The 122,823-nt window shown below is 33.8% G+C and overlaps 3 protein-coding genes across 3 annotated transcripts; 1 reads left to right on the plus strand and 2 right to left on the minus strand.

The window, feature by feature from the left end:
- The first annotated feature begins 4,296 nt into the window (after positions 1 to 4,296).
- LOC115966377 lies at positions 4,297 to 6,073 on the plus strand. The gene is made up of 3 exons (XM_031085621.1): positions 4,297 to 5,335; positions 5,451 to 5,457; positions 5,752 to 6,073. Exons 1-3 carry the CDS (start codon positions 4,297 to 4,299, stop codon positions 6,071 to 6,073), a joined length of 1,368 nt encoding a protein of 455 aa, XP_030941481.1.
- A 15,439-nt stretch (positions 6,074 to 21,512) lies between these two features.
- Positions 21,513 to 69,846, minus strand: LOC115968476 (uncharacterized protein PHLOEM PROTEIN 2-LIKE A4-like). The gene is made up of 4 exons (XM_031087883.1): positions 69,713 to 69,846; positions 69,262 to 69,518; positions 37,609 to 37,727; positions 21,513 to 22,018 (listed from the first exon to the last, which is right to left on the minus strand). The coding sequence occupies exons 2-4, from the start codon at positions 69,463 to 69,465 to the stop codon at positions 21,643 to 21,645; spliced, it is 699 nt and encodes a 232-aa protein (XP_030943743.1). The 5' UTR covers positions 69,466 to 69,518; positions 69,713 to 69,846; the 3' UTR covers positions 21,513 to 21,642.
- Positions 69,847 to 78,729: 8,883 nt separating this feature from the next.
- On the minus strand, positions 78,730 to 87,298 carry LOC115968131 (CTP synthase-like). The gene is made up of 22 exons (XM_031087395.1): positions 87,058 to 87,298; positions 86,785 to 86,950; positions 86,182 to 86,261; positions 85,603 to 85,689; positions 85,440 to 85,490; positions 85,204 to 85,321; positions 85,070 to 85,126; positions 84,902 to 84,966; positions 84,688 to 84,771; positions 84,518 to 84,568; positions 84,356 to 84,418; positions 84,218 to 84,264; positions 84,033 to 84,102; positions 83,879 to 83,941; positions 82,877 to 82,966; positions 82,754 to 82,792; positions 82,399 to 82,626; positions 82,060 to 82,145; positions 81,571 to 81,619; positions 81,414 to 81,494; positions 81,217 to 81,310; positions 78,730 to 79,264 (listed from the first exon to the last, which is right to left on the minus strand). The coding sequence occupies exons 2-22, from the start codon at positions 86,900 to 86,902 to the stop codon at positions 79,080 to 79,082; spliced, it is 1,806 nt and encodes a 601-aa protein (XP_030943255.1). The 5' UTR covers positions 86,903 to 86,950; positions 87,058 to 87,298; the 3' UTR covers positions 78,730 to 79,079.
- Positions 87,299 to 122,823: the final 35,525 nt, after the last annotated feature.

A 122,823-nucleotide genomic window follows, 5' to 3' on the forward strand; every position in this document is an offset into this window, starting at 1 on the left:
ATATTGTGATGTGATCTTTAACATGCATTATTTTTTATTTTATTTAAGTGCATGATGATGTATTTTATTTGTTATTTTATCTAAATATGGCCTAGCAACACATAATGAAGGCCAGCCCATAAGTCGAGCAGTCTTGGGTGCCTAACACCTTCGCAAGCCATACCCAAACTCTGGACCCATAATTTGGTATGCAGACCTATTGTGAGAGATTAGGAAAATCTTGGGGTGCTCTCAAAAAAGAGATTTGGGTGCTTTTAAGGGCACGTCTCTTTTTAGGTAAGTGGTGTGGAGTCGCCACTTATTTTTTTATACAAAAAAGAAAAAGAAAAAATAAATACAAATTACATTATAAAATGCTTCATGGTCTTGATTGAATAAAGAAAAGTACAATCTTGGTAAATTAAACCTTACAAGGCTTTGAGTCCTAGTTACAATTTATGCAAAAGAATACAAAGCTTTTGGTCCTAGTTTAAAAATTAAAAAAGACAAAACATTAATCTGCCTATTAAAAACTCCTAAGCTCAAGGGCAAAGTTACGGCCCAGAAAAAATCTAGTCTTCTAGACTCTAATGACCAATATACCCTTTTTTGCATGATGTTAAATGATATGTTGAATGTACATGACAAACACTTGACCCAAAATTAACGCAAATAAATTTACCCTATGAATGTATCCCCTTCTTAGAAAAATTCAGATCTGTTTTGTGAAAGAAAAAAAAAATTTGAATTGGTTCGTTAAAAAAAATCATCTGTTTTTATGTAATTAAAAAAGATTAGTTTTGTAAAGAAAAACAGATCTGTTTTTTTATGCAAAGAAAGGAGCAAGATTTTTTGTTAAAAAAATATCAAATATGTTTTGGTGTAAAGTTTAAAAAAGGTGATTTTATCAAGAAAAGTAAGATCTGTTTTGTGAATAAGAAAAATTGAGATTTGTAAAGAAAAATCATATCTGTTTTTTTATGAATAAATGAGAAAAAGACTTTTTGGAAGAGGAACTGCGTTCATGAGAGAAATTCATTATGCATGCATCACATAAAAAATCATCCTAACCTTTAATTTCTTCTTTTAAATTTCAAAATCTACAATTTTGTAACAAAGAAGACTTTTATTAAAAAAATCAGATCTATATTTAATGAAAATACAGATTAGTTTTGTGTTTAAAAAAATCAGATCTGCATTTAATGAAAATACAGATCAGTTTTTTAGAGTTAAAAAAATCAAATTTGCATTTAATGAAAATACAGATCAGTTTTTTAGAGTTAAAAAAAAAATCAGATTTGCATTTAATGAAAATAAAAATAAATTTTTTAGAGTTAAAAAAATATAAAAAAATAAAAAACCAAATCTGCATTTAATGAAAATACATATCAGTTTTTGAGATTAAAAAAAAATCAAATCAGTTTTTAGTTTAGAAATTTAGATCTGAAAAATTTAGATAAGTTTTTAGTTTAAAGAGATCTTTGATAATTAGCAGATTTTGAAATTTAAGAGAGAGATCACAACCAACAATCATCTAAGAACATATTTAAAGAAAAATTTTCAAACAAAACATGGCAACTATATCAAGAACCAGAAATAAAAAAACATCCTAAACCTATTCATGCATCATCAAACAAAATTAATAGAGAAGAACAGAAAAAGAAAAGAAATAGACTACCTCTTGCATGAGCGTACTCTTCTTAGTGAAGGAATATTTTAAGATTCAAAGAAATTTTATTCAACTCTTTGAAGCCTAAAATACTTCGCTTACAAAAAGAAATTCCTAAGGCAAAAGCCTCCAGAATGTCTTTAACGTAAGGGGGAATTGAAAAGAAGAGAAGAGCCAGAAAGAAGGGGGTCAAAAAGTGTGAAAAAGTGTACTGAATTTTGAGAGGTATCCTCTATTTATAGAGGTTGGGATGCTTTGAAAAAATAGCTAAATGATTAGATAAAAACTGGACGCATCCTTATCTCTAAAAAATTGAAAAAGGTAAGGTTTATCTCAATCCAGGAGCCCTCAGGCCGTGCCCACAATTTGTGCCAATTGGCACTCCAAGAGTGCTGAATGGCCCTTTTGGGTGCTAGACCTGCATTTGAGTTTTAGTCCACTTTGGACTCCTTTTTGAGGTTTTCTTTTCTAGTCGAGACTTGCACTTAGACGCATTTTTAATTCGTATTCTAAAAGTTAAACCCTTTTTCTAGATATTTAGGTCTTTACAGTGATGATTATCTTGTAGACAAACACTCCAAAAAGTCTTGATTATCCATAATTTTGTTGTTATTTGATTATCCACTTTTTTCCCACGCAAGCCAGCCTATTTTTAACAGTAACTAACAACCAATCAAAATTAGTTTAAATTAATCTTGCGTGGTTGGTTCCACCCAAACCAAATGCATGCAGACTGTGCAAACTTGATCATGCAACATCTTTCAATCCAACGGTCCTATTTGAAAATCGGGCATCGCAACCATTAGTACCTCAAGATCATTTTTATGATATGCAATGAACGAATTAATGCATGTAATGAAACTCTAAATTGTGGGTATATGAATGGTCACTCTAGTCATCTTCCAAGATTAAATTATGGGTGTAGAATCGAGTGTCTACAACTATGTATGTAAGTGAGTGGCCCAAAAGGCCCAATATGGTTCCTAGACCTAATCTAGGTGGCAACTCCATTTTTCACCCTCCGCCACGATCCACTCCAAGGCCGAGGCATACTCCCTTGCGCCCACACATATCTTTTGACAAAATGCACTTTACTAGTATTTGGGTAGTTTTAAGCATTGTTATTAATACCGTTTTGTTCCGGTCGGAACGGCTGAAATTTTTCGTACTGGTATGCAAACCAGTACTAGAAACCCCCCGTTCCACCTTGGGTCAGATTTCGGGTAGTTTTGGGCCATTCCAGTAAATTTTGGCAAATTTCGGCCGGTATAGGATTTGGCCTATTATTTAAAAAAAAAAAAAAAACTGTAAAGGTCCAAACAACACCGTTTTGGACTTTACTAAAAGACCTAATCTCAGATTCTCAAACCTATTCTTTTCTTTCATTCTTTCACTCTCAAATCCCTCACTCACTGCCGTCGTGCTCAGTATGCTCACTGCTCAGTGATGTGCTCTCTCAATCTCTCGACTCTCTCATACTCATCTGTCTCTGACTTTCTCACAGTCTCACTCTCTTGGATTGAACAGCCAAATCAGGTATTCTTTCTTTACTCTCACTCTCACAGATTCAAGCTTCAGCCAAATCATAAAATTTTTTTTCTTATGATTTGTTTTGTGGTTAAGATTTAAGAACTTACTAAGATATTAGATATGTGATTTGTTTGTTAAGATATGTGATCAAACAAATCGTGTAAACTTCATAAATTTTACTCTCACTCTCTTGGATTCAAGCTTTAGCCAAATCGTGTTTAGTTTTTTTCTTAAGATATGTGATTTGTTTGTTCATTAACTTTATTCACTTCATGCATTTGATTAAATTTCATTTCATTTCATTGAACAATAAACTATGGCTCATCATAGTTCAAGGGATCCCGCATGGGCTCATGCCCATGTAGGTACTTCTTCTGCTTCTGTGGCCTCTGCCCCTACAAGATCAGAGGATCCCGCATGGGCTCATGCCTGTGCAGTGCCTAACGCAAAAAATAACACTATATGTTTGCATTGTAATAAGTTTATTAAAAGGGGTGGTATTACTAGACTTAAGTATCATCTTGCTGGGATTAGAGGTCAAATTGAACCATGTAAAAAGGTTTCATCTGATATTAGGTTTCAAATGAAACAAATGATTGAAGACTTGAAAAAAATCTAAACAAACTAAAAAGAGGATTCAATTAGAAATTGGGAACCCATATGATGTTGATGAGGAGGAGGAGGAGGAGGAGGATGACGAGGTTAGGGTTGTTGAAAAGAGTCCCCCACAAACATTAGGTAAACGAAAATCTAGGGGAAAGGATGTTGACATTGATATGGGTCAAATAAGAGGAAAGAAGAAAATTAAGATTTATTTTGCTCCTAGAACAACCCCTGGTGCTCAACCCTCTATAAGAAGTGCTTTGGCTACAAAAGCAATGATTGATAATGCAAAAATGAATGTGGCAAGATGGTGGTATCATTCTAATGTACCCTTTTATGCATCTTAGTCACCCTATTATCAACCTATGATAGATTCCATTACTGCTATTGGGCCTGGATTTAAGGGGCCTTCTTTTTATGAGTTGAGGGGACCCCTTTTGAAAAATAATGTCCATGAAGTTAATGATTTTTTGTTAGATATAAAAAATGATTGGAAAGTATATGGCTGTTCAGTGATGTCTGATGGGTGGACAAATCAAAAACAACAACCAAAAATGAATTTTTTGGTGTATTGTCCAAGGGGAGCCATGTTCTTGAAATCTATTGACACTTCAAGCCTTACAAAGGATGTTGAAACTTTGTTCAATATATTTGATTCTATTGTTCAAGAAATTGGTGTGGAATATATTGTGCAATTGATTATAGATAATGCTTCTACCTATAAAAAAGCTGGGAAAAAATTACAGCAAAAGTATGGTACTTTATTTTGGTCTCCTTGTGTAGCTCATTGCATAGACTTGATGTTGGAGAATATTGCTAATCCTAGGTGGTTCCCTCTTGTTGATGAAGCAATTAAGAAGGCAAAAAAGATAACAAAGTTCATTTACAACCATGGAGTTGTTTTAGACTTGATGAGGCAAGATTTTACAAATGGAAGAGAGTTATGTCGTCCTACAATTACAAGGTTTGCCACTAACTTCTTAAGTCTACAGAGCATGCTAAGTTTCAAACAAGAGCTTAGACAAATGTTCACTTGTGATAAATGGCTTTCATGCCCCCATGCTAAGACTGCCATTGGGAAGGAGATAAGTAAAATTGTTTTGGAAGATTATTCATTTTGGTCTCAATGCAAGAACATAGTGAAAGTTAGTGAGCCTTTAGTTAGAGTACTTTGTATTGTTGATGGGGATGAGAAACCTGCTATAGGGTACTTGTATGAAGCAATGGACAAAGCAAAAGAGGAAATAAAAAGAAGGTTGAAGAACAAATTTTCTTTGTATGGACATTATATTAGAGTTATTGATGCTAGATGGGACAAACAACTTCATAGTCCTCTGCATGTAGCAGGTTGCTTTCTTAACCTTGCAATTTACTTTAGGCCTTCATTTAAAAGGCAAAATGAAGTTCAAAGAGGGTTGCTAAGCACTCTAATGAGGTTGGATCCCAATCCTGACATTCAAGACAAAATAAGTTCACAACTTGATGAGTACAAAAAATCAATTGGTGACTTTGGCACATCACTAGCAATCCGCCAACGAGAGAGACTAAATCCAGGTAAACATTAATAATTTAATAGTATTTCCTTTCAATATGTCTATTTATCCTTTATAGTTGTTATTGTAAGTTTACATGAGCAATGCTTATTTTACATTTTTATTTGTTATTGTAGTTTCATGGTGGGAGCAATTTGGACTTGGAGCTCCAGACTTACAATTATTTGCCATTCGTGTGCTAAGTCAATGTTGTAGTGCAACTGGTTGTGAGAGAAATTGGAGCACATTTGAATATGTTCACTCAAAGAAGAGAAATAGATTGGAACATAAATGAGTAAATGATTTGGTCTTTGTCCATTATAATTTGAGGCTTCGAGAAAGGTAAATTTATAATCGTTACTCATATGTAAATGGAATGTACTTTCAAATAATTATAATTTATAAAATGTTACTAATGTTTAATATTCTCATTGGTAGGAACATTCAAAGGAATAAGTATGCATTGGATCCTATAAGCTTGGATAACATTGACTTGATGGGAGATTGGGTGGCTGAAGAACTTGCACTTCTTAATCCAGATGACATAAATTGGGATTGTCTTAATGAACCAACACCCCTAGTGAATGTGGAAGAGGATGCTGAACTTGAAACTATTGATGTTGATGACTATGATGATGATGACAACAACAATGAACATGGCTTGACAAATCTTCCAATGGGTGCTAGTAGTTCTTGTGGGAGTTCTTTTGATGATGAATTTGATCCTTTTCTCATGGATGATGATGATGAGGAGGAGTAATATTATGTTAAATTAATGTTAAATGTTCTTATTATGTGATGTTAAATTGATGTTTAAGACTTAAGAGTTAAGACTAAATGATTTGTATTATTTGATATTTAGTTATTTATTTATTAGAATTGACAATTTTATGTTCTACAAGAATATATATATATATATATATATAAATTATTTTTTAGGAACCCTAAAACACCTGAAATGGTATGCCAAAATCGGCCAGTACCGAAATATTCCATTCCACTGGACAAACCGAAACTGGCTCCGAAACGGTATTAATAACATTGGTTTTAAGTGGATTCTAAAATATCATGAAGTATGTTTTACAAAAAAGACAAGTCATATTATTGAAGACATGAACACTACACAAAGAAAGAAGTGTGAAAAGCTGAAAATTATGGACCTTGATACTAGCTCGATACAAGTATCTATCAAGACTTAATGAACCTTGATACCTCTCAATACTACTTGATCTATCGAGCTTTGCAAATCCAAAAATTCCATATCTGATTTTCAGCCCATGATGACTTGGATATCTAGGATTTTGTTCTCTAAACTACTAGATCATATAAAAGGATTTTTTTTATAATCATCATCATACACAGACTCATATAGAGAATATAGACACTTATTATGAAGCTACTGCGTTCTTTTGCACCTTAGGGTTTTGTAACAAAGTGTTTCATTCTCTTCGAGTGTATTGAAGAACTTTGCATCCAACAACTAGTTTCAAGTTGCTAAAAGTTAGTCACGTACTGGGATTCGTGCAAAGGGAAGACCTTTCTACAAAATCGAAACCAAGTGGGGATTGGTATAAGGATTCTACTATAGGTAGGTACTTTGGGATAGACTAGGTTTGGGGTAAGATTCCTTGTACTTGTAATCTCTTGATTTTCATTAGTAATTCTTGGAGTGGTGACTTGAAAATCACCCAGTGGGGTTTTTGCCTTGTGTGAGGGTTTCCCCTTTGGTCAACAACTCTAGATTATTTGATGATTTGTTCGTGCCTCCATGATATTGCACTTAGTCTGACCTAAATAATCAACTTGCATAATTGAATTAATTAACTATGGTCAATCTATAACCCAACAATACATCTGTATTACCTAGAAAAACAAAGAGTCATTCTTATAGTGTTTGATGACTTCTATATTCAGTGAACCGTTTTAGATAGGACTTTGATTATGATTATGCAATAGAGTCACAAAATTTTTAGAAAGTTTAGTCTATTTTGGAAAAGATGATGTGGATAATGAAAATAAAGATTATTTGTAATATAAGTATATTATATGTTTTGTCATTTCTTTGGTGCAATTCATCCCAATATGAAGTACATGTTATGCAAATCTTTGTTCTTTATTTCAACTTCTAAAATCCAAGAGGCAAAGGGGTAAAAAAAAAACCTACAATTGCTAGAACATGTTAATGGACAAGAGGATAATGTATCAAAATTATTGTTGCCTAATATTCTTTTTACTATCTTCAATGCTACAAAAAATCCAATAAAACACACCTTATGAATTTTTCATAGTGGTGAAACCTCATTTATAAATGAAGTTTACTAACATAATACTATTCTTCAACATTCATTCTTCCTATATCCTCTTCTACATGAACATGACCATCTTTGTTTTTTTTTTTTTTTTAATCCTTCTTATAGTCCATTTTATCAAACACATGGAAACATAGAATTGCAAATATTGGGATTACCTTTGGCATCGAAATAGAGAGCAAAAAATTTTGCTTTGCAACAATTCATTGTGAAAGAGACATAAAAATAAAAAATAAAAACACATAATACTACAATATATAAAATACGCTTGACATACCATATGGTTTTAAGAAAACAGAGCAATATCCCCACTCGAGAATATAGGATTGCTGCTTTGAAATGAGCTCTTTTTTGGTAGTACCTAAATTTAAAACCATTCATCTTCTGGTTAAGAGAGACAACGGACGTCTAACAGTTTATATATCATTTCTTGTATTTTATCTCTTTCATTTTATAAGGGTGGTGGTGACAACTGAACATGTATGAACTGATTGGGTTCAATGAGGAGAGGAAGAGGCAAGAAAGTAGGAGAGGGAGAGTCTGGGGTATAAAAGAGCTTACATGAGAAGTTGAAAAAAAAATGGAGAGGGGTGTCCATACCGTATTTTGTCCAGCCCTGATTAACGCGTCAAAATAATGATAAAATTCAAGAAAGGGTGAAAATCGTGATTTTTAAAGCTAAAAAGGGTTAATAAATAAATGTAGGATGATCGGACAGTGAATAAAAAAGTATAACAATTTAATCTCCTCTGATAGGAATTAAGGCCAAAAACCCTAACCGGGGAAGGTCAAAAAGTTGACTTTTTAATCTGACCATCTGAACAGACTAAATTTTGGACCATCTTGAAGGTCATATTTTCCCTTCAAACGAAAATTCATGGGCCAAAATTGGAGTTAAAATGGATGAGATATCAATAAAAATTCAAAACCCTAATTAAATGTCTCACTATTTTCAAGTAAAAAAAGAGCTGTTTTTGGGGCCATTTTTGTTTAAAACATTGTATCAACTGAGCAATAATTGGAGCAATCCAACTAAACCAGATTGAAGTATGCTGTCTCAGATACCTCTCACAAAAAGGACTTGATGATATCTGCCATGGGTTGAAAGAAATGAATTTTTCAAGAAAAGTGTCGCAAAATTTCCTACACTGCGTCACCTCTCTTCCAAATGCATAACTCCAAATCAAACAAGGCCAGAGCCTATAGAAACTAGACATCTAGAGATTGCTTAGGATATCAAGTTTGAAGAAATCGGAGCTCAGAAAGGCCTCCAAGCAGCAGCACAAAAACTGAAACAAAAACAAAAAAAAAAGACAAAATAAGATAACTTGAGGGAAAAGTAGGTAACCATGTGAGCCGCATAATACTAGGTGGCTATGTGGAGGTGTTCCAGAAACACCTCCACTTGTTCCCTACTACCACTATATATACCCCCTCCCTTTTTGGTAAAAAAAAAAAAAAAAATACACTAGAAATAGCCTACAACACAATAGAAAAATTCTAAAAAAATTCTCTCTCTTTCTTTTCTCTAGTTTTTCCCTAGGAAAACCCTCTCAAAATTTTCAGCAAGTCTCTTCCTCAAAAAAAAAATAATAATAAAATAAATAATAAAATAAAATAAAATAAAACCTTTTTGGGTAGGTGGGTAAGTTGAAAGGGAATGGGTTAGCCTCCATATAGCTATACCTTTCCTCTTTTCTCTTTTCCTTGTAACATCATATCATTATATATATAAAAATGCTCTTTTTATTCATTTTCTCTTTATATTCTAGCATTTAAATTCCTTTCTCTATCTTTATATTGCTTTGTTTTTTTTTTTTTTTTCCTTATATATATTGTTCAAGCTGTGTATATTTGTTGTTTTTATGCTCCTTTATTTATCTTGATGTCCATATATGTATATTTTTGTATTGCATGTGGGTTTCCTAGATGGGTATTATATCTTTACCTAGACACTCTATGAGAAGTACCCTTAGGGGGAAGAACTCATCACTTCTAAGCATCTAGAAACAATGTGTTTATTGTTCCATTTATCTTGTTGTTCATCTATTTACATTGTTTATTTAATTCTTGCATTTATATTGTTCATCCCCCTCCCCTTTTATTTATTGCACTCTATATTGCTTCCTTTATTGTTATATATATATATATAGACACACACACACACATATATTGTGATATATTATTATGTTCTTCTCTCTCTATCATCACCCAAAAATATTTTCTACCTATTTTTCTTAAATGGGTTCTAAACCTCACTTTAAGCACAATATGAGTATGTTGCCTAGAGAATGGTGATGGCTTGTACTCCCATTTCTTCTTTTGGTAAAGGACCCATAAGACTCTTGGCAAGATTAGAGCTTATTTAGGAGAAATTCCTAAAAAAATTAACTTTTTCCAATAAACATTTACATTTCAAGCAATTTACTTTTCTTGTCATTTAAATTCCAAGTCATTAACTTTCCTTGTCTTTAAATTCCTAGTTTTTTACTTTCATTGCCTTTATTTTTACGTCTTGTATTTAAATTCCTTAACTTTTAATGCACCTTACTTTCTTTTCTTTTAATTTCTAGCACTTATTTACTTTTAATTTCTAGCACTTATTTACTCTTGTCGCTCTATGTTCTTTCTCATATACATTGTTGCCATAAAATAATAACTTGGGTAAAAAAAAATCTCTAAAGTGTGTTTTTCTAAAAGAAAATGGTTTCAAAGATTACTTCTTTTTCAAAAAAAAAAAAAAAGATGCTTTCAAAAAATCTTCTTTTTCTTCTTAAAAAACCCTAAAAAGAGTTTTCTAAATAAATAAATCCCTTTCTTCTTTCTTTCCAAAAATGATTTTCTTGCACTACGTTAAAAAAAAAAATTAACAAATAAATCTTTTAAATGGGTAAAGTTTCTAAGAGGAAATAATCTTTTTACACCATATTATCTGTTAAAAAAAAAAAAAATCATGTGATTTTTAAGATCCAAACTTCTTTCTCTTTAAAATAAAAACCCATGAAACCTTTTTGAAATGTTTCTTTACTTAACTTCTTTTTGCTCAAAAATGTTTTCCTTACAAAATTGTCTTCAATACAAGCTTCCTTTTACTATAAACTAGTCGCTAACTCGTGCGATGCATGGGATAGTTAAATAGAAATTAAATATATTTATTTTGTTCAAGGTATTAACTTGAAAATATGTGAAAATAAAAACAATTTATTCTAAATAAAAGTTCACATAAAAATAAAAATAAACACAAAACTTGTAGAAACCTAAAACAACATAATTTCAAAAGATCACAAAAGTAACACATGTAAAATTTCATAAACTTAGAAGAGTAGGTGTTATCAATGCTAGTTGAATGTTACTTTTATGAACACCACCACAAGTTGAATAAGCAAATCTATCATTGTACATAGACATTTGTCCATTTACATAGTCCATATTTCTATGGTTTATGAACTGGTTTTGCAATTGTGTATGTGAAACTCATGAGATGTTTGTCTTCTTGTCCTCATTTCCTCCATGAAAGCAGGATCATAATTGAATTGAGTTATCTACTTTTTGTCGATGCTAAATCAAACCTTTCATACCTCTAGGAAATATCGGCACCCCTTCCATTAGAAAAATAGTCCCAGTAATTTAATGCAAAATCATCAACACCCTTTTAAAATGATTGGATGTGTAAACCACTTTTAAATTAGAATCTATATTTGCTAAAAGGATTAGACAATGCTGTTTTTTCTCCAAAAAGTTGTTACATATTTTCAAAAAGTCAATTCTCAATGCCCTATTATATTTATATATATATATATATATATATATATATATATATAAGTCAATTCTCAATGCATATTATGTTGTCAAGAGTCACCACATATGTTAGTAGTTTAGTGTAAAATTTTGAGAGAATGACCATGAGAGATCCCGTGCATGCAATCTAATAATGTTGTAAAAATTTAAATATTTTTGCTTTCTTTTGCCAACAATGTAATTTATTTGAGATTCTAATTTGAACTTGATTTCCTTCAGCATCCAAATAGAATTCTTTTTCTTTCTTTTTTTTGTTTGGGGGAAGGGGGGAGAAAAAAACGAAGCCTAAATAGCTATATGAAGAAGATGCCCAAATCCCAATCAAACTAAATAAAAACCTAAAACTATATGTATTCTATTGCTACACTTTCTTAGTAACCAAACAGAAATCATTATTAAAAAAATTGCAATGGCACAAAAAGAGAGAATGTTTAAAAGAAACCTCATATAATACGCGAAGGTACTCATCAAAATCCACTGGTAGCCCATGTAAAGAATACTTGTAGTCAACAACATTGCAAGGCTGCAAGCAATCTACTGTACAGATTAAGATCATTCCCCAAGAAAATTTTTATCTAAAATGAGAGAGAGAGGAATGGGAAGGGACATAAATCATAAATTTGAACATCTTGTTTGGACTACATGATCAATATTATTAATTTAAAATTTCAAAGTTTCCTGGCTTTCATATGAAAGGTTGTTAGAGCCACACATCAAGAAAGTTAGGATTTTGAACATAATAAAGAATTGTATCAATGTACTAAATAGTTCATCATCATTATGTAGAAAAACCATCAAATTTAAAAGGGACTAATTCTAAAACTATTGCATCAACATACCATCCACCTACCATATTCTGGGTTATCATCTCTAATCACCCTTTAAAATTTTGTGGTTGTCTATGCTTCCAGCCAACAAAAAATTATGTTCCCCACCATTAATCAATATTCTCAATTTTGCAAATATTCTTAAACCTACCAATTTCATTGAAGAAACCACAATACACTCTCAATAGTTCCATCACTATAAACAATACAACAAACTGAGCTATACAAAATCTTGGTAACACAAATCTCATAAATGATGTAATGGCATATTACCAGAGGTAAAAAACAACAAATTTTTAATCCAAATGGATAGTCTATCTATAAGCCTATCCTAGTTCAATTGAAAAGGAATCTAAAATTTGGCAGAGTGCTCCTGAGTTGAACAATTGTATAGGATAAATCAGGAGAAAAAAGAAAATAAAAATAATGAGACAAAGTTTAGAAGGAAAAAAAAAACATTTATCTACAATACATTTTTAATTGATAAGTAGTAATAAGAATCAAACACAGCTTACCTTGATTAAATCAACAATAGAGCATCACATTTCTTACCTATCTTCCTCCTTATGACTCTCCATGTATTATGGCTTCTAAAACTCATAAGAAATTTCATCAAACACCTTGTGTACATGTAAAAGAAACAACACTTAATGAAAGTGAACATTATTAAAAACGTCTATACTCAACTTTAAAATAGTAGCATAATAGTCATAAATCATTACAAAACTACAAACGTAACAGAAAAAATTCCAAAACATGTATCTATTAGTACTTCCAAATTTGCTATCTAAGCCCATATTTGACAGATCAAATAGCTTTAGTGAATTTCTCAAACGATTGGCTCAATCTAAAATACAAATAGATTGTACAATAATAACCTTATCAATTGGGATGGCTCCCACTGTTCAATTCAAATATTCAACTTAAATTTATCAAGGACAACCCAAGAAAAATCACAAAATTAACACTAAATGTATTATGACTTTGAGAAAGAAAAAAAAAAGTAATGAATTGCTAATGGTGACGATTTGGGAAAAAAAATTATAGGAAAAAAATAATATGAAGAAATTACGTGTGTATGCTTTGAAGCTACTAGCATCTCTATCAAAATTTGAAGGAGAAAATATAATAAAATATATTAATAAAAAATAAGATATAAACTTTATAATTGATGTAACTCTTTTGCTAATGTCAAAGTGAAAAAATAATATTCACTACTAAAACAACTCAAAGATAAGAAAGGAAGAAATTTCATTCCTAAATAGCATTTACTTAATACATCATATCATCCATACCATCTAGTCACCACTTCCATTTTGGGTTATCATCTCTAACCACCCTTGAAATTTTGTGGTTGTCTATTCTTCCTGCCCAACACAGAATTCTGTTTCCCACCATTAAACAAACTTCACAACTTTGCAGATAATTCTTGTCATCTTTAAAGATCTTAAACCAACTATTTTCATTGCAAAAACCAAAATACACACTCAGTTGTTCCACCACTATAAACTATACAACAAATTGAGCTACAACAAACCTTGGTAACACAAAATCTCATAAAGGATGTAAAAGCATATTCCAGAAGGTAAATTTTTAATACATGTTTTCTTAAAGAATACAATCATATGAAACTTGAAAGCAAGTTCAAAGAATAGGTGTGGCACATAAAAGCCAATCATTCGTTTTAAGTTGGAGAAACAAAATCCATTCATGCTATCCCTCATCCAAAATCATATATGGACCTTTTATATATCATACCTACATATCGGATCATAAAAATTTTGTAACCAAGGGCCTATTATTAACATTCAATACTTTACCATCAAATCTGAAGCAAAAAGCACAGCAGCCAATTCCAAATCATGAGTTTGGGTAATTTTTGTTCAAAATTCTTTAATTGTCTAGAGGCATAAGCAACCAAGCCAGTCATGTTTTTACATCGCAAAAAATGACATTGAAAAAAGAAGGCTGACAAACACATCTCAACCTGATTAAATCAGCAACATAGCATCACATTCTTTACTTATCTTCTTCCTTACCAATATCCATGTAATATAACTCCTAGAATAACAAAAAAAAAAATCACATAGGAATTTTATCAAACAGCTTATGTTCATGTAAGAGAGATGGGAATACTAAACACATCCAGACACAAACACACCATGAAATAAATCATTAAAAAAATCAAACCTACTTCTCAAATGGAATTATATCCAAATCTCCTCCAAGACTCCACCAAACCCACATATCTGTTATGCTCAAAATTGGGACCATAGGCACTTGAAACACTGACTTGTATTGATCATCCACACATCCAAACTTATATAAACTGAATAATTTCCCACAGCTCCATCAAATTTCTCTACTATTCTTCTAGTCCACAGCAATAACAGCCCAACGGAGGCCCCTAAAGCTCCAAAGTAACACCAGTCCACAAACTAATAATCAATATGGTAAATCATTGTTACAATAGTTTAGCCAAAAAAAAAAAAACATTTGTACAATACTATCAACTATTACCAAAACTATCTAAATGTTGTTTTCTATAGACCTATCCCACCATCAATACCAATCCCAATATCTAACATATGAATCATAAAAGAATTTCAAATACACAATCTCAAAGAATTAGAAATTAAAATTCCTTATGAATTTCGAATTTAAATCCCCAAACTATACACAAAAATCAAGTTTTTAAGGGGTAGCCACATGAACCTAGATAAAAATTCACAAAATTAAATCCAAAAAAAACTGAAGAATTATAAAGAGAGCAAGAAAAATTCAGAATTATAAAGCGAGCAAAAAAATTTCAGAAGAGAGTAATGAAAAATACAAATTTTCAGCCGTGAGTTGCATGGTAACAAACAATCCCTTAAAAAAACATTATTTATAATATAATATAGGGTTATGGATTCCTAATCAAATTTGGTTAGGGTTATGGATTCCTAATCAAAATATTATGAAATACCCAAATCGGAAAATTGAGCATTTACATTTGTTGGGAAAATTATTTACCAGCAGTGGTGGTGTCTGATTTGATTTTCTCTTCAAGCTTTTTTGCAATCCCATCGTCACCTTCGCTTCTAGAAAAACTCTCCGATTGTGAAACCATAGTTGTATGTATCGCGGAAGGACCAAACCATATGGTTGGTGATGCCTTCTTTCTATCTTGGACCTGACATTGTGGGGATGGCTTCTTGGCAAGATTGATTTTCAGTGTTGGGTTTTGGGGATGGAGAAGGTAGAGAAATAGAGAAGAGAGAGGAACAGTAGAGTGTGGCTCTGCTTTTTTTTTTTTTTTTTTGCGTTATGTTTTTAATTTTTTGGTTTTTATCAGGTTTTCAAAAGGTTTTTTTTTTTTTTTTTTTTGCTCTTATTTTTTTTTAAGAATTTTTTTTTTAATACTATGCTGACGTGGAAAATTGTGGGAGTTTCAAAAGTTTCAGTTTTATATATATATATATATTGATGATGGGGTTTTTAATCCAGATCATTTTTCGGAATTAACTTTTTTACCAAAAAAAAAAAAAAAAAAGATTTTCAAAACAAAACTTCTTCTTCTTAAAACTTTATCATCAAAGTAAAAATCATGGGATTTTTAAACTTTAGCCCTCATCTTTAAAAGAAAAACCCATGGAACTTTTCAATCAACTTTTCCCAAAATTCCCCTTTTCTTTGTTTTCTCAAAATTGGTAATTTTGCAAAATGGTTTTCGAAACAAACTTTTACCAAATAAATTCTATGGAATTTTTGGATCCCCCTTTTAAAAAAAAACCATGGGCATTCCTTTTCTCCAAATAAACTCTTTTCTAAAACTCGTTTCAAAAATAAAATTTGTTTTCATAAAAAAAATCCAAATTTCAAGCTTTGCCTATTCAAAAAAAAAAAAAAACTTTTACAAAATTTAAAGTATAACCTTCTTTTTTTAATAAAAATCATAGAAAATTTTTTCTAGAAGAAAATATTTATAAAAAGAAAAAAGAAATTTAATGATGAAAATTTTTCTCACCAAGAAAAATGCTTTTTCTACAACTTCTTTTCTCTAAAGTCTACATATAAAAAAATAAAAATAAAAAATAAAAAAAGAGAGAAAGTCCTTTTTATGAAAACAAAGAAATCCTTTTTACAAAAATTTGCAAACTTGTTTTCTCCAAACAAACCTTTTTTTTTTAATTTAAAAAAAAAAAATCTATTAGGTTCTAAGACTTTAGGAACTAATATATTAGAACTTCAATTTATATATGTTGGCAAACCATGATCAAAACATTTAGTCTAGGTTTTGACTTGCTCAAAATTTGGTTTAAATTAAGTTTGGAATCAAGTAATTGCAAGAAATTACTATTCAATTTCTACAAGGCTCAATCAATCGAAAATTAGATTCAATCGATTGAAAGTCGCATATCAGCAAAAATCAGCAAATGTAAAAAAGCCATAACTTATCCGTTTGAAGCCCAAATCGCGATCCGTTTTTTCCAATATTTAAAGGAAATCATAATTTAACATTAGGTAGGGTTTTCAAGGCTTTTCATAGAGAGATTAGAGTGAAGCTTGTGCCTCTTTTGTCGATTTAGGGTTTTGTACCCAAAATCTCTCTAAAGTCTTTGATGTGCTGTGTGTTGAATCTCTTGTGAGATCTAAAGGTGTTTACCTTTATACACACTTAGAGTTATCAAGATCAAGATTCATGTTAAAAACTTGGTAATCGCTTCGATTGCTGCATAAAGAATTTAAAGAAGATCTGAAACCTTTGAATGGAGTCTCAAGTCACAAGTGGGAGTACTTGTGGTTGCAGTGGATCAAGGAAAGAAAGAGTTCGTGAACTCGGAGCTATCACATAGTCGTGCTAGTAAGTTTTCTACACGAGGTAGCAATAAGATGTTAGTGGTCTAAGTCTTATTTTACAAACTTCAATTCTTTCATAGTGGATCTGTTTTACCTTGAGGATAGCTAGGTTAAATCCTCCCTATGTTTTTTACCGGTTTGGTTTTCCTCGGTTATTATATCATGTGTTCTTAATACTTCCGCATTATTTACGTGATATGATTTGCTTGTGTTAACCTAGATCTGAATAATTTATCTAAGTAATCACTTGACTAAATAACTAGGTTAAACAACTTGTATTTTAAGGGGTCTAAAAATGAACAAAATCTTTTCAAAATAATTTGTTTTCTAGCATTGTTGTTTGAAAACTTCTTCTTAAAAATGCCTCTTAGAGATTTGTGCCTATGGTTCAATGAAATTGAACCAATAGGCACCAATCAAGCTTACATGGTTCCCTCTCTTCTCCTCCATTCTTGGTACTAATGTTTCTTTCTATTGTGTTTTTTGCATGATAAAATGAAAAAAATTTGGTGGATGATAACAACGTGCTATGCTTCCTTCTTCTTTTCTTTTACTTTTACGTTGTAAATAATCATGTTAATTATGTGTGTGTGTGTGTGTGTGTGTGTGTGTGTGTGTTTGTGTGTGAATGTATACACACATATTTAACATGATTATTTACAATGTAAAAATATGCTATTGTATATATTATTTCTTGCAACGTGGTAAAATGTTTCTCACATGCGATGTATATATATACTTCACATGCCTTGTTTGTAAATAAATCCTTGAAATAAATATTCACATGCTATGTTATAAATAAACAAATACTCACATGTGTGTGCGTCTATATATATATATATATATATATATATATATTGTTCGTACAAAACATTTTGAAAAACCAAAATGCCAAGTATCTTATTTCTTCATTAAAAGGATAATGTTAGAATTAAATTAAAATGGGGTTCTATCCTTTAGATAGGTGGTGTGGGGTGCCTAAAACCTTTCCCACATGTAACCAAACTTTCAAGTCCAAGATCTTTGATTCGAGACTTTTGGTTTACCTTAATTAATAAACCCTTAAAATTGGTTTAGCTAATTAGGTAACTTAAAAAGAATTAGACAAATAGGTGACCATTCACGGCAAATACAAAACCAATGGTTGGTGGCAGCTCTTAAAATAAAAATAAGAAAAAGGGACTCACACTCACACACCTCGCCCTAAAATCACATGCACACAAAGAGTCACATCACTAAGGACTCAATGTGCAATAAACCAAAAAGAAAAAAAAGCCCTCTTACAATGGCCACTTCTTTAAAAGGGAAATTTTTTGGGGTGTCCACAAGAGGAAGTCATAGGTGTTATGGAAGCTGGAGTGAAAGTTGTGGAATCCATAAAAGACTAATAGAAAAAGAATGGAAATAAAACAATTTTGTGTATTAATGAAAATAAAATAATGATATAACTACTGATATAGTTCAATAGAAGAGTAGTAATAATAAATATTACACTTGTTGCTACACTTCAGCTTATATATATATATATATATATATATATATATAGATATAGATACTAGTCAAGTGGAGTGGATTACAAAACTAAAAAAGTGGAACACAAAAGTCAAAATACAAAAGCTCGATGATAAAACTGGAGGGTAAAAACAAATTAATGGTGGACAAACGAAAAAAGTAAAAAGAAGGAGAAGGAAAGATGAAAAACAGAAGAAAAGAAGAAGAAGAAGGGACAAGCTGTTGAGGATACCAATGAAGTGGGTGACTTGCGGTGGGTGGCTTCCTTCGGGTAACAGTTATTAAAAAAAATATATATTCCAATGACAGGAGGAAAACTTAAATATGCATAACATTCTGTCATTGCAGGTATTAAGGTATTTTTTGGATGAGTCAAGGGGAGTAACTGCCCCTCTCGCCCCCGACTCCGCCCCAGCCTATAAGCATGTATATCAATATTGCATACTCATAAAACCCAATAACACATGTACTGTAAATGTTAGGAAAGAGGCTCATGAAGCACTTATTTGAGGTGTTAACGTATAGATTAACTGATAATTCTTAGTATTTTTAAAGGACATGATTAGGGTTTAAATCTCTCTTCCTTAACTATCAAATTATCTTAAAAAAAAGGGTGTAGATCATTAGAATATTAATCAGTATTCAAGTCTATAAATATAATAATGAATAATAGCTCGAACTTCTAAATAGCAAATTATATCCCAAAACAGGCATTGACTATCACCCTCAACATTAAACCCATGGCAATCCTTACAAACCAAATCTAGAGCTTATAATACTATTTGATTGTTACGCCCCCTAACCAATGAATAAAATGGACACGCGACAATAATTGCACATTGTTGATACCTATCTTTGCTAATATGGACCCAAAGGCCCAATGGCAGGAAAAGCCCAAACCAACTCAAAAAAGAAACTAAGAAGTGAAAAAGAAAGACAATTGGGATGTGCCCCAAAAGCCCAGAAAGTAAGTAAATATGGCCCAAACAAGGGCCCAAAGAGAAAGAAATACCCATGAGGAACCAGAGATAGAGCCCATTGACCCACTTTAGGGTATGGGCAGTTATGGGAGACAGCCATAGTGGGATGGCCCTCCTTAAGGAATAAGAATGGGCCTTGAAAAAGTCCAAGAAGGAAAGATTAGGGTAAAGGCCCAATAGGCCCGCCCAGCAAGAACCTATGGGAAGCAAGAAAGGAGGACATCAAGAGCCAATGGGCTCCGCCTACATGAAATGCAAAAAAACCCAATAAGCCCACATCATTTCTATACAAAAGGGACACGAGTTAGAAAAAACTCCAGACTAAACGAGAGAGAGTAAGAAGAAATGAGACAAAGCCAAGTAATAGCTGCTAAAAATGCATGTAAAAGAAAAGACAAAGCACAAGGGAGAAACAACAATGTAGTGGCCAGGGCACCACCAACCTGTAACCCAACCAATGCAAGGGAGGTGGGCCCACAATTGAAAAGATTACAGAGAGTGTGGTTTGGTGGAGGAGGAAAAAGAGCTTTGTTTCGGTATCTCGCCAAGACCTCTTTTAGGAGATGCTTTGCTAGGAAGGCATCTTTGCCAAAACGGATAACAAGTTGGCTAGGACTGTATGATGCATGCTAAGAGTGAAAAGACGAAAAGGGACATGAGGTCTTACCATTTGGGTAGAGAGAGAGAGTATTCACGGCCGAAGGTATTTTACCAAAAATTGGATGGAACTTGTCGTGGGATGAGTAATGCAGGAGAGAGAGAGCCCCTGCCCACACTTAGAAGGTAGTGGGACTAACCCAATCACAAATGGCCAAAAGGTAGTGGACGCTCTCTTAACCCAGTAAGTGTCTATTGCAGACAAAGGTGTTTGGTGAGGAACAAGGGTAAAATGGTGAAATAACATTAGCTTGATGTAGCATATAAATAGGAACAGTGCCCATAAGGGCAACAGCAACAGTAATTTAGGCAACCTAGATAGGAAATTGAAAGTGAAAGAAGAGAGAATATGGAAACGTAAAGTGAAACTTTGGATAAAAAAGATGAGTGATTACAACAAAAATAGCATGCATCACTAGGCAACTCTTTTCCCTCCCTCACGCAGCAAACCCACTCTTTGTAATCTCACTAGACAAAGTAGCTACTCTGATTTATCCTCCAAAGTGTACAACTTTATGGTCTAAAAAGGGTAACAAGGTTGCATAAGTTGGAGCTTAGACCAAAAATGTGAACAGGCCCTTACACACATTTATAAAGTTTTCATCTTACGAGCGTGCAGAGCCGATCTTACAAAATAGCAACTATCCTTTAGAAATATCACATTAAGGGAAATCCAAAATTAACCTCAATGCCGAAATTACTAACTTGCTCCTTTCTTGTTCTTTCTTATTATTCTTTCTGTTATTTGGATCCGTGCATCACAGAATATCCACTCCGACTTAGGGGGTGTGTCGAGGAAGACCAAGTCAATATGGAAAGTTTCCTAACCACATCAAGGAGCACATCTCTATGTAATCAGCAAAAGCACTCACTCGTTATATGATATATTCTTCAACTCAAATTGCACTAGTAGGCATTTTGTGTGTAGGAAATGTGTATATAAAGAACCTTCTGTAACGCAATGCAGAATAGAGAGATATAACAAACACAGATGGCCGTAAACTTTTTTGGGTGATCGTTAAAAATCTGTCTCTTATTCTTGTCTACTTTTGTTTTTGACATGGTATAAAATTAAGTGATTTTAAATTCGAATCCTATCTTCATTCTATCTTCCATTTAAAAAAATCTTAAAAATCTCATGTGTTGAGTCTCACTTATTAAGGGCAAGTCTATATCCACACTTGGGGAAAGTATAAAAATAACAGTCAAATGATTAAATTTACTATTTCTTTATGGCTTAAATTTTTGAAACTAATAGTAATTTATCAAAATCATTTGAGGAAGAGCAAACTCTAAGACTAATTTTACATATGTAATATATAATTTAGTTTGGTTGTTAATTACACATATTTGACCACACATTCGTCGCCTTGAATACATTGATAAAGCTTAACATCCAAGTGCCTAGTGGTTCTTCGGTCGAATTGTGGCACATTTCACAACAAACCCCTTCTTCCAATCTGAAGAATATTCTCCCAGTTTGAATGAAATGTCTCCAACATTTTCTGGTAACATTGTAAACTCACCTACCAGGATCTCAATCCAATTTCCTAAAGGTTTTTCTTTTAAATTTGCTGAGCGCGTTAAACTTTTCGAACGTGGGAAAATGATCGTAAGTGTCACCGAGAAATTCCTCATGTTACAGATACCTTCATCTTTCATCTTCACGACAAACACAACTTCATACACAGTTCCTGGTGAGAGATAAATTGTCTGAATCGTCCCTTCAATGTTCAACCAACATACCTTTGATAGCTCAGCCACTTCAATATCTTCACCACTGCAAAACCAAGTAAGATTTAAATGTTCATTATTTGGATAAGAAGCCCTCAATACCGAGTCAACAAAAAAAACTTATGCTAGAGCTACAATTTTTCCCATCAATCTTTTTAAAAATACTCATGATTTGTTAGTTCCTCAAGTAAATAAGAATCTTCAAAATTACCCCCTATTGCCTCTTCATGCGATCTGTAAGGTTGAATTTAATCAACCATTTTGTTGGCTCTATTCTATGCCAATTTGCTTGTAATTCAGCATTTAGAAATCTTGTATTTAGGTAAGAATCATGTAAGGGTAGTGTGTGTGAGAGTGGGAAGAAAGGCTCAAGAGTGTGCACTCAAGTAGGGCCTCGCGACTGGATCTCGCGACTGGTGAGTCACCAAAAGAGGCACACGTGTGAAGCATAAAGGGGAGCTGAAGAGTCGCGCCAGCTGGAGCACTACAGGACAAAACTTCCAGTCTAGCCAAGCAGTTAGCTCGTAACTCAAACTCGCGACTCATTCCAGTCGCAAGCCCGAGTCACCAGATAGCTCTGTTTGTTACAAACCTAACCTTTCGCCTTCCAAACACACACCAGTATAAATACCCTTATACCCACGTATTGTAGAGAGCTTCCAGAGAGAATTTTGAGAGAGAAACCCTAGAGAAAAACAAGATTGACTCATCCACAATTTTTATACTTTGATTCTTCAAATTCCTCTACTCTCACCCTCTCCATTGTCACATCCTTGAGAGGTACATTAGCGAAATCATTATCTCACCATACCTATATCTGTGAGAAGGTTATTTGGTACTTGGAAAGCAGTTAGGCAGGGACCAATTGATATTGGTTGATGCAATGGGCTAATTGCGGGATCCGGTAAGCCAGAGAAGACATAGGTTCGGCGCAACCTTTTGGAGCAAGAAGCTTAAAGGGCTTAAGTACACTTGATAGATTAGGCTTGGAGGGTCTTCTACTATTCATGTATCTCAACTTTATTTTTTAGTGGATTATTGTCCGCTTGGAGGGCGGCGGAAAGGTTTTACGTCGAGGACTTCGGTTTCCTCTTCGATAACACATCGTTGTATTGTCTTTGTGTTTGCATCTCTCTTCCCTTAATCTTTGCCATTTAATTACTACTGTGGTTGTGATTATTTTCGATTTAGATTATTTCATAAATTCTATTTTAGCTTATTTTCATATTCTGCACATACATTGTTTGATAATAAGCTTGAATTGGTAATTTGTAATTTTGGGGTTTAAAAGTTCATAAGTGTTTTACATATTAGTTGAACATTCAATTGCTATCAGAGCGGGTGCACTAGCTGTGGTTTAATTACCTTAGTGTGATCCTTAACCCCGTTTGAGATGGATCAATCTCAATCTTTAAATGCTCCACCATATTTTGATGGAAGCAACTATGCCTTTTGGAAAGTCCAAATGAGGGCATTTTTGTGTTCAATTGATGAAACCGTTTGGGATGTAGTGGATGTTGGATGGACTAGGCTAGAGGCTACTAAATCCACATGAGATAAGGCAGCCTTGCAGCAGCTAACGCTAACAGTAAAGCTTTGAATGCAATTTTTTGTGGTGTTTCTCCAGATGAGTTTCACAGGATTTCTCACATAACTGTTGCCAAGGAGGCATGGCAAATATTGGAGACCACCTATGAAGGCACGAAGAAGGTGAAGGACACTAAATTGCAAATGCTAACCACTCGATTTGAAGAGCTAAAAATGAGTGAAGATGAGTCATTCGACTTATTCTATGGCAAGTTGAATGAGGTGGTTATTGGCAAGTTCAATTTGGGTGAGAAAACGGAGGACTTAAAGGTAGTAAGGAAAATCCTTCAATCATTGCCGGAGAGCTTCTGTGCAAAGGTTACAGCAATTAAAGAGAGTAAGAATCTTGATGATATCAAAGTTCAAGAACTAATTGGCTCACTTCAAACATATGAGCTGTCATTGCCATCACAAAGGAAGAGCAAATCCCTTGCTCTTAAGACAATTAATGAGAGAGTGGAAGTTCATGACTCATCGGATGAGGATGAAGTCGATAAAGAAGTGGCATATCTTGTGAAGAATTTCTGAAAGTTCTTGAAGCTCAAGAATAATGGAAAGTTTGTTGAGAAGGGAAAAATCCAAAATTTCGGAAATGAGGAAAAGGATTTCAAGAGGAAAGATGGGAAGGACTCTCAATCCTCTCAAGGAATCACGTGCTTCGAATGCAACAGACATGGACATCTCAAGAAAGAGTGTCCCAATTATTTGAAAGCGAAGGGCAAAGTGTATGCCACTACTCTGAGTGATTCAGACTCCTCTAATTCAAATTCAGATGAAAGCTATGATGGAGAGGGAAACTTCTCTGCATTCAAGACCATTGCTCCTATGGAATCTTCTGATGATTTGGATGCGCAAGTGGAAGAGATTAGTGAGCACACTAAATTGGAGTCAATAGGGATAGTAAAGGAATCTGATAATGAGGAAGATGACGGAATAGTAGGACTACAAGAAACCTACAATTCGCTCCTTGAGAAGACCGGTGAATATGCAAAAGTGGCTAACGTAGCCATTAAAAAGATGAAGAGGGCAAAGGAAGATTATAGAAGTCTTCTAGTGCGATACAAGGAGACCAAATGTGAAATGGAGACGCTGAATGGAGAGCTACCGAAGCCTACTCAAAGATAAAATTTCTTGAGCTTGAGGTGGTTCAAGCTAATGCTAAAGTAGAACGAGTCTCCTCCAAGAAGCTTGATGAAATGCTTGCTCATCAAAAACCATTCTCTGAAAAAGGCGGATTGGGATACCCTGGAGAGAGCAGTTCGGCTGCTAATATATCCAAGGAAATGAAGTTTGTGAAAGACAAAGAACCGATGGTAGCTACCACAAATGCTGAGAAAGTGAAGCTGGAGAAGAAGAGAAATGTGACTGACCAATGGTTTATGAGTAAGCCTCCTAACCAATCAGTGGTCAAACCTAAGGGTAAAGGGAAATCACTCCCAAAGTCACAAAGAGGTTCGAGAACCCAACACTTCTGCCATCACTATGGAATTCAAGGACACACCAGACCAAATTGTTATAAGCTTAAAGCATTGAAGAATTCACGTGCTCAAAGGTTGAGAGGACCAAAACATGGCAAAGGGAATTGGACTACTGAGCAATCAAAAGGTCAAGAAGGTGATCTCGGAGTGAGAGATGTGATGAAGATGATTGATGCATTCACCACCTGTTTGGCAAGCTTCACCAGAAGGTTTGAAAGTCACAATGATCATACCCAATCCTCTAGGGATATCACCCCAAACACAAGTGTTGTGTGGGTGAAGAAGGGTACACATGCATAAGCATTACAATATGTCCATGCATTAATACTTCCTATGTTTTATGACATTGATTGTTTGTGTGACTTGTGTTATTTCTCTAGCATGTGTTGAAAATTGTTTATTTGTTTGCTATTTGCTTTGAATGTTTTTACATTTTTTTTTATCAATCTTTTCTTGCTTTTATGTCAAAAATCCAAAAACATAAAAAGTAGAAAATCCAAAATGTTTAATCGATATTATTGTGTATTGTCACAAGCATGTTTTGCTTTATACCTTTTTACTAATGACTTTGTGCATTTACGAGCGTAACTTGTTCTTCATGCACTCATATCATTGTGGGAAAAATCTTGACATCTATGTGACTGTTGTAAATAGATCTTTAAACTTGTCATAAATGATTAGTCAATGGTTTTATTGATCTTAAAACTTGCATAGACTTGTATCTATATATCTTCCCACTATTTTATTTATTTATTTTTTATTATTATTATTATTATTTTATTTATTTTTGCTTAAAGAGCTCAACAAATGTAAATCTCCAAATGAAAATAGATAATGAGCTGCAAAAGTTGTCGCACATATTAGTATTTGACTAAGAAAAAGGGAAAGCGACCTTTATATAAATGTATGATTCCCAAAAAGCCAAAGGCTTACTCATCAAATTGAAATGTCAAAAATTTGAAGCATCGATCTCAAAATGAGATGTAATGATTCAAAAAGATCAAATGTTATGATATAAATGGAGCCAAATGAAAAGCTTCAAAATTATGTAATCAAGTTTATGTGGGAGGTCATATATGCATACTTCTATAATTGAGATTGGTCACTTTTCGTCATGCTAATTGTGTATGACTTGGTTGAATTGATCATTGAAGCTTCACATTAGACTAAGGGCTATATCATTTTTTATACCCACACACATCACACATGTCTATGTTTAATGAATGTCTTATTCATTTGTGTGATTATACTTGATGAAATGTGTTGCACATGCTCAATTATATGTTGATTAAACAAAAAACGATTTTTGAGTGTTTTAATTGTTTTTGGAAAGTATTTTGTTTTTGCAAAAAGTCAAAAATTTCTTAAACTATGTAGCCCTATTCTGGAAACTTGCTTCGCAGGTCGATCCAATTGCATGCCCTAGTCGCGAGCTTACACAGAAGGTTTTCGCGACTCACTAGTGGGTCATAGTCCCAGTCACGAAAAAAACTTAGAAAATTTTTCAAAAATCTAGGTTTTTAGATTTCTCGCGACTCGGTTTGGCGACCTGTTCACGAGTGGAAGCTCCAGTCGTGAGGTTTATTCAGAAACTTTCACGGCTCCCTTCACGACTTCCTCACGAGTAGAACTTCCAGTCGCGAAAAACACTTAGACAAATTTTTCAAAATTTTTGTCACAGGGTGTTTGGCAACTTGTCCTAGCGACTTGTTCGCGACTTGTGTCAGTCGTAAAAAATGCGTGTTTTGCGCTTTAAAGATAGTTTTTAAAACTTTTCATTTTTTTCCCTCAAACATTTTTATTATTCATTGTCTTGTTCATTCATCTCTCTCTTAAACTCACCGTGTTTCTCTCAAAAATCACCGTTTTTCTTCATCATCTCTACTTCAAACTTCAAGAAAAGGTATGGGTTTTCTTATTTTCTCATAATATTTCATGTTTGTTGCCTTTGTTCTCTTGATTTTTGAGTTGTTGTGGAGATTTGAGATATGTGACGATTTGGATATGGGTTGGGTTTATTTTTTGTGAGTTTGATTGAATGGGTTTTGTTGTTGTTAGGTTCTAAGTACTTAGGAACTTATGTATTAGAACTCTAATTTGTATTGTTGGCAAACCATGATCAAAACAAGTTTTTAGTCTTGTTTAGACTTGCTCCAAGTATAGGTCTTTTGTGTAAAGTTGGAATCGAACTATTGTAGAATTCATTGTGCAATTCGGTTTGGCTCGATCGATCGAGAATTAGACTCGATCGATCGAAACTTAGGCAGAATGTTTTTCTGTAGAATTTTTCAACTCAGCCCTAAACCCATATAACGTGTAGGGTTTTATGTTTTACCCTAGGTATAAAAGGGAAACCCTAGCCACGTTTTTGTGGTTGCTCTATTTGCTGGGTGTGTGAATCTCTTGTGAGATCTAGAGGTGGTTGCCTTCACATATGCTTAGGATTATCAAGAAGGAGATTTCATTGAGAGCTTGATGATTATTCAGTTGCTGCACTAAAGAGTTTAAAGAAACACAAGCAGGTGTGCTTGTATTTGCTGGAGAATCCAAGAAAGAAGGAGTCTGTGGTCTCGAAGCTTGCACGTGGTTGTGTCAGTAAGTTTCTACTGGTGGGTAGCAATAGGATGTTAGTGGTCTAAGTCACTATTGTAAAACTTCAATTCTTTCATAGTGAATTCAAGTTTACCTTGAGGATAGCTAGGTTAAATCCTCCTCAGGTTTTTACTGGTGTGGTTTCCTAGGGTATCATATCTTTGTGTTATTTATATTCTACACTTTACATTGATATGATTATATGATTGTGTTAAACTAGATCTAAAATTTGGATTAAGTAACCACTTGGCTAATTTACTAGGTTAATTCAGTTGTGTTTTAAGGGGTCTAAAAAACGTACAAGTGGTATCAGAACGGGTAGCTCTCTTACAGTAGATCTTTTGATCTCTGAGCTGATCCTTAACCCCTGTTGTCATGGAACACGGACACTCTTTTGTTATTCCACCTCACTTTGACAAGAATAAATATGCTTATTAAAAAGTAAGGATGAAAGAATTCCTGAAATCAATTGATGAGAGAGTCTGGAACTCTATTGAATACGGATGGGAGAAGCCCACTACCCCTGTTAGTGAGTAGCAAACTTCTCAAAAAGAAGTAGTCGCGTTCAATAGCAAAACTATGAATGCTATCTTTAATGCTATTTCTATGAAGGAATTTAAAAGAATCTCTAATATTGAGGTTGCTCATACTACTTGGAATATCCTCCAGACTGTGCATGAAAGCACAAAGGCTGTTAAAATTAATAAGTTACAGCAATTAACTTCTAAATTTGAAAGCAATAAGATGTCTGATGATGAATCTTTTGATGAATTTTATGCTAAGCTTAATGATATTGTTAATTCTGCATATAATTTGGGTGAAATCTATGATCAACCTAAAATTGTTAGAAAGATTCTTAGATCTTTAACTAAAGATTTTAGACCCAAAGTGACTGCCATCACTGAGAGCAAGGATGTGGACTCCATCCCTGTTGATGAACTTATAGGATCTCTTCAATCTTATGAGTTGGACCTACCTAAGACTAGCAAATCAAAATCAATGGCTCTTAAATCTGTTGATGATGTTGAGGCGAATGGATTTGATGATGATCTCTCTGCTACTGAGATTGCTTGCCTTGCCAAAAACTTTAGAAATTTTCTTAGGAACAATAACAGAAGGGCAAGAGGTAATAATACTGCTGAACCTAGAAATTTTAAGAGGAATGATCCCATTAAGGTTAATAACACTGAAAAACCTAAAGAAAAAGTAGGTCAACCTTCTAATAATTCTATGGGTCCTCAATGTTTTGGATGTCAAGGGTATGGTCATATGAAATCTGAATGTCCTACATACTTAAGGTCTAAGGGTAAGGCTATGGTTGTAACCCTTAGTGATGATGAAGTTTCTGATGATGAGTCTGGTTGTAACGAGGATGGAAACTTCATTACTTTCACTGCTACTGCTGTAGTCAAAGAAAGCTTGTCTGTTGAAGAGAACCCTTCTGATAGGGAACTCTTTGAGGATGCAGATCAAGAAGCCTATAATAAACTTTGCAAAGTTGCTGCAAAAGATGCTATGAGTATTGAATTAGGCTTAAAGAAAATTGCATCTCTTGAACTTGATAAGAAAAATTTGCTTATGAATTTATTTGATGCTACTGAACTTTTGAATAATGTGAAGATTGAGAATATGCTTTTACTTGAAAAAGTCAAGAAATTGGAACGTGAACTATCTGTTGCTAGAGAACAAATTGATAGGTCTGCAAGCTCCAAACTAGATCACATGCTAAGTGTTCAAAAGTCTCCTTCTGACAAAACTGGCTTAGGTTTTGTAGAAAGCATCTCTGTGTCTGCACCCCATTCCACAAACTTTGTTCCTTCTTCTTCTTCCGAACCCCCTGTGAGTGAGATTGTCAAACCCTCTATGAGTGAGGCTAAATATGTAGAAGTTACACCACCTAGGAAGATTAGGGTTGATCTAAAAGAGTCTAAACCTAAGCAGTCTACCCTTACTAAGGACAAGTTGCATGGTAAGCCTGCTTGAGTTTGTCATTTTTGTGGAAAGTCTGGGCACATTTGTCCAAATTGTTACAAGCTGCAAGCTGCTAAGAGAGCAAACAAACAAAAAGTGCATGTACCTCAAGCACAAGATCCTATGATACTTATTGATGAATTGGTAAAGGCTTTAAACCCTTATTCCAATCTTGAAGTTGGTAATCATTCTCATGTGAATAAGAACTCCAATACTCAAGGTGTATCTAACAAGTTTTGGATGCAAATGGCTCAATCTAAGTGAGTCTTTCTGACATGGTCCTTATGCATCATTGCTCTACTCTTTGTAACCATTGTTATTTTTTTTGTTTTATTTTGTTTCTAGGACTTGCATTGCATAACATTCATGCATTTCATTCTAGGACTGTTTTTGTTTCTTCTTTTCAAATTAAAAAAATAAAAAATAAAAAATAAAAGGAAAAAGGAAGCAAATTGTGTTTTTCATTTTTTTCTTGAATTTGAAATCAAGGTTAGCCAATTTAATATTTACATAGCATGTCTATGTACTTTGTTTAGCTGGGATGAGCTTATTTATTGCACTTTACTAATTGAAACTTTGTAGTGCATGTTGTGTGGGAAGATATTTATAATTTTTGATCACTTTGTTTTGATCTTGAATTCGCATGTCTTTGACTGTCGGACTTGAACTTTCGAAGAAAGGCATAAATAACCATCTCACCACTGTTCACTAGCCAATCATGAACATCTTAGTGCATATCTTAAGATTTTGTGCTCGAGAAAGTGTAGCACATGTACAAAAAGAATATAAGGTGTTGCCTCGGTTTAAATGCTTAAAATTGGTGTGTACATTATTAGACTAAAAATTAAATCAATCAAATAAAATTGGTATGTACCTTATCCCGGCTATTTTACTAAAGTTTCTACTAAATTAAAATTTGTGTGTACAATATGAGGCAAATTAAGAAACTTACATGATTGCAAGCTTATGATCTAAGAGATGTGGGAGTTATATGATGTAATTCTTTAGGTGATAGTCTCTTTTAAATTCCATGTGATGAATTTTGAAGACTTTGTGTTTGATTTCTATTTACATATCATCTCACATGTATCTCAAGTTTTTACTAGTTGCACATACTACACAAGTTACTCTTTGCTAAACTTTGTACATGTTATTGTGTGTGAGTTTGATTTGGCCAACCAAGTTTGAAAATTCCTTGAATTTTATGCAAAATGTGTTTGAAGCTTGAAAATTTAAGGAGAATTGTTTGAACATCTTAATTTTGGGAAAACTGGGTTCAAAACTTGTGTTTTTGAAAAACATTTCATCTCATACTCATGCATTTTATTCTTAAAATTCAATGCTTTGAGGGGTTTCTGCACAAAACTAGTTTTTTTTTTTTTTAAAAAAAACTTTTTTTCAAGAATTTTGATCGATTGAACCTGTTTTTCGATCAATCGAAATTGTGATTAAAAACTTTGGTCAACCTCTATCCGTTTCGATCGATGCTCAATTGATACTGGTTCAATCGAAGCATTTTCGATTGATCGAAAATTATTTTCAATTGATCGAACCTAATTTTCAATCAATCGAAAATCATATAAATAGTTTTTCAAATCTGATTTTCACGTGTTCAAACTTACTTTTCAAAAAGTTTTCAAAACTTTCTCTCTTTATACGACTCGGTCAAGGCTTCAATCAAATTTTTTTTGTCGTTTTCCTCCATTCTTTTTGCAAGGTTTTTCTCTCCCGAGGCCGGTAAGACCTTTATACCCTTTCTTTTGCATTTATTTACATGTTTCATGCATTAAATCATGTGATTTGAGGAAAAATTCGAACCTAAAAATTCTTGGGGTTTTTGATGATTCAACTTGTTTCTCTTGAAATTGATCAATGGGTTTTTGTTCTAAGACTCTATATAACTGTTCTTGATGGTTTAATTTGATCAATTTGCTGTTTTGTGAGAAATTAAAATTTCTAGGGCTTGAATATACCCGAATTGGGGATTTTGTTCAAATTGGGTTTAATTGATGAAATTGGCTTGTTGGATTGATTAATTTGATCATTATGAACTATTTTCTACCTTGTGTCTTGTCCTTACCCTAGCACCATGCCTAGGAAGACTAGAGCCCATAGGATAGCCTCCTCTTCTTCTGAGCCTCCCTTTCAGAGTGAGTTGTTTCCGAGTGAGAAAAACAAGGAGCTATATGAGACTTTGAACATTAAGAGAAAGATTTGGGCTGAGCGTAAGGTTTTGCTAGATGAGTTAGATCCTGCCATTAGGGCAAACTTTGAGTGTAGGGGCTGATTACCACTGTTGAATATTGGTCATCCTCCTCCATCTGCCTTGATTAGAGAGTTCTACTCGAACCTCTCTATCCACATCTATGATTCCAACACTTTAGTAAAGAGTTGGATACGAGGTGTAGAGGCTGATGCTCTTGGGGTACCTTTGGTCCAGTACCCTGTTTATCCCTATGATAAGTCTCCTCCATTGGACGACATCATGTCTTACATCACTGGGACTTCTATCCGGTAGGGTTCTAATCCTCAGATCACTTCTACTGAGCTCACTGAGACTACCTATCTTTTCTTTAGGATAGCGTGTCATTCCTTGTGACCTATCTCTCATCTGCACACCATTCCTTTAGAGCGATATGCATTTTTGTACGCTCTTGTTACTAATGCTCCTATCAGTTTTCCTCATTTGTTTCTTCATTCTATGAATGAGGTTTATAGGAGTTCCTATCAGTTTTCCTCATTTGTTTCTTCGTTATGTGAATGAGGTTTATAGGAGTTCTTTTGTTGCTCATGCTCTTTTTCATCCTGTTTTCATTAATCGGATTTTGCTATTTTTAGGGTTAAATGACTTCCTCGCTTCTGAGCCCGTACACATAGTTGCTCCCATAGGTGCCACCTTTCTTAGGCAAATGGCTGCTTATATGAGAGAGAGCTCTAAACGTCCTAGAGTTAAGCCTTCTGCTACTGCACCCCCTCTTCCCTCTTCTACAAGTACTACTTCTGGTGAGGCGTCTGCTGATCCAGTTGGTGCTGCTGCTGCTGCTATTCCTCCTCCATCTACTTCAGATGACTTGGACGTTCGTTGTACATTGGAGACTGTCATGACCGTTCAGGCGGCTAATGGTCAGCTTTTGGTGGACATGCTTGATGAGCTCCGTGCTTTGCGAGCAGATTTGGCGCATCTTAGACGTTCACCTTCGCCACCTCCTTTTGATGATGGTTTCTGATTGCCCTTTGGCATTCCACCACAAAAAGGGGGAGTACACTTGTAGAGGATTTTTGTAGTTAGGGGGAGATTTTTGTATGTTGGAGCTTGTGGAGCTATTAGATTGTATCTAAGTGCTTCATTGTGTACTTACTTTTTGGCTCTTAATGTATTGTTTTTGGGCTATACATGATAGGGGGAGATACTTTGAGATACATTGTTGTCTATGTTTCTTGTTTCACTGCTTATTGATTTATATTTATGAGTTATTCATGATATATGTCTTTATTTTGTGTTTTGTGAAATAAAGAATTTATTTTTGTTTTGCTTGTATTTTCCACACATGCGTTTATGTGTTTGTTGAGTATTTCAGGAAAATTACAAGTTGATTCAGTCGTGCTACTGTCTACACTTGCAATTGATGGATAGTAGTTAGGTTGAATTTTTTCTAATGGGCTTTATCGTTTGTAAAAGGTTGTTTTCCTTGTAACTTTGAGCATTGTGTTTGTGTTTTGTCACAGATTGCCAAAGGGGGAGTTTGTTAGGTTCTAAGTACTTAGGAACTTATGTATTAGAACTCTAATTTCTATTGTTGGCAAACCATGATCAAAACAGGTTTTTAGTCTTGTTTAGACTTGCTCAAAGTATAGGTCTTTTGTGTAAAGTTGGAATCGAGCTGTTGCAGAATTCATTATGCAATTCGGTCTAGCTCGATCGATCGAGAATTAGACTCGATCGATCAAAACTCAGGCAAAATGTTTTTCTGCAGAATTTTCCAACTCAGCCCTAAGCCCATATGATGTGTAAGGTTTTATGTTTTACCCTAGGTATAAAAGGGAAACCCTAGCCACGTTTTTGTGGTTGCTCTATTTGCTGGGTGTGTGAATCTCTTGTGAGATCTAGAGGTGGTTGCCTTCACACATGCTTAGGATTATTAAGAAGGAGATTTCATTGAGAGCTTGATGATCATTCAGTTGCTGCACTAAAGAGCTTAAAGAAACATAAGCAGGTGTGCTTGTATTTGCTGGAGAATCCAAGAAAGAATGAGTCCATGGTCTCGGAGCTTGCACGTGGTTGTGTCAGTAAGTTTCTACTGGTGGGTAGCAATAGGATGTTAGTGGTCTAAGTCGCTATTGTAAAACTTCAATTCTTTCATAGTGAATTCAAGTTTACCTTGAGGATAGCTAGGTTAAATCTTCCCCAGGTTTTTACCGATGTGGTTTCCTAGGTCATCATATCTTTGTGTTATTTATATTTCGCACTTTATTTTGATATGATTATATGATTGTGTTAACCTAGATCTAAAATTTGGACTAAGTAATCACTTGGCTAATTTACTAGGTTAACTCAGTTGTGTTTTAAGGGGTCTAAAAAACATATAGTTGGTTATGACAATATGATGCTTGTTACACATGCTTTCATGGTTGATTCCCATTGTTGAGTTGTGTATCATGTCTAACTTGTGTTGTGCATATCATACCCATTGTAAAATGTCTTGTAGACATTTGCTTGAATTTTAGGGATTTTGTGATATACACTGTTTGTGAGATGTCTCTGGTATACACTGGTTGGTATTTGCATCTCTAGTTAAATGTTTTTGCATTTTGCCCAAGGTTGTTCATGGAATGTTTTGAACACACACTCACATTGTGATATATTTAAAAGTTTGTGATAAAACTCTACTGTGTTCTGTTACTGTGTGTTATCTCATGACATGTTGTTTCTAAGCTAGATTGCAGACTAAATATTTGGTTTAACTCTTTGTCCTTGTCAGTGCTTCTAATTTGTTACTAATTGTTGGGTTTCCATATGTTGTGCTCTGTTTTATGGTCTTTGTTGCTATGTTTTTGTAGATGACTCCAAGGAAGAAGACTACCGCATAGAAGGCTGACAAAAGGAAGAAAATGGATAATACCCGATTCAGGTCTACTAAACACTTTGAGAGATACAATTAGTTTTATGAGAAGGCTCCCATCATCCAAGAAAGATTTATGGATTTGGTTGATTTAAAGGACTCTTTCATTCCCAGTTGTTTTCAGGATAGAGGTTGGGAAAAGCTACTAAGTGATTTTCCTAGGGAATGTGAACCTTTGATCAAAGAATTCTATGCCAATGCTGTCTTAAGAGAGGATGAGATCAACTGTTGGATAAGAGGCCATGAATTCAACATTGATCTGGAGGACATTGATGAGGTGCTTGGTTTTAAGGAATTGGACCATGATTTCACACACTACAAGGACAGAAGGCTTTCCGTAGAAACTATCCAATCTCATATTGGTGGAGTTAGAGAAGGGAGATGTCTCAACACTACTCCTTTTCTAGCTGATATGAGATGATTACAGTGATCATGATGTTCAACTTGTTCCCGATGAAGAAGATGACCACCATTATAATGCTAGAGCCATTTTCCTCATGGAGCTTCGTGAAAACACTTACATTGATATTAGTGCTCATATCTTCTACACTATTGCTAATGAGACAAGAACCACTTCAAGGCAAAGGTTATTTTCCCTAGTCTACTCATGAGGCTCTTTAGAGCAAAGGGTGTGGAAATTCCTAAAGACATCAGTCTCGAGCCTACTCCTTCAATTATTAATGCTCTAATCATTACACGGATCAAAGTTCGTCTGCCAGGTAATGAAGAGGAGGGTGATTAAGAACAAGGAGATCCAATGGAAACTGAGACAGAAGCTAAAGAACAACCCTCAAGCTCAAGAGGCCTTGCCAAAAGGAGCCAAGCTTCATCATCCTCTGCAGTACCTCCAAATGCATTCTAGATCATCCTTGAAAGGATTGATGGACTCCGAGACGTCCAGAATGAGCAATCTGACAGGCTGGCTGCTATCCAAGAGCAGATGAATCTACTTTCAGCAAAGTTTGACAGCTTTACTATTCAACAGTAACGCTTTGGCCATTCCGGTCAAAAAGGGGGAGAATTTTAAAGGAGAAGTAGGGGTAGCTCTTGAGGGGGAGCAAAGCCAAAAACTTTTAAGAATTTTGATTTATGTTATCTATAGTTTTTGTTATTATGTTTTGGATAATCTTAATTATGGGTTTGCTCAGTACTATGCTAAATACTTGGTTTAAACTCATGGATGGTTTTACTGTGCTTTTGTTTAAAGCTTTTGAGGTATTTTGGTTTATATATATAAGTTTATTTTCAATATATTGATTTGTACCCATGCTTTATAGCTTAGTACTTGTTGTTAATGTTATGCATTTCTTTAACTACATCACTCTTGTGCCCTTGTTGGATTTTATATCCTTGATGCAATTACTTTGAGTTTTTGTATCGGTTGAGTGTTGGACAAGCAAATGATACTTTGCATTGAGCTTATTAGCTTGCATGTTCGGATGTTCATTCCTTGTGTGAATGATCTTTGTGATCACTATTTATAGTGATTGTTTGTTTTTGGTCAAGCCATACTTTATTGCTTCATTCCATTTTGCTTGATCGCATTGTGCTTGCTCCATATGCATTTCAAGTTTTCTGCATACAATGATCATATTGCGTTGTTGTTTTCAAGAAATACTTGTACGTATGGTTCAAGAGCTTCATAGATTCTAAAGTTTGGTGTGAGTGAGTTTTGTTCAACTGTTCCCAACTCACATGTTAAGTCTAGAGTTTGTTTTGGGGTTTTGTCACGGAATAGCCAAAAGAGGAGATTGTAAGGTTGAATTTAATCAACCATTTTGTTGGCTTTATTCCGTGCCAATTTGCTTGTAATTCAGCATTTAAAAACCCTATATTTAGGTGAGAATCATGTAAGGGTAATGTGGGATAGAGTGTGAAGAAAAGCTCAAGAGTGTGCACTCAAGCAGAGCCTCGCAACTGGAGAGTCGCCAAAAGAGGCACATGTGTGAAGCATGTAGGGGAGCTGAAGAGTCACGCTAGCTGGAGCACTACAAGACAAAACTTCCAGTTTGGCCAGGTAATTAGTTTGCAACTCAAACTCGCGACTCATTCCAGTCGCGAGCCCGAGTCGCCAGACAGCTCTGTTTGTTACAAACCTGACCTTTCGCATTCCAAAAACACCAGTATAAATACCCTTATACCCACATATTGTAGAGAGCTTCCAGAGAGAATTTTGAGAAAGAAACCCTAGAAAAAAACAAGATTGACTCACCCACAATCTTTATCCTTTGATTCTCCAAATTCTTCTACTCTCACCTTCTCCATTATTACATCCTTGAGAGGTACATTAGTCAAATCCTTATCTCACCATACCTATATCTATGAGAAGGTTATTTAGTGCTTGGGAAATAATTAGGAAGGGACCAATTGGTATTGGTTAATGCAATGGGTTAATTGCGGGATCCGGTAAGCTAAAGAAGACATAGGTTTAGCGTAACCTTGTTGGAGCAAGAAGCTTGGAGGGCTTAAGTACACTGGGTAGATTAGGCTTGGAGGGTCTTCTACTGTTCATGTATCCCAACTTTATTCTCTAGTGGATTATTAACCGCTTGGAGGGCGGCAGAGAGGTTTTATGCCGAGGACTTCGGTTTCCTCTTCGATAACACATCGTTGTGTTGTCTTTGTGTTTGCATCTTTCTTCCCTTAATCTTTTCCATTTAATTACTGTTGTGGTTGTGATTATTTTCGGTTTAGATTGTTTCATCAATTCTATTTTAGCTTATTTTCATATTCCATACATACATTGTTTGATAATAAGTTTGAATTGGTAATTTGTAATTGGGGGGTCTAAACATTTATAGGTGTTTTACACACTATTTGAACATTTACCATCTGTTTCAAAACGTTGAGTAGCTTTAAAAATAATATGAAGGTCTTAAGCTATTTACCTCACGTCTTTCTCTTTGGTCCATTTCCAATAATCAGGATTTTCAGCCCAACTGATTAAAAGTTTTCGGGCAAACACTATGAAGCAATTCTTGTTGAACTTCTCGTCAACAAAATACTTCTACAATAGGATGAATTATGAATAAGAACATGAAATTAAAGCAATAATAACAATAGAAGAACAAAAACAGCTATAACAACACTAGGAGCCAAAAACCTTTTAAAGTTTAGTGGCGAAATCTAAACTTTTAATAAAGTTTAGGGTGTTCAAATGAACGCCTTGACTCACAAAAAAAAAATATATATATATATATATATATATATAAACATAATCCTTAACCCCTAAAACAATAATAAATAAATAAATAAATAAGAAATTCTATGGACACAAAAGAAAATTCACAACATTTTTACAACATCCTTATTTTTAATTTTGGTAAGTCCTAATTTAATATTTTATTTTGACCTATGAGAGACTGGCACCTTAGCTATTGACTATTGTGACAATTTGTTCTTTCCTGAGCACAACTCTAAAAATTAGTCTAAACACCAGCAGAAAAACCCAAACAACAAGAATATTAGGCCAAATAACAACAAATGAACAAAATATTAAACAAAAAAAGTCATTCAAAAATAAAAATAAAAATAAAAAATCATAATTATTCAGATTCATAATTCATTCAACTCATTCCATAAAAATAATCTCTAATTTCATTTTTCCTAAGAACGATATCAAGAGAGATATTGTGGCCTGGAGATATCCTTGAAGGCACCAATAGCTTGGCTCTCCTCGACTTTTTAGTCACAGTAGTTCTGCTCTCCTCAATAGCTCGACTTGTAGTTGCAACAAGTATCATCACTCTCTCTCTCTCTCTCTCTCTCTCTCTCTCTCTCTCTCTCACACACACACACACACAAACTTTCTTCATTTTTCTCTTCTCTATCATCATTTCAGTCTCTCTTAATTTATTAATCTCATTTCAATATTCTCATTTCTCACTTTATCTCTCATCAATCATTTTTTTTTTTTTTTTTAGTCAATATATTCAAGTCTTTTTCTTATTAGATTTTATCTAATTTAAGTTTCTTAATGACTCCTAATATGGTAGTGAAACAAATAATAAGGAAAGCTTGGAACCTTATTTATGAGGTTGATGTATCAGTTTTAAATAGAAATATATTTATGTTCACCTTTAGGCCCCATTTGGTTGGGGTGATTTTAGGGGAATGGAAAATAGGAGAAAAGTTGAGAAAATTATTATTTTTGGGTGTGGTTGGGGTAATTTTAGGAGGAAAAACGGTTGGAACCTGCGTGTGTTCTCCCCAGACCAACTAAGACTTTTTCTCCACAAAACATAAATAAAACTGGAGAGAAAATCGAAACACAAAAAGTTCTTGCGTGCTTGACCAAAATGCCCACACTGTGCAACGTTCAAATGGGTTTGTCATTTTCTTTTTTCTTTTTGTTTTTCTTCTTTGGTTTTTGTCCTTTTTAGTTACTCACCTGTTTCGGTTTTTGCCCTTTTTTTGTTACCAGGTGCCCTTTGGTTTTTGTCTTTTTTTGGTACCTCTCATTCAATTTTTATTTTATTTTTATATGTTCATCCGTTTTTGTTTTTTCATCTTCTTCTTTTTTCATTTTTTTTCCTAATTTGTTACTTTTTTCTTATCCAATAGGGGTATGAAAGTAAATATATACAAGCTATATGTTCCATCCTCTCATTTTTCTCAATCAAACAAAAGTGTATTTCATTCCTTCACTTTTGCACCCCCAACTAAACACCATGGGAAAAAAAAAATGGAAAAAAATGGAATGGAAAGAAATGAAAATAAGAATTAGAATATTCTTTCATTCTATTATTTGGGAGTTTTAATTGAGAGAATGAAAAATTCATTCCCTTAATTTAAGAGTTTAAGTGAGAGATAATAGAATAGGTAGGAGAGAATACTTTATTCTCTCAAAATCTCAAATTTTCATCCCCCTCTTTACGAAAACTCTCAAAAGACCCCTATATATTCAACTCTTTATTTTAAAATAAAGGTCTAATAGTCTATTTGGATACCGCTTATTTGCTAAAAACTAAAAACTTAATACTGAAAACACTGTAGCAAAATAATTTTTAAATATATGAATAGTGCTGTGGGACCCAAAAATGCATGGGTATGCGCATTTTGCTAAGTTTGGTGGTCCCACGAACAGTGCCGTGGGACCCCAAAAAAAGGCCAAATGTCAAACACCCAACGCATCAGTGCTATCCAAACTCACACTAAGGGTCAGTTTGGATACCGCTTATTGTTGAAAACTAAAAACACTGTAGCAAAATAAATTTTAAATATGTGAATAGTGCCATGGGACCCAATTTTAACTTAACATTTGCGTTTTCCGTACTTGCGAGTCCCGTGAACAATGCACGGGGCCCACAGAAAAAACGTCAAACGCTCCAACTTTCATATTTCAGTGCAATCCAAACTCAACCTAAGTCTAATAATAATATTACCATAAAATGATTTCATTAATTTCCCTCTATGTTACTCTCAAACAAGATTACTTACCTTCCATTCCTTTCTATTCATTTATTTTAAAATATCCAAACAAAATTACCTAATTCCATTTCATTTCCATTATTTTCCTTTACTTAAATACATTTCATTTCATTCTATTTCTTTATGACTATTCCATTTCATTCATTAATGAATTCCCAAACAAAGGCTTAGAAATAAGGCTAATGTGAATAAAGCCTGGGATCGTAGGCCATTTTCTGTCAAAGGAGAACATTTAATCCAAACCCAAGTCTAAATGAGGGAGACCTTACCACTACTGAATTTTCAGTTCAAGTCCATGGTTTACCACTAATTAAGCAATCTAAAAACAATCTTTTTTATGATTGGGAGCTTCATAGGAAGGACTTTGGATGTAGATTTGGTAGGAAGTGGAGTAGGAAATTGGAAGAAATTTGTAAGGGTGCGGGTAGAGATTGATGTCAACTGCCCTCTTATAATGGAATTTCCGCTTGAATGTGAACACCTTCTAGATTTGTGGATTTCATTTAAGTATGAAAAGCTTAGGGCACATATGGTACACTAAATGAAAATTATGATAGAAATTGTAATTTTTATTGCTCGGAAAAAAAGGTGTTGTAATGGAATAATTAAATCTAATCATTTGTTTGGTTGTAAGTTGTAGCATTAGAATATTATTTCCCAAAATATATATATATATATTAAACAATTGTGAGAAAGGCTATTTTTTATGATTTTTTATTTTTATAATTTTTAAATAAATATGGAAAGTTTGTATATTTATAAGAAAAAAATGTAGGAGAACTATGAAAGTTTGATTGTTTGATGAATAAATACTTTGCATTAATTAGAAAACTGAATGTACATAGAGATAATTATACAAGAAAAATGTAACTAACTCCCTAAACTAATTTCCCAAATTATACGGGTTTCCCTCCAAAACTCAATTATGAAAATACCCAATTAGCTACTGACATGTGTATATAAATATAACTAACCTACTAATCGCTAAGCCTAAAACTACAAGTAGCTTTACAGACCAAATGCCAAACTACTGTCGTTTATGTAGATGCAAAAGCAACTTGTTCCAAGACTTTGTTCTTTGATGGTTCCAGTTCAGGTGCTTGGCTCATCTATGGTCTGAACCTTCTGATACTCCCCCTCAAGAAGAAGAAGGGAATGTATATTCACCATACTCATCTTGGTCAGTAAATGAGAGAACTGTCATGAGCCAAGTGCCTTTGATAAGAGATCTCCAACTTGAGACTTGGGTCTAACATGCAACAATCGTATTACCTTAGCCAGAACTTTATCCTTAACAATGTGACTGTCTATTTCAATGTATTTTGTCCTCTCATGGAACAGAGGGTTAGCTCCAACATGCAATGCAGCTTGGCTATCACTAAAAAAGCAAAGTTGTTTTAGAATGAGGGACTTGAATGTCTTTGAGAAAGCTTATCAACCAAAAAAGCTCACACACTGCCACTGCCATTGCCCTACATTCTAACTCTGCTAATGATCTTGAAACTGTTTGTTGCTTTTTAGACTTCCAAGAAACTAAAGATTCCCTAATAAAAACACAATATCATGTGGTTTATCTTCAGGTATAAGAGCATGCAGCCCAGTCTGCATCTGCAAAGGTTTTGATATGCAATTCAGACTTGCTAGAAAATAACAAACCTTGACCTGGGGTGCCCTCGATATACTGTAAAACCCTATTAGCAGCTTGAAGGTGTGGCATTCCAGGCTTAGCCATGAATTGACTTAGCCTATGGACTGCAAAGGTGATGTCTGGTCTTGTAATGGTTAGGTAAAGAAGTCTGCCAATCAACCTCCTATAAATGCCAGGGTCTTTCAACTCTTTTCCTTCATACTTGCTTAGTTTTAGATTCTGTTCCATAGGTGTTTTTGCTGGTTTATAACCCAACAAACCTACATCACTTAAGAGCTCTAAAGCGTACTTTCGTTGACACAAATTAATGCCTTCTTTAGACCTTGCAACTTCTAGGCCCAAGAAGAACTTTAAGTCTCCTAGGTCCTTAAGCTTGAATTGCTTATCTAGTAATACTTTGAGGTCTGCCACTACTTGTACATTGTCACTAGCTATGAGAACATCATCCACATAAACAAGCAATGCAATAAAAGCTTCGGAACTGTTCTTTGTAAAGAGAGAGTAATCCACCTTGGATTGATTGAAACCCAATTGAATCAAAGCATGAGAAAACTTTGAAAACCACTGTCTAAAAGCTTGCTTTAGACCATATAAGAATTTTTTAAGTTTACAAACAACCTCCCCCTTGCTATGAAAGCCTGGAGGTAAGACCATGTAGACTTCTTCTTCAAGATCCCCATGTAGAAAGGCATTGTAAGCATCAAGTTGAGACAAATGCCATCCTTTCACAGTAGCCATAGCAAGCAAAGCTTTAACAGGGACCATTTTAGCAACTGGAGAAAAGGTTTTTGTGTAATCTAAACCCTCTCTTTAAGTGAAACCCTTGGCAACTAGCCTTGCCTTATGTCTCTATGTAGAACCATCTGTCTTATGTTTGATTTTGTATACCCATTTGCAGCCTATAGGCTTCTTGTGGGAAAGTAAAGAAGTGAGAGACCAAGTATTATTAGCCTCCAAAGCAGCAACCTCTGCTGCGATTTCCTCTTTCCACTTAGGATCCTTAACAGCTTGGGCAGAAGAATTAGGTTCCATAACAGAAGAAATGGAATTGCAAAAATGTCTATGTTTTGTAGAGAGGTGAGAATAAGAAAGGAAATTGTGAAAAGGATGGGCAGTACCTTTCTTAGGGATTGTTGGAGTAGAAAGTGAAGATGAAGCACTAACTTGATTGCAATGATAAGATTGTAAGTAAGATGAGGTATGTGACACTCTAGTGGACCTTCTAAGACCCTGAGATGGAACATCAGGTTGTACAACAAGTGGTAAAACAAGTGGGGTAGCAAGTGATACAGTAGGGGGTTCAACTAAGGGAACAACAACTGACTCATTTGATTGGTGAACTAAAGGTAAGGTATTAAATTCAGCAAGTTGAACATCCTGAGTTAAAACAGATTAAGGAGAACATTCAACATCATCATCAGAATCTGAATCAACATCAGGTGAAAAATGCTAATCATGAAAGAAACTATCATGATAAAAGGTGAATCAATGGGGAATATGGTAAGAGTGGAAGAAGAATCAGGGGAAGGATATGGAAAATCAGTTGAATGAGATGAAGACACAGAATCATGAGAAATAAATGGGAATATGTTCTTATGAAAAACTACATCTCTAGAAATGAAAACTTTTCTAGAAGTAAGACTAAGAAGATTATACCCTTTTGTAGCAGGAGGATAGCCTAGTAAAAAACATAGGCTTGGGCTCTAGGCTGAAATTTGTCCCTATGAACAGAAATAGTGGAAGCATAGCACAAACAACCAAACACCCTCAGATGCGCATTGGAAGACTTAGAATGAAAAAGAAGCTCTCAGATGCGCATTGGAAGACTTAGAATGAAAAAGAAGCTCAAAAGGAGTTTTATTTTGTCAAACATAAGATGGTAACCTGTTGATAATATGGGCTACAGTAAGAATACAGTCCCCAGTAACACAAAGGTATGTTTGATTGAAGTATTAATGCTCTAGCAATAGACAAAAGCTGCTAACGTTTTCTCTCCTCCACAGAATTCTGTTGAGGAGTGTATATGCAGCTCTTTTGATGTATTATACCATGAGCAAAATAGAAATCAACCATGGAAAATTCTTGTCCATTATCAGATCTAATATACTTGATATTAGTCTTAAATTGAGTTTAAATCATTTTGTAAAAGGAAACAAGTAGACCTCTAACATCTTATTTAGTTTTCAAAAGATAAACCTAAGTACTTCTAGTAGCATTATCAACAATGGACAAGAAATATCTAAAACCTTCATAAGTTGGAACAAAATAAAGCCCCCATATATCAACATGTACAAGATCAAATGGAGATGCACAGAAATTGTTATTGAAAGGAAAAGGTAACCTTTTCTCTTTTGCCAAAGGACATATGTGGCAGATATCAGTACAAGAATTGAAAGTAATAGAAAAAGTTTCTTGTAAAGGTAACAACTTCTACATGGAGGGATGACCTAATCTAAAATGCCAAATTCTAGACATACTAGTTATAGAATTGACAAAAGAGGATGAATGAGCAAACTTGTGTTTGGAAAGATAGTCTATCAAGGATGAAGGATTAATACAATCTAATCTTTGCAGCAAGTAGAGTCCATGTTGCACTTCACCTACTCCAATCGTCTTCCAAGAGAAAGGTCCTGAATAAAACAGAATTGAGAAAGGAAAACAAGGCAATATGGCAATTTTTGAGGGAGTTTGCTAATGGACAATAAATTGAAAGAAAAGGAAGGTACGTAAAGGACATTTTCAAGAATCAGATTTGCAGAAAGTCTAACTGAACCCATATGAGTCACTTGAGCACTCTCTCCATTAGGTAATTCAACAACACACTGAGTTAAACTAGTTATGGAAGTAAGCAAACTAACAGAACAAATGATTTGGTCAATGGCACCTGTATCCAGAACCCAAGTAGTACAACTATAGGCACTTCTATTAACTACTTTGGCAACAAAAATAGAGTGCTTTAAGTTGAAAGGAACACCTACAAGTGGAGTAATGGTAGAGACATTGTTTGCCATAGCCACAGGAGCAGCTTCAGAAGTAGTCATGTTGCCTTGGCCTTGAAAACCATGGCTTGAACTCCCAATCATGGCCAAAATCTTCTGATACTAATCTATAGTGAATGGAAAAGCTTGCTATGGAGAAAAAGATTGTTGTAGAGGCATAGAATCTAACTCCATGACCCCAAAATTAGCTCTAAACTCAAAATTTCCAACCTAATTAGCCATTGGATTCTTTCCTTTGGCCTTATAGCCAGAAGGATATCCATGAAGCTTATAGCACTTTTCCATAAGTCCACAATGATTGCACACTGGTTTGTCTTTACCCTTATTCTTGTTGCCTTGCCACCAAAATTTCCATTCCCATAGGAATTTCCACCATAACCAGAACTACCAGATCCACTAGAGACCTTAGTTGCCAAAGCAGTGGATTTAACATAAACTCCAGTTGAAAGACCAATGGATTTCTGACTCTCATCTTGAATTAGCAATGAGAGAAGTCTAACTCTAGCCTTGGTGGTTTTGCGCCCTCACCTTCACCTGAGCATGCTGAAAAGTCTTCTTCTTCGGATGGTGGAGATGATGATGATGATGATACTTTTGGCTCTAAGTATGATAATAAGATGACGACCTCTTAGTGATACACCCTTTGTCACTCATGACAAAAAGGGGGATTAGTTTTGTAGATGAGAGTAGTCTAGGTGTTAGGGGGAGAGCTAGCATAAGGCATACTAGATAGAGGGAGAGTGTTTTTAAGGGATATAGTGAGGTTTTGATGTATTGTTTTTCTCATTACATGTACTATGGTCTTGTGACCACTTTTATTACATACATTGTATTCTTTGATATATATATATATATATATATGAGATGATGTATGTTTTCTTCACTTTTGTCTCACTTGTGTTGTTTCTTTTCTATCTTTATGCACATGTTTCTTCTCGTATACAACTTGTCTATGTTTCACACTTGATGTCTTGATGACTCTTGTTTAAGTATTTCAGTTATAACAGGCTGCAAGTCTACCATGCCATGATCTCTCTTTTTGCAAAGTTTTTCAAGAGTTTATAGCAGGGTTAGACTTATGTACTTTTGTATATTATGGGATAGTTGTGTTAGACTTCTCTCATAATTGCTTTTTGTGGTTCTGTCACAAATGGCTAAAGGGGGAGATTGTTAAGGTCATAATTTATTGTAATTGGCTAATCTTTTGACAAAATGCAATTTACTTGTAATTGGGTAAATCTAAAATGGGTTTAGTACTTCAAGAAACATGTTGTTCAAGACATGTATTATAGACATAAAGATTGGTCCAAGAAACAAGTGAAGAAAAGCTATTCATTAAGCCTCGACAGATAACTCGACAAATGCTTGCTATTGGGACTTAATATGAAGCTCAATAGCAGCTCAATCTATCAAGAATTACAATTTTAGAATTTCTAGATCTGAAATTTGGCCTAATTTTGCGTATTTGTTTGGGGTTTCTTTTCTCACAATCCTAGACATATATAAGGTTTATTTTAAGAGCTGTCACACACAAATACAAAGTCCAAGAGACTTATTTTCTCTATGTGAAGCTATTGCATTTGTACACCTTAGGGTTTTGTAATCAAGTACGTCCTAATCTTCATTGTTGATGAAGTGAAGAACTTTGCAGCCAACAACATCTGTTTAAGTTGCTGGAGTTAGTCACGTACTGGAATCCATGCAAAGGGTTAGTCACAAATTGGAGGTTTGTACATCAAAAGAAAGAAGACTACTACAAGATCAAGTCCAATTGGGTATTGAAGCAAAGGTTCAACTGTAGGTTAGTGTACATGACACCACTAAGGCATGGGAGAGTGCATAAGTCGTTAAATCTGGACTCTACACATGGAGTAGCTGTGAGGTAAGGGAGTGTAGTTGATGGCTAAGAGATTTTGTCCTAGCCAATGCTAAAGGCGTGACTGCCTTGGGAAGGAAGTAAGATTTACACCTGACACAGTACTCAAGCATCACCAAAAAGGGACATAGTGACTTTTCAAAGCTGAAGGCTATAAAGACATCCCTTATTGGTTGAATGCATAGTGAGTCACCTTGGAGACATGTGTACCAATCACAGTATTCTTGATGTCCCTCTTGATGACCAAGACTTGTCTCCCAAACAGTGGTAAAGCTACCTACCTACGGTTCCAGTGCCACATTAGCTCCATCCTTATCCTTTTGTTAGCAGATAACTTAACAGCTGTAAAGAGATCTTGAGAGAGATATTATAACAACTTGGCATTTGTCCTTGTACTCAACCATGTTCCTTAGAGTATAAAAGGAACATGGAGATGAACTTCTAAGGCAAGAGATAGTTTGAGATGAAAGTGGAGAGTTGGTAGGAAGAAAAAGGAAACTCCATTGTAAACTAATCTCTTTCTGATACATAATAGAAGCTAAGCCGAGCAAGAATGTTGTGTTCTTACTTAAATTGTGGTGTTTTATACCTTCTCTAGAGTTTTCCACGTACATACTGTGTTGTCTTGATAGTTAGCTTCTTCTTCTTCTCTAAATGTGCGTCTTTTTCATGTCCTACCATCACTTTCTTTGTTTTCTCAAGTGTCATGCGAAAGCTTGCATCTTATCGAGCTTTCTCATGTAAATGTACTATTAGATAACCTATTTCACTCTCATAAATAAGCTTAAATCTAAGTTGCACATACGTTTTTGGCAACTCCACTAGGATCTCTGGTTATTTTTCATTTTAAAAGTGTTTGTGTACATCTCTAGTTGTAGTCATTTTAGTCATGCCTCCGAGAAAGATGGTGGTTACTGGGATACTAACTGGTGTAGGTAAGAACCATCGGTCAGAACCAAGCACAGACCATATATCCATTCATTTTGAAGGCACAAAATCATCAGGTGGAACTGCTCATTATGAGAGCAGGGGGATAATGACTGCTATTGAAGAACTCCAATGTTCTCAAGCTGCTATGTGGGCAGAATTTCAGTCCTTACGTCAGGAGATAGCCATCAAAAAATCAACTTTATATACTGTGAATGCTCCTAGACAACCATGGAGGAGAGAAAATAAGAAAGTGGAGGTTGTTGTGACTGAAGAACCAAAAAAGGTGGCCAAAGGAAAGAAGAGGGACAGAAATGGTATTCCTCCTCCTTTTACTGTGTCCACTGAAGAGTTATATAGCATCCTAGAAGCTTGGGTGAAAGATGGTGTAGTGACATTGCTTGAATGTAAGCATAAGCCTACAGAAGAGGAAAAGTGAAGTCCACTTTATTGTAGGTGTCACAGGAGATGTGACCACCATACTATGGATTGCTATGCTTTAAGAAACATCTTCCATGACAGGGTAGCCAAGGGAGATTTGGTTATCAAAGCTAAGAAGAGATCTAACCCAAGAATGCGTAGGCTAGAGGTAGCAATGACTTTCTTCCTAGGTAGTGAGGATCCTATGGAGGAAGAAGCAGAGAACATGGCTAGCAATAGTTCAACACCGCCATCATTGGTAAATGAAGAAATCATAGCGAGGATCCAACAGGAAGATAAAATACATTCCTTTCTTGAAGGAATAGGTCTTAGACCAATGGCTAGAAGAGAAGCAGCCCAAGCATTGACCTGGGTGATGGAAATGAACCATGAAGTGGCCGCTGTTGAAGGGAGTTTGATGCAAGTGGCGTACCAGGAAGCAAAGGATTCAGTCACTTTTTCTAACAAAGATCTAGTCAACCATGCTATTGATGGTGATAGACCTTTGTATATTACTACCTTTGTAGGAGCATCTCAAATCAAGAGAGCATTGGTAGATATTAGTGCATCTACTAATATTCTACCTCTCCTAACTTTTGATGCCTTGGGAATTCCGAGAGAAAGAATTATTCCAGAACCAATACAGGTAGCAGGAATAAGAGCTTTAATGCAAAATACCCTTGGGCATGTATCTTTGGACCTTAGGGTTGGGCCAATTCGAGCACCTACTCTCATGCACATGATGGAAAAAAACACATCCTACCACATTATTCTAGGCTGCCCGTGGTTAAAGGCGCACAAAGCAATGGCTTTCACATATCATTAATGTGTGAAGGCCATTTGGAGAAACAAGCAAGTAATCATTGAGGCTACTAAGATGCCTTTTGATAGAGCAGAGCTTCATTTTGCTAAAGCAGCTTTGTATCAAGAATATGAACTTGAAGGTGAGAATAGGATTCTTCCTTTCAATTCTATTACTTTGCAAGAAGAAGAAGAAGATGATGGCGAAATGGTAGAACCAGAAAGGCCTTCCAAGATAAGGAGGGTTACTAGGCCTGATGGTTGGGTGGTATATGAATTCTGACGGTTAAAGGAAGGGGATGAGGAGGATAGCGAGTCTAATTCCCTTAATCCAATACAACAGCCAGAGGAAGTTCATGTAGCTGAGGAGTGTGTGAAAGAAGCTCCTGAGTGCATGAATGATGGTGTCAAGAATGTGCAAGAAGAACTTGTTGAAAACAATCTAGGTGAAGATGAAAAATGTGAGAAAATGGTAAAGATTTGTAAGAATCTACCTGAAAAGGAGAGAGTAAAGTTGATAGCTTTGCTAAAGAAGTACAAAGATGTCTTTGCTTGGAGTTACCAAGAGATGCCAAGTTTGAGTCCAAACTTGGTAGTGCACAAGCTGAAGGTAGATCCTAATGCTAAGCCTATAAAATAGCCATCGAGGAAGTATTGTTTGAATGAGGAAAAAAAGATATAGCTTAAGATACAAAAGCTTTTAAAGGCAAGATTCATTGAGGAGAGTGAATGGCCAAGCTGGTTAGCTAATATAGTTCCCATAAAGAAGAAGAATGGCCAGATAAGAATCTATATAGATTTTTGGGATCTCAATAAAGCCTGCCCAAAGGATGAATTCCCACTTCCTAATGTCGATTATGAGCGTTTCTCTATTATGGATGGTTACAGTGGGTATAATTAGATCCTCATGGACCTAGCAGATTCCCTGTTTCAAAATACCCTTTGGGAACTATTTCTATAGGGTGATGCCTTTTGAATTGAAGAATGCAGGTGCAACGTACCAAAGAACCATGACGTTGATCTTTGGAGATATGCTACATAAGCAAGTTAACGATTACGAGGATGATCTTGTAGTAAAAGTGAAAAATCCTTTTGAGCATTTGGTGCACTTGAGACAAGTCTTTGAAAGGTGCAAGGAGCATAATTTGAAGATGAATCCTTCCAAGTGTGCCTTTAGAGTATCTTCAGGGAAGTTTTTGGGGTTTCTTGTTCATCATAGGGGAATTGATTTGGACCCTACAAAAGCTGAAGCGATAACTACTCTCAGTCCTCCTACAACCCTAAAGGAGTTGAGAAGCTTTGTGGAAAAAGTTTCATATCTGAGAAGATTTATTCCAGGACTCTTTAAAGCCTCTTATGGAGCAAATAAAGAAAGGAGTAACTTTTGTGTGGTGTGATCAATGTCAGAAAGCATTCAAGAAGATTCAAATGATATTGGGATCCCCACACCATGGTGGCCCCTATAGCTGGAAAACCACTACAATTGTACATAGCAAATACAGAACAATCCCTGGGAGCATTGTTAGCTCAGGAGCAAGATGGGGTGGAGAGGCCGGTGTACAGTATAAGCCGACTCATGAAGGGACCAGAACTAAGATATCCAACTATTGAGAAAGTATGTTTGTCTTTAGCCTTCGCTGTAACAAAGTTCAATCATTACTTTTTAGGACATCGTGTGCAGCTAGTGACTAAGAGTAATCCCGTGAAGTATCTCTTGACGCGACCTCAATTATCAAGAAGAATGGCACAACGGGCCATCCTGACATCATGTCTTGACATCAGATGCATACGACTAACTGCCATCAAAGGCTAGGCAATGACTGATCTATTGGCTAATTTTCCTGGGACAAGTGATTTCTCACCCCCTCAATAGGAAATTAAGGTGACAGAGGAACAAGAGTGGTCGATGTATTTTGACGGGTCATCTACTGTTCAAGAGGAGGGATAAGTGTAGTCTTAAAGTCACCAAAGGAAGAGCATACGTTTGCCTATAAACTACATTTCCCTTGTTCTAATAATAAAGCAGAATATGAAGCCTTATTGGTAGGGCTAAAAGCTGCCAAAAGATTAGGCATAAAAAGGTTGAAGGTATTTGGTGATTTTGAGTTGATGATAAAGCAAGTCGAGGGAATTTATAGGGTGAAGAATCCTTGCTTGGCTACTTATAGCTGTGCAAAGAGTCATGGAACACTTTGCTTTCGGAGAGTACAAGGTGGACAATAGAGGTGAGAACAAGCTTGCTGATTCACTAGCCACTCTGGCCACCAAGCCTGTACTAAAGAAGGAAAATATGACACTTTGAATTAAGAAGCAGCCTAGTTTAGCACAGGATGCACTATGTTTCCATCAGGATTGACGAGAACCCTTGTTAAAGGCAATGGCTCAAGGGAAGTGCATCGAGATAGAATTACCAACAAACATGAAAGACTTGCTTAGAATCAATGGTGATTTGTTTCTCAGGGGAGCAGAAGGCTTGCTGATAAAGTGTGTCTCAAGGCAAAAGGGATTGGCATTGTTGCACAAATTGCACTATGATGTTTATGGTGTAAATCTTGATGTTAGCCTCTATAGAAGATTGCAAAGGTTAGGAGTCTTTTCGCCAGAGATGGCTAATGATGCTAAGGAAGAGCAATGAAGTTGTAAAACTTGCTCTATTACTTCTCCAGATCAAGCAAAAGTGCTTAATAGTGAATTGCTAGAAGAAGATTGGCAGGAACCTTTCATGAGGTACCTTTTACAAGGTATTTTGCCTACTGATCATGTACAAAGGGAGAAGTTGAAAAAATATGTGACCAAGTTTAAAGTGGTAAATGGGAAATTACTCAAAAGAAGTTTCCAAGGGAGATGGATGGTATGTATTCTTGCTAAAGAAGTTAATGGCATTCTTTCAAACCCGCATGAAGGAGAACCAGCAGGACATCCAGGTGGGAGAAAGCTATGGCAAATGGCTTTACACCAAGGATATTATTGGCCCACAATGCAAAGAGATGCTCAAGACTTTGTAAGGAAATGTCAAGCATGCCAAAGGCAAGGGGATGAAATACACACCAGCCATCAGAGTCTTCATCCAACTGTGGCTCCATATCCATTCCATAGCTAGGGGCTGGATTTTATAGGACCTATAAACCCCCCTTTAAAGTATGTACATGGATACTAGTAGCCACTGAGCTATTTACCAAGTGGGTAGAAGCTGTGACTCTGAAGAAGGCAACAGGTAGCTCAATGGCTAATTTCTTAGTGGAGAATATAATATGTCATTTTGGGGTACCCAACAAAATTATTTCTGACAATGGCACACCATTATTGAATAAGGATGTGCGCCGTTTAACAAACTAGTACTCCATCTGTCACAAAACATCTACACCTTATTATCCCAAGGGAAATGGTCAAGTTTGTAAAGTTGTGATTTAAAACTATATTTTATATTGGCTTTATTCCATGAAAAAAATTGTTGTAATTGCTTTAATTTTATTCTTTGTATTTTGTGGGATTTTATTATATTGGGTTTAATATCAAGTTGGTGAAGAATCAGTGGATTTCGCAAAAAGCTCGTGAGAAGCTAACCTGCGAAAGAGCCACATGAGGAGCACATGCCTAGAAGCTGAAGAGTCGTGCCAAGCTGTCATTTTCGCGAATGTCTCGTAGGTAAGGCCTTCCCGCGAGATAGTCGTGAAACTTTCTGCCTGGAGGTTTTTTAAGTGTGACTTGCTTACCCTTCACCCATGTTATATATACCCTCATTACCCACAAATGTAAAAGAAGTCATTCAGAGAGAAGAATCCTAGATAGGTTTTCTACAACATAAACCCATCTTTTTGAGAGAGAGCTATTTATCCTTAGTGAAAAATCATTGTAGCCTCTTCTCCTCCCCTCTCCCATTATCATACCTTGAGAAGAGATTTGTACCTAAATAGAATCCACACATTTTCAATGTAGTGAATGTTTTCGGTGTTACTGGGAAGCATTGAAAGAATCCAAGGATGGCAGATGCAACATGGAGCTTGTTGCGAGATCCGGAGAGCTAAACAAGACACGGTTCCAAAAAACCTTGTGGGAGTAGGAGCTTGGAGGGCTTAGGTACAGCGGCTAGATTAGGCTTGGAGGGTCTCTTGCTAACCCATGTATCCCAATTGATTGTCTAGTGGATCGATTACCGCTTGGAGGGCGGCAGAGAGGTTTTTCGCCGAGTTCTTTGATTTCCTCTTCGATAACAAATCGGTGTGTTATCTATGTTTGCATTCTTCTTCCCTACTCTTTTACATTTCATTTTACTACTGTAATTATATGAATATGTGTTAGAGTAACTTGTTTGTTTATCTACTCGCATTTACATTATTCTGCACTTAGAACTAAGTTAGTGCAAAATCTATCGAGCCGTAACTTTTATTTGGGGGTCTAAACAGCTCTTGTGTTTTTTAACACATTTTCGAGATACACTTGTTTTGGTTTAAATACCTAAGTGTGATCCTTGACCCCTTGTGTTATTTGTCATGGATAGTGCTTTATATGCCTATATGCATGTTTTGGATATTGATGAATGTAACATGCCATGTGTTTGTGAAAATGTCTATGAGTGATAATTCTCATGATTGTGATGCTATGTTACATGAATCTTTAGGTGCTGTTGATATTTCTGACATCAAACTCTTGAAGAAAAATGCTAAGAAGTTTAATAAGGATTTGAGCAAGTTATTTTGTGAAAATGATGATTTAATTGCTAAGCTCAATGAATCCAACAAATTAGTTGAAAAATATAAAAAACTTGCTGAAAATTCTCTTGAACAGCTGAAAGAGTTTGAATGTTTGAATATGGACTTGGATGCTAAACTTGTTTTGTCTAACAAACTTGGTAATGATCTTAAATGTGAAAATGAATCTCTTAAAATGCATGCCAAGTGTTTAATTGCCGAACCTATTGCTAATAAGGATGAAATTATTTATTGCAATCATGTTGTGGTACCTGAATGTGTGTCTATTGTGTGTTCTACCTCAAAGGACAAATCGGTGTACATTCCTCCACACAAAAGAAATCAAAAAATGAAGAGAAAGGCTCTTAAGCTTAAGTCTCTATTTAGGTCTCATCCTAGGGAATTGAGTGGATCTAAGTTTGTTCCTCCTTACCACCATTGTGGTGTGATCAGTCACATAAGACCCCAATGCCCCAGGTTAAAGAGAAAACAAACTCATGTTGCTAGATCCCTTCTCAAAAGGCCTAGTGGACCTAAACACATTGTTTGTCACCATTGTGGTGCCTTTGGTCATCTAAGACCTCATTGCTTTAAGTTTAAAGCTCTTAAAAGAATTAAAAGAAAAGAAAAACTTGAGCTTCTTAGAAGTTGTGCTAAAAAGGATAAACCGAATTTGAGTGATAATAGCATGTTGTTAAAGAAAGTGTTTAATACTCTTAATTCCTTGTCTATGTGCATCTCCGGTTCTTAATCTCCCAACCCTTGTCTCACTTCTCATGAGACACTCATTCCGAACAATCGTTGTGTTTGGATGAGGAAGGGTTCCTATGGTTGAGCTTTTGCTCTTTTGGTTCTTGATCTAATTCCTTCGATCTTTGTAGGACCCTTCATGCATTTTGTGCATCTTGTATTTTTTTTTTTTTTTTTTTTTATATGCATTGCTTTTGTTTTGATCTTACTTTTTTGTTTTAGTTTTGTATGAGTAAAAAAAAAAATCCAAAACCACATAAAAAGTGAAAAATTCAAAAATTTTGATCGTATATGTTTGAGCATATATCTCATGTGAGTTTGGCCTAGTACCTTCGTACTAATGACATAGTGTATTTACGAACTTAGCTTGTTATGTATGCACATATATCTTTGTGGAAGAAATCTTGAAATCTATGTGTGATTGTTGTAAATAGATCTTCAAGCCTGTCATGAATGATTGGTTAATAGTCTTGTTTGTCTTGATACTTGCATAGACTTGTACCTATATATCTTCTCACTTCTATTTTTATGTTTTTGCAAATAGAGCTCACCAAATGTAAATCTCAAAATGAAAAAGAGATTATGAGCTGCAAAAGTCTGTCGCACATACTAGTATTTGACTAGGAAAAAGGGAAGGCGACCATTTAAATTGAAATGTATGGTGCTCAAAAAGCCAAAGGCTAAATCACAATGTTGAAATATCAAAAATTTCAAGCACTGATCTCAAAAAGAGACGTATTATCCAAAAATGATCAAATGTCATGAATTATGCAGAAGCCAAATGAAAAGCTTCTAAATTTTGTAATCACTCTCTTGTGGTAGGTCATATATGCTCATTTCTATAATTGAGATAGACTATTTGATTTCGTATCAGTTGTGTATGACTTGATTGAATTGATTATTGAAGTTTTGCTCTAGTCTAAGGACTATTCCATACTTGATTCACACACACAACACACAAGTTTAATGTTCAATGAATGCCAATTTCATTTGTGTGGTTGTACATGTTCAAATGTGATGTGTGTGTGCTCAACCATATGTGGATCAAACCAAAAAGATTTTTGTTCTTTTTGTTTACTTTTGGAAGTGATTTGTATCACCCATGTTTTTCAAAAATTTTCAAATTGTTTTTTATGTGAAAAACATGCTTTCTGGGTGTTTTCGTGACCTATTTCATGTGTAAGCTTAGCTGGGAGTTAAATAGTCAAATTCTCAAGTTTTTCAACTCTACTCAGAGAGTTTCACGGCTATTTCGCGACTATTTCGCGAGTAAGGCTTACCAGCGAAATTTCGCGAGATTCTAACCAACGAAATTACCAGCGAAAATTTCCAGATCAGTTTTTAAAGGGCATTTCGTGGGACATTCGTTTTAAACTTCTCTCATCTTCTCCCAAACCCCTGTTTTAATGTTTCTATATCAAAACCCAACTAAATTCAAGTGTTTTTCATTCCATTAACATCTCTAAGGTAATATTTACCTCTTTTCATTGATTTTGATCCTTAGATTATGTTTTTAGGAGTTTTATGTTCATAATTGGGATTTTCTCAAATGGGAGTTGGAAAACTTAATTTTTGTCAATCTTTTTTATTGGGTTTTGTTTTAAATGATGATTTGCTTTGGTTGTTAGCCCCTTGTGGCAAAAATAATATGTATTTAGGCAAGATTTTCATATGTTCATACATTGTTTAACATACATGTGTAGTGTGTGCACTCTAAGTGTTTGATAAAATGCTCAAATGGCATTTTATTATTGTTTTGGACTCCGATGAGTACCAAATTTTGGGGATCACCATAATTATTCATGTTTATCATGTTTTGATCATTGGTGGTGTGCTTTATACACTTTACCTCATGAGTGTTTATTCATGCATTGGTCATGCATCTCACATGCACACTAGATGCACCTTTGCAGCACACACTTGATCACTTGACATGTTTTTACATTCACTCATGCTAGTTAAGTCTTTTTTGACCTTTTAGCTCTTATAACATGTTCTTGTGTCTATGTCATGCCTAGGTTTACATCATATTCCATCATCCTTAGCATGTCATGTATACTTTATGTTTTGTAGCATGTTTTAAAGTTGTCTTTGTTTTTCTTTTAAGTTTCATTTTCACACTCTTCTTGCACCCCTCATGCATCTTGTCCTTGTTCATATCTTATTTTCTTTCCCTCCTTCCTCTTGAAGGTTTTGTTTATTCGTGACAAAAAGAGGGAGAGTATACAGGTTTGTATCGTCATTTCTATATGACTCATGTGCACACTTTTAGGGGGATTAATTCTACCTCGTGCACATTCGTAGGGGGAGAAAGTCATAGGGAAGAAGATATTCTTTTATGAGAAAACCTTATTTTACTTTATGCTTGTTTTCTCGTTACTTTATGGTGCTTTGAGTTATGTTTAGTATCATCTATGCTTAGCTGCTCTCATTGCATCATACTTTTATGCCCTAGTAGGATCTTGTCCCTAGATGCATATACTTCATGTATTTTGCATTGGTCGTGTGTTAGACATGCTTTTATCCTTATGTTATTGTGCTTTATTGGTTCCATATTCAAATGATCATTTGCTTTGTTATATGATCATTGTAATCATTTCTATATGACTGTTTTAGTGTATAATTAAGATGCTCACATGTTTCACATGATGTTTACTTGATTGCAATTTGCTTGTTACATTACACCTGTCCTTTTATCACTTGACTTACCTTGAGGGGCTAATGTGTTTTGTGCAAGTGTTTCAGGTTACAGGTACATATGTTCTAAGTTTCATCACAACTTCTAGATTTAGATGTGAGTGAGTTTTGCCATTGTTCCCAAACTCACGTTTAAGTCTAGAGTCTGTTATAGGGTGTTTTGTCACGAAATAGCCAAAGGGAGAGATTGTAAAGTTGTGATTTACAACTATGTTATATGTTGGCTTTATTCCATGACAAAAAATGTTGTAATTGCTTTAATTTTATTCCTTGTATTTTGTGGGATTTTATTGTATTGGGTTTAGTATCAAGTTGGTGAAGAATCAATGGATTTTACGAGAAGCTCGTGAGAAGCTAACCCACGAAAGAGCCACGTGAGGAGCACATGTCTAGAAGCTGAAGAGTCGTGTCACGCTGTCGTTTTCGTGAGTGTCTCGTGGGTAAGGCCTTCCCGCGAGATAGTCGCGAAACTTTTTGCTTGGAGGTTTTTTAAGTGTGACTTGCTTACCCTTCACCCATGCTATATATACCCTCATTACCCACAAATGTAAAAGATGTCATTCAGAGAGAAAAATCCTAAATAGATTTTCTACAACACACACCCATCTTTTTTAGAGAGAGCTACTCATCCTTAGTGAGAAATCATTGTAATCTCTTATCCTCCCCTCTCCCATTATCATACCTTGAGAGAAGATTTGTACTCAAACACAATCCACACATTTTCAGTATAGTGAGTGTTTTTAGTGTTGTTAGGAAGTATTGGAAGAAGCCAAGGATGGCAAATGCAACATGGAGCTTGTAGCAGGATTCGAAGAGCTAGACAAGACATAATTCCGATAAGCCTTGTTGGAGTAGGAGCTTGGAGGGTTTAAGTACAGCAGGTAGATTAGGCTTGGAGGGTCTCTTGCTAACCCATGTAACCCAACTGATTGTCTAATGAATCGATTACCGCTTGGAGGGCGGTGGAGAGGTTTTTCGCCGAGTTCTTCGGTTTCCTCTTCAATAACACATCAGCATGTTATCTGTGTTTGCATTCTTCTTCCCTACTCTTTTACATTTCATTTTACTGTTGTGATTATATGAATATGTGTTAGAGTAGCTTGTTTGTTTATCCACACGCATTTACATTATTCCGCACTTAGAACTAAGTCAGTGGAAAATTTATCGAGCCGTAACTTTTATTTGGGGGTCTAAACAGCTCTTGTGTTTTTTAACACATTTTCGAGCTTTCAAAGTTGAGGCCTTCAACAAAAGACAGCTGAAGATATTGGGGAAAATGACTAAGGAAAATGGCAAGGGGTGGAAGGAGGAGCTTCCTATAGCTCTGTGGGCTCATATAACAGCCAAATCACAAGCTATAGGAGCTGCACCCTTTTCTTTAGTCTATGGCACTGAGGCCATTATCCCAATAGATTTAGTAAGACCAGCGGTGAAGTTGGCAGAGATTGCAAGAATACCCAGAGAAGACACTTTGGAAATCATAGAGGAAATGCGTGACAACGCTGCCTCTCATAACCGCCTTTACCTGGCTAATATGAAAGCTAGGCATAAAGGCCAAGACAAAGAAAGAAAGTTTCAAATAAGAGAACTTTTTTGGAAAACTGTTCCACATGTGCGAGGAGTTGCTAAAGTTGTCAAGCACAAGTTTTCTCCAAAATGGGAATGACCATACATAGTGGAGGAGGCAAATGCAACAGGACGTTATTGGTTAAAAGATCAAGCAGGTATAAAGGCATATAGCCCCATTAGTGGAGCTCACCTTAAGAAATATCATGCTTAATCCCTATAAAAATATTTTTTTTTGTGGCCATCATGTCAAAAATGATTTTGTGTTTTTGCAAACCCATACTTTTATAAACAAAGACTTATATAAAGTTATTTCATATGATATTCATAATATGCATGCAAAGGAGCTGCACCCTTTTCTTTAGTCTATTGCACTGAGGCCATTATCCCAATAGATTTAGTAAGACCAGCGGTGAAGTTGGCAGAGATTGCAAGAATACCCAGAGAAGACACTTTGGAAATCATAGAGGAAATGCGTGACAACGCTGCCTCTCATAACCGCCTTTACCTGGCTAATATGAAAGCTAGGCATAAAGGCCAAGACAAAGAAAGAAAGTTTCAAATAAGAGAACTTTTTTGGAAAACTGTTCCACATGTGCGAGGAGTTGCTAAAGTTGTCAAGCACAAGTTTTCTCCAGAATGGGAATGACCATACATAGTGGAGGAGGCAAATGCAACAGGACGTTATTGGTTAAAAGATCAAGCAGGTATAAAGGCATATAGCCCCATTAGTGGAGCTCACCTTAAGAAATATCATGCTTAATCCCTATAAAAATATTTTTTTTTGTGGCCATCATGTCAAAAATGATTTTGTGTTTTTGCAAACCCATACTTTTATAAACAAAGACTTATATAAAGTTATTTCATATGATATTCATAATATGCATGCAAAGTCTAAATAAATGGCAAAATAAGGCATGGTAAAGTTAGAGTACAACCCCATGGCCTTTCAAGACCAAAAAAAAATTATTACAGCTTGAAAATTAGAGAATGTTTGTGAGAAAACTAAAATTTTCAAGAGAAAAGTCTAGATTGCTCAAAGCTCCTAGCTTGCTTTCCAACCTTTCAATCTCTTCTCTTAGAGATTTACGTTCTGCGGTAACACCTTATATTTGAGTCTGAAGGGCAGAACTTACTTCTTGCTAGGATGACAATTCCACTTGAAGTCTGTTGATTGATTCCTAAAGCTGAGTGATTGAGGTAGCATGCACCTGTAACGCTGATTCTGCTTCCTTTGCTTTGTTGATGCACGAGTTTTCTTTAACTTTCAAATCATGAAGTGAGGACAAGGAAGTATGAACAGAGGGTCCTACCTTCTTTAAGTCCCTCAATGCAGTGACACAGCTCTTTAACCAGCCGACATTGACACTTCGGCTCTCAGCCTCACTCAGTGTGGAAAGGAAATTGTCGAGGGGGACAGCCAGACATTCCTCTTTACCCTTTAACTGCAATTGGGATATGATAGACCCAATTTGTTGTAAGAGAAAGCCTTTTAAGTGACAGGGTCCACTTGCTAGTATCCCTCATGGTTTTGGGATATTTAGAGAGTAATAGAGAACAAATTACTCTGTGATTGGGAGAAACCAGTAAGAGCAATGGATCAGATGCTATCGGAGTGCTTTCACCCTCTTGTTCCTTGGAGGTAGCTTCTATTAAGTCTTCTTTCTCTTGAGGATTTTCGGTGTACACCCAATTGGAATCCTCCCTTTCAGTGTTAGACTCTGTTTCTTCATTAAAGGTCACTTCTTGTATAGAAACCTCTGGGTATGAAAAAGTGGCTTTAGCATTGGGGTAAGCTTGAGGAACAGAGCTGGTATCTTGTCAAAGGTCAAAAATAGAGAAAAGAAGAAACGCTACTTGAATTCAGGGATAAAAGAAGAGGTTACAAGAAACAGTCACTATAGAGAAAAGAATATACCTTCAGCTTCTTACTAGAAGGAGTTTTTACATTCTTCTCTCTCTTGGTGCTTGAAGGTTTGGCTTTTGAAAGGAGCTTCAAAGTCAAATCTCCCTGAAAGACATCCACTCGTTGGGCACCACTCTCCCCAAAATTCCTAACACGTTCTCTGATGTCTGACCACCACGACTTGAACTTGGGGGAAGGCAATCCATTTCTGGTGGGGGGAAGTGAAGGGGATTTCAGGGTTTGATACTAATATCTCGATGATATTTTCTTTTTTAAAGGCTAAAGAAGCCACCATGGCAAGCAAAGCTAAGGTAGAGAGATGTCCCAAGATGCCTTGGCCACAACCAAGTTGGCAAGCAAACCTATGGGGGTTATAGGTTTGAGTCACATACTCATCTTGAAAACAAGCTTGAAAATGAGAAGGAAAAGCACAAGTAGCAAAAAAAAGTTCTTCCTCAGACCAAAGGGCATCTCTGTAACGAGAAACAGAGTGCTTTCTAAGGAAGTGAACAATGGAGGGAGACCACCCTTCAAAGCAGAATAAGGTCTAGCTGTCCAGTCAGTTAGGTCATCTAACACCTTGCTAAGGAAACTATTGGAAGATACTGCTACTTTATTCCAAAGACAAGAGCGTGGCAAACCTTAGGGCGTTGGCAGACTGATTTTATAAGAGTTTAACACTCTAGGAACAGGAGCATAATTCCTAAAGTGTTCCCATAACCACATTTGAAAAAATGCAACGGGTATGAAAGTTTCAACTTGAAATCTACCCCAAGAACGTTGCAAGTCAAAAGTAAAATGATCTAGGTGAGAGTACAAAGTTCCGAAAAAATATGGGGCAAGGGGGAAAGATTGTCCTCTAGCTAGTTTGATAGCTAAAGGGAAGTGCCTACTAAGAATCTTTTCATGTGGATATCCCTCAAACAAATGGCGGGAAAGCAAAAAGGCAATAAAGGCTTCAAGTTCATAGGAACAAGAATTACCTTCTCTAACAACAAAGTCAGTGCCTTCCTTCAGGGAGTTTTCATTGGCTTCGTCATCCACACCATCAGCATATTCCTCTAGAAATATCTTTTCCCTCCCCAAAAGTTGGCTCTGGAGCCTTTGTCTCCGCCAACACTAGCATCTTCTTGTACTTCCTCGCTAGGGGCCTTCCCTCTCCTCGCCACTTTCAGAACTGGTTTCTTCAAAGTTTTCTCTACTGCATCTTTAAGGAACTTCACAGCCTTGGATTCATCAAGGGATAAAGAAATGTTGACTACCTCACCATCTCCAAACAAGGGAAGTCTCAATATCTCATAGACATCTTCCAGAGATATAGAGATTTCTTGACACCTTGTGAAGAATGTGTGAGTAATAGAGTTCCATCGGTACAAAAGAGAAAGTAGGCTTTCACTATCCTTGCTAATCTCTAAATTGGAGAATACAAAAATGGTTTCTACAAACTTTACTCTCTGCAAGATGTCCATAAAGGGCGGATGAGCAAACACCCTTCGACACCAACTTTTCCAACCTCTAGAAACTAAAGTGTAAGATTTGAAGACCACATCTATGGTATGAGCAAAATCTCCCCTACAAGTGCCTAGCCTTGGAATGTGTTTCAATCCCAGGTCCATGGTCAAAAGATCATCAGGTTCCCCACATGCTGTTTTGGAAGGGTCTTTGGAACAAAGGGTAAAGTCTCAATTGAGACTTTTGTCAAATAGGTAATCTTCAAAGAAGGGAGGTATGATCCACTGTTCTTCTATGGAAGGATTTTCATCCCCTCCAAGAAGAGGTTTGTTACCTTTCGAGGCAAAAGATTCCACAAATTTGGCCGAGCTAGATCAAAGACCACGTTTTACACCCATGGTTTGATCGGTAAGAAGAGTTTTGGGTTTCGGGTTGAAGAAGAAGAAGAAAAGATAAGGGAAAAAGGAGAAAAATAAGGGAGGAAATATTTGTTTTCCTTTTATACTTTGAGAAGTCAGTGTTTCCCTCCAAAAGAAATTGGTTCAAAATAGGAGACATCTTTTCAAAATTGGCACATTTCAACACGGGAAAGAAACTGAATTTCTGACAAAAAATAGCAGTTAATGGTGCTAAAATCAAGAAAATCGCCTTTAGAGTCCAAGGGCAAAGGCACAATCATTCATTAACAAGTATGATTTAATTCATTGCATTTCACAATTTATTAAGTGATATGTTTATTTTTGCATGTTGTGCAGGAATTTAATGCATTATAAAATAAATACAACTCAACATAAAAGAAGAACAATAAACATATGGTAAATAACTTTCTTTCTTTTACATATTTTTGTGTTTAAAAGTTTTTTTTTTTACAAAACAAAAAAGAGGGATTTACATGATTTGGCCCTTTTGGCCTATCACCTCTTTCCTAATAACAAAAGAACACAAAAATCTATAGTCAAAATAAGAAAAAGAAAATTTTACAACTTAAGCCATAACTGGCTAAACAAAATAAACTTAAATAAATAAATAAAAGAGGTAATAAATTAATAAAAAGAAAAGTAGCAAGTTCAACAACGAACAACTCAAGGAGACCTTGGCACATAGGTATCTATCATCCCCAAAGTCTTCTTGGGGATAATCTGGAGCCAAGTACTCCATCTCCTCTTCATCATCATCATCATCATCCTTTTCTTCCTCCTCCTCACCTTCATCATCTCTTGAGTTGGAGTCATCAGAGGAGCCCTTGGAAGAGCTATCAAAAGAGTCTGCCTCCTAGGAGCCAGAAAGCCCTAAAGTGCTAGACTCTGAACTTGAACGACCAAGCCTTCACCTCCTCCTACAACAGGTAGGTGCATCCAAGAATGCAGTAGTCGCTGCACCTTCAGCTTCCTCTTCAGCCCTTAACTGAAGGTCTTCAAAGTCCTCCCCCTCCTCATCACTCTAGTTGAAGGGAGCAACTTCCTCAAGAATGAAGACCTGAGGAGGCAAGGGGTGAATGGGAAAAGGGAGAGGGGGGTGCATGGGACTTGGTGGTGGGGAAGGAGTGTGTTCACTTGAAACACTCCCAAGAGAACTTAAGGAGTGCTGTAAGGAGTTAGAACCATTGGAGGAAGAGTTTGACATTTTTTCAGTGGAGGTTAAGGTTTGGAAGAAAGAAAAGGAATGAAGATTAAAGAAGAAACATTCCTTATTTAAATCTTCAACTACAGTTAAGTGAAAGAACATGAAATTTATGAGGAGTAATGTCTGTCTGCCAAAATGCAAGTAACGAAGAGGCGCCAAAATGGCTAGGAGCACCCTTTTGAGCCACGTGTCCATTTTTAATGTCACAAGGCATGATTATTGAGTGTCAATGCCTGAACCAATGTGACTGTCAAAGGCCTTTGCCATTAAACACCATTGACAATCAGGGGGCTAATGTACATAACACCACTAAGGCATGAAAGAGTGCATAAGTGGTTAAATCTAGACTTTACAAGTGGAGCAGCTATGAGATAAGGGAGAGCAATTGATGGCTAAGAGATTTTGTCCTGGTCAATGCCAAAGGCGTGACTACCTTGGGAAGGAAGTAAGATTTACACCTAATACAGTACTCAAGCATTACCAAAAAGGGACATAGTGACTTTTCAAAGCTGAAGGCTATGAGAACATCTCTTATTGGTTGAATGCATGGTGAGTCACCTTGGAGACACGTGTACCAATCACAGTATTCCTGATGTCCCTCTTGATGACCAAGACTTGTCTCCCAAACAGTGGCAAAGCTACCTACCTACGGGCCTTAGTGCCATGTTGGCGCCATCCTTATCCCTTAATCAGTAGATAACTTCATAGCTGTAAAAATATCTTTAGAGAGAGATTGTAACAACTTGACACCTATCCTTGTACTTAGCCATGTTCCTCAGAGTATAAAAGGAACATGGAGCTGAACTTCTAGGGTAAGAACCCAACTAGATATTTTGAGATGAAAGTGAAGAGCTGGTAGGAAGAAAAAGGCAACTCCATTGTAAACTAATCTCTTTCTGATACACAATAGAAGCTAAGCCGAGCAAGAATGTTGTGTTCTTGCTCAAATCATGGTTTTTTATCCCTTCTCTAGGATTTTCCACGTACATACTATGGTGTCTTGATAGTTAGCTTCTTCTTCTTCTCTAAATGTGCATCTTTTTCATGTCCTACCTTCACTTTCTTTGTTTTCTTGAGTGTCATGTGAAAGCTTGCATCTTATCGAGCTTTCTCATGTAAATGTACTGTTAGATAACTTATTTCACTCTCATAAATAAGCTCAAATCTAACTTGCACGTATAGTTGGTATTTTGAGATAGGCTAGGGTAGTTGGTAAGATTCTTTAAACTTGTAACCGCTTAATTGTTGATTAGTGAATTCTTGGAAGTGGTGACCTTAAAATCACCTAGTGGGGTTTTTGCCTTACGAGGTTTTCCCCATTTGTCAACAAATCACCGTATCTAATTTATTTTCCGCTGCACTTAGTATTTTTGGTGATTTGTTGGTGCCTTCATGATTTGCATGCAATTGAACCTAATTAATCAACTTAGGTAATTGAATTAATTAACTGGGGTTAAATTATCTTAACCCAACATCCTTGAATCTAACTATATGACTCATGTCCCAAAAGGAATTGCATCACTGAGTCTTGTAACTGATAGTGTGTTAACTTCTCATTGATTGAACAAGTGCAAGAACCACAAGTACAACATGGAAGAGCTCTGTAATTCTCGATCTCATCCCCCAGAACCTTCAATTGAGTGAAATGGTTTGTAATAGAAAGATCTCCCTGAGAAATTGTTGTAAGATCTTTCTAAAATTGAAAGAGTCTTGGTCCATTCTTCTGAGAAAATTTGATCTTAAGATCGTTCCAGACTTCCAAAGTTGTGTTCTTGTAGACAACACTTGCAAGAATCTTTGGAGAAACACAATTCAATATCCAAGATACAATCATGTTATTGCACTTGGTCCAAGCTTGAACGAGTAGTGGAACTTTTGCCATGGCAAGAGTCAATGAAAGACTTCCATCAATAAACCCTAACTTGCTTTTTGCACCCAATGCTCTCTTCATTGATTTGGCCCAAGTAGGGTAATTATCATTGACTAGGGGCTGAGCAACTAAAATTGCACCTAGATTTCCTCCATAGTGCAAAAGCCAAAAAGAAAGGGTGTGATTCATCAATGGTGATGACTGAATCAAAAGTTATCGCCATTGAAGGACCTTCAAACTTAGAGAAGAATTTTCAAGGTGAAAGAGAGAAAATATCTAAGAAGAATTCAGAGAGCTCTGATACCACATGAAAGTTTGATGAATGAATACTTTGCATTAATTAGAAAACTGTATGTACACAGAGATATTCATACAAGATAAATGTAACTAATTCCCTAAACTAATTTCTCAAATTATACTGGTTTCCCTCCAAAACTCAGTTATTAAAATACCCAATCAGCTACTGACATGTGTCCATAAATATAACTAACCTACTAATCACTAAGCCTAAAACTACAAGTAACTTTACAGACCAAATGCCAAACTACTGTTGTTTATGCAGATGCAGAAGCAACTTGTTCCAAGACTCTGTTCTTTGATGGTTCCAGTTCTGGTGCTTGGCTCATCTATGGTCTGGACCTTCTGATAAGAACACCCAGTTACTATTAAAAGAGGGAGTTAAATTCAGATGGTTTGGAAGCTGGTTAAAGGACAAAAATGAATTTCAACTTAGGATAAATATGGAGGAAATTATATAATTCAGATCGTGATGAATGCTTAGGTGAACAAGGTAATCCCATGGAAGGTCCGAGAGTTCAACTCCAAATGAAGTCCAATCTACAATTGATAGCTGGAATGCCTTGGTGGAACAGGAGGAAGCTATGGAAAAGAGTGGTTCTGAAATCACAAATTATTTCATTATTTCTTTGACACGTGTATTACATACACATGGAAATAAGGAGAGTGTTGAACTGATCTGATGTTTGATGGAAATGAGAGTGGAGGCGAAAGTGCTATGGGTGAGGCTGGAGGTGGAGAGGAGTCTGGACTCAAAACCGTCTTATCAGGAAAAAGCCAATGGGTGGATGATGTCATGATCCCTTTGACCAACGAAATTTGTAACCAATTGGTTGCAAGTTTGTTGATTTCCAACTCGAATTCTAGATTGTTTGAGATAGAGAGTAGAGTAGAATTGACAAAAAATTATTAAATAAACCAGTTTAAATTTATTAAAAAATAACCCAAATGTTACTAAGGACCACAAACTTTAAAGGGAAAAGTTAATGGGTGTCCTAAGAGCATTAATTTAAGAAATATTTTTTGAAGCATTTCATAGGAAAAGAAAAGTAATAATTTTTTTTTTACGGCTTTTTATATTTCTCATAAAAATAGATTCAAAATTTTTCTAAAATGATTTATTAAAAATTTTTCTAAGCTACCCATTAACATGACCCAAGTTTAAATACTAAAGCCCAAACCAGCACCTCACTATTCCTGCAAGACCATAACTACAACAAAACCAACAAACCCAATAGGAAAAGGCCCTCCTTGTTTCCTATACTAGTTGTTGGGAAATTTAAACCCCAATTGATAAAATTAACAAGTTTTAAGTTGTCAATTATTTCTATTATGAATAATCTTTGGTTAAACAATCAAACATCAAAATCATGCAAAATGGAATAGTAAATAACACAAGATATGATGACTCAGGAAAACTAATGAAACAAACTAGTTTTAAAGTATAGACCATTCTTGAGACCACCTATGAAGGTACTAGATAGTAAAGACTATTAAGCTTCAAAGACTCACCAGTAATTTTGAAGAAATAAAGATAGAAGAGGGTGAGACCTTTGATTAGTTGAGGTATTGAGCTAGCTATCAAGGAGGCAAAAGGATTCTCGATAGATCAAGGAGGAATCGAGGAGGGTTCCGATAAATCGAGAAAGTATCGAGGTACATGCTGAAAATGCACTTTTCTTGAGCTTTTCTTGAGTAAATTTTGTGTCTTCAAATTGGTCTTCAATTACAACTTTAAGACACATCAAAATTCAATAAAAGACAAATAATTTGGCATGGTATAACAGTACCAAAACGCATGAACCTTACACTAGTCAACCCAAAAAATACCAAATCCAATTTAGGAAGCCCAAGTTCACCTTTGTTTAACCCTAACCCAGATTACCAAGTGCCCTTTAGTCCTATAGATCTAAACTTAATACATCCATCCAAAGAGCTGCAAGAAAGGCTAATTAAGCAAAGCAGATTGGCAAAAGAAGAAAGCCTCTTTGAAAGTTTTAGCCAGAGCAAAAGGAGTGCGAAAAGAAGTGCTAATAAGGGCAATTTTCAAAATGCTTACTACTAAGGGCTATAAATGAACAAAGTCGATAATAAAAAGCTTGAGCTTGACTCGATAAAAAACTTGTTTGTGCTTGTTTGTTTATAAAGAAGAGTTTGAGCTTTAATTTAGAGTTGTTTATTAAACAAGCCAAGTCCAAATTAAGAAAATTGTTCACAAATAGGCTCATGAACAATTGGGCTTGATAAATTTTTTTTTTTTTTTTAAAGTCGAACTTAGGCTAGTATAAGGGCTTGGTAATAAGTTTGATATGTGCCTAAAAAATAAACTCATATATTACAAAGTCTTTAATCAATTAGGAATTGAGATCATCCAAACCAAATGGGGTTGATGATATGCTTAATATGGGTTTGATAATGTACTTATGTTGAATTTCAAGTTCAAGAGCTTGAGTTTGAGCTCAAACTTAGCTTGACTAATAAATTAAACCAAGCCAAGTCGAGCTCAAGCTCAAATATTGTTTGTAGTCTTGATTCAAGCTCAAGCCAATATTGAACATTTTACATTTGTTGTCAAGCCGAACTTGAACATTAAATACTCAACAAATCTCAGCTCGTTTACAACCCTATTTGAGAGCAAGAACTCAAAGAATGAAGACAATGCAATGGTCATTATTTCCCCCAATTCAATCTAAATGGCCAAGGAGGCAGGACTTATCAAACCCCACGTCTCGCCAAGAGGATCTTGGAGTGGAGGCAGTGACCAACAGATCTAGATCAATGCATTAGAGGTAATCATAAAACGTAGAAGGAGATAATCAAGGCTTGACAATCAAACTAAATTAGTGTCTGTTTGGCATGATTAATTTTGCCAACTTATTTTACTATTCAGCTTATTTTTGCTACTATTTATTGATCCCATTACACTTTTTGGTACTATTTATGGGTCTCACTATACTATTTCAACTAACTTTTACTTTTACCTACAGTACTTTCAGCAAAAAGTTTTTAGTTTCAACAAAATAAGTGGATCCCAAATAGACCCTTAAGCATAAATTCTAAAATAATCCAATAATATTCTAACATGTAGAAAAGAAATGCAACAAAATGATCTTGACGTCAAAAATTTGAAGACAATTTTTCAAGATTTATAAAACATAAAATACAAATACAAGTTGATTTAGGTAGACTATTAAGTTTGCTGTGGTTGAGTTTGGGAATTGTGATGTAAAACAATGTCATAAGTTTGATCGTGTTTTGTGTTTCTTCTTGGGCGAAATGGTACCATTTTGATATAGATGATATGGCAAAAATAAATAAACACGTCCATGTGTTAACATATCACTTAACAACCAAAATTAACCGAGAGTGCATTTTTGTTGATGGAACCAAATTTCATGATGTAAAATTAAAATTTTCAAATTTTAAGGTGTAAATTTCTCAAAATTTTAGAGTCTACTTTGTAATTTATCCTAATATTTATATATAAACGTACTATTATATACATCGTTTTGGATTTTGAAATATGTACTGAATATATGACAATGTTTCATCTAGTTATATAAGATCGGAGGAAAGCGATAGGGAACTTGCCAGTGCATTTGGCTCTAAGAACACTCCAGCATAGAGCTTATCACACAGCTCGTCAGGGGAAGACGCGTCGATCAATTTGTTTGCATCATTCAAGATCGCCAGGAAATTAAGTGGGGGCGTTGTTCCTCTCTTTGTTGTAACTTCTTTTCCCTTGACTGGGTCTGCCTCACTGTTTTGGTCAACTCGTTGGATTTCAGTTTCCATTATTTCCTTGACTGAGTTTGTCTTAACACTGGTATGTTCTACTTGTTGGATCTCTGCATTAACAAAGAAAGAAAAATGAATAAAAAAAACTAAAAAGGTAAACTCAATTCCAGATACAAAAGGAAAGGAAAAAAACCAGCATACAACACGACCAAATCATAAGCACAATTTACTAAATTAAAAATTCGTAAGTACACTTTCATGTTTGTATAAGGGAAAGAAAGGAACAACAATAACAACAACATACACTTTTATTGGGTGCATTATTGATAGCAGTTCTTCCTTCCGCTAGAACTGGTTTTCAGAGAGAGAGAGAGAGAGGACTTGAGGGAAGACCTGGGTTCGTTTTTTTTTTTTGTTTGGTAGCCTGGGTTCGTTTATTTGTTTATGGTCGTCTGGGATTCATTATGGGGAATGAGCGGTCTTTATTTTCTGAGTATGGCCCACAAAACTGGTGGTCCCTAAAAGGAACATGACACGATAGGAGGTCGTTATTTGCTTAGCTGTCTTTAATTTTGTTACGCACAAACTGTTTTGTTTTATACCGTTGTATACGCAAAAGGAACATGACACGATAGGAGGTCGTTATTTGCTTAGCTGTCTTTAATTTTGTTACACACAAACTGTTTTGTTTTATACCGTTGTATACTCTTTAAAAAGTAATTGAAACCGTGATTTCTAACTGTGAGTATGAGGGCCTATTTAATTGTGTTGTTTAAACAACATAATACGTATTTTCACAACATTTTTAAATAACATTATTAAAATAACATTATCAAAAAAACCCTAAAATTATTTGTATGTAATACAGTGACGGAGTCAGGAATCTTGAGTTGAGGGAGCCGAATTATATATTCTGTCAAGATAAACTCAAATAAAAAATAGACACTCCTCTAAAAAATCCACATAATATATGTGTGTGTAAATATAAAATATATAAATTGTTTGCAAAATTCCATCCATGTTTGACAAATCAATATCATAATGTTATAATTGAAATATCATATGAGCTTTTTTATTTCTTGATAAAATCTTGAGAATAGGAAATTTCAACCAAATTGCATATATTATAAATGTTGAATGATTTGAGCATGTTAATTGGTATTGAAATTGAGCTAAATTAGAGGTTCCACACTTCCACTATTTACTCACAAAACTTACTACCTAACTATTTTATTCTATTGCAATTGTGTATTAACTTTAAACTCTCTTTTTTTAGGAAAAATTACTAAATTATTTGATTAATGCTTTCTTTTGGAGAGGCCAACTCCTTTATATATTTATAAAATATACTTAAATTGTAAAAAAAAAAAATTAAAAATTTTGGAGGGGCCAAGGCCCCCCCCCCCCCCCCAAAAAGGATACATGTGGCTCCGCCACTAATATAATAAACACTACTCCACTTATTATTATTTATTATCTCTCAAACAAATGGTGAGATGAACTTTCTTTTCTTGCTTTTTTTTGTTATGTAAGTAAAAATAATATTAAAATTAAAATGCAAATTATATCCTCTAACTTTGACTGAAATTTATTTTAGTCCTCTAATTTTACTTTAATTCAATTGATTTCATTAAATTTCAAATTTATTCAATTTAGATCTTTCGTCCAATTTAAGTATGCAATTAACTAATAAATAAAAAATCTCACATAAAAAATCTATAAAATATTTTTATTGATTTTATTGTTTTCTTAATGTGAGAAAGATTTTTTTTTTTTTAAATGGCAATTTTTTAACAATCTCGCAAGCCGCCATCTCACCATGCCATCCAGATCTCTCCTCTCTCTCTTGCAGTGACTCACCAAGCCGCCAATCTTGTCTGCCGCCATCTCGCCACGCCATCCAAATCTCTACTCTCTTTCTTGTGGTGGTTGTGGTGGTGTTTTTTTGGTGATTGCTGTGGGTTGTGTTTGATGATTGTGTTTACGGTGGCCGGTGGTAGTTGGGTTGATTTTGGGTTGTGGTTAGTGGTGGTTAGTTAATTTGAGATGGTGTTTGGTTGATTTTGGGTGGTGGTAGGTTTGCAGTAGTGGTGGGGTTGGGCTGTGGTGGTGGTGATAGTGCTGGGAGCGCAGTCTCTCACAATAGGTTGCAACTTGACCTTTTTAGTGGGAACCAATTCTGTTATAGTGAGTTCACTTTTGCGTTTCTGGATTGCTATATTGAAGGAATGATCAGGTGGAGAGATTTGGACATCCTCCAGGTTCATGTCTTACAAGATCGGTTTAGGGAAATTTTAATTGATATTAGGTGGGTCCATGGGTATAATAGTTAGGTAGACCAAAGCCCAGCTTTTTTGTGAGAGTTGGGGGAGGTTGAGATTAGTGGTGTGATTGTCGGATCTGAGGTGGATATTGGGCTCTAAAATTAGAATAGAAATTTGCGTTGTATAAATTAGGGGGTGAAGCTAGAGATGTGGGCTTTGGAGTTTGGTGTGGAGAAGAGTGGGCTTGTGGGCATTGGGAAGCTTAGCTTTGAGGGGAAGTCTAAGCTAATGGGAGAAACAGGCCCATACGAGAGAAATTGTGGCTTGTGAGTTGTGAACCATGATATATTCCAAACCTTAACTTTTAGATTTTGATTTCTTTTTCTTTTTTTTTTTTATTTATTTATGATTTTTTTTTCTATTTTTAACGGTGTAAGTGACAAAGTTAGTAACAATTGCATAATAGAGCCAATCTCGGGTGAGTGAAATAACAATTTCAAACTATGGATAGACCACATGAATTCGAGCATAATCTTATATAGATAATCTATAATTACCCTTTTACGGACTCACCCTTCCAACAATGTCCACCGCCATTGGAAAGAATGGGCCAACTTACTTGGTCTTTTCCAGAGATTTGCTTTTAACTATCCAACAACTTTTGACGTAGTTGCAAGCACCGTAGTTTCATATTCATAAGCCAAATTTTATTTTGATAATTGATAAAGAGTGGCGTACTTGAACTGATCATCAATTGCCCCAAGGCCCCTGAAGCTAAACCATTAATTTGACATGAAGTCATGAACAATGCCAAGATTCTCCACTTGCTTCAACCATGGAATGTTCTAATCTAAAATAATAATTACAAAAATTTTAAAAATATATATATATATATATATATATATGATAACCATAAAAAGGAGGTAAGACCGGTGACTTGTGCTTTTGCTACTGGTAAGAAACAATCATAAGGGATGATCCAATTTTGAAGGAGATGAATTCTTTTAGGAAAGGGAAACAGTTCATTGCACAAACTTCAGTGTATATAGAGTACATACTGCAAGAGTCCAGACATAATTAGGGTACAATAAATGCACCAAAACATGATAAAAATAATGGTGCAAAGAGAGGTAACTCTCAATACCTTCTCATGAAATACAACAATAACAAGCTATCCCGTTAAAAAGACCGGGAGAATGCTGCTCTATGAGTCCTTTGGAAAGCTATACCTACCGGTACCCAAATAATTACTGTACAGACAATCCTAAATTTCTTCTGTAAGGCCTCACAAAACCTACCAACCACACCACAAAGAGAGATCCTATAACATAAGGCACCAACAACCTTCACAAGTAGATCCCATTGCCATTGCTATAAACACCATCAGGCAACCCCTTAGTGCACTTAGCTGGAGTAACATTTCGGCATTTGAGTTTCGTGGGACCATTGACTGCTCCATTCGTGACACTCCTTTGGCTCCCACAGCTGTGTAAGGCAACATCCAATTCCCCACATGCTGCTGCTATAAGTCCTAAATTTGACATAAGAATGAGAGGATTCAGAAGTTAACATTTCCGAATTTTGGTGCACACACATATCAAATGAGGTTAAGAGACAAGTAAATAAAATTAAATGGTTAATCAGCAACAATATACATGTCAGGGAATACTCCTCTCCTATCACAAACATGAACTCTCATGGATCCAAAAATTTTAATAGAATTAGAAAACCAACAGTCGGTGGACCGCTTCAAGCGGAACAAATACTTATTTCAGCTATTCCACCCATCTTAACTAATCAAGGAGAAAATGCACACAATATGGAGCAGTTTTAAAGGAAAAAGAAAGGAGAATCAAAAATTTTACATGCACGTACACTGACACCTGCAAATATTACAGCATAATCTATCATAGGAGCACCACATTAATGTTGATGAACCTCACTAGTTTCTCATAAAATGATGAAATATTTGCAATAAAGGCAGAGATCGTCCAATTTTCCTTGAATTAGTGAACCAAAACTTGAATTTTTCTGAATTTATATTCGAATTATGAAATATTATTCAGATGCTAACCATTAAAAGAAAACATTCAATCTGTACTTTTCACTTTTCACTTTTTTATTTAGGGCTGTAACTAACACACAAAAAATAAAAATCATTATTAGATATCAAAACAAATGAAAATGAACCCTATCAATCTTGATACAATGTCATCTTATCAAAGATCATCCAACGTATATAATATATCTACGTCAGCATTTGGTTATCACCATTTGTAAATTTGTCCACCATATCATACCCAAAAGATGACACAACAGTATGTTTTCTTTGTGAGAATTTCTGTAAATTGGGCGAGGATGGCCAAATCTTTATCCCTTCATCAAAAACATACTTGTTCATAAATGCCTAACCCGCAGCCTGACCAGGCTGGAGTGAAGTAAAATGGTACTTTCAAATATGAGCGTGCTTATAATATGCATATTGCACTTACAAATGGACCCTTGGTGTACGATTTTTTTTTTTTTTTTTTTTTTCTAGAAGAAATTTTATATACAAATTAAATTGAAACATGTAGGGAAAGTATGCAAGATTAATCCTTAAGAAATATATATAATCAAGGCTTGACTAACACACTAATTTTTTAAGTATTAATTTTTAAAGTAATCCTATAATGCTAAATTTTAGCTCCACAAACATTAAAATGATGCTCCAGCAGTGGAGCTAAATCTATTTTTTTTAACTCCACTGCTACAATGCACATCTATAGATAGATGTGCACTGTTCATGAAAGCTAAAAAAATATTATTTTATTTTGCCGGTTGATTAAAATATTAACTGTGCCTCTCCCTCTCTCTCATTCACTCTCATCTCATCTCTGAAACTCATCTCTCTCAAGCTCACTCTCTCAACTCCGGTCTCTCAAGCTCACTCTGTTTACCGCCGCCGACCCGACCATCGTCAATGTTGCCACTGCCTTTCTCATTGTGGGTTTCATGGGTTTCATCGTTTACCGCCGCCGGCCCGACCATCGTCAACATTGTCGCTGGCTTTCTCGTCGTGGGTTTCATGGGTTTCATCGTTTACCACCGCCAGCCCGACCATCGTCAACGTCGTCGCTACCTTATTGTCATGGGTTTCGTGGGTTTCATCATCGATCCAAGCTCTGGGTTTCTCTAGGTTTCATCGTCGAAGTCGCCGCTGCCTTTCTCGTCATGGGTTTCGTGGGTTTTTCTGTCGATCCAAGCTTTGGGTTTTTTTTTTTTTTTTTTCCCCTGTTGTGGGATGGTGGTGGAGGTGTGGTTTGGTGGTTGTGGTTGTGGCTATGGCTGAGGAAAAAAAAATTGGAGATTTGGGTTTTTTTTTTTTTTTTCCTACTGTAGACTGGTGGTGGTGGTGGGGGTGGTTGTGGCTGTGGCTAATGGTAAAAGTGGTTGTAGTTGGTGCTGTGGATTTTTTTGGTATTGGGATATATTATTTTATTGTAGTGGTTATAATATTTTATTGTAATGTTTATATTATTTTATTGTGTTGAAAACTAAAATAGATCCACTGCTGCAGTATGTGTGTAGGTAAAATAGATAAAGTAACTTTTATTAATGCTAAATAGCTAAAATTATAGATCTATTGCTGTGGATGCTCTAATATTCTAACATGTAGAAAAGAAATGGAAAAAAAAAATGATTTTGACATCAAAATTTTTTAATACAATTTTCAGGATTTATAAAACATAAAATATAAATACAAGTTGATTTAGGTAGACTATTAATATGTATATGAACGTACTATTAGTCTATTATATTTTGCTGCATCATTTTGGGTTTCGTAGATATGATTTAGATAATATATACATTTTAAACATTACAGTTACAGAGAATAATGAGTATTAAACATGAGATATATGTACTGATTATATGATAATGTTCCATCTATTTATATAAGATACGAGGAAATCGAAATGGAACTTACAGTTTTTTCGGCTCTAAGAACACTCCAGCATAGTGCTGATCACGCAGCTTGTCAGGGATAGAACTCATAGAAGTGTCAATACTTATGTTTGAGTCCTTCAAAATCGCCAGGAAATTAACAAGTCCATCCAGTGCCACTGGTTTTCCCTTGACTGAGTCAGCCTCACTGGTTTGTTCTACTTGTTGGATGGATCTCTGCATTAACAAGTCCATTCAGTGCCACCCTAACCCCCAAAAGGCAATCAAAGAAAGAAAATGAATAAAATAGAAAGATGAACTCAACCCCATTTGAAAAAAAGAGCTGAAAAAACCAACATATACAACACGACCAGATCATTAGCACACTTTCATGCCTTAAATGGAAAGAAAGGAACAACAACATACTCTTTTATTGGGTAGGCGCATTATCGATAGGAGTTCTTTCTTTCTCCAGAACTATTTTCCAGAGAGAAAGAGGACTTGGGGGATGAACTGGGTCCGTTTACTTTTTTATGGTAGTCTGAAATTCATGAACGCTATATTTGGTTTGAAGGAAGGGAGTAGAAGAGATGGAAAAGAATTAGGGGAGGGGAAGGAAAAAAAAAAAAACTTTTTACTTTTATGGTTATTTGGTTAAAATAGTGAGAAAGTGAGAGAATAAAAAATAGAAAAGTAAAATGATAGAAAATTTTAGTTTTTCCTTATTTGTGTTTGGGTGAAAGAATATTGAAAATTAAAGCGATAAAAATCTTATCTGTTTGGTTGAAAATATCCAAATAAAAAATGAGTAGATAAAAAATGAAGTTAATATAAATTTACAATTATGTCCCTATTATATAAAACAAAATGTAACACTTCTTAAATTTAAAAAAATTGTGTAAGGAACTTCAATTTAATTATTATTATTTTAAAAAAAAAAAACCACAAGAACATATGGGAAAAAAAAAAAAAAAACTATAACAAATGAAAATGTAAAAAACGGATAAAAACAAAAAGACAAAAAGTGAGAACAAAAAAATAAAATAAATAAAAATGGTAATAGAAGAAATGGACTTAGAACAAAAAACGTAAAAGACAAGAAAAGTTGTTGCTAACTTGCTAGGAGAAGGACAATTTCATCAAATCAATAGCGGGCTTTACCAATTTTTTCTCCCCCTCCTTTCCTAACTAAACACTATTCTCACCCATTTTCTCTCCTATTTTTCACTTTTCTTTTCCCTTCCTTCCCAAAATCTTCCCAACCAAACATACCTTACAGGAAAAAAAATAATAATAATAATAAATCCCTTAAAAGTCAACGATTGTAGATAATGTATCTTTTAATGGGCTCTTCTCTCCATTTTCACCCAATTTGGGTGGAAACAAAATGTGGACCTAATTGATAGGTTTTCCATCAAATCTAGCTCATTTTCTTTTTTCTCCTACTATCCAAATAGCAGAAAGACTTAATTTCTCTTCCTTTCCCTCCCTTTCCCCTCAAACCAAACATAGTGTAAGGTAAATGAGATGTCTTTATTTGGTAAGTATGGCCACCAAAACTCATGGTACCTAAAATTAGGAACAATAATGTTAGTACACATATTTTGCTATAACTATCCTATCTGGGAAATTGTAAGTGGGGATTAAAAAATATGGGTTTATTAAATCATGATCATTAAATGAAGAATCGCCACTTCTTCTTTCTTTTTTTTTAGTCAAATCTCACTTATTATTATTCCTCAAACAAATGGTGAGATCAGATTTTTTTTTTTTTTTTTTTTTAAATGTAAGTAAAAGTAATATTAATCAAGACAAAAAGAGGATAGCCTGAAACTAAGATAAGATAAGATGATTACATGAAGCCCATATCAATAAGGCCTTTAGAACCATTGAGGCCTCCGAAGCCACCACTAGAAGAGAATGCAAAAGTGGAACCCTCTTGTTTTACATTGCTAGAGAGAACCCCAATCCCAATCCAAGGGCCATCAACAGAATTAATCACATGTTTTAGGGAATCCCAAAAGGAGGGTTTGAGGGACCGTAGATCAATACCATTTCTCTAGGCAAGGCAAAGACCACTAGCCTTACCAAGAGGAGAGACATTCCAAATTATAGAAGACTAAATTATGCAACTTGAGATTTTTAGAGGGAACCAATTCTGTGATAGATTAGGAAGTTCACTTTTGCATTTCTGGATTGCTATAATGAAGGAATGATCAAGTGGAGAGATTTGGACATCCACCATGTTCATGTCTTGAAAAGTTGGTTCAGGGAAAATTTGGTTGATATTAAGTGGGTCAATGGGATAACAGTAAGGGAGACCAAAGCCCAGCTTTTTTTTTTTTTTGGTAAGAATTGGGTGAGGTTGAGATTAGTGGTGTAAATGTTGGATTTGAGGTAGATATTGGGTTCTAAAATTAGAATGAAATCTGCGGTGTAGCGATTAGGGGGTGAAGCCGGAGATGTGGGCTTTTGGAGTTCGGTGTGGAAAGGAGTGGGCTTGTGGCCATTAGGAAGCCTTGAGAGGGATCTGGGCTAATGGAGACAAACGGCCCATCCAAAAGAAATTATAGCTTGTGACTATAGTTGTTAAATCAGGCCCACCCCATTGTGACGGAGCCATGACAGATTCCAAAACCCAAACTTTAGATCTTGATTTTTTTCCCCTGTTTTTGTCAGTGAAAGTGATGAAATGAGTAACAATTGTATAACATAAGCCATACTCAAATAGGTAAAATGACACTTTTCAAACTATGGGTAGGCAACATGAATTCAGGTCTAATCTTAGACAGATAATATGTTATTATCCTTTTACAAACTCACCCTTCCAACAATGTCCACTGCCATTTGAAAGAATAGGCCAACTAACTTGGTCTTTTCCAAAGATATTCTTTTAACTGTCCAACAACCTTTGACATGGTTGTAAGCAGTGTAGTGTCCTATTCATAAGCCAATTGTTATTTTGATAATCGATAAAGACTGGTGTATTTGAACTGATCATCGATTGCCTCAAGGCCCCTGAAACTAAACCATCAATTTGGCAAGATAACCGGAAAAAGGAGATAAGACTGGTGACTTGTGCTTTTGCTACTGTAAGAATCAATCATAAGGGATGATCCAATTTTGAAGGAGATAAATTCTTTTAGGAAAGGGAAACAGTTCATTGCACAAACTTCAGTGTATACAGAGTACATACTGCAAGAGTCCAGACATAATTAGGATACAATAAATGCACCAAAACATGATAAAAATAATGGTGCAAAGAGAGGTGACTCTCAATACCTTCTCATGAAATACAACAATAACAAGCTATCCCGTTAAAAAGACCGGGAGAATGCTGCTCTATGAGTCCTTTGGAAAGCTATACCTACCGGTACCCAAATTACTGTACAGACAATCCTAAATTTCTTCTGTTAAGGCCTCACAAAACCTACCAACCACACCACAAAGAGAGGATCCTATAACATAAGGCACCAACAACCTTCACAAGTAGATCCCATTGCCATTGGTATAAACACCATCAGGCAACCCCTTAGTGCACTTAGCTGGAGTAACATTTCGGCATTTGAGTTTCTTGGGACCATTGACTGCTCCATTCGTGACAATCCTCTGGCTCCCACAGCTGTGTAAGGCAACATCCAATTCCCCACATGCTGCTGCTATAAGTCCTAAATTTGACATAAGAATGAGAGGATTCAGAAGTTAACATTTCCAAATTTTGGTGCGCACACATATCAAATGAGGTTAAGACACAAGTAAATAAAATTAAATGGTTAATCAGCAACAGTATACATGTCAGGGAATACTCCTCTCCTATTACAAACATGAACTCTCATAGATCCAAAAATTTTAATAGAATTAGAAAACCAACAGTCAGTGGACTGCTTCAAGCAGAACAAATACTTATTTCGGCTATTCCACCCATCTTAACTAATCAAGGAGAAAATGCACACAATATGGAGCAGTTTTAAAGGAAAAAGAAAGGAGAATAAAAAATTTTACATGCACATACACTGACACCTGCAAATATTATAGCATAATCTATCATAGGAGCACCACATTAATATTCATGAAACTCACAAGTTTCTCATAAAATGATGAAATATTTGCAATAAAGGCAGAGATCATCCAATTTTCCTTGAATTAGTGGACCAAAACTTGAATTTTGCTGAATTTATATTCGAATTATGAAATATTATTCAGATGCTAACCATTAAAAGAAAACATTCAATCTATACTTTTCACTTTTCAGTTTGTTATTTAGGGCGGTAACTAACACACAAAAAATAAAAATCATTATTAGATATCAAAACAAATGAAAATGAACCCTATCAATCTTGATACAATGTCATCTCATCAAAGATTATCCAACATATATCTATGTCATCATTTGGTCATCACCATTTGTAAATTTGTCCACCATATCATACCCAAAAGATGACACAACAGTATGTTTTCTTTGTGATAATTTCTGTAAATTGGGTGAGGATGGCCAAATATTTACCCCTTGATCAAAAACATAGTTGTTCATGAATGCCTAACCTGCAGCCTGACCAGGCTAGAGTGAAGTAAAATGACACTTTCAAATATGAGCGAGCTTATAATATGCATATTGCACTTCCAAATTACAGATATTTCCAGAATATGCTCCTTTATTTTAAAAATATTTCGAACTGGGTGATAACACACTTAGGACAATTTGCTTATATGGACAGCACTTTACCCTAGGGTATCTGATCAAATGACATGGAAACTCTGCAGTTGTTCCATGTTTTTATATCCTTGGACTTCAATATGATATAAAACCAAATTATTAATTTTCCTACTGAAATTTCAAGATAGGTTTTAATGCAGGTATTTTTTACAATAAGAAAGCCAGGAAGGTATCTTACCTGTCAGATGTATTAATTTATTGGTACAAATTGTACCAGACAATGGTCTCGTGTAACAATATGTAGAGTCATGCAGACTTTTTGAAGATAGAATTAAATAGAACTTTTTCCTATTAAATACCAAACTCATGTCTGTTTACTTACTTGGACGATTGGATTTGAACATTTTTGTTCCTTCTAATGCAAGATCCATATTTGTTTCTGATTACCTAAAGTGCAATGCTTTTAACTTATTCTTGTTAAAAGTTACACAAGGGAAGGAATCTAGGTTTATCATAAGGTATATGCACCAAAAAATGTTTTGCTTCAAAGAACTCATAAGATATGAAGAAAGAATACTTTTTATATAAAAGAAAACTACCTATAATCAGTATCTCCTAAAAGTAGCAGAAATAGTTCTACCTTGATCATTCTTTGTTGAAAGATATATAGTGGCATACAAGTATTTACATGTTTCCACCCAGATCCTGCGTTCAGCACTTATTACTAAAGCTCTAATCTCTTTAGCTTTATGGGCCCTAGTATATTCTATTGCATCTTACACATGATTGGAAATACATGGATTAGAAGCAATAATAGAAACTGTCAATAATCCCAACCAAAAACTAACCACACGTAATTCAAGTATATGTGTCAGATGATTGAAACAGGTCATTGTTTCATGTAACAATTTTATGATTGAATAACATCAAGTTGAATGGATACTTAAGAAAGAGCAAGAGAGGTACCTAAAAACAAAGGAGAAGGTTTTCCTGGCCTCGATTTAAATTCAGGATGAAATTGAACACCAACAAAATATGGATGATTAGGTAGTTCGACAATCTGTAACATCAGCAAACCAAATATTAAGACACAGCCACTACAGATGTAAAATAACTACATTCAAAGATCACAAGGTCATTAACATTGTGGCTTATAATTATACCTCCATTCGTTGACCAGTTTCATCTTTGCCAGTGAAAGAGAGGCCAGCTTTTTCAAGGCGTGCAACCATATCAGGATTCACCTGCATGATAAAAAATTATTCCCCCTTCCAAAATAGCTGGTTAAAAGAAAATTCTATGCATGTCAATCCCACAAACCTCATATCTATGCCGATGTCTCTCATCAATGAAGCTTCTAGTTCCATATCTAACACAAATCAAAGCACAAAGGTTATTCAACCAGCTAATGCATCCTATTTAGCAGACTAGTACCCATCTAAAATTAAATTCAGAACTTTTAAATCTTCTAATACATTCATGCTCATTAACATTCTGTGTGTGTACAAGAACCTAAAATCTAAATCTGATTCTAGCATGCCTTGTTATATTGATATTGTTTCATTATTGCCCCCTAGTTTTTTTCTTTTCTTTTCTTTTCTTTTCTTTTTGTTTTTTCTTTTTTTCTTTTTTTCTTTTTAAGTCAGAACCCTACTGTTGAATTTTTTTTTTTTATATACAATAAAAATACATTGTAATCTACCCTTAAAAATACATTTTTCTTCTGAATTTCTACTCGGCCCCAATGTTCAATTATCAGTTGACTCATGTATATCGTATGTAAATATCTTGTTTAAAATCAATTCTTACAGTTTTGCAGATTTGCAGTCCGAAATGTGGAAAAGTGTCCTCCTTGATCCAAGGCGCATGGTGCCTCCCATATGTGTTTTTGAGCCCTGCTTATAGTGGAAGATCAGAAATTATTAAATATATACATAGATCTCATGTCAGGTTTTTAGTTTAATCAAAAAATAAATGAAGGTTAAATTTAAAGGCTTCCATCTCTCTCTGCCTCTTATTTAGCAACATTCACTTCTTAGCTCAAAATAAAATAAGGAATAAGAATTAAACCCTATTTCTACTTTTTCCTTAAAAGTGCAAAAATAATTTTCTATTATTGTTTAAACTCAAAAGGCACAAAATACAAACCTCAGGCATAAATATAACACAGGGATTCTTGGTATTGGGATCAAATTCAGTGCTGTTAGCATCTTTCAGACCAAGAACAGATCGTGCAAAATCGATGACAGCAATTTGCATTCCTAGACAAATGCCAAGAAATGGAACTCTATATTCTCGGGCATACTTTGCTGCAAGAATTTTCCCTTGCACTCCTCTGTCACCAAACCCTCCTGGAACAAGAACACCATCTGCACCCTGAAGATAAAGGCTAGTCAGAGACCAAATCAAAAAAATTACTACAACTTAAAGAGGGTAGACACCTCTAGAATAAATTAAAATTGCATTATCAGCTTGATAATCCAATGACATCAGATAAACCAACCTTCAACAACTTCCAAGCAGCTTTATAAGCATCTGGATTCTGCAACAAGAAATTTTTGTCATGTTGTGAAATAAGGTAAAAATTAATATTACATACAATGTGAGAAACACAATTAATAACAACCTCTTTTGAAGTTGCATCTTCAAGATCGCTAGCTGGAACCCAATCTACAAAGAGTTTCTTGCCGTGGCTAACAGAAGCATGCAGAAGAGCCTGTAGAGGCAGTACATTGTATATAGCCAGCAACATTAAACTTCTGCACACTCAAGCTATACCAATATGCATGTGATGTATTAAGATACTGAACTTAAAATAACATATACATTCCCTTCATCCCACATTTTCAGTCCTTCATTCCATTTTAGGATGTTCCAAAATAATATGTACTTTGAAAAGTAAATGGACACAAATTTAATAATATTTCTAACTTGCCCTTTATTTGAAGAAGGGCACTACTTATAGAATCTTCAAAAGCATTGTTACATAGTAGATGTGTGTGCTTTGTGATTCTTTGAGCTTATGAAGATAAAAAAGAATCATCAGATTTCTATAACTAAATTCAATCAGTAGTCAGATCTGTCAATGACTGGCCTCTTAACGAACTGAGACACATCATGAATGCTCAAAATGGATTCAGAATTGCTAAAACAAGTGACTTATACTCTAATAAGACAATATATTGACTAAGATGCTGAAGATGATCCAGATATCCTAAATCCCTGGATAAACAAAAAACAAGGCCAGCATAGATTGCAATACCATGTCATTTTATCTACCACTATAAAAGTACATGAGACATGATTTATAGGTTGAAAAATCATATCATATTATCTACTAAAGACTATTTGGATTCTAATACACAGTTAAAATTTTGAATGGCATCACATGTAAGAGCAGATGAAAGTATCTTTAGAGAAATAGAAACAGAAATTAAATATTTTATTGGCGTCATATGTTGAAAAATAATATCATATTATCTACTAATGAATATAGTTAAATATTTCTTGTATAAGGACCCCAAAGTCAACAGCATTTAGCAACAATCTTTGATATTTCCATTATAAGAATGCATAATAATTCCAGCTGAAATAATGATTTAGAGTAAGAAGTGATAACTAAGTGCACCTTCAGTACAGAGAGGTAGGAATCTGAAAGGCCTGTATACTTCCCAACCATGGCAATGTGGACCTGCCAATTAGTTGACATACAGAGATAAACTTCTGACAACAAATAGAAAGAAAAATAGATTCTGAATTTGAGAATTGCTTGTTAGACCCACCGGCTCATGCAACTTGTCACATTTTTCAGCCCTTGAAATCCATTCATCTAATGCAGGCTTGCCAGTTTTACTGCCATTACAGAAAACATTGCATAAGGATGCTGAAAACTAAAATGATGTTACATGCCAGTACATTCAAGATCAAAATTAACATAATAATTAAGAACTGAGCTAATCAGACAAACCCCAGAAGGTTCAGCACTTTCAAGATTGCTTCATGGGCCTTCTGATCCTAATTCAGAAGAAAAAACATATCCAGCTGTAAGAGATCTTAATTAAATATTCATGATTTACATTCCAAGGAGTGCTAAAGTACTACTTACTCTTAAAAGCAAAGGAATGTGCCAGATGTTGGGTACATCATAGAGAGTGATGATGTTTTCTGCCTGGAAAACAAGTGCTTTCAATAAGATAGAATCTTACAAAGCAGATAAATATAAATTTCAACTTATATGCGCATAAAACTTTTGTCCATATCAAAATACCGGGACATGGCAAAACTGAGAGATTTTGACTTTTACGTTCTCCTCAAGTGCCTGTCAACAAATTCAATTTAATACATTAAGTCAACCCAATAAAGTAGCAACATAAACATAAAAGGTGTGTGTGTGCGCGCGCACGCATGTCAGAGAGAAACAAAGGGATAGTGGGATACCGCTGTACTACGACAAGTTAAGATATGTGGCGTCAAACCCAGGCCTCTTAGTTGCCGAACACTGTGCTGGGTTGGTTTTGTTTTCTGAACAATAATGACAAAATTCACCACAATTATTAACCCGACCAGGAAATTTGTTCTGATAAATAAAAAAGATGCAGCCACTATATCATCTGCCATATGGGATGTACATTGCAATTCCTAAGAAGTTTACCTGTTCACCAACAACATTTAAAACAGGCACAAGGCTGACATGAATCAAGCAAAAGTTCTCGGTCCCTAAAATGAGAAGTATTCAAGAAAAGAAGACATTTTATTAGAATTATTAAAAGATCAGGCTTAACACTTGTGTATTGTGAAGTTGCATAGATAATATCCTTACCTACACGATACGAGAATTGGCCTAATGCTTCAATAAACGGCATGGATTCAATATCTCCTGCACCAAGGAAGCTTATTAAAATCTTATAAAAAAATAGAGAAACAACTCGTTCAAGAACACTGTTGTTAGTGTACCTATAGTTCCACCCAATTCTATGACACAAACATCAGGTGAACCTGACTTTCCATCCACTGGTATCCTTGCTACCCGCTCAATCCACTCTTGAATGGCATCTGTAATGTGAGGGACAACCTACAGAACCAAAGAATGTAAAAAGACTTGTTGGCCATACATGTATATCAAGGTTAAGAATGATACAAGAAAACAAAATGGATTTATTAATGAGAAAGAGGGAAAAAAGAAAACAAACCTGTACAGTTTTCCCCAGATAATCTCCCCTTCTCTCCTTGTCAATAACAGACTGCCATACAAGAAGAAAAACTTAAGCCATTAGATTTTGGTAGGGAATATAATAATCTTTGCCAACTCTACAAGTAAATATTTAATACAGGTATGGAAATGAACCAACTTGCCTGGTAAATCTTTCCGGTAGTGATATTATGATCGCGTGTCAACTTGATATCTAGAAACCTTTCATAATTTCCAAGGTCCAGGTCCACCTTTGAATACAAAATAAAGTCATGGTTCATACTGTTATGCCCAGATTTGATCAAATCATCCATATTTGTCAAGTTTTGACAAATTGTCCTGATGTTTACATTTTTGCTTTAATTTTTGTTAAAAGTAACATGCTTAACTAGAACTTTCAACTAGTATCTGTACAGAAGAAATAGGATAGCGTACAAATTTGATAGTGATCATTTTAAAAGTCATTTCTTTTCTCAAAAACAAAACATGAAATTGATCCAGTAAGGTGCACTACAATTTACTGAAACAACCAAATCCCCATACCAATAGGCCTACTTAAACATTTCAAAAACTTTTTGTCGAAATAGAATCCATTTAGAGCATAAAAGGGGCCAACCTTTCAAGAATTTAATTTTATAAACCCCATCAAAGAGAGTTGAAGCAAGTAGGAAAATAATGTTGACATATCATCTATACAATGAAATTAACAAACAAATAACACAGAAAAGGAACTGTTTTTATACCTCACCGCCATCATCTAACACAAAAACTTCTCCATGCTCAAAAGGGGACATTGTTCCAGCATCAGTGTTCAAGTAAGGATCTGAATTACAAAACAAAAAATTAGGCCAAAACACATGTCAAAACGTTGAAAAAGAAGAAAACAAGAACAAGACAAGGCAATCATATCTCAAGAGTTTATAAAACAAAAAGACGCCCAGTAATGAATCATAAAACTGATGTGGTTGTGTGATATTGTCAATTTCCGCCCCAACAAGAGGAGCCCAGAAAAACACACAAGTTAATATATTTTTATTTAAAAAAGAAAAAAAGAGATTAATAAATTAGATGAGGAAAACTAAATGGAAGTTTAACCAACTTTATGAGACACATTTGTACAAATAACATATGCACATCCTTAACCGAGAAACAACTTAAAATTGAGATGCTCATTTTAGAAAAAAAAGAGATTGCCCATATTCCAAAAGCTAATAATGTAGCAATAAAGCTTCAAAAAAATTCATTAGGGGCCCAAAAAAAGGCTATTTTTGTCAAGAAAAGAGAAATATACAGAAGAAAGCAGCTAAAAAAACAAAAACCAAAGAAGAAGAAGAAGCAGCAGAGACCAATTTTAATGGAAGTCACGCGAAGGCCACAGGCCTTGAGAAGCAGGCCAATACTACTGGCGGTGACTCCTTTTCCAAGGCCACTAACCACTCCACCAGTCACCAACACATACTTCATTTTGATGCTTTTTTCTTTTCTTTTCTTTACCTCAGTTTTAGATAACACCTACATATATAAACAGAACATTATATCAGAAAACAGAACAGAACAAGCATTTCCTATGATCATCAACAACAAATATTGGTGTTAAACTGAAAAACCAGAAACAGTACCCAAAAGCTGAAGTGGGTTTTGTTTGTAGAGGAAAACCAAGCAACTATAGTTTGGTTTGCGAGTTCAGACGTTATAACAAGAAGGTGGCAAAGGCACAAAGAGCATGAGAAACAAACACACAGTCAGTCAGTCACACACTCATACACTGGAGTACAAATATGTAGGAAAGAAAGAGAGAATGGAAGAGAAAACTGGGCCGAAGGAAAGGATGTGAGTTTGAGATTCCTCAGCATTGGCGGCTTTATATAGTTATTATGCCAACACTCCCAAAGCCTAAAACGTAAAACCCCCCCAATAGAAATTTGTTTTAGAGGCTAATGTAAAAAGGGTTTTACTTTTTTGCTTCCCTAGAATGTCGCTCTCTCCCTCTACAGTGGTTAATTACACACCGTGTACGGTACGCGTGAGATACATCCGCTGAAAAATGTGAGTTCAAAACACGATTTTTGTTAAAATGTGAAATCGTGTTTTCTTGTTACCTTTTCAAAATTATAACTGAAATTATATCTTTCTCTTTTTTGCTGAATTGACTGAAATTATATCTTGACCGCACTATTTCCAAAAGTGTGTATTTAAAAAAATGTGTGTAATAAGTTTGCAACAAATATTAATGTTTTTATAATGAAAAAAGTTAGCATATATCCTAGCATTAGTTTAGGTAATATTTTTTTAAAAAAAAAAATTAGAAGAGAAGACAACTTTTTATATTTTCTTAAAAATTGTATTAAGATATTTTTAAAATAATTTATTAACAAATTTTTAAAAAGCACCCATTAATCTAACTATTTTATAATGGGAAATGCTAACGAGTGCACGAGTGCCCTTAAGACACTAGTTAATAATCCATTTAAATAAAGTTTTTATGGGAAATGAAAAAAAAATAATTAATATTTTGACAGTTTTTTTCATTTCCCATAAAAGTGGTATCAAAATTTTCCTAAAATTGATTATTAATAAGTTCCCTAAGGGCACTCGTTAGCATAACCCTTTTATAATAACCACATAAAGTTTTTTTTTAATCTTAAGATATAAATAAATTAAATTAAATTATGTAAGGATATAGTATAAAACTCATATTTTACCCTTTTAATCTCAACATGTTGTTTCTCAAAAGATTTAAAAAAAAAAATCCAACATGTCACATCATCTTATCGCATATTTAAGAATAAAGCACAACCACACCCATAGAATTCTAATACCCATATATAAATCTAACCAAATTGAGAGTTTATTGAGATGTTATTATGTATAATATAATGTATTAAATTTTAAGTAAAATGTTGATATGACAATCTTTTATTATATTATATAAAACATTACACCCATCTTACTAAATTCAGTTAATTTTTTTTTTTTTTTTTTTGGCTGAATGTAAAGTATTAATTAGTAATACAAATAAATAAATATGTAAAATACTCAAACTTTACATACAAATATTTTATATATATTTATTTATTTGAATGTAAAGTATTAATTAGTAATACAAATAAATAAATATATATATATATATAAAATAAGACCTCGAATAGAAGGCCATGGCCGTTACTTTTTGTCTTTTGCCTGTGCGAGTGCTTGGAACAGGGCAACTTCGGTGCAGAGTGCAGTAGTCAACTTTCTGCACGTTTCCTTTTGTTACAAAAGTAAAGTTTTTTTTTTTTTTTTTTTTTTTTTTTTTTTTTTTTACTGTGAACCTTTGCAGTAGAATTTTTCTTATATAGAGTTGTAAGATTAAAAACTCTTTAATGTTTTGTGTTTTTGAGTGTTTGACAATATAGTGATTTGAAATTCAAATTTTTTTTATTGGTGAAATTCTGAATTTAAAAACTGATTTTTTTTTTTTTTGGGTATAAATTTCGTGTATGTTTGGCACAAACTTTTAGTTTTTAGTTTTTCCTTTAGTCTCAATTTTTTTTTTTTTTTAACAAAAATAGTTTTTAAAAAATAAATGAAGTTTTAATTTTTTTTGTCACATATTTAACATAACAACTAGAAATTATATATTTTATATAGCACTATACAAATAAACTACAGACACCCAACCGGACACAACCCTAAAGATGTTGGAAATTTACCGAAAATACATCGTTTTTTTACAAAGGTGCTTTAAAGTCCTTTTAAGTACTTTTAGGTGGTATGATAACACAATATGAGACACCCTTCCCCTTTTTCTTTTCTTTTCTTTTCTCTTTTTTACCTTCTTTAGACCCAAGGTTTTAAACCGGTCAAATTGTCATTTGAAGTAGAATTCATCTGCCTTAATTTTCAAAACTTGTCTCACGCAAATGAGTTTGAAATTTTTACCAAAATTTTTTAATAAGTACAGTAAAATTGAACCTATGATATCAACTTCATAGTTATTACTAATTTTTACTTTTGGACTAAAATACTAATTGGTCATTGTGTAGATTAGATTCAAATCTAAATTCTTTATTTGAGGATAAGAAATTTTGCCAAGTAACCTTTGCCACATTTATTATATTATTATCTTTGTTGGATTCCTTTATGCCTTTATCCATTTTATTAGAGTTAACAACAAAAGATGTACCTAAACACATGGCAAAACTACATTATCCCACATTACTTAGGTTTCATCTTCCGAATTTTTTATGATAAATTTTTAATTGATATACTTTTTTGGTCATATTTGATATACTTAGTGTCCATTTGTCAAAGATTATTTTTGTCAACTTATTTTATTATTCAGTTTATTTTTGTTACTATTTATGAGTCTTACTGTACTTTTTGGTACTACTCATGGGTCCCGCTATACTATTTCAACTAACTTTTACCTTTATTTACAATACTTTCAATAAAAAAAATTTAATTTCAGCAAAATAAACGAATCCCAAATGAACGATACAGCTAATTATGCTTTACCTTATCTTTGGGAGCTTTGGGGTGGGAGCCACTTGTTTTTTTCGGTTCTATTTGATCTTTTTTCATTTTGGGTTTAGTTTTAGTTTGGCAATTAGGTAAAATCAGTAATTACATGATAATAGCAACAATAAGTACCAATAAATATGAAGGGAAGTGGGGTTACAGTCTTAAAGCCTTGCAGGGCGCTTGCTGCCACAGATATTTTACTCTCATAAATATTATTTAAATGTTTTACACGTCTACTTTTTTTTTCCTTCGCTAGATGCTTCTTCCTCCTTCATGATTTTTCCATTACTTAGAGGGCACTGAAGATAACTCTCCCATTTTCCATTATTACTTTATCTATTTCCTGTTATGAAATCGTATGAATGGGCTGCATGTTCTATAAATACCTCTAATTCTTTTAAAGGATTAAAATTATATCATACTTTTTTTATATAAAAAAATGGTGTTTCAGTTTTTTATCAAACTATTACTCTTTACCCATAAGACATCCTAGAAGATTGATAGACCGATAGTATGATAGATTGAACTATAAAGCGCCAAATCTACGTTTCGCCACAAATTAATGAGCCACCACTAGAATATCTAGTGGACCACAGGGGTAATCATATTTAATGAGGAGAAAAAAAAATGAAGAGCAAAATAAGAGAGAAAATAAAGAGGGGACGGTGCCACCTTAAGGGTAGGGTGGTCCCAAGACCACCCTGACCTGAAAATATATATATGTATAATAATTTAAAAAATTTTATTTGTCTACCCTTTAAAATAAATTTGGAAACATCCTCAATTTTTTTATACTAATAAAATTAAATTTTTCTCTATAATATGTTCTACATTCAGTGGATGAATGATTGTTTGATTAAGCATATTGAAAAAGATGTAGCTTGTAGTATTGATAATGAGATTATCATGTAACGATTTTAAAATATGAAAACTCGTAGAAGGTAATTGTAAACTTTATGTATTGCGTGTTTTTTTATTGTTGTTGTTGTCAATAGATAAATTTATCTTTTTATTAGATTATATAATTTATGCTTCTTAAGAAACATCCTGAGAAAAATTCCTAGAATCACCACATCAAAGTGGTCTAAATTTATCATATACTTTCTTGTTTGAGAGTTTTGTCCAACGAAATGAAATAATTAGATTTAGAAGGGAAAGTCCATTCCATTTTGATCATGAAGCTTCTTCTTGCTTCCCTAATTCCGTAATGTGGGATGCAAACTGGCTAAGGGGAAGTATATATGTTCTTCTTCTTCTTTTTAAAATTTTATAAATCCATAAACATACTTTTAAAAAAATCACATTCTGCTTTATTCTATTTCATTATTTTATATTTTATCCATTATATTCTTCTTTCATTTTTTTGGTAGAACATCGTATTCTTCTTTCAAATGCATAGAGTTGGTTTAGACAAGAGGGACTACTCCACTAGAATAAAATCTCTTAAAAGTGTTTACAAACAGATCCTATTTCCTCTTGCAATCCATTTGTTCTCTCTCTCTCAATATTTTTTTGTGCGTGTGTAATGAAATCTGTCCCTACCCAACCACCTGTGAACAAGGTTATCTTGTCGATTGGACCCCAACACCAGTGGACCTCACCCTGTAGTCCCCGAACCCATCATTTATTACCATCCCAACGTCGGTCCTATTGGCCTACACCACAGCGGTTATGCCTTTTTGTGTGCTTCCTACCTTCTTTCTTCCTTGAAATTATTGATTTCTCTAAAAGCTTCTCTCATGATCCTCAAACAACAAATCTAGAGCAACATTATCAAAAACAATTGATGCCTTTTATGTTCAGTAATTATGGATTTTGTCGATTTTTTACATAAATTTTGTAGAAAGCAACAGCGCTAGTCTATTTCTTACTGTTTATTTTTAATTTTTAAAACATCTAAATAAAGAAGAAGTGGTTTTATTTCTACCTTAATTTTCACTCCACTATTCTCAACTCTCTTTATCAATCTCTTTCCTCTCTTCTCCCTTTAAATTTTCAAACATTGGAAAGAGTGTATTAATTACACAAACTTATAAATTTCAACTTTTTCCATCTTCGGTTTGGAAGAGTAAAAAAGAATATAACTCATAAATCTTCATTGAGCATCCACATCAATGGAGCTATATTTTTAGATATTTGACACTATAAAAAGTTATTTTACTTATTTTACTTATTCACATACTGCAGCAGTGAATTTATTTTAGTTTTTAACACAATAAAATAGTATAAATATCACAATAAAACAATATATCTACTACAATAAAATAATACATCTCACTAAAAAAACCACAAATATTCAAACCAACAGTGTGAACACAAAATATTTTTTTTTTAATTTTTTTTTTTACCTTTGAACTACAATGCACAACTAAAAATTATTGTACACCGTAGCTGAAAAGCCAAATTTTTTTGGCTATAATTCCACTGTTGCAACTCCAAATAGCTTTTTGGTGATGTCGAAAATAGCCTTTTAACTTTTTAGCACCACTGCTGCAAGTGGGGTCAGAACCGGTCTTTGTTCATTGCAGAAGGAAAGCATATTCTAACAACAAAATTTTCATAGATGAGGTTTTTCTTTTTCTTATCCACCTTACTGCCACTTTCCGAAAGTTCTCTCTAAAAGAGAAAAAAAAAAAAAAAAATTTGAGAAAACAAGGACAGAGAAATGTGGTCAAAACTCAAAACTGAGAACGATAAAGACTTTAGAAATCTTAAAAGGATAAATTAACCAACCGAAAGCAAAGCAGAAACAAGTATCCTTATGCTCCAAGAAAGCCACCTAACAACCAACCAACGTCCAATGGAATAGTCAATAAGTGATATTCTTTTTTTTAATATTTGTCGGGGGGTTACCAAAGTGGACCTCTACATATTTTGAAATATAAGGGCTTTATTTCATCATAGATTTAATTTTAATACATATTTTAAAAAAAATATTTGGTGTCACTTCATTTTAAATTTTTGAGTTCATTTTTAATTATTTTAAAAAAATCATTTCAAAATGATACGTGACCATAAATAGCTTTAGATTTTGAAAAAATATATATATTTTTCAATATCTAAAGCTATTTATGGTCACGTATCATTTAGTTTTAGATTTTATATATATATATATATATATATATTCTAGATGAAATTAACCCTCTTTATATCCCCCAAAAAAAAAAATTTTGAGAGAAAATATGGTAAATTACAGCGTGATGAATACAAAACATTATAAATTCTAATACTATACTACTACTATACATTCAAATTTAGTTATATTGCCCCGTTTATTTTAATGTAAAATATTTCTAGAAAATACTAATGAAGAATTTTCTTTTTCTTCTTTTTTGATAAAACGAGAAATATTTAATCAACGGGGAAAAAATTTAATGATAAAAAATATATATATACCAAATGAGAAGCTTGTGCCCTTTGTCTATCTCCTTCTCCCCCACCCCTTGGATTTTTAATAATATATATATATATATATCTATATATATTTTTTTTTAATATTATGACCTTTAAAATTTTCGGTTCCATACTCCATAAAATTTGAGTTCACCCAATAACCCCCATAAAAAGAATACCATTTACTTAGCCGGAGGCACCCCTTCAAATAAATAAATTTAAAAAAAAAAAAGAGAGAGAGAGAGAGAAACAAAAATAATTGGTTCTCAATCATTTCTTCTTTTCTTTATTTATTCACTGATGAGTTGTTATAGAAACCCTTTTTTCTTTTAAGTATAGAAACCCTATTTTGCAACAGTCAAAATTCCTATCTCTTTTTTTTTTTTTTTTTTTTTTTTTTTGTGCAAATTAGTGCTTAGAGGCAAAATGGTCATTTTACACGTTTTAAAAATTCCATGAGTGACCTAGGATTAAAATTCACATCATAATTAATCATAGTAGGATTTAAGGGTATAACAGTCTTTTTCTAATTTGAAATCAAGGTTTAGACCAATATGATACAAAGGCATAATTTTCATTGGTCAAAGAATGGTCTTACCATAGGCATGCGTGCAAAAGTGATTAAATTTAGTTAATTTTGATTTTTTCTAAAACAAAATTAATTAAAAGACAACTAAATCCTCAATTCCCGTTAATCTAAATAGTAAATAATCATATACATGCAAATATAGGATGCATCATAATTAATCTAAATAGGAAATAACTATATACATCATAATTAATCATGATAGGATTCATGGAATCTGTCTTCGCTTAGGACACGTGCATACAAATACACTCCAATCTTATAGTTAGGCTTATTCTTCTCATTAAAAAAATGACTCATTTTTAAATTAGTTAAAAATGATTTTTTTTATTAAAATCTAGAAAAATGCAAAAGATTCGTTTCATGTTGAGTTAGGACGTTTTCTTGGTTTGAAAAACTTTCTCAGACATGAAAACATGATTATTATGGATTGCCCCTTAGTATGTTGGTAAATTAGTTTTTACATGTCATCTCATACTCATATTGATCATGCATTTTGATATACCCTTTCATCGTAAGCAAACATCATGTTCGATATGAAATCATAACATCTCTTTAAATGTTAGATTACGTTTTGTTGGATGAATCAAGATGTTCTTGCCATGATTTCCTTATATTAGATTAGGAATTTACTTCTTTTTTTTTTTTTTAATTCTCATAGATTTGTGAATCCATGTGTTTGCGATAGAAATACAATTTTATTTCATTAAAATCTTGAAATTAGTTGTATGAAATAATGTTGTTCATGCTGTATAGAAATTTCTAACATGTTAATTTAACCTTGTATCACATAAAATAATAAAAAAACCAAAAATATAATATAATATTGTTTCTTGCGTGTCATCCACATTTAGTATAGATTAAGTTTTTGCATTTTTCTCAAATGTGGTATAAGATAAGTCGAATGAAATGATGAAATGTTTGTTAAAGAGTCAAAATTCCAAATTTGACAAGAAATATATCTTTTAAAGAATAATCATGAAATATCTTCATTCATCATCTAGGAATTTCAACTAAAATATGAATTTTAATCTCTTCACATATTCATGAGTTTCATGCGTTCTAGCAATTTCATGCATCTTAGGGTAGGTTGCATTATGTAATCATTCAGGAAATTTTCATGCCTTGTGCATTAATTTAACCTTGCATCACATAAAATAATGAAAATACCGAAAACATTATATGATATTGTTTCTTGCATATCATCCACGTTTAATATAAATTAGGTTTTTGCATTTTCCTCAAATGTGGTATAAGAGAAGTTGAATGAAATGATGAAACGTTTGTTAAAGGGTCAAAATTCCAAATTTGACATGCAATATATCCTTTAAAGAATAATTATGAAATTTCCTCATTCATCATCTAGGAATTTCAATTGGAATATGAATATCAATCTCTTCGCATATTCATAAATTTTCATGCATTCTAGCAACTTCATACATCTTAGGTAGGATGCATTGTGTATTCATCTTTTCCCTTATTCTTCATGTAATGTGTCATTATGTTAATTTGTATTTCTTCCTCTAGACCTCTAGTTAATTTTAATCTTTTATTGTGAATGGTGAATGCACAAGCAGCACAATGATGTTTTTTTTTTTTTCCTAAGCTTTTCATTATTTTATATTAATTGTGTGTTAGATGGGTGAATTTGTTATATTGGCCATTGTTGTTGCTACCTTGTTCTGCCATTTTGGAAACCAAAACCGAGAAAATTATGAAAACGGAGAAAACCCAAATTTTACCAAAAATGCAAATTAACACCACAAAACTCACTCAAACTCCTCCACTTGGCTAAATATAGTCGAATCATGACAAATTCAAAACTTTTGGAGCAAACTATAAAGTTTGAAAGAGTCTGACCATCATTAACCAACTTTAAACACCTTGTTCATAAGATTCAATCTAGTTAAAGTGATTCTGACACCAATGTGATTTTTATTTTTTTTTTATTTCCTCTAAATCCAAAGGTGGGTTTCCAAATCAAGGGCACCTTGCAATGGACATGCTCCACCTTCCCCGAAAATCCAACCATTTGATAGAAGCAATTAATTTCCTAATGGTAAAAGAATCAATTGATTTTACAATGAAAGTTTGATCACTAAAAAATCATGTGTAAAATGAATGAGATATTGTGAAAACGAGAAATCACTTTTAAACTGACTCAAAATTAGGTTTGATTGAAACTCGACCAAATGATCTCTGAATTGCATCAACCACATATAGTTGGAAATATTGTGCAATAAATTAGCCACAATCAAACCTGGACAAGGACGTAAAGAAACCCTAAAAAACACTTCGGGGGGCCCATAACTTTTAAATATCCTACGTACAAAATGCTCCAACCAAAGAAATACCTTGAAGCAGATATTTTAAGCTTTCCAATGATATATGGCGCACTTAATTTCTAGTTCGGTAAGGTCTCCATGCAAATTCATGCATTTACGCTATAATAAACCGAAAAAGTTTATGATATACTGATTTCTGAGAGTTATAACTTTTTGCATAGACCTTAATTTTACCCAAACCTTTTTTATTTTTTTTAGAAATAAATTTACCGATAAATTCACATGCTTTCCAATGGTATTTGATTTGTACAATTTTGAGTCGCAAAAGGCCCCCAAAACACACTCAGATGTTGGAAACTCATCTGAGGGTGGCATAATGTAAATGTTTTTCAGAATATTTTCAAAAATGCAATCAAATACCAATAAATAAAATGTTTTTCCGTCTTTAGAAAATAGTTTACGCCAAATTAAATGCAACATAAATTGAAAATGGGATTTTCACCTACATATGGATTACATCAGATATTGTCTTCTTTTTTGAAATAAAGAAAAGTAATAAAAGAAAAAAATAAATTAAATTAATGTATTTATCATTAGATTTCTTTCATGTTTTATTAAATTAAGACTTAAGACTTAAGATACATTTAATATTTATTTTTTATTTTTTATTTTTTTACCTTTTATTTTAAAAAATTCAGTCAAACACTAAATAAATACTTAAAAAAATGCAACAATCGCAAAATTACGCGTGGAAACAATTGAATCAATGACAATTTTTTTTTTTTTAATAAAAAATGTGCCTAACAACTAATAATTGAACATTTAATATTCTTTAATTGTTTTTCAATCCTAATAATTGATTATTTAATATTCTTTTAACTGTATTTTTAACCCTAGCTAGCAAGATCCTTTATTTAAACAAAAACACAGACAAAAACAAAAGGGTAAAAACAAAATGCAAGTGGATTGCCCAATTGAGCCTTTTACTTCAAAAGCAGTCCCCATCTGGCCAGAGAAGACCAACGAGAAACGTTGATTATTAAATAAAGAATAGAGAAAAAAAAAAGTTGTACAAAACCATTGAAAAAACCAAAAAATTAATTAACAACCAACAAATTAAAATGATTCAAGCATTCGTTGTGTGACTGACTTCCTAGAGGAGGATCAAAGGTATGACTCAAGCTCTTTAGCTATCACACGTGGTGCTGACTCCATGTCTTCTCGACGTAATCGTCAGCGTCGATTAAGATTATGCAAAATTAGGTGGGCACGTAAAAATTTCATTTCTTTATATATATATATATATATTTTCGGGTTTCATTTGTTTTTTTATTTTTTTATTTTTTTTTATTTAAGAGATTTGAATTGAAAGGGAAATACAACTATTTCAATATCCAAAACTACTGTTGTTGTTGCTGTGGTTGTGGCCACCACTCTATCCAGAGAGAGAGAGAGAATACTAAGCTCAGAGGTTACCACGTCAGCTTTGCATGTCACCACATAAGCCTCTGATCTTTTAAATCAGACTTCATCATATTCTTTGATAATTAATTAATGCATTAAATCTTTCGGTGCCCTTTCCTTCATTCGAATAGCCTAGAGGACATAGCAGTACTTGATTAATTATAGAACTTTAGAGGATGTTTGAAACATAATGAGTTAGTTATGTCATTCGGCAATTTCCCTTTGTAATCTGGCCGACGAGATATATATAATATATGAAGGCCCATTCAATTCTATTCAATTATGACCTTTTCTACCGATGTAAAATTTCATAATATTTTCATAAGAAATAAGATGTCAAAATAAAGTCATGTCATTGGGCATTTTCACATTTCTCTTTGTAATCTTGCTGACAAAATATGATGGCCCTCTTAGTTCAATTCAATTATGAGTTCTTCTAATTACCGACATAACATGTCACAATATTTTCATAAGAAGTGAGATGTCAACTCACTGTAAAGACGAATATGTTCTTAGGATATTTGTTAATAAATTATTTTTAAAAAGTTTTGATACAACTTTTATAAAAATAAAATAAAATAACTGTTAAAATATCAATTTTTTTTCTTTCCGCATAAAAAGTATCTAAACCAATATCCTCTAAGTATCCACTAACTTTTACCATAAAATAATAATAACAATAATAATAATAATAATAAATTAAAAAAAAGTTTTGATACAACTTTTATAAAAAATATATATATATATATAAAAACTGTTAAAATATCAATTTTTTTTCTTTCTGCATAAAAAGTTTCTAAACCAATATCCTCTAGGTATCCATTAACTTTTGCCATAATAATAATAATAACAATAATAATGATATATTGTGAGATTTTGTTGTATGAGAAATGCTAAAGTAATTTTAGTGGTCAACCTAAATTATGACTAAAAATAGTTTAAATTATTTTTAAAAAATTTTGATACAACTTTTATAAAAAAAATATATAAAAAAACTGTTAAAATATCAATTTTTTTTCTTTCCACATAAAAAGTATCTAAACCAATATCCTCTAGGTATCCACTAACTTTTACCATAAAATAATAATAATAATAATTATTATTATTATTATTATAATAAATTTAAAACGTTTTGATACAAATTTTATAAATATATATATATATATATATAAAAAAAACTGTTAAAATATCAATTTTTTTTTCTTCCGCATAAAAAGTTTCTAAACCAATATCCTCTGGGTATCCATTAACTTTTGCCATAATAATAATAATAATAATAATGATATATTGTGAGATTTTTTTGTATGAGAAATGCTAAAGTAATTTTAGTGGTCAGCCTAAATTATTACTAAAAATAGTATACCATCTAGAATTTTTTATGAAAAATGTTGTGGATTTCTCTTTATTGTATTCTTAAACCTTCTCTCTGATTTTAATTAGTTACATGTTTGATTACAACTTATTTTAGAAAGAATTGAATGAATATTCTCATTCTATACGACTAGCAACATGTAATGATGCCAAAAAAATAAACTGAATATAACAAAGTCATTTTTTAGCATTCCCTCTTAATCAATTCCATTCTTTACTATCCTATCAAAAAAAAATTCCATTCTTTACTAATCATTCTTCCACAAATGCTTTCAAAAAAAAAAAATCATTGTTCTAAAAATGAGGAAAACCACTGTAATTCTTATAAGGAAATGAATATAATGATTTTAATTTTGAAAAAAATATATATGACATGAAAGATATTATAGTAAAATAGTTCTTTTTTCTTTTCTTTTCTTTTATAACATGTGAAAATAAATTATATTTATTTTCATTTTATTTCATTTTTGCTTTTTTTTTCTTATATAATTTACCTACTCCTTTTCCTTACCAACTCTAAAAGAACTATATATCAAATGCCCGTGCACTTTTCTACCAAATCCCAACTCACCAATAATTTACTTATTCCTTTTATTATATATAAAATTATCAATAACAATATAACACAACAAAAATTGAGGTTAAAAAAAACAGTGAAAATTGTATAATACTAAACTAATAATTCCTTTTACCTGCTCTTCCCACAAGGATTAGGAAAATATTTTTCTATTTACCTTTGTTTTCTTTTTTATCATCTCTCTTTACATGGTTGGCCCATTGGTTTGGTAGGGTACAGATTTCAAAATCCGTGATTTCGGGGAAATATTTATCAAACCATGAGGAGAGAAATGCTAAAATGAGGGGAGCCTTCACGTGGTTATAGATGAGCTCTCTTTATATAATTAGGTTTGTACTTATTTGCAATTTGTACACAAATTTTGAGATAAATGATATTAATTAGTAAAAAAATTCATAAGAATCTTAAATGAAATTCTAACTCAAAGTAGCTTAGTGACAATGTAAGGAAACATTCACAATTTAGAAAAGTCAAAACAAACCTAAAAATTGCTAGTTAGGTTTTCCTCCTTGATGTGATTATACAGTAACCCACCAATCCTATCCATTAATTTGTAAAAGCTCCCAATTGAATGAATTGTAAAGTCACTAGCATCTTAGACCAAACACAAACCTAAAGATAGGGTAGTCAGGTTTTCATCCTTTGATGTCATTTTTATTGGTAATGAGATATTCATATGATCATTTCTTGCATGTGGCAAGAAAGAAAAAAATCAAATCAACAACGAATTGGGAACCAAAAACAAAGGAGGAGACGATCGGGGAAAACAAAATTCTTTATTAACACAAGAGCATTGGAGGACAATACTTTTCCATAAACAAGACAAAAAGTAACCAACTTAATTATCCTATGCGATGAATTTTTCCGCAGGGGCTTAGGTTTCATACTCATTGAACTTAAAAGTTGAAACAGATGGTAGTTCATTAATGGAGAAATGCTGGAAAAGAAAAGGAGAGAACGTAGTTTCAGAGAATTTGAGACAATTAGGATTAAAAACTATTTGATACATGTTAGCATTCCAACAGGTTCAACGTCCCAAAAAACTAAACTATCCAATAATGGTTCTCGAGTGGTCTCAACTCTCAAATGCAATTGCTGGAAAGTCTCCTACTCCATCTTCTATAGCATCGGTAGTTCATGGTCTTTCTTCTTTAGCCCTTTGATATTTGCATTTTTCAAGTTTCACATATCTATGAGAAGGAAGGGTAACCATACGGCTTACTTGCTAGCCAAAAATGCTTAGAATATTGAGTATTATGTTACTTTTACTGAAGAACGCTTTTATTTCTTAGAACATGTTTTCTCAAATAATGTATTATCTTTTCATTTGATCAATAAAAGTTCAAATACTCCTATAAAAAATAATAATAAGGTGTTTCAAATATAGCCTCTCTTATTAGAGCTATCTATTGATTCACATGTGAAATGTCTAATATTTTTTTTCTCAACAACCAAAAAAAATATTAATAAAAAGTATTTTCTCCACCGATTGTTTGTTTGGTTTGTTCGCAAGGGTTAAATCTTTGACAACCCCAATTTCCTTTTAGGCGAATTTAATTTTTGTATAGCATAAATAAATTAAATATTGAAGAATCTGTTTAATGTGTAACATACATTAATCATCTATTTAAAAAAAAAAAAATTATGAAAAATTTAAAAAAAATTAAAAAATTAGTTAATTTCTTTTCTCTTTTTTTTTCATAAAATTATATATGCCATAAAATTGTTTAGTAATATATGTCATAAAATCATACGTAAGTAACATAAATAAAATAAAATAATACAAAACAAAAGTTGCCGGAGTTTTGAAATAATTAGGTATGGTTTCATAAAAAATTACAAACAAAAAGACATTAGTCCGTGTCTAAGTTTTGTCGCATCAGGTAGCAGCTTAGATTAGAGCAACACATGACTCGAGGCAGAGAGGACGAGGTCACGGTTATTGTCGGTTATGACAGTTTGCCACGTTAGAGACACGTGCTTCTTCCATCTTTGTTGGTTACAGTGGGCCCCTCGCTGACGGTTGACCGTTCATACGTACGGCTGCTTCACCCTACCAAACCCAACTCTGCCGACAACATTACTTTAATCATATTATCTTTCTCTCTTTTTTTTTTCTTTTTGTTTTTTCCCTTTTTTTTATTAGAATTTTACTAATATGTGTCCTAATAGCACACAATAATTAACCATTTTTAAAAAAAGTTTCTAGGGAATTGAAAAAATATTAGTAACTTTTTCAATTTTAGAGAAAATGTTTCCAAAAATAGAAAGTTTAATGTGTGCCCTTAGGGCACACATTAACTAGACCCTTTTTATTATTAGTGTTATTATTATTATCATACTTTGAATTTAGAGAATTGTTATGATGAGGGTTGGGCTCATGCCATAACCTATATAGACCATGGATGGGAAGATGGCTGACTTCTGATTTGGGGAGTCTCGTCAGATGCCATAAACTTTTTTTTTTTTTTTTTTTTTTTTTTTTTTTTTTTTTTTTATCTTAAAAAATTAAATTTTAAAATATGGGCCTCTAACCACCCTAAAAAAAAAAAAAAAAAATGAACATCCTGAATAACAATTTGAGCCCATTAAAATAAAATTTAATCTCTTCAAAATTTTGGTATGTCGAATTTTGAACCAAAAACTTATAAGAAATGCTATATTCACAATATTTTCATAACAAATTCCAAGTAGTAGATTGTTAATGATGGACAAAAAAATAATTTCAGTAATTGTGGGGCCCAAATAATTTATGAGCCAAGCCCATTTGCCTGTGGGGAGTCCAAAGGCCCAAGCTGAGGAGGGATATGGTCCAAGCTCGATAATATAAAACACAAGAGGGCCTTGGGGTACAGCCGAGGACAGTTCAGTCCTTGGCAAACCCAAAGTCCCACCGGAAAGAGGGGCAAAAACGATATAGGACTAAGCTTGAAAGAAAATCTAAAATATCCAGGGAAAGCTGTCTTTACTGCCATTCAATACTCTGCACCTGACAGAGCCGTATTCTTCAGCTTTTACAACCACCCCCAACAACTTTGGGTATGGACTGATGGGACAAGTATCAGTTTTGGAAAGGTTGACCCTATACGTGGACGAAGGACAGTGAACGCAGGCCAGTATAAAAGGAAAAATGAGTAATTTAGAACAGGGGCTGGGAAAAATGGCCAAAATCCAGAACCTCCCAGCCCACCTCCAGGAGAAAGACTCCAGGGGTGAAGAAAACTTAATCATGCATGAACATCACGAAAAACCCACCGTTTGGCGACCAAGACCTAACCTTTCAAACCCACGCTCTACAAATGATATTGTTTGGGCCCTTTTACGTGCGAACCCAACACTGTTACGGTCCGTCACGAATCGTGTCCTTACAATTGGCACCGTTTGTGGGAAGGTTTGCGTCTTGGCACTGGTGGTGGGTTGGTACCATCCTTCACGTCATTTTCAGTAGTCGGATGTAGTGTTTTAGAGTAAAGTCCCACCAGGGGCTACGTTTCTTCACTAGGGGCTGCGCTTTGTAGCGTCGATAGCACGGATGGTTCCAGGGGCTTGGCCGAAGGGCTAGTCCCTTTAAACCAAGATCCTACGCCATAGCCGAGGGGATAATTCCCCCAACTACTTATCAAAACTGAGTTTTTGGACAGAATCAAGGCATTGCATGGTCCTCGGACTCAAGCCTATGGGGAAACCAACTACTTGGATGAGAAAACTGGGTTTTGGACAGAACCAAGGCATTGCATGGTCCTCGGACTCAAGCCTATAGGGAAACCAACTACTTGGATGAGAAAACTGGGTTTCGGACAGAACCAAGGCATTGCATGGTCCTCGGACTCAAGCCTATGGGGAAACCAACTACTTGGATGAGAAAACTGGGTTTCGGACAGAACCAAGGCATTGCATGGTCCTCGGACTCAAGCCTATGGGGAAACCAACTACTTGGATGAGAAAACTGGGTTTTGGACAGAACCAAGGCATTGCATGGTCCTCGGACTCAAGCCTATGGGGAAACCAACTACTTGAATGAGAAAACTGGGTTTCGGACAGAACCAAGGCATTGCATGGTCCTCGGACTCAAACCTATGGAGAAACCAACTACTTGGGTGAGAAAACTGGGTTTTGGACAGAATCAAGGCATTGTATGGTCCTCGGACTCAAGCCTATGGGGAAACCAACTACTTGGATGAGAAAACTGAGTTTTGGACAGAACCAAGGCATTGCATGGTCCTCGGACTCAAGCCTATAGGGAAACCAACTACTGGGAAACCAACTACTTAAATGAGAAAAAGATTGGGTTTTTATAAGGTTGGCTACTTGATAATAATTCTAAATTACTCAATCCTCGGCTCAAATACTGTAAAAGGTTAGTGCCAATAGGAGTGTTAAGAAGATGGTGAAACACCCCACTATTCAGTGGCATAGGGGGGCAGTTTATTTTGCGTGTGATATGTCCTCGGATGGTTACTTCCTACACTGCATCGGGCATTGAGCTACTTGATAATAATTCTATTACTCAATCCTCGGCTCAAATACTGTAAAAGGTTAGTGGGAGTGTTAAGAAGATGGTGAAACACCCCACTATTCAGTGGCATAGGGGGGCAGTTTATTTTGCATATGTCCTCGGATGGTTACTTCCTACACTGCATCGGGCATTGAGCTATGGCTAGTTTTGGGGTAAGTATCGTTTTTCACAGGTCGGCATTGTTGTGCCAAATAACTCTATTAAAGTTGTGATGGTATCTTTTTCTTAGCAAGCGTTTTGGCCCTAGGTGTCATTGATTCAAATGCTATATTATTGTGCCGAATAGCACTTGCAAATTCGTAATAGCGCCTTTCTCTTTGATAAAGGATTAGGGCCCCAAGTATTGAACTCTAAGGTCGGCGATATTGCGCCAGGCCGAATCAGTAAGCTCATCATAATGTTCTTTCTTTTCCTGCCTAATGGGAGTTTCACCCCTAAGTATCACTTGTTCAATTCATTATTATTAAGCCGGATTGTTTTTATAAATACAGTGCGAGATCTTTTTATTAACTGGGACTTTGGTTCTAGACGTCAGCCACGGTTTAAAAATAAAAAGAATTCACAAGATTGTATGTCTAAGCATTGCGCTATCATTTCAAAAATATAGAGAAAGAACATGTGAAGTAAAGTGATAACAATTTTTATTAATATAAAGATGTATTACAACGTACAAAGAGGGGCTTAGACAAGCCTATACAAAAAGTAGATTGCCAAAACAATTAAAAAAAAAAGCAATACATCAAGTAAACAGTCAGATCTCTTTTTAAACTCGTCTCCGAAATCCTTCCAAACTCTACCTCAGTAGCGCCCATATCGAGAGAAGGACCTTCTTCTCAGTAGCGCCCATATCGAGAGAAGGGCCTTCTTCGGAAGAAGATGGAGGAGATGAATGAAGAAGATGGAGGAGATGAATGAAAAGAAGGAGGAGAAGAAGAGGGAAGAGATGAAAAGAAAGAAAAAGGAGCAAAAGAGGGAGAAGGAAAAGCACCAGGATGGATCTGGTGGTGGAAAGAAGAAGAAAGAGAGGCAAAAGGAGGCACCAGTGAACAAAGAGAGGAAGAAGCAGGGGCACTTGGCCTCTGCCTCAGTCTTGACTCCTAACACACTGGTGTCATGTTAGGTATGCTCATGAGAGAGCAGTTGGTACTGATGATGAGTGTCCTCGACTCAATCACGCCGAAAGTTTGACGTGACGAGTCCCTGCTTCGAATTTTAGCTGAAACGAAGGTGAGATAGATTTTGAGTTTTCGCCATCCCCGTCCTGACTGAGCCATTACGAGCTTTATTGGAATGTGGTGTTTACCGGGGGGGGGGGGTATGGTTCCTTCATTACTCGTTGTTATGGTGAACGTATTATGGTTTAGTGTATAACTAGTGGGTAAAGTAAACGCTAAGGGAGGCTAAGGATTTCAGATCTCAGAAAGGTAAAAAGGATCTCTGTACGAGAGCGATAGCCTCCTACTTGTCTTCTTATAGGAAGGGCAAAACGGAAGGTATTAAATTTGTCCAGGTTTCCAGAAGAACCTGTAAACAAAGATGTATCCGTTCCACTTCCCCACCTCTTCAAACAAACCGTCGAATTTAAATAGTCTCGTAAATAGAAGTCGTTAAAAGCGCGTTTTGGATAACCAAACGGCAAAAACACGTCAGGAATAAGATCAAAAGAATGTCTCGTAGTTCGGTACATTTTCCTGGGTAGATGGAGAATCGCCAGCATTAGTAAAAGGTCGAATTAAATGAGCCATAATAAAGGCTCGGTATTACCAAAACCCCCCTTTCCAACCAGGAGGTTGGACAGCAGGGTTTTGAGGGGCTATTGTGAGGCCCAAATAATTTATGGGCCAGGCCCATTTGCCCGTGGGGAGTCCAAAGGCCCAAGCCGAGGAGGGATATGGTCCAAACTCGATAATATAAAACACAAGAGGGCCTTGGGGTACAGCCGAGGACAGTTCAGTCCTCGGCAGACCCAAAGTCCCACCGAAAAGAGGGGCAAAAACGGTATAGGACTAAGTTTGAAAGAAAATCTAAAATATCCAGGGAAAGCTGTCTTTACTGCCATTCAATACTCTGCACCTGACAGAGCCGTATTCTTCAGCTTTTACAACCACCCCCAACGACTTTGGGTATAGGCTGATGGGACAAGTATCAGCCTTAGAAAGGTTGACCCTATACGTGGACGAAGGACAGTGAACGCAGGCCAGTATAAAAGGAAAAAGGAGTAATCTAGAACAGGGGCTGGGAAAAATGGCCAAAATCCAGAACCTCCCAGCCCACCTCCAGGAGAAAGACTCCAGGGGTGAAGAAAACTTAACCATGCATGAACACCACGAAAAACCCACCGTTTGGCGACCAAGACCTAACATTTCAAACCCACGCTCTACAAATGATATTGTTTGGGCCCTTTTACGTGCGAACCCAACACTGTTACGGTCCGCCACGAATCGTGTCCTTACAGTAATATATTCAAATTAGAACTAATAAAAACTTACTACCTAGGCTTTGTTGTGAAAGTATTGTAAAAATATTGTGAACGTAGTATTTCTTAAAAATTTCTCAAACAAACAAATTAATCTAAAAGCCCAAATCAAATGTTTAATTGTGAATTCTTTAAATTGTGTTTAATTTCAAAGGACATATTTTAAAATCACTATTTTTTTAATAAAAAATGCACACTTTTCAAATAGCTAGTCTGTTAGTGCTTGATTTAGTTTTTAGCGGAATTTGTTGATTTGTGATACATTTTTTCAAAAAGATAATGCATTTTGTTTATATTGTTACTTATTTAGGCAATATGTTGATAATTGAATGGGAGATCAATAGTTTAATGATTGATTGGTTGTATATATTGAAAAAGATGTAGCTGATAACATTGATAGTGAAACTACCAAATCACATGACGATTTCAAAATAAGAAAACTTGTGAAAGAAAATTTTAAAAATTTATGTATTTGTGTTTTTTTTTTTTTTTGTGATGTTAATATATTCAAGTTTTATTTTTATTAAAATTTTTTTAACTTATGTTTTTTAATGACTATCTTGGGAAAAAAAATTCTTGGAGCCACCACAGTTTCTCGTCCCTTTTTCGGATTGAGAAAAACTCAAGTGGAGTAGGTCGAGTTCGGGATGGGTTGAGGTATTTTTTGTCCCTAATGAGTTGGTTTCAAAAAATTAATAAGATAGAGATTGTAGGTATCAAGAATTTTTGCCTTTGGCTTTGACTTTTTTGGCTTGAATTCTTAATCCCACATTGGAAAGATGACTTCCCTCCTTCTACCTTATAAGGCATGAACCAATAAGAAAGAGTACCACTAGTTTGGTTTCCAATGTGGGATTAAGAATTCAAGTCAAGGCAAGGCAATCAAGCCAAAAAAGTCAAAGCCAAAGGCAAAAATTCTTGGTACCTACAGAGATAAAAGAAAAATGTGAGAGACAATTGTGGAAATGTCAAGAGAGAAATCAAATATTTTAGGAGACAGTAATAAAATATGTATAAAAAAATATTATAAATAGGATAAGTATAAAAAAGATTAATTTATATATAAAAATAATAATAAATTCACACGTTCAGGGTGGGATGAGAAAGGCTTATGCGAAGTAGGATGGGTCATGCAAGGTGGGGTATTTTTGTCATCCTTATGCATAGTTGTCAGTATCATACGATACATGATACGTATCATACGATATGAATTGTATTATGTACAAAAAGTTTTGTATCGTAAGGGTATATCTTAAGTATTCATGAATCGTCCGATACATTGGTGCGTACTGTATGAATTATATCGTATCGGTGAATCGTACATATCATACAATACATAGACATGTGAGTTTAAAATGAGTTTTTTTTTTTTTTTGGTTAAAATTTGTGATTTTATTTGATTTAAACAAGTTCTTAGACTTTGTTAACACAAAATTATTGGGAAACTTAATTGAGTCTAATGAAATAGCAAGTCCATGAGTTTTTTTCCTCCCTTCTCTTTCTCCTACAAAATTTAGAATATACTCATAACACTCACTTTCATATGTGCAAATTTATTTTCTATGCTATTAATAATGTATTAAATGAAAATATAATTATTTTTTATTTTGTTATTATTATTATTTTGAGTCTAAAAAGCTAGAATGCCAAGAAAAAATATAAAGAAAAAATTATTAGAATAAAAAAACCAAAAAAAATAGTAAATGTTGATAATAATAAAGAAAATGTCTATGAAAAAATAATTTTGCAAGATGTTGAACATGATGATAACATTGACTTAGATGAAGTTGATTAGCCAAGATGGTGAAAAGATATTGTTATTTTGGTTCATATATCATTATTACTTTTGAGTTTAATCAATTTGAATGTGCATGTTAACATAAGTTAATTTGATTTATTTAATTAGCTTTGTTAAATTTTATTACATAAGTAATGATTAAATTGGTCATTTGTTGAATATATTTTGAATTTATAATGAATATATCTTTTATATATGTATATCTATAATTATTTTATAATTTTTTAGGTGTTTGTGTATCTTACGATACACGATACAAAAAATAAAATAAGAAATCAATTCACGATACGATTCACGATTTGACAACTATGTCCTTATGTATCACAACTTTCAAATTACAAATGCACTTTATGTTTTTCATTATTTCCTTCTTAATTTTGATAGTTACAAAAACGAGAGAATGTGGGATAAATCATGATTCTTTTAGTTAAAAAACACTAAAGTACAAAATTCTCGACTAAAATTTTAATTTTTGAACATCAAAACCTTATACATACATGTAATTTATATAGTAAGGTGAGTTTAGAATAAATATTTATATGAGTCTTTTCATCTCATCTCCTTCAGTTATTTATTTTAAACAATAACAAAATTAAAAAATTCAATTAAATAAAACTTAAATAGCTAAAAACTTTTGTTAATTTTAGTTGCATACAACAAGCAAACTTAAAAGTGTTTAATAAATTTAGTGATATAATTTTTTTTTCTTCAGAATTGTTCACGTATCTAATTGTGATTTGTGATTGGTGCATTATAAAAATAATCTTAGTGATAAGTTATGTAAATGTAATATAAGTAATGAAACAACAAGTTTTACAATATTTCTAATAACTGTTGAGATGACAGGTTGTTATTTGTATATAATAAAAATGATGTCAGTGATAGCCCCATTGAGAGTAATGTCGCACTAATCATAATACTACTCAATGAATTGTGAAAAAAAAAATTATAAAATTTATTGTGTATATCATTTTGAAAAGTGGAAGGAAAAAATTGTAAATAATAATAATATTATAATAATTATTTAAATTGGCACTATTTTGAAACTATTTTGGAATCTTGTCATTTTTTTTTTTTTTGAAATCACATTTTCAAAATACAATTTCACTTAAAATATTATGAAGTCAAAATTAGGAAATTGTGTTTCCAAAATAGAAAAAATGCTAATTCTCCAAATAACTTAAAAATTGTTCTATTTTAAATAATTAATATTTAAAATGAATTATTTTACAAATTTTGATTGATAATGTTCTAATAAAAACTTGTCACATTCTTAAACATGTTTGTGTTTCTAATGATGCTTTAAAGTGTTGAATGTATTTAACTATGAGTGCTCCATTTCAAAGGAAAAAAATAAAAATGAAAATAAACAATGTGACCGTTACATGTGCATTGATCAAATTTTTTAACGAGTTGGTTAATAAGTGCCTTAAGGAATTTGCCATGTTGAATTTTATAATATAAATAATTAACATTTTATAGGGAGTCAAGTCACTTTTAGTTTAAAAAATATTTGTTTAAAGATTCAATTAACGAGTATCAAATTGCATTGAATAAAGTGAGTTTTTTAATTTATTTTATTTAAATTTATTGCAATTGACGTTTTTTTTTTGGGAGTTCGAGCAACTTTAATTTAAAATAGTATTTCTTTATTAGTTTACTTTTTGTTACTTCCTAACTCAACTCCTTTCTAACGAGTGCAATCCAACATCCATTGAAATATTCTTTTGCTTATTAACTTTAACCAACTATTCTCATACTCAATTTTACAAGTTACTAATTTGTACGAATGTGAATAATCAATTTAAAATGACGATATACAAAAGATATAAAATACCAGCAAGGGCCACCACTGACAGTCGCATAATAAGTAAGTAAATTTCATAGTACTTTCAGTTTAAAAAATATTTATTTAAAGATTCGGTTAACAAGTATCAAAGTGTTTTGATTAAGGGTGAGTTTTTTTATTGCAATTGACTTGTTTTTTTTATGAGGTCAAGCAACTTTTATTTAAAAGGGTATTTTTTTATTAGTTTACGTCTTGTTACTTCCCAACTCAACTCCTTTCTAACAAGTGCAATTTAGCATCCGTTGAAATATTTTTTTGTTTATAAACTTTCATTACTTTTTTAATGCGAATGCCATCTATTTTTTTAGTTTAAACAATTATTCTCATACCCAATTTTACAACTAACTTATTTGTACAAATGTGAGTAATTAAATTAGAGTGACGATCTACAAAAGACATAAAATGCCAGCAATGGCCACCACTGACAGCCGCATAATAAGTAAGTAAGCAAAATGCAAAATTAGACGTGGAATTGACTGTATTTCTAAAATTATTTCCAATTTTTAATCCGCACACTCCAATTTGTGTCAGTCATAAGATCGTGCTTCACAAGCAAAGATCATGCTTCACCACTGTGTGATAAAATCTTTTGTCTGCTGAATTGTCTGATCAAATCACACAGGTCAGAGGGGCTCATCATACGTTATAATATGCCCATAATTTTTTATTAAAATTAAATCCATAAGACAAGACTTTGATATCTATATGGTGGTACCGACATGTGCCACGTTCCTCTACGTCAGACCAACAACATGATAAACAATGTCAATTCTATGAATTACACGTGGTACTGGTCAAATGAATTGATTAAGTTTGTAGTTTTGTACTGTTACAATACCAACAACAGTAGCAACCGTAAAAGACAGTAGCAACCGTCACCGAATCTTCATGCATTCAAAGTGCATTGATTCTATGCCAAACAACAAAAGAAGGAGCGGTTTTGGTGCCATAATTCTATACACAATTTTGTGCACAAATTGCATACGTGGTAAGTTGTGGTGGGTAAAAGGATGATGGTAGGTCACCCTTCTATTAATCATAACTCGTTATATGGGTGAGTTATGCACAAAGTTGTGTCACCAGAATTTTTCCAAAAGAAGAATACATTATCGATTATTAAAAAAAATTAAAAAAATAAGGAAGTATAATGGTGCCTAACAAGTCTTTCACTTACCACTTTTTTTTCACCCCAAAAAAATACCTAACAAGTGGGAGAGATGAGTCATGCCAATTTTGTTTGGGATAAAGCTTAGGTCAAGTGAGTGCAATCGATTCTTTAAAATAGTGGCATGTGTCATTATTCTGATAGTAAACCCAAATCCAAGCGAAATCATTTTGCTTAAAAATATGTATAGTAATCAACTTGGATTAAGTGTTCGAGTGCACTAAATTCACCAAAATGACCGCATGTGTAGGATATATATGTGTCATTATCTTAAAAAGTTCATCAGCATACCAAATTCAAGCCAAATCGTTTTGTTTAAAGATAATTAAATATAATAATTAGGAAGCGATAGCCTTCTGTCTCTCCTCATCCTCTACCTACCTATATGAAGAAAAAAAAAATTATAGTAACTAATACCTAATCTGCAGGGGATCAAGAAACTTGCATGGAGCAGAAATAATATTCTCAAAGATTCTAATTCAAAGGCCTAATATTATATATATATATATTAGGACTCTGGACCAGCTGGTGCAGTAGTAAAAGACTTGTGCAACAAATCTATGAAAAAGAGCATTGGCTTTTTCTAATGACATTAAAAAAGAAAAAGAAAAAGAAAGAATATCATGAGTTTATACAAAAAGAAAAATGATGAAGATAGAATATAATAAGTACTTTTTTTTTTCTCTTCCTCTCTCCCCTTTTGCTCTTGCGAAGGAACTGCATGCACATGCGCACATGCACATTCGCAGAGTGGGTTCGGTTCAACAGGCTCGAATCATCAATAGTGGGACTCAAAATCGTTGTCCACTTCAAACCAACAATTCGTACATTGGAGATTGTTGCCACTCCAATATTTGAATGACGTCAAATATCTTATTATGATATATATATATATATATATATTCCCAATTTATTTATGATGGACCTATAAAAATTTTTTTTTTCAGAAGATTCAGAACTATATTATAAAAATTGATAACACATGCAATTAATTGACACCACTCAGGCCAACTACTAGAATGGTTAGATTCTAAAAGTTCATTTAAAGACACTTTGATTGATGAATTTAATAGATTTAAAGACACTTGATTGATGAATTTAATAGATTTGAGATTTGAAAGATGCAGTAGATTTTGAGGTCCTAAGTTTTATCTACTACTAAATTATTGGTTTATAGTATTTATCAAGTGTCTCATATAGGTTTTTATTGTTTATGAGGTATTTTAAAAGGAGAGGGTGGGATATTTAATCAAAAACCGGAACACCACTTTCTTAATTACCAAAAAAAAAAAAGGTTAATTCGAGGTTATTCTCTTCTTTTTTGATGAATGAAGTTCGTTATATTTACTTTCTAAGATAAAAAAAAGTTCCATGAATTTGACTTATAGATCCAGTATAATTATCCCATTTTGCTCTCACAAATTTTTTTTTACTACACCCTTTTTTTATTTTTTAAACTTCTTGTTATTATTTTACTCGATTGTTAAAATTAAAAGTTGATTTTTTCAATTTCCAATCTCGGCCATCTAAAACTATTGCATTAGATGCCATACTCGAGGTATCAGTTCACCCACTGAATTTACTAGGCAGGTAGTAGGAATAGGATGATGTTGATTAATAATCCATGGAAAGCGCCACAAATTGATGCGAAGAGATTTTGTATGTCGACTGGTCAACTTCATCACATGACCGACTTTTGACTACATCTCTCATGTGATTTTCGCTTCCTTCAAGTCCGTCAAGTGTTCCAAAATCAAATATAAACATTATAATATAAAAATATTGGGCCACTTATTTGGGCGCCCAATACTTAAATAAAGGTAACATGCCCTTAAATTAAGGATAATGAAAGCCCAAAAGACAGAACTGATCATGGTTTTTTTTTTTCACATTTTTCATACCACTAATGACCATTTAGTAGGATGAAAATTATTGTGTAATTTCGAAATATTATAAATACATACTTCCTTCTCTTATATAAATGGTAGATCTTACTAATTAAATTTATGATGAGAGCCACCATTTATATGATAATTTTTCTGGCACTATTGGCACTTGCACTAAATTTGAGGAGGTATCTCAAAGTCTTTTGATTCGACCTTTCAAGTCCAGGCAACATTAATTGGGTTGAAAAGAGTTTTAAGAGTCAACACTAAAGATAAAACAAAATTAAAAATCATATATTTCACTCTTGACATCCACTTTATACGCTACTAGCTACTTACTCCTGGCTACATTAAGTTATGTGTCTATTTTGAATGTTTTTAAGGCTAAATAGAAGAACAAGGTTCATAGACTGCGATTTGTGAAACATAAAGTAAAATACTCGAAGTATAAGAGAATTTTTGTTTGGAAGACTACCTCCACCAATGAGAATTTAAACTAATTTGACATTTTTTTTCTCCAATTCATAGTCTCTACACTATTTCTTTTGGTTAGCTTCATTTTTTCCATGATTAGGTTGAAAGAAATTTGGAAAACTTTATAAGTACCAATAATATTGATTCATCTTTCATTTTTCAAAACCAATTAATACCTGACTAGAAAGCCAAGGTCATGAATAATTAATGAGGGCCAGCACAAGTCAAAATCTATCATTGTTCAAGCTATCATACATTTATGTAAAATCGATCATATATGCATGTTTGGGAGCCAAATTCAATTTGTTTATTAGCATGTCATACCAAATATTTGTATCACAACAATTTACTAATTCCATCGGTGCTTTATTTTGATAATAAAGAGTAATTAAAATGGAACACATATTATAGATTCAAATCCTATCAAATCAAGGGGTTCAAATGACAGCCCATAAGCAATCACATACTTCATATATATTGCCTCATTTGTAATTCAAACCTCATCTCCTACGTTTTCTCCCCTATCTATCTATCCAAAAAAAAAAAAATTCTTAACATATAGTTTTTTCTAACCATCTTTTCTTTTATAATATTTTGTTTAATTTAATTTTTTTTTAAAGTAATTGGGAGAGATAATTTGAACCCTGTAAGTCTCATTGAAAATAAAAATCTGGCTATAGCTGATCTGGCTATAACTCAGCTGCAAAGCTCTCTTGTCTTTTTCGCTTTACCGAATCTGGCTATAGAATTGTTCAATAATGCTTTTTGATTTGCACTTAAAGCAAAAGTTGAGGGGTTATCACTTATCAGAGTTGAAATTTCTCAGATGGTTTGGTTACATGTGGCTCTCCATGAGTTGATAGGGCACAACACAATGGACTTTCTCATAGGTTGACGTAAGATATATGCATGAATCACAAGCAGAGCTTGGTTCTTTCCAAGCAGGCCAGAATATTCTATTGGTGTACTCTACTATTTACGCTTTATATATATAATAATAATAAAAAAGATCCATCCCCTAAAATTGTTTAAACACACACACACACAGTATATGTATAATAGAGTTTCAGAGGAAAACTTTAACTGACATTCATACGTCTATTCAGTTGACAAACAAATAAAAATGTGCTGAAGACTATACCAGATTCTTTTAGAAATAGAAGGATCTCCCAAAAGTGTTTTGAAAGTCTAAAATTTGAACAAAAGCAAAATGACTAAACATGTAGTAATGGGCCCATGAATGATGTGTCTAAAACTCTATAGTACTCTTATATATATTAATGTTTCTAATGAAATTGTTATAGATAGAATTGAACTAGTCATCTTTCCGACTTTCCCTATAGAAAGTCTTGTTCATTTCCCATGAGGATGAAATGAAAGAGATAAGGGCGGCCAGGAATGCCTCGTCATTGACAACGCAGAGCTTTTGAGGATTCATCATTGTACGTACGCCACGCTGAGCGTTTTAATTTGAACGAAAACGAATGGTTTTGCTCGACGTGTTCTAGTTTGAATTTACTTGCTTTGTTGTATATATATTTGTTTCTCTATGGCTAAGCCTAACCTTGTACGAAGAAAATATGCATGCTATAAAGAAAGAGAGAGACAGAGAGAGTGTGTGAGTGAGAGAAGGTGAAAGCAATTTAAAATGTATCTGTTGGTTGGTCTATTACAACATACAAGAGAGTGATGTTGGACTTTCTAACCATCTTACCTAACCTTATCTCATAACTAGAAAAAGAGAAGGTGTGTTTGGCTGTTTCTTTTAGTTGTTTTTAGAAAACCAAAAGGAAAACTTACAAACACTAAATCTAAAATAATAGCAATGCTTTTCTTAAGTTAAAAACATCATTTCAATCTTCCCTTAAACAGATAGTTTTCAAAGACATTTCCTTCAAAATAGTTTTTTTTTTTTTCTTTATAATAAAAAAAGTAATGTTAGATATGATGAGTATCGTTCATTTAATTACAATCGTCTATTTACAAAGGACACTTCCACCTCATAGCTATCCAACCATAATTGCCTAACTAAAAAAGAGGACGAATATGGAAGGACGAGAACCCAAATGTGAAAAGGTGTGGTTTTCTGAGGTGTGTGATTCATGATAACCAACTTACAATCTCTCGTCAGGGGCACAAATCACGAGATTCTCGCCTTCCATTAATGTTATAGCCCCCTATTATGCCTTAACTTCAATAAATGGAGGGGTTAGAAATGACCATATAAACACTAAGCCACACCCACTCCAAGGTATAAGAGAAAAATTTTAGAAACTGTATTATTTTATTTTATTTTTTGATGAGTGTATTATTTTATTTTTGAGTATATTAAATTTGTGAGTATTAATTAGAGAAACTTATATTGGTACCACACCAAAGTCTTTCGATTGAGTGATTTCCTTTTGCAAGTCTTCCATATCTCCAATTTGGTCGAGCGGCTCATCAAGATTCTTTTTCATCATCATTAGGGACAACTCTTTTCATAATTTTTTTTTTTCACAATTTATTAAAATGGTAAATTGCAATTAGAGTAACATCATTTTAACAAAAAGTTATCATTGACTCTCATTTTATTATACACCAATCCCAATAAACCAATTCAATAGTGTGAAAAATAGCATGTCCTTAAGCTTGAACAAAAAACATATTTGATAGCACCATTCTGTATTGTATGTCTATGTTTATGAATTTAAAAACAGAAAACTGATTTTAAAAGCAGGGACCGAACATGGCCTTGTGCTCTTGTAGACAGGCCATGTGGATAGTGATACCTTATCCTTTTCATACATATTGATTCAGGTTTACTTTTTGAATTGTGAAGCCCGAGGACCAGAATATAAGAACTCATGCTTGACCAGGATATGCTTGACCAGGATGAATGATAAACTAAAAAAATGAAAATGAAAACATAAACCAAAAAACAAGGATCATATTAATTATACATAACCGAGTCATTAACAAACAATGTTTCATCTTAATCACACCCAATTGGGGTTTTGGAGTAAAATAATAAGGATCGGATAGTCCACCATTGTAAAGTTCAAAGTGAATTGGAAAAGACAATTTGAATTAGGTTTTCCTCACACACACCGTAGGCCCATAATAGTTAGTTCATCAGGTTTTCCTAATTAAAAAAAAAAGAAAAAAAAGAAAGGAAATACTAATCAATGCCTTTAAAGTAATAATTTATTTAAAGAAAATTTTTATAAAAAAAAAATATTTTAACAACTTTTTTATACTTCATAAAAATAATATCAAAACCTTTTTTAAATAGATAGCTAACTATGGTTTTAAGAGCGCCGTTTGCATGATTATAAACTAATGTCGGTAATACAGTTCCTTTTGTACATCTCAGCAGCTTTTAATTTATTTCACGTGATGGCAGAGAAACATGTGTCCTCAGCAGATTCGATAGCATCAAACCTTTTTTTTTTTTTAAGAGGAGAAACTTTGTCCCATTATCTTAGAATGTTTCAAATGAGTTATTGATTTTTTTTTTTTTTTTAAAAAAAAAAAAACTCTATTAATGCACAACTGTAGTCTGTAGCAAGAGAAAATATTGTATATATATATTAAAAGATGCATATAAACTAAATGTGGAAATAAGAAGAAGAAAAAAAAAAGAAACTAAGATAACATTTTAAGCTAAAAAAAATGAGATAAGATCTTTTCTCATATAAGACTTGGTTTGGGTTCAATGAATTGAACTCGTTGAAATGATGACATGTGCTCAAATATGAATACGTATTATCATCTTAACGGGTTCAGTGCAACTACACATTGGACCCAAGTTTTATCCTCCCATATAAAATCTCCAATTTAATTCCCTCTAATTTTAGTCCTGATGTAAGACTTGAGACATTTATTTGATTTTTGTTTCTTTTACCTAGATATTTGAATACTATTGGATTATTTAAATGCATTGCATCTTAATTCTGGATTAAAATTAAAAGAAATTAGATGGTTTAAAAGGGAGGACATCCTTTCTCACAACAAATAGGCCTTACTTTGTTGGTGGGGGGGGGGGGGGTTTTTTTTTTTCCAAAATTATCAACAGAGATAACATTATCTATTTTCTAATAGTTTTTCCAAGTTAGAAAACTCTTACTTAACTAATTGGCAACATTTTTCTGCCCAAAAGAAAATTAAAGTACTCTAGTATGTCACTATGTTGGGTTCATATCAAGCAATGGAAACTCATTCTTGAACATGGTTCCCATTGCTACAGACACAGCTTAAAATCATGAAGGATACAGAATCAAAAGGAGAGCTGAAAAAAAGTGAAGACCAAGAATGATTCCCTCTGCTATTTTCAATTGAGTAGTTAGAATGCTTTTATTGCTCTTCTTGCATGCTTTGCTTTCTTGGAATCATAATTTCAAAAAAATGGGAATGCATTTTGAGACCTACCTACAAGACATTTTCCATCATAATGATGACGGTGAGAGAAAAAGAGAAAGAAATCTGTTCCTAAAGGGGAAGGAATTGATGGTGATGGTAATTCTTTTCTTCTTCTATATGTATTTTGTAAATACATGTGGTTATTCATGGAGCTCTAACTGGAGGGCCATGTGAGTGTCACAATCTGCTGTCTGATCAAATAGGTAATATAGGCCGACAACAAACGTGGCAAGGATGCAATAAATCTAGTGACACAATTTTTTATAATTATTGACGTGACAGATGATAAGTTTATTTTCAATAAAATATGAAGTGAAAAACAAAAAATGAAACAGAAGATTTGTATTTATATTTTAAATCAATAGTGGGTTCATATAAAAATGATATTACTCTAATAAAAAACTTTATCACTTGAAATGTCAACATTTTTGCGTTCATGGCATTGCACTTCCTTTTATAACAACTTTTTATTTTTATATTTAATTTAGATTAGATTAATTATGTTCATTGAGAGAGATCGGGAAAGAGAGTGAGAGAGAGGATATAAAAAGAAGAAGAAGAAGAAGAGGAAGAAGATTAGGAGTCAATAAAGGCAGAGCATGTAATGCAAAAAGTTCCGGTAGTTATGGCAGTTAATTAAAAACTTAAAAAATGGCAAGGATGTCAACAAAAGAAAACATACTCTCTCTCTCTCTCTCTCTTTTGTGAATTTGAATAATGTGAGGAGTTAGACTGGTTAAACAAATCCATCTAAAAAAGTCCCAAAGTAGTTTACATTATCATCTTTGTTTAAACTTGTTAGACCTTGAAAAGATATGAAGAAAAAACATAGAACCAAAAAAGTAACAATACTCGTCAAACTTGCAATTAATGAAAGTTATCAATCCAAGAGTAGTGTATCTTGGCTAGGCATTATGCAGGCAGGTTATTAGGAAGTAAAAGATAAGTTAAGCAGGACAAGAATACAAGATCACAAGATCTTGATGGAGGGGAAAGGCAAATCAAACACCAACTTAACCCTTAAGTATACCATTAACAAAATGTTAAGGCCTTAAAGGTACTTTGTTCTCTCAAATTCATTTACTTCATTTCCACACATAGTTTATCTAGTTCTTACAAAAAATTCTCAATGGACAAGTGGAAAGCAATTTTTATTCACAATAATTAAACATACCGATAATTTTTTTTTTTTCTTTCTAAAAACCAAACTCCATTAAAAAGAATTGACTAACTTAGCCCCCCATCCACCCTCAAAGAAAAGGAAAAGAAAAGAATAGACTACATCAAAATAATAATTTGAAAAAAAAAAAAAAAAAAGTAAAAGCGTTATGCTATGGTGGCTCCCTGGCTATATGTATCCCTACTTATTTAAATTATATTGAGATTGATAAATATTACAGTCTTCTTTATTATTAGCCCCTTTCTTATTTTTTTCCTCTCCTTTATTTGTACTAGTTAGTTCTAATCTGAAATAACATTTTTATATTATAATAACTAGCATGTAATTTATGCAAACGTATGAATGTATTTAAAATTAAACACAATTTTTATTAAAAAAAAAAATAGTTAGTCAAATTATTAAAAAAAAATAGCATATAACACATACATATGTATAGATACATTTAAAATTAAACACACTTTTTATCATAAAATTATAAATAATTAATCAAATTATTTTATATAAAAAAAAAGTAAATGTAAATAGTCACATATTAAATTTCTTACCTAAATTTAATATTACTTATGATCATTTTTTTTTCTAATTTTTAATAAGATAAAACGTGTGGTGATTTTTAATGAGTATATGTGATTGTTTTTTTTCTAATTTTATTTTATAGTTCATTAATATTAGATTCTTAGTATTTTACACTCATGAACTCACTTAGTACAAATATTAGAAAACTTAAGTGGACACATGGCACAAATTTAAGTGGATAATTATGGAGTGATTCTCATATAAATTTTGACACATGGCACAAAATTAAATTCTAATTGAACTTTCTCTAAGTTTTGTCTATTAATACACATACACATACATAGATTATATCTTAAGTTGATTATAGCTTTTGTGATATTCTCCTTCAATTAATAATTAATAATCTATAATTATGCATTACAAATTTCATTATAATTCGTAGCACATAGCTTAATGTGAATAGCTCACAAACGTCTTTATAAACTTCGATTTTGAAAATTCAAATAAGATTATTTCAATTTTCATGTTTTTATTTTATTATTTATTCTAATAATTTGATAGTTGGAAGTAGGAGAATTTGAACTCTACATATCTCTGTCGACCAACCAGTAAAGCTAAAATGCTCTTGAAGATTTTTATTTAAAGTATTAGCCAATTGCTATCGAGTATAATATCTACTTTATAAACATAGTATCCAAGCATTAATTTCCTTTTTGTTTTATGGGAACGACACATTAATTTTTTATTTGTTTACTTGACACTATTTTTTTTTTTTTTTTCATAATTCGATAGTTGAGAGTGAGAGGGATTTGAAACTTGGATGTTTCCATTAAAAATACCAAAAAGTATTAACTAATTGAGCTACAAAACTCTTAAGACTAATTCATAAATTGTCAAAAGTGGATTGTTAATATAAGCTACCTTTTTCTTAGCCTTTTGACTAATATTAAAGTTTTTCATCTTAACCCGGCCCATTGGAAAAATTTTCGCTCTGCCACTAAGGGTTATAAAATAGGTAAAAATTAAGCCTTTTATTTTTTATTTTTAAGGAGTTCTTGTTTTCTTCACGTGAGATGAATAATTAAATCAAAAGTATTCTTTTTTTCCTTAAAATTTATTGTATATTGAAAAAGTTATATTTTCATCTTTCCATCTACTTTCATTAACTTTTTTAATAAAGTTATAATTTAAGGATAAAAATAATATAGTTTAACAAAAGGGGACAAAAAGATAACATGTAAAAAACCATAATAATTTAAGGACAAAAATAAAACTTAAATTATATTTTAAAGATGAAAAAAATTATAGTTTCCCTAATAACAAAATAGAAATGCTTTGCATACAATAAACCCCTCGTAGTTTCTCAAAAAAAATTTTTTTTTGAGAAATAATTACAACATGCTACTAACCTTATGGAAATTTTTTTGAGAAATAATTACAACATGCTACTAACCTTATGGTTCGAACATTTTCCCTCCTATACTCCTAAGCACTTTATGCATGAGAATGTACCAATTTAGCTCAAAATAAATTAATATATAAACTCCTCGTACATGTAAAGAGTTCAAGGGATGCAAGTAATAGAAATAAATATCATATCCGTATCGTTACCTTTATATATTTGATAGAAAGTGACCCTTTTGACTTTTAATAAATTTTAAAAAAATTAAAATAAAAAACAACAACCACCAGTCATGAAAATGTATATATGGTAAAGGGTATGGCCGGTCATGAAACAACCCAAAACTCAGCTTCTCTCTTACTAATGGAACAAAATGTGGATAAACAAATCATTTTAGAAAGAAAGATCCGGTGAAAACTCGATAAGCCATCTTATATTGTAAAATAAATTAAAATAAGACAACTATAGCACGTAGTCTCAAATTTTCCATTGTTCTTTTGCCTTTTCCTTTTCTAAATAATATCTTTTCTTCTTTGAAAATGACTTCAAATTAAGTGGAGGCCAGGGTCAGGCAAGTTTTAAAGACTAACCAATATTTTATATGGAAAAACTACCTTCCGTTATTTTTTTCCCACTAGTTTTGATTATATAAATACAAGAAAGAAAGATTTATTGGCAAGCTTGGCATGAAATGAGAGGGTGAATCATGATTGGTGTCGTACAAATAATTACTTCATATAAAAAAAGATTGCAACCCTTTGTTTTTTTTTTTGTAGCAATGCGGGCAACGGTTGCTACTTGCTACCTGTCAAAAACCATCAAAAACTCATTTTCTAACCACCCAATCCAATCCAAATAAGTCACAAAAAAACAGAAAAAACTATGACAATTGACAAAACCTTGCCTATTGCATTGTAGTTGAAGACAATAGAGGACGCAACAGTCAAATTTGCTTAATTGGTTCCTTAATTTAAGCAAGTCCACAGGGCTGAACTATCTTGTGAGAGGCCCAATCAAACTGACCCATTAATGCAGAAGTTGGAAACTTGGGATTTGAACAAAAAGAGCTTAAATTTTTTTTACAGCATGTAGAATTAGAATCTCCATATTAGAAACAGGTTTACAGTTGTTAAGCAACTTATTAAAACTTTAATTAAAAAAATTGCTTGGGGTGCTGAGGTAAACATTTAAATTGTTAATCTAGTGAGATGATACTAAACTCAAATTAGTCTTTTTTTTTTCTTTTTTTTTTTTTTGGTATAGTGGAAGACTAGTACTAATCAAATCCAAGACTTAGACCAATATATAAAGTTGAATTAGTCCAAAAAGCATTCGTAAGTTTAAGTTTTACTACACCAAAAGGTACATTAAGAGAGAAAACGCATTGACTACAGTTTTATGTTAAATGTTTTAAAATGCTGACAAAAAAAAAAATAGAAAACTCATTAATAAAAAATCTCTAAATGGCTACTTTTTGCATGTTACACGCAAATAAATTTAGAGTGAGAATCTAGAAGGTTTGAATATTTGTACATTATGCACA

The sequence above is a fragment of the Quercus lobata genome, chromosome 11, assembly GCF_001633185.2.
Source record: "Quercus lobata isolate SW786 chromosome 11, ValleyOak3.0 Primary Assembly, whole genome shotgun sequence".
Taxonomy (NCBI): Eukaryota; Viridiplantae; Streptophyta; class Magnoliopsida; order Fagales; family Fagaceae; genus Quercus; species Quercus lobata.

Excerpts from the sequence above, each read along its gene's own strand:
- LOC115968476 (XM_031087883.1), bottom strand. The coding sequence starts at position 69,465 with ATGGAAACTGAAATCCAACGAGTTGACCAAAACAGTGAGGCAGACCCA. Across the intron at positions 37,728-69,261 it reads TCTTAGAGCCAAATGCACTG|AAGTATTTTGTTGACGAGAA; the intron begins GCAAGTTCCCTA and ends ATCCTATTGTAG. Across the intron at positions 22,019-37,608 it reads ACCAAAGAGAAAGACGTGAG|TGGTGAAGATATTGAAGTGG; the intron begins GTAAATAGCTTA and ends TTGGTTTTGCAG.
- LOC115966377 (XM_031085621.1), top strand. The coding sequence starts at position 4,297 with ATGTCTGATGGGTGGACAAATCAAAAACAACAACCAAAAATGAATTTT.
- LOC115968131 (XM_031087395.1), bottom strand. The coding sequence starts at position 86,902 with ATGAAGTATGTGTTGGTGACTGGTGGAGTGGTTAGTGGCCTTGGAAAA. Across the intron at positions 85,690-86,181 it reads TGTTAGATGATGGCGGTGAG|GTGGACCTGGACCTTGGAAA; the intron begins GTATAAAAACAG and ends TTGTATTCAAAG. Across the intron at positions 85,127-85,203 it reads AGAATTGGGTGGAACTATAG|GAGATATTGAATCCATGCCG; the intron begins GTACACTAACAA and ends TCCTTGGTGCAG.